This window comes from Balaenoptera borealis (genome assembly GCF_965194805.1).
Source record: "Balaenoptera borealis genome assembly, chromosome: 16".
In the NCBI taxonomy this organism is placed as follows: domain Eukaryota; kingdom Metazoa; phylum Chordata; class Mammalia; order Artiodactyla; family Balaenopteridae; genus Balaenoptera; species Balaenoptera borealis.
Genome location: NC_138872.1, coordinates 51,531,179 through 51,653,074, shown reverse-complemented (window position 1 = coordinate 51,653,074; position 121,896 = coordinate 51,531,179). Strand labels below are relative to the sequence as shown.

The window sequence follows — 121,896 nt, the reverse complement described above, 5'->3', positions numbered from 1 at the left end:
AGGCAGGGTGAACCACAGGGCTGTTCTGGAATCTGCCTAGAGTTCCTGCAGGCTGTGTGGGGAAGGGGAGGGAGGAATGAGACTGTGGAACAGGGCCCAGCCTCAGAGCATGGATTTCATTGCATGGGTGGTGGGAGCCCTTGCGGTGTTGTGCACTGGGGGTGACAAGGTCAGGACACCCATGTTTTGAAAGGCCAAGTTCAGTGAGGAGCAGGGGCAAGAGCACTGGGGAGTTGGGGGAGAGTAGGTTGACGTGAGTGGTCTGTGACTTCCCCCAGAGCAGATCCTAGAGGAAAAAAATACTGAGTGGAATCAGAATAAATAAATTCTGGAGTCCGTAAGAATTGGAAGGGTGGAGTAAAACAGAGTACCCATATTAGCAGACCATGTGGAAGAAAGGTGCACCCAGGAGATGAGAGGAAATGGCCAGTGGGAAGAGGCCTCCAGAGGGTACTTCCAGAGGACAAGGAGGGTAGTGTGGGAGCTGGCTCCGTGTGGGCACCCCAAAGCCAAGAGCTAGACAGACATGAGGCCACCACTCCCCTGTCCTTGCTGGGTGCCCCAAGGGCAGCCTTGCCACATGGCCAAGGGAGGACTACAAGGGCAGACAGCATCAGGGCACAGTGACCAGGCACTTTGAGGTCCAGGACAGTTGTGGGAGTCTGAGACCACACTGAAGAGGGTTGCAGGGGGAGCAGAAGGGTGGAGTGAGGGGGGCACTGGAAGGGGACCCAGGTGGAGGGAGGTCCTTGCTATTCAAGATGGCAGAGCACATTTATATGGGGGGACTGGAGACAATAACTGGAAATGCAGAAGGGGATAAGAGGTGGAGGGGTCCCTGAGGAAGCAAGGGGGTCTCAGGTGGAGGGACCCTTCCTCCCTAAGGAGAGATCATGGCCATGGCGATGAAGAAGGGGGCCAGGGGTTTCCCACTTTGTCTCTGGAAGCCCTTGGCTGAGGGGAGGGAGGGGTTCCAAGGAGATCCGGGTTTGAAATGAATGCTGGGAGATGGGGGAAAGGCTGGATGGGCTTCCAGGTCTTAAGGTCCCACCCCCTTGGGGAGGACATTCTCCCCATGCTGGCCAGCGGGCATAGTGAGGGGACCTCCTATGGGCCTCCTAGGAGGCTGGAGTGGGGGCTCCAGCTCAGCGCGGAGGGTGTGAGCTACTGCTCTCCTCCTCCTGCACACCTTGGTACGTGGCAGCAGGACCCAGGGTCTGACTGCCCTCCCCCCACCATGGGATACCCCTCCCCTCCTGGGGGACCCTGGGACCTGGTCTGATGACCTCACCCCCTAACAGGAGGGGCAGCACTGGCAGAGAAGGGAGAAGGGGACCCAGCCCCCAGCAGAGTCTGCCTCCGTCCCCCATTCTGCCCCGCAAGGACATACACATCTCGGCTGTTGGGGGGAGCTTGACCGGGCCAGCTGGAGGGCTCCTGACATTTGCCAGGGCGTGGGCGCGGCTGTTTGCGCCCCGAAGCTAGATGACAAAGTACACATCGCAGAAGAAAAGGGTCAAACACTGGGGCGCGGCAACTAGGCAGGTTTTATTGACCAGACGACCGGCCTGCAGTCAGAAGACACTCCGCCTGCGTCAGGCGTGGGGGCGCGGGCAGGGGCTGCGATCAGGACGGCTCTGGGGAGAGGCGGGGGCTGGCGAAGGCGGTTCCCTGCGCAGACCATGACTGAGCAGGAGACACTCCGAAGGCTCTGGAAAGAACAGAGAGGACTGTGGGAAGAGGGTTGTGCGACTTCCACTACCGCTACCCCGACTCCCCAGGCTGGAAGAGTAGGGACTGCCCCAGGAAAGCCTTCCTCTACTGGGAGTCGGGGATGGAAAGGTTGTAGGGTGCCCTGTGGGCAGGCAGACGTGCGCTCCGGTCTCAGATCTCCCGAGACACCCTCGTCCGCTGCTGTCCCCGTTCCCCTACCTCTCCCCGCGTACCTGGCCTGCTCTTCAGAGGTCCAGGAGTAGGATCCCAGCCGCAGCTCCGGTTGGGGTGCGGACTTCGGGGCGCGCGGGCTGCGAGGCGCACTCACCGGGAGCCCTGCGCGGGAGCTTCTGCGTCGCACCTCCCACAGTTTCTGAACTCCGGAGGGAAGCAACACAGCATCGCGGGCGGCGGGCCCCCCAGAGACGGTGCTTCTGGCAGATGGCCCCTGGGGGGAGACGCCCAGGCCGAAGCCGTCCCAGGCAAGGGGCCCGGCAGCCGGGCGCGGTGCGCGGCGCCACACGTAGGGCGAGCGGCGCAGCCCCATTAGCAGACCCGCGGCGCGGCCCACCGTGTGGTAGCGGGGACTCGCCACGTGCTTGTACCACGCGGCGGCGGGCAGCGGCAGCAGCAGCAGCAGCAACAGCAATGCGATCAGCCAGCGGCTCGCAGTGGGCCCCCGCCCGGGGCTCCGCACCCCCGTGCCCCGCGCCAGGGTGCTCACGTTGACCGCCGCCCGGAGGGCGGACCAGAAACTGGCTCAGTCGGGTCTGGGCGCGCCGTGTCGGGAGGCTGGAGTACGGGAGGCTACAAGCTAGGAGTTGGTGCGGGTGGGTCCAGCTATAACTGCTCGGTGGCCCCGCCCCTGCTCGCCCCCGCGATACCTGAGGGGCTCCCCAAGGGTAGGGGGAGGGATGAAGTGAGAGGAGGAGCCCAGGCTGCGGGGCGGGGACGTGTGTTACTGAAGCACCCTCGCTGAGTGGGCCTCTAGGTAGAATTCATCTTGACGCTCTGCTGGGGGCTCCCCTGCTCCCCTCTCTTAGCCCCCTCTGCCTCTTCCCCCCAAAGAGAGGAACTTCCAGGCATAGGGATGGGGGGACAGGATGTTCCCTGAGTCAGAGCTCTTGCAGCTGGGGGCACAAGCAGAACAAAGACAGGGAGGCCGGCAGAGCCCTACTGGGGTAAAGCAGGAGAGCTGATTGGTGGGGACCCTCTGCACCGCTCAAGACCGCTCTGTGTATGTCCCCCCTGGAGGGCTGTTCCCTGTCCTCACCTAACACAGCTATCAAATCTGTTTCCAGACCCATTCCTCTCCTCCTTAACCCCTAGCTTCTCCCCAACAACCCACTTCCCAGCTGCAGCTGGATGGATGCTTGCAACTGCAAGTTTGGCTGCATCAAACCCTCTCTGAGACAGTGGTTAGGTTAGGCTCCCAGAATAAAGAGTCAGCCCCTCATACTGCCTGGGAAGGATAAGCTCTGCAGTCTTCCAGCCTCCTCTTTGGTTATGATCCCCCCCAAAACCACTTTCTCTGGCCAGGGCAGTCTCAATTCATTTGCCATACCCAACAACCCATGAGTTTGCCCACCTCTGTGCTTCTGTGCCTGGGGCATCCCATCCTTTTCAATCTGGCAAACTCCTACTCATCCTTCAGGATCTTGCTTAAATAACCCTTCTCTGAATAGTCTCCCAGAGTATCCCTCTGTGCCTGCCTGGGCTTAATAGCCCCCTTCCAGAGGGCAGGGCCTGACCCATTCTTGCCTGAGTCCTAAACCAGGGAGGATGCAGCCCCCAAAATAATCACACCTCACCCCAACCCTCAGCAACCACACCACTCACGGGGCACCTTCTAGATCACAGACACCAGGGATCCTGAAATATCTTATTTTGATCTCCAAACAATGCCACATGGTGGGACAATTATTGATTCCATCTACCAATGAAGACACTAAGGCATGGGGAAAATTAACTTGTTCCAGGTCACCTGTTGGGTAAGCACTAGGGGGAGTGGGGCCCAACCTAGACCCCAGCCTGAGAGTTCCAGTTTGGGGACCCCAGCTGCAGTGCTCAATGGAAACCTCCCATCCCCCTCCGCCTGTCTCTTCAGCAAAAAGGAGGGGTGATCCTGGGGGCATGGGGGAACACAGTCTGAGTCCATCCTTCCTCTCAGACCTGCATGTTGGAAGAGGAACAGAGAGGCTGAGGGGTGCCGAGGACGGTGCCTGCTTCTGAGGCATGAGGGGCAGAGAGATTCTGGTGATCCCCTGGGGAGGTCTAGAAGCAGCAGCAGCAGCTCTCCCCACAAAGACCCTGCAGAGCTGCTGAGAAATGTGTCCTGGAGCCCAGTGACCCAGGCTTGATGGTGGTGGGTGTGGGGGGAGGGGTAAGTGCCTCAACCTCTTCTGCCTCAGTTTCCTCATTTGTAAACTGGGGATAATCCTGGTCAGCTTGCTGTGAGTATTAAAAATCCAGGCTGGGACTTCCCTAGTGGTGCAGTGATTAAGAATCCACCTGCCAATGCAGGGGACACGGGTTCGATCTCTGGTCCGGGAAAATCCCACATGCCGCAGAGCAACTGAGCCCGTGCCCCACAACTACTGGGCCTGCGCTCTAGAGCCTGTGAGCCACAACTTCTGAAGCCTGGGCACCTAGAGCCCGTGCTCTGCAACAAGAGAAACCACCGCAATAAGAAGCCCCCGCACCACAACCCCCCACTCGCCAACTAGAGAAAGCCTGCGCTCAGCAACAAAGACCCAACGCAGCCGAAAATAAAAATATAATAAAATAAATTTTTTAAAAAAAGGAAAAGAAATCCAGGCTGGGGGACTTCCCTGGTGGTCCAGTGCGTAAGACTCCACGCTCCCAATACAGGAGGCCTAGGTTCAATCCCTGATCGGGGAACTAGATCCCACATGCATGCCACAACTAATAAGTCCGCATGCGAAACTAAGACCTGGCGCAGCCTAAATAAATAAATATTTAAAAAAAAAAATCCAGGCTGGGTCTTGACATCTTGACACTGTGCCTGGCACACAGTAGGCGCTCTATAAATGGCATGGCTACCATCTAATTGCTGTTGCTATTCTAGCAGCTGCCTAGTCCCCTAAACTGTCAGAGAAATCCCTTTGATGGAGGGGTGACAGCGCTGGGACCAGGCAGGGAGGGGGTACAGAGGAAGCCACCTGTGCACCTGGAGGGGCCTGGAGGACCGCAGGGACCAGTGGGCCGAGTGGAAAGCTGCCCCCTCCCACCTCTGCCTCACTCTCCTGGGGCCCCTCCACCTTGAGAGCTGCCTGGAGTGCTTGGTGGGCGGGCAGTGTGGCACAAGTGGGCTGCCAGGGTCCCCTGGCGCTGCCGCCCCCTCCCTAATAAGGGGATGCAGGGGACTGCAGCCCGGGCAGACAGGGAGCTTCTGCAGGGAGAACGTCATCGATATGAAATCTGATCAATCATGGCCTATGCTGTAATGAACGTTTCTGCGCAGTTGGAAAATTTAAGAGAACTACAATTAGCAGCATGATAAATCTGAAAACGCAATGTTGAGCAAAGAAAAAAATGCTCTGCACAATGATACGTTCGGTGTCTGAAGTTTAAATACCGGCAATCCCTCCTGCTTGTTTATGACTTCGAACCAGAGGGAGTGAAAATGTCAGGGTGCAGGTGAAGGATGAAGGCCACATTGGGACAGAGCAGGGCGGCTGCCTGTCAGCTGGAGGTGTACGGAAGGCAGGCAGGGAGGGAGCCCAGGGCTGGGTAAGGGAGAAAAGCACAGAACAACTTGATGGTCCCTGGTGGCTCCTAGTTTGGGGTGCTCAGGAAGAGGGGCTCTGTGCCCTACCCAGCCCTGACCCCAGGGGTCCAGGGACAAATGTCTCTGCCAGCTCTCCCCCACCCAGGACTCTGGAGCCAAAAGTCTATTGCCAGAGGAGGTAGTGGCCCTAATGGTCCATGAGAGCTGCCTTGTCTTTCTGGGGCTCACCACTCCTTTCATCCACACACAGCCCCTTCTAGAAGCTGACTGATCATGGCTTCTGACTGTTTGCACACCACCTCCCCTGACACTGGACTAAGCTCTCCGGAGACTGGGACCACGTCTGCCTCGTACTCACGGCCCCCATCCCAGGCACAGAGCCTGGCTGCCAACAGGAGCCCCATCCTAATGACACAGTAAATGAGGAAATCTCTCCATTTTGTCATTTTAAAAATTATTATGTTTTATAATACCAAGGTCATATACATTATAAGCCAAATGCTAGTGTAAGGGACAAAATAAAGCTGTCTCTATTCCACCCTTTCACATCCCCATCCTGCCCTCCAGGGGCAACTACTTCCAACTCTTTCAGCTATTTTTCCTAGTATTTGCCTCCATATTTTGAAATCATAAACTTAACTGCTACTCTAAAAATTGGTGGTCTTTTTAAGGAGGTATAAGATACTTTGAGTAAAGTGTGCACATCTTAACAATTGCATGTGTTACATATGCCTACACTTGTGTGCCCACAGCCCAGATCAAGGTAGAAAAGATTTCAGCTCGCTAGGGGGCTCCTTTACCCCACCGCCTAGCCAGAAGCCCCAGAATAACTCATCTATCACCTTGGATAAGAATTTTCTCAACCTCAGCATGGTTGGCATTTGTGAGGCTGTCCTGGGCACGGTAGGATGTTGAGCCGCATCCCTGGCCTTTACTCATTTGTGCAGGCAGCAAAATAGCCCCTCCCCAAAGATATCTATGCTCTAATCCCTGGAACCTGTGAATATTTACTTAACATGGTAAAGGGGAATTAAAGTTGCAGATAAAATTGAGGATGCTAATCCACTGAATTTAATATAAGCAAAGCATCCTGAATTATCCAGGTGAGCCCAATGTAATCTCAAGGGTTCTTTAGCGTGGAGGAGGGAGGAAGAGTCAGAGAAGGAATGGTGACAATGGAAACAGAGGGTGAAGTGATGTGCTTTGCAGAAGGAGGAAGGGCCACAAGCCATGGGATGCAGGCTCCCCCTAGAAGGTGGAAAAGTCAAGGAAATGGATTCTCCTCTAGAGCCTCCAGGAGGAATGCAGCCCACTTGCACCTTGATTTTATCCCAATGAGACCCATTTTGAATTCCTGAATTCCAGAACTGTAATATAATGAATTTGGGTTGTTTTAAGCCACTGTGTTTGTGGTAATTTTTTACAGCAACAATAGGAAACTAATGCATCAGTAGATGTCAGTAACAATTCCACCCCACTGTGACAACCAAAAATGTCTCCAGACGTTTCCACGTCTTCTTGAGGCCAAAATCACTTCCAATTGAGAACCACTAACTGAGATTACAAACTGCTGTTTTTAAATTTACCTTTTTTTTAGGCATCAAATGGCTTCCTCCTCATTTATTAAATTTATTTATTTATTTTTGGCTATGTTGGGTCTTCATTGCTGCGTGCAGGCTTTCTCTAGTTGCAGCGAGCAGGGGCTACTCTTCATTGTGGTGTGCGGGCTTCTCATTGCGGTGGCTTCTCTTGGTTGTGGAGCATGGGCTCTAGGTGCGTGGGCTCAGTAGTTGTGGCTCACAGGCTCTAGAGCACAGCCTCAGTAGTTGTGGCACAGGGGCTTAGTTGCTCCGCAGCATGTGGGATCTTCCCGGACCAGGGCTCGAACCTGTGTCCCCTGCATTGGCAGGCAGATTCTTAACCACTGCGCCACCAGGGAAGTCCCATGACTTTCTCCTAATTTAGATGAAGCTTTGGCTCTCTCCCACCCCAGTCACCTCATTTCTCATCTCTCCATCCTCCCAATATGATTTTATCATAATTTTTGGTTGACACTAGTCAGCATTTATATTATTCTGACCATGTAAATATTACTCTTTGCTGAGCCAAGTAGTGTACTATAATTACATTTTTTTCTTGTTGATAGCTGTCTTATTATTTTTCTTTCCTTGTTTTTCTATATTCTTAGTTTGTTATTTCCCCCCAAATGCTCAAAGGAGCTCCAAGCTCCTTGAAATAAATTTTCCTGATTCTCAAGCACACAAGGAGATCACCCACCATCAGTTCCTTATTTACTCTGGAAATCTCCCTCTGGGAGCCCTTGGCCTCCTGCTCCAATCTGGACATCCACTCTCTAAGCCTCTGCACAGGCATCATTTGAATGGGGACATGGGAGCTAAATACTTTGTCCTTTTTATGTTGATGGCTTTATGCGTTGATGGAAAGTTTTTCTAGGTGTATAATTTGTGGATGGAAATCATATTTCTTCAGAAATTGGAGAGAATTTCTAGCTTCCAGTGTCCCAGGATTGTAAGTCTGATTCTCAATCCATCATACAGGTTTTTCTCCCTCCTTACCCCCTCCCTCCTGAAGCTCTCAGGTCCTTTGCTTTATCTGTAGTACTCTGGTATTCCATGATGATGTCCCTCACTGAGGGTCTTTTTTACTTGCTTGGGCCCTTTCAATGTGGAGACTCATGTCCTTCAGCTCTGGCATATCTTGCCTTATTGGCTCTTTGATAATTTGCGCCTCTCCATTTTCTCTGTTCTCTCTGAAATTCCTATTAGTTAGATACTACACTGTCTGGATTCAGACTTCTATCTTCTTATTTTCTCTGTTTTCTATCTAGTTGTCTTGTTCTGCTTGCTGAGAGACTTCCTCAACTTTATCTTCCCACTTTGCTCTTGAACTTTTAGTTGTTGTTAGTTTTGTTTTGTTGGCCGTGCCATGTGGCATGTGAGGTCTTAGTTCCCCGACCAGGGATCGAACCCATGCCCCCTGCATTGGGAGTGCAGTGTCTTAACCACTGGACCGCCGGGGAAGTCCCTGTTGTTATGTTTTGTTTTGTTTTTTTTAATTTATTTATTTTTGGCTGTGTTGGGTCTTCGTTTCTGTGCGAGGGCTTTCCCTAGCTGCGGCAAGCGGGGGCCACTCTTCATCGCGGTGCACAGGCCTCTCACTGTCACGGCCTCTCGTTGGGGAGCACAGGCTCCAGACGCGCAGGCTCAGTAGTTGTGGCGCACGGGTTTAGTTGCTCCGCGGCATATGGGATCCTCCCAGACCAGGGGTCGAACCCGTGTCCCCTGCACTGGCAGGCAGACTCTCAACCACTGCGCCACCAGAGAAGCCCATGTTGTTATGTTTTTAATTTTTAATTTCTAAGGGCTCTTTCTTGTTCTCTGTTTTGTGGTTGTTATGGTTGTTCAAGGCATCTTAGTCTCATTTCATGGAAGGAATATCTTTCTTGTGAATAGCATATATATATATATATATATATATATATATATACACATATATATATATATGTATATATATATATATATATATATATATGTTTATGATCTGTCTAAAATTTCCTTCTGATCTCTGGGTCTGCTTGTTTTCATCCCTGTATCACACACCACAGGCTTTCCTCATGAGTCTGGAGATCGTTGGTTGCCTGTCCACAGTGTGAGTGAGACCCTACAACACTGGTTGGCTGCTCCTTTTTTGGGGGGCGTGGCTTGCTGAGTGTGGGCTTCACTGTAGGGCAGCTGGACAGCAGGACAGCTTTTCTTTTTTTGACTTAAAACATTAGGTGTTTATTTTTCTCAAGTAACAAGTCTTGAAGATATTAAAACATTTTCCCTTCAGCGTTATCACGTATCTTCTAAGGGATAATGAATGAATAAAGGATTTCTCACAGTCATTGTATAACTTAGGTTTCTTCCATATATGCATTACTTAGAGGCTTTCTCACATTCTTCACAACCAGTTCTTTTCACTTAGCATTTGGTTGTATGTCTTAAAGATTGAGAGTTCACTGAAAGCTACTTTACATGGATATCATTAAAAGGGAGTTTACTGAGCATGAGTTCTCTCATGACACCAAAGGGGTAAGGATTTACTGAAACCTTGCCCGCAGACATTGCATTTATACTGGTTTTCTCCAGTATGTATTCTTTTGTGTGCAATGAGATTACACTTTACACTAAAGGATTTTCCACATTGATTACACTCATAGGGTTCCTCTCCCACGTGAGTTCTCATGTGTATTTTAAGGGACACATGCCTGCTAAAAGCTTGTCCACACTCACTGCACTTAAAAGGTTTCTTGTCCCTGGTATGGATTTTCATAGGCCTCCTATGAGATAAGAGACCAAGGAATGTTTTCCCACATTCCTTACATTCATGTTTCATTTTCATGTGAATTTTCTTGTGTAAAATGAGGAAAGATTTCACTCTGAAGGCTTTTCCACATTGATTACATGTAAAGGTTTTTTCTCCAGTGTGAATTCTCGCATGTTCTTTAAGGCATGAACAATCCCTGAAGGCTTTCCCACAGTCATTGCACTTACAGGGTTTCTCTCCAGTATGAATTTTCTTGTGTGTGACAAGGTTGGAGCTCAGCCTAAAAGCTTTTCCACATTGATCACACTTGTAAGGTTTCTCTCTAGTATGTATCCGCAGGTGTATCTTAATAGATGACTTACTACTTAGAGCTTTACCACAATGGCTACATTCAATGGATTTCTCTCCATTGTGGATTCCCTTATGTCTTTTAAAATATGGGAGGATACTGAAGGTTTTCCCACAATCATTGCAGGTATAGGGTTTCTCTCCAGTATATGTTATCTGGGTATGGTAAGCCTAGAGCTTCTACTGAAGGTTTTGCTGCATTGATTACATTTGTAGGCTTTTTCTCTTGAATGAGTCCCTGAATGTTGTCTGAGAAGTGAACTATCTTGGAAGGTTTTTCCACAGTCATGGCATTCATAGGGCTTCTCTCCGGTATGAATTCTCTTGTGATGTGTAAGGTAAGAGCTTGAGCTATAGGCTTTCCCACACTGATCACACTTAAATGGTTTTTCTCCAGTGTAGGTTCTCATGTGCAACTTAATGGATGAATGGCTCTGTAATACTTTACCACACTGATTACACTCAAAAGGTTTCTCTCTAATGTGAGTTTTTTCATCCTTCTTAAGGTGTGAGATTGAATTTAAGACTTTCCCCCAGTCACTGCATTCATAGGATGTCTCTTCTGTATGTTGTCTCTTATGCCCAGCTAAGTTAGAACTCTTGAGGAAGGCATTTTCATCTTTTTTACATTCATAAGATTTTTCCCGAGGAAGAATTCCCTCAGGTGGCTTAAGATGTGAAGAATCTCTAAGGACTTCTGCAGAGTCAAGGTATCGATGGAGTTTCTTGCTAGGGTAAATTTTATTCTGAGTAATGCTAGATTTCACACTCAAGGCTTCAACAATTTCACTGCATTGAATGGGATTGCCTCCAAGAGTTTGTTCCTTCTTGCCATTGAGTGTATATTTTTCCAAAATACCTTGTTTTTGCTGTGGTTGTTTGGCTTTAAGGAGAATCAGCTCATCTGAACAGGTATCTTGGTGAATTCTTCTCTCTACTGTCTCCATTTCATCTTCCTGCTCCATCTGGGTGATGAGAGGAGGTTTGCTGAGTTGATGTCTCAGTGAAGCCAAGTTTCTATAGTTCTCCAGCATCACATCTCTGTACAGTTGTCTCTGAGATGAATTCAGCAATGCCCACTCCTCCTGGGTGAAGTCCATGGCCACATCCTCAAAGGTTATTGAGTTTTGTAACGCAGAGTGGAAGTTTTCCATCTCTGTGATCCTCTCATCGGCACAGGAAGGGTCTAGGACAAGCAGAGTACATAGAGTGGACAGATGTGGGGCTGCCATTTTGCAAGTTGGTAAGTAGTAAATATGCTCAGACAGCAACCAGGAGAACAAGGATGCTCCTCTTATTGCTTCTATGATCCACTCCAGGCAGGGCTTGAAAGACACAGAAATCCACAGGTCAGCGAGGTAAGAGCTTGGGCCAGGCTGATGTTCACATACTTCTCAGCTACAGCAAGCTTTCTGTCTGAGGACAGCTTTTCATTCCCTTATGGGGTATGAATATCTTTTTTCTGAGCTGGTGAGTTTCCTTAGTGGAAAATCCTCCAGTCTCCTGCTGAGGGTGAGTTGGAGGTGGATTGGGCCCAGGCCCCCAGACAATGCATGGACTTCCATGCACTCCTGTTTTCAGTCCCACCTTCAGTGAAACTTCTCACCGGGGTTCCCCCAAAGGTCTTAAGGATGCTTTGTAAAATGAGTCACCCTCCACCCTCTTTCTGTCTTTCCACAATTTGCTTACATCTTACTGCTTGCTCCTCTCCTCTTCTTTGTGCTCATGGAAGGATAGTCTTTCATCCCTTTACTGTCCTTTCAGTGGGGTTTTGTGAGGGTGAGATGACACCTGCATGTGGCCAATCCACCAGGTTTAATTGGTGTGATGATCCCTGTTTTGCAAATGGAGGAAGCTAAAGGCTCAGTGAGCTGACCAAGGTCACCAGCAAATAAGTAGTCGAACTGGGGTTTCCAGCCCCCCTTTTAAAAAAATTCTTATTTCTTTTGGCTGCACAGCATGCAGGATTTTAATCCCCTGACCAGGGATCAAACCCGTGTCCCCTGCAGTGGAAGGGCATAGTCTTTTTTTCTTAATTTATTTATTTCATTAATTTATTTTTGGCTGCGTTGGGTCTTCGTTGCTGCGCACGGGCTTTCTCTAGCTGTGGCGAGCGGGGGCTACTCTTTGTTGCGGTGCGCGGGCTTCTCATTGCGGTGGCTTCTCTTGTTGCAGAGCACGGGCTCTAGGCGCACGGGCTTCAGTAGTTGTGGCTCGTGGGCTCAGTAGTTGTGGCTCGCAGGCTCTAGAGCACAGGCTCAGTAGTTGTGGCGCACGGACTTAGTTGCTCCGCAGCATGTGGGATCTTCCCGGACCAGGGCTCGAACCCATGTCCCCTGCATTGGCAGGCAGATTCTCAACCACTGAGCCACCAGGGAAGCCCAAGGGCATAGTCTTAACCACTGGTCAGCCAGGGAAGTCCTCCAGCCCATTTCTGATTCTAAAGTCCAAGCTCATCCGCCCACAACACACCGCCTCTTTTCTAGAAGGGTTCAGATCCGGACTAGCCTCCTGTGATAGCAGAAGGGAGGTCCTGAGTGTGCCTGGCCCCCAAGGGTAGTGAGGAGGCCCCCCAACAGCTGCAGAGACCCAAAGTCCCAGGATTCACAACCGTCCAATCAGCAAACCTGCCCTGATGTTTCTCTGCGTCAAGCCTCCGGGCTCAGCTGGGTGGGCCCAGCCATGAAGAGGACAGGTTCTCTACCCGCCTTACTATCGGGACTGGGGGAGACTGCTCCTAGTTCAGAGACTGATGTTACCACGTGTTGTCTTTTCTGATAGGGATTGTGTTTGTGTGTGCGCAAGCGCGTGTGTGTGCCCGATGACCACGCCCGTGTGTGTCCCAAATACAAAAGATCTGGGTTGGAAAGAGATTTTGGGCTCCTAATAGGGTTGCAATATTTAGCAAATAAAAATACAGGACTTCTAGTTAAATTTGAATTTCAGATGAAAAACGAATAACACTTTAGTATAAGTATGACCCATCAATATTTGGAGCATTAAACATTTTGCTCTGGGAGGAGAGAGCTGGCCCAAGACGAGGGTCGGAGGAGAGTGGGGGCCCGACGCCCGCAGCCCGGCGCCGAACCTGCGGCTGACCTCCAACCCGCCCGCTCTGCCTAGAGCGCCCGGTGCCGGTGGCGACGCTCTAGCCGGCGCCTCGCTGAGGCGGAAGTCGTGAGCTCACTTCCGCCAGGTGGAGCCGTTGCTGGGCGGGGCGGTGACGTCGCCCAGGAAGGGGCGGGCCTGCTGGGAGCCAGTCGGTCCCGCGCCCAGCCGCGCCGGCCGGGAGGGGGCCGGATCGCGGACCATGGCGGCGACGGCGGGCCCGGAGGGAAGGCGCGCGGCCCTGGAGGCGGCGGTGGCGGCACCTGAGCGGGGCGGCGGGAGCTGCGTGCTGTGCTGCGGGGACCTGGAGGCCACGGCGCTGGGCCGCTGCGACCACCCGGTGTGCTACCGCTGCTCCACCAAGATGCGGGTGCTGTGCGAGCAGCGTTACTGCGCCGTGTGCCGCGAGGAGCTGCGCCAGGTGAGCTGCCCCGGCAGGGCCGCGTGTCGGGGCAACTGGGCGGGAGCAGGGGCGTGGCCGGGCGGGGCGGCTGGGCACCCGGCGGCCGGAAGGGGACTTTGCCTTCCTGGTGTCCGGCTGCAGGCCTAGTGGCGCCGGCTTCCAAAAGAGAGGCCTGGCGGGGCCACCCGGGGCGGGGTCCCCATCGTGGGGCCGACTGTGGGGCGTGTGGGGGCGGGAGGCAGGAGGTGGCCGAGCTGATTTGAAGAGGCAGCGGTCCTTGTGGGGACAGAGTCTGGGGGCTTTCCTCCTGAGCCCCGGGAATTCCTGCCGGGCCACAGGAAGGGCATGATCAGACCAGGAGCTCCTAGACCTGCTCGTCTTTGGGAGACTATTCATCAGGGGTCTCCATTCCGGTGGAGGCAACAGGGAAAGTGGGCACCTTCCTGTCTGTCCTGGAAGCAGAGGGTCAATCTGGGCTTTTCCAGCCTAGCTGTGTTTCTGGGCCTTTCTGGGTGACGCTGAGCAAACTCCTGAGAATGGCATTTCCATCTATTAAGTGATGGTTGTACTCACCATCACCACCAGAGGGGAAGGCAGAACTACTGAGGTCTCCTCAGGGTGCTTAGTGGGTGGGGATAAAAGTGTTACGAAGTTTTCTTCCTCCTTGCCCGTTCCACCTGGTGGCGGGTTGTGGGGGGGGGGGCGGCTCAGCTCCAGAATGGAGGAGAGGGAGTTTCTGATTGTCCAGACTTAGAAGCCCTAGTGAGGTCAGAGGGCACCACGGAGCTTTCTCCCACCTTCCCCGCAATGCCAGCTGCTGGCTGGGAGCACCTAGCTGGAGCTCCCTTGGTTTGCTGTGCTTTGAGATATGTTTGCTTCCAAAGTTGTGAAGTTTCCCTGGTTTGTTCATGGAAAGCTTGGGCTGGTGACATCTGCCGGGGAATCTGACTCTCTTTTTCCTAGAAGTGATGCAGAAACGACATCCTTTCTTCACTTTCTTTTTTTAAAGTAGACTTTTATGTTAAAGGAGCCAAGAAAATGCTGTAATCACATGAGCACTCTGTGGGCACCCACTCTGTGCCCTCTCCGAAAAAGACACTTGGAGATGCTGTCAGTCTATAATGGGGTGGACAGAGATGCACCCGGACCTGGGAGGGATCTGGGGTGCAGAAGCAGTTGGGGAAACCTTGGGTCTGTGACTTAGTCAGAAGGCGCCTCCCAACTTCACCAGAGCCTGCCTTGCCTTCCAGTCTTGCATAACATGATGTAACTCTTGAATGGCCAGGTTTCCCAGCACACCTGTAGTTTCCTTCCAGGCAGGCAGGCAGGCAGGCAGGCACGCGCAGCGGAGGCCCCGGCCCTGGGCACTGCAGGTCTCACTGAGGAAGTAAGCAGACACCTATATATGGGTGCTGTAGCTAGCATCTGGCCTCTCTCATACCTTGTGGGTCCCACATCCTCCAAGGACTCTATGGCAAGGGTGTGTGGACATGAGCTTTCAGCTGGCTCCAGCTGGGGTGTGGTTTGGCATCAGGTGCCCTGGCCGAGCCTGGCCTTCCTCTCAGGCCTGCTCCTAGTTGCTAGGCAGCAGGAGGGTGTTCTGGGAAGTTTAGGAAGATGATGCTCCTCTCTATTCATCCTGTTTCCCTCTCACTCTTGAACTCTGAACGCTCCCGTATCCCTTCTGTTCCCTTGCTGAGTCCTGCACTGTCCTCTGAATACGTCCTGTGTCCCATGCCTGCTCGGAAATCCCACAGCAGCCCCTAACCTCTGAACCCTGCCTCTCCTCTGTCTCTTTTATGGGACAAGGTCTTCGTAAAACATTGGGAGAAAAGTGTGCCAAAATGCTTTTTGGGACAGGCCAGCTCCGTTTGCTGGTTAATTCCTACATCTTGAACTGGTGCCTCCCTGTGCCGGCCTGGGTGAGGAGCCAGATCAGTTAGATTGCCCGGCACTTGCTCAGGGTGGAGGCCGAGGCAGGCTCCCAGCTGATGGGCAGCAGCAGCACTGGCCTTCGGGGCACGCTGGCTGAGACTGTTGTCAAGTCCTGGGTTCCTGTCTTCCCTGGTCGTATCTTTCCCACAGGCCACTTGCTTCTAAAAGACAATTGTTGTCTTACTTTCCACCTTGCTCTGATCCCCGGTGATGTCGAAGAGGCTTGATGGGGCTGCTGTACAAAGTGGGATGTGTCTGAGCTAGGAGGGGCCACCTGGTACAGCCCCACTGCCCCGTTTCATAGGTAGGAATTGGGAGGGGAAGCTGAAGGCAGGTCAGGAGGCAGGACCTGCTGACTCAGGTTATGTACTTCTGTTGTCCCTGCCCCCTCTCCACCAACCTGGTCCTGGCCTGCCTCCTCTGAGAGGACCTGCTTGTCCACATCTGGCTCTTTGGGTCCCTGTACTCTCCCCATCCAGCCGCTCTCACACTGGTCATTGCTGACACCCATCCCCGTCCTCTCACGCACTCATTCTCTGTGAGTGCTTGCTGCACGCTGGGAGTGGGGAGCAGCAAGGCCCCAGGCAGAAACCCCTGTGGTGGGGGAGTCCGAGGGGACTTTCGCCCCCATCTGCCTCTCCTCAGGACCTGATCATCTTGGGGTCCACCCAGAGGCACCCTTGCCCCGTTAGTCATTTACTACCTGGCCCACCCAGGGGCTGCCCAGGACGGTCCCTCCTCAAGTATCTAGGCCTGGCCTGTACCTCTGTCCTTGGACCCATGATCCCCTCCCATCAGGGTGATCACCAGGGCGGGTGGGTCTTGGGCCACACTGGTTGGATCCCTAGTGGGTTCCTGCCCATCCCTGGCCAGGCCACCACACCCTCTTCCTCCTCCATCCATGCAGTTTTGTGTCTCGCCTCCCCCTCTGCCAAGGGCAGGGACACTGGCCATTCCAGGCTGCACTGCCATCCCATTGTCTGGTGCAGGCCTGGGGGGCCCAGTCCTGGTCCCAGCCTGTCTGTAAGGGGCAGTTAGCATTTCCCCATCCCACCCCCCAGCTCCAAACCTGCTCACTCTCATTCTCAAACGAACACTTTCCTTTCCCAAGCCTCTTCTGTGGTTCCAATCTCTTCCTGAGCCAACCCAGTGTCCCCCTTCTGGCGTGGCTCAGGTGTGCCCAGCCTGGGCTGCCCTACCAGACTGCTCGGGAGGAACACCCCACCCAAGCTGACTGTCACTCAGTCCACGGCAAGGGTGCTCACAGCCCAAGGAGAGACACCACCTGTGGTGGATCAGAGCAGACCTCTGAAAGGAGGGTGCCAGGGTGATGGGGTAGGTGGGGGCTGGGGGGCGGGGCCCCTCCCGGCACAGGTTTCTCTGGGAGGGAAGTTGTTCCTCTGCTGAGTCTGTCGAGCTTGGATGCTTGTTGGCAGTTTTGGGGCTCCCCTCGAGGCTGGGGATATGGGCATCGAGTCCCAGTGGTTAGTTCCTCGTGCTCTGTGCTCCTCCAGCAGCATCCTGAGTGGTTCATGGCCCTGTGCCTGCAGGCGCCTATCCCCAGGCAGGAACTGGGGTCTGTGCTGGAAAGGCACCCTTGGGAGTGGTTGGAAGGCAGGGCTGGATGTGGGCTTGCGCTAGAAGGGCAGATCCCATGAGAAAGGCCATTGGAAGGCTCGGGGACCTTCCCCATGTCCCTTCGGGACCTGCGGAGAAAACCGGGGCAGAGGGTGTGGAGGGTGACCCTTTGGAGGCAGGAGGGTGACCCTTTGGAGGCAGAGCCAAGACCTCCCTGTGAAGATGGGTCACAGGGTGCAGCTGGGATGAGGTGCGCTCAGCGTGTGGCGGGGGCAGGGGTGGGCAGCCACGTTCATCCTGCCCAGCTTTGCCAGACATGGTGACAAGGGGAAGAAAGACCTGTTGGGGCGCTGCCCATCCCCCCCACCCTGCTCTGACCCTCCAGAATGGCTGTGGCTGGACCATGATGCTTCCCTTGGGCTCCTGTGGGGGCGGGTGGGGGGCAGGCTTGGTTGTTAGCCTGCTCTCCACACCCCCAAGCATGTCCTCATAAGTAGAGGCTGAGCTCCCCATCTCCTTCCCCAGAGCCCCCAGGGAACCAGTTTTAACCACCCTGCTGTTGGGGATGGTGTAACCACCCACTCTCCCCAGCCAGTCCTATGCTTTCCCAAGTTCATGGCCACCCTGGACCCAGACATCCTCCCTGACTGGGCCTAAACCTAACAGGGGTGATCTTGATGTGGCCTTTGCCAAGGAAAGGCTGTCCCCCCAGGTGTGCTGGTAAGGACTCTGAGCTGAGGCAAGTGGCCAGCTCCAGGCTGGGGGACAGTGGTGGATCGGAAAGGGGCACGGAGAGGAGGAGATGGGCCAGTGTGGTCTTGATGCAAGGCGGAGAGGGCAGAGAGAAAGGGGCTCCCTGCCCTGGAGGGAGCAGTGCCCTTGTTGACTCAGAGGGTAGGCCTGAGCCTGTGTGGGGGCCCTGGGGGCCAGGCTGGGGGCATTGGGACAGGGGTCTGGTCATCGTCCAGTGCCAGGGTCTGTGGAGAGGCAGAGCAGGCTGCCGGGCCAGGCCCAGCAGGCTTTACCTGAGAGAGCTGGAGACCCCTGAGAAGTGGCCAGGCTGCAGAGGTGTCCACATCCAGCACACTAGCTCCTCTGTTTGGCACCCCCAGACAGCCCAGTTAACAGGCAGGAAGCTGGCCAAGAACGGGCGGGGGCCATGTCCGAGTCCTGTGGGGGAACCCTTCTCCCCCTTTGCCATCATGGAAGCATCATGGGTGCATGGAGGGTAGCCAGGCCTTGACACATGCAATCTGGCCTGGTAGCATTCACTGTTTCCTTAGCTGCTCCTTGGACTGTGTCTCTCCTTTCTCCTGGTGAAAGTCATCCTGTGCCCAATACCCATGTGATTAAGCCCCGGTTTGCCTGGCTGTCTAATCCCTGTCTCTGCCCCTGGGGCGGCCTCTGTCTCTCTGGCAGGTGCCAGTTTGTCTGTGGATGAGTGTGGAGCCGGCTGCCCCCTGGTGGCGAGGCCAGCCGCTGCGTCTCTGTCCTGGCAACCCTAGGTGGGCGGGCTGTGGGTGGGGAGAGGGGCCCGGGCTGGCCCAGGCTGGCAGAGGGTGCTTCCTGCTGGGACCTGCCTCAAGCCTCCCAGGAGGGGCCCTGAGTGCCTCCCTTTCTCCTCAGCCTGACGCGTCCATGGTCCGGCTCACCAGTCTCTTTTGCTTTCGGTTTCAGGTGGTCTTTGGGAAGAAGCTTCCTACCTTTGCCACAATCCCTATCCATCAGCTTCAGCATGAGAAGAAGTATGACATCTACTTTGCTGATGGAAAAGTGTTTGCCTTGTACAGGTGAGAGGGGAATTCTCAGCCTGGGTTGCTGAGGGTCTGTGGGATGCTTTGTGGCGGGGACGGACGCATCTTCGTCACCTCCTCTGCTCCTCACATCCCTCAGCGGCAAGGGGGCACTGGTGTGATGCAGATGTCAGGGCCAGGTGGCTGGTTTCTATCATTGGTTTTCTCTACTGTAACGGGGGATGCTCACAGTCCCCCTTCTGGGGTGGTGGTAAAGAGGGGGCAGTGGGCGACAAGGGGTGAATTCAGGGAAGGCACACAGCCCTGCTTTCTGGGGCTCTTTGAGGTGGTCGGGAGCTCCTGCAAATCAAGCTCTTAGCCTATGGCGGAAAAACCTCATAAAGGGGTACAGTTGTCTTGGGGGTGGTCCTCATCTTCCAGGTGAGGGGGCAGGCCCCTGTGTGAGCTCAGTCATCATGTCCATCTGATGCAGGGGTCAGTCTCCTGGATCGTGGACCCAGCCCCACCCTGTGGCCTTGTTCAGCTCAGGCCCTGGGCCCAGCACCACCTGGCTCAGTGGTCAGAGTGCTGAAATGCACGGGGGCGCAGTAGCGTCCATCCTCCTGGCTCCTGCTTCCAGTGCATCTGTAGGGGCGTTGGGTGAGGGGCCGCGGGGAGGTTCTAGTGCCCCTCTGGACAGTGATGCTGAGTGCCCTCGGGGGGGACTGGTGGCTCTCGATGTCTCCCTAGGCAGCTGCTGCAGCACGAGTGCCCACGGTGTCCTGAGCTGCCGCCTTTCGGCCTCTTTGGGGACCTGGAGCAGCATATGCGGAAGCAACATGAGCTATTCTGCTGCAAGCTGTGCCTCAAACACCTCAAGGTGAACCCTACCCCACGGCACCTGCCTGGGGATCGGGCATTCAGGGAGCACCTGGTGGAGGTGGGTAGAGGCCAGGCCCAGTAGAGGCTGGCACAGGGTGCTCGGCCAGACAGCTGTGAGCGGCTTTTTGCTGCCTCTGGCCCTGGACAGGCCAGATCCCCAGGGTTCCCCAGCATCCCCAGCTCTCCTGCCTCACAGAGCCTGCCAGGCTGCTGGTGTCTGGGGCTCTGGGGCAGAACTGATGCCACAGGGTCCCCTGCATTGTCGGGCCGTGAGAAGGGGCGGGAGGCCTGGGAGCCCCCACCCCATTCCCAGCCCCCCATTCCCTGCAGATCTTCACATACGAGCGCAAGTGGTACTCGCGCAAGGACCTGGCTCGGCACCGCATGCAGGGGGACCCCGACGACACGTCGCACCGTGGGCACCCGCTCTGCAAGTTCTGTGACGAGCGCTACCTGGATAACGACGAGCTGCTCAAGCATCTGCGTCGCGACCACTACTTCTGCCACTTCTGCGACTCAGATGGGGCCCAGGACTACTACAGGTGGGAGTGGGCACACGGCAACCTTGGGACGCCCAAGCGGGCTGGGCGAGGGCCCCTGCTGACACCCGGTTCCCGGCAGCGACTACGCATATCTGCGTGAGCACTTCCGAGAAAAGCACTTTCTGTGCGAGGAGGGTCGCTGCAGCACCGAGCAGTTCACCCACGCATTCCGCACGGAGATCGACCTCAAGGCCCACAGGACGGCCTGCCACAGCCGGAGCCGCGCCGAGGCCCGCCAGAACCGCCAGATCGACCTGCAGTTCAGCTACACGCCGCGGCACTCGCGCCGGAACGAGGGTGAGCGGGGCCCCCAAGGCAGGGCTCACATCGCAGAGCCCTGCTCTGGAGGCCTCAGACCCAGGTCCTGATCCGACCCCTCACGTGTGAGTGGGGACAAGGGACAAGCCTGTTGAGCCTGTGTCCCCCCGGCCCATTGAGGAGCCCCAAGCACCTGAGCACGTTGGGACAGGGAGCTCTTCACTGGCTCCTGAAGGGTCTCAGATCTGCTGTTCTGGGGTCCCCGGGACTCTTCCCCAGGTCAGGAGGATTACTGAGTGCCCACTGTGTGTAGGTCCCTCCTGGGACTGTGGGGCCAGCAGGCCCAGGCCCCTCTCCCAGCCTAGTTCTTGCTCTGACCTGGTGCCTAGGCTAGAGGCCCAGGACCACTGTGAACCCTGAGAGGTGTCTGTGCCCATCCCCCAGGTTCAGGCACTATGGTGGGTGGGGAGGCCTCTGCTGTCTAAGCCGGAGCACCGGCCTTGGTCTGGCCTGGGCCTGTGACGGGCTGTGTGCTGGCTGCAGGGGTCGTTGGTGGCGAGGACTACGAGGAGTTGGACAGGTACAACCGCCAGGGCCGCACGGGCCGGGCCAGCGGTCGCGGAGCCCAGCAGAGCCGCCGAGGAAGCTGGAGGTACAAGAGGTGGGAGGATTTGCGTGCCGCCAGGACTTAGTTCCCCTGGCACCACCCCTGCGGCAGTGGCAGCAGCCAACAGCTGGGCTGGGGATAGGCACCGCTGTCAGGGGACTTTGGCTTTCTGGCCTCTGGTGTCCTGGGCATGGCAACAAGGTCTACTCGGTGTCCTCAGTGAGGTTTCCTTCACTTTCCCCTAGTTTTAGCCAGAGACACCAGGACCCTGCAGATTGGGGTGGTGAGGGGGGTCCTGGGTCACTGGGGGTTCAGTGCAGTTGTGCCGTGAAGCCCCAGCATGGCAGGCACGCACTCAGGCTGGGCTGCCCCCGATGGCCGGGCTGGATCGAGGCATCTGTGGACCCCAAATGCTACTCCAGAGAAAAGGGCCGGGTGTTGCCCAGGGAGCCGAAGCTTGAGGCTGGCAGGCGGATGGTCCAGCTCCCTCCACAGTGCCCTCTCCTGGCCAGGGAGGCTGGGCTGGCACCCCTTCCGCTGGCTCCTGGTGGGCAGCCTCCTGGTGTCCAGGCTTCCCAGGGCAAGGCCCCTCCCCAGCCCCTCGTCCTGCACGTCACTGTAGTCCTGGGCCTTGCCCAGCCTGAAGTCATCCCCATCCCAGGGAAGAAGAGGACCGAGAAGTGGCAGCTGCCATCCGGGCTTCGGTGGCCGCGCAGCAGCAGCAGCAGCAGCAGCAGGACACACGCAGGAATGAGGACCAGGAGGAGGGCAGCAGGCCCAGGAAGGAGGAGGCAGGTGCGCGGGGTCCTGAGGAGCCCCGGGGCCCCCGGCGCCCGCCCCGGACTCAAGGTGAAGGCCCAGGTGAGCGGGCTTCCCTGTAGGCAACTCTACTCTGGCGCAGGAGGTGGGAGGTGGGCTCCTGACCAGCGTGGCGGTGCCCGGACTGGCAGGGCCTCCACCCACAAGGCCAGTGAGAACCCGTGTGCTCTCCAGTCACCCGACAGGGTCTGATCCTGCCCTTCAGCGTTGGTCAGCCCTGACCTAGGGTTCTTTTGTGTCTTGTAGGCTCCAAGGAAGCCTCAATAAATGGTCCTGTGAGCCAAGAGGCCTTGCCAGCAACTGGCTTGGCTGCAGCAGCCACATTCCCAAGGTACATGTGTGCACGAACCGGGGCTCCTATGTAAGGTGGGTGGAGGGTGGGTGCCGGGCAGGCCAGGGCCTGGCAGGCCACTGACCCCTCTCCCCTTCTCGGCACAGTGCTCTCCCGCTCCCCACTTCAAAGCTCAAGGACGAAGACTTCCCCAGTCTCTGTGCCTCCACTTCTTCCCCCTGCTCCGCAGCAGCTGCCCTGGGCCCCATGGGGCTGGCGCTGGCCTACTCTGTCCCCGCCAGGGGCAGGAGCACCTTCCAGGAGGAGGACTTTCCTGCCCTGGTGTCCTCTGCCTCCAAGCCCAGCACTGCCCCCACCAGCCTCATCTCTGCCTGGAACAGCAGTGGCAGCAAGAAGGTGGCGCATCCCGCCCCAGGGGCCCAGTCTGCCAGCGGGGGAAGCCAGCCCTCTAGGAAGGCTGGGAAGGGGGGTAAGGGTGGTAAAAAGAGCGGACTGCCCCGCACGGAGGAGGAGGAGGAGGAGGATGGCCGCTCCGGCCTCACCACCCAGGAGCTGCGGAGTGTGCCCACGACAGTCGCTGTCTCTTCCCTGCTGGCCGTGGCCTCCACCCAGACCTTCACCAAGGTCGGCAAGAAGAAGAAGGTGGGCTCTGAGAAGTCGGGTGCCTCATCTCCCCCGCCACTGCCCCCTGACAAAGATGGGCCCCCCGGGGCTGAGCAGGCCCCCGCGGCCCCCACTGGCAGAGCTGAGGGGTCAGCTGCTGTCATCGTCAACGGACACACAGAGGGGCTCGTCCCAGCTCGGAGCGCCCCCAAGGAACCCCCTGGGCTCCCGAGGCCCCTGGGGCCCCTCCCCTGCCCCACGCCCCAGGAAGACTTCCCAGCGCTCTGCGGCCCCTGCCCGCCCAGGATGCCCCCGCCCCCAGGTATGTGTGCCTGGCTCAGGCCTGCTTTTGGGCATTGGGAAGGGGCCAGGTTTTTGAGTCAGGCTGGAGCCCCTGGGCCCAAGAGGAGCATAGCTGGAGGTTGTGCAGGTGCAGGTGGGGAGAGATGAGCCTGTGCAGTGGTTTCCAGCTGCCTTGGAAACCTGGCGGCCAAGTCTGGATGCAGGCTCCATGTCTGTGAGCGGCGTGACTTTGGTCTGCCACATAACTTCTCTGCATCCTTTTCCTCCCAGTAAATCAGGGCACTCCTAGCCCCCTCTTGAGATGAAGGCAAATGAGTTAACTTAGGCCAGCATTCGCCACTAGGGAGCACAGCATGCATGCCGGCTTTTGGCATCATCAGGCCCTGGGCCTGCTTTGCGGGGGAGGTGCGGTTGTGGACAAAGCCTGATCCTGACCCTGGTGAGCTGGGCAGCTTATGGGAAGTGGGGGACCAAGGCTTGTCTGCCTGGCCAGCGAGGGTCACGTCCTGAGATCTTCCTGTGTGCCCCCCCATCCTCCACAGGCTTCAACACCGTGGTGCTCCTGAAGGGCGCTCCGCCTCCACCTCCACCGGGTCTGGTGCCCCCCGTCAGCAAGCCACCCCCCGGCTTCTCTGGCCTTCTGCCTAGCCCCCACCCGGCCTGTGTCCCCAGCACTACGACCACCACGAAAGCGTAAGTGTGGGTGGGCCACCTGGCCTCATGCCCCTGTGGGGAGAGTGCCCTCACCTTGGGCCACTCCAAAGGCTGAAGCCTCCACCTCCTCCCCATGTCCCGATTCCAAACCCAGGCCAACACCCGTGCCACAGGCCTACCTGGTCCCCGAGAACTTCCGGGAAAGGAACCTGCAGCTCATCCAGTCCATCAAGGACTTCCTGCAGAGCGACGAGGCCTGCTTCAGCAAGTTCAAGAGCCACTCGGGACAGTTCAGACAGGTCAGGCAGGCGGGGGTGTGGGGGCCAGCCCGGCCACCTGGGGCCCAGGCCTGGGCCGGGTGTGACTGGGTCTGGCTCTGGGTGGCAGGGCGTGATCTCCGCAGCCCAGTATTACAAGAGCTGCCGGGACCTGCTGGGGGAGAACTTCCAGAAGATCTTCAACGAGCTGTTGGTGCTCCTGCCCGACACAGCCAAGCAACAGGAGCTGCTGTCTGCACACACAGACTTTCGAGGCCGTGAGAGGCCTCCCAGCACCAAGGCCAAGAAGAACAAGAAGAGTGCATGGCAGGCCAGCACCCAGCAGGCGGGCCTGGACTGCTGCGTGTGCCCCATCTGCCAGCAGGTGCTCGCGCACGGTGATGTCAACAGCCACCAGGCGCTGCACGCCGCCCGGGACGACGACTTCCCCTCCTTGCAGGCCATCGCCAGGATCCTCACGTAGCTCCGGACGTAGCTCCTGCCAGCGCAGGCAGGAGCCGCCACACCCATGAGCCTCCTTTCTCCCTCTTCCTCCCTCTGGGCTGCCAGGCAGCCAGGTAAGGCCCTGGTGAGGCCACCCGCTCAGGCCCCTCAGCTGGCCAGCCTGCCAGGGATCACCAGGAAGGCCCGCCCCACCCTGTCAGCACACCGTCATGCAGGAGTCCATCTGGTTTTCTCCTGGGAACTGGAGAAAGACCCCTGCCTCAGCAGCAGGCTAGTCTGGGTTTACATTCTCGTGCTTTTGGAAGGTGCCGGGGAGGGAAGGGCTGGGATGCCAGGACCTGTGTGTGCTGTCAGAGCCGGTGGCCACAGTGGCCCGATCTGGGACCGCCTGAGCCTGAGGGCTGCGGCACTGTGGTCCCTGAGCTGTGGGGCCACGGGTGCTGGAGTCAGATGTTGAGTGTGTTGTGTAAACAGTTGGCTGTTTCGTTATTCAAGAACGTTCAGGATTAAAAGCAGACACGAAATTGTGCTACTTGAAGTTGAATCTTTTTATGAGACTAGCTGAAACTGGGATCTCAAATTGCCTCTGACCTTTTATAAGACAGTTTATCTTCAAATAAATTTATTTTGCAATAATGCACATAGCTGAGCTTCTCTGCCTTCCGGGGTCACCCCACTCAGAGTTGTCAGACACTACAGCTCAGGTGGTCACCAGTGAGTGCTGGGGTGGGGAAGACCTGTGGGGAGAGCTGGGCAGCTGGGCTTGCTCACAGGAAGAAGCAGCCAACCCTAGGCTCCAGTCCTGGAGGTCGAGCACTGCCCAAGCCTTCCAGGAGTAGAGACAGCCATGCTTGACCTACACTGTGTACCCAGTAAAACTATTCTTCCAGAACCTGGGAGTTACACAGACTCGAGGTTTCAATCCATAGACCAGTGAAGGAGCTACTAAAGATCAACAAGAACAATTTAGAAACAGTGCAGGGCATATCTGAAATACTGAAAGAAAATAATTTGTACTTAATTATTTGGATCCAGTATTTTGAAAAGGAACCAGACACCCAGTGAACTCTCCCCTTTCTGCCACAAACACATATAAATAGTAGGAAAAAAGGTCTAAACACATAGCTACATCCAAATAAGGCAACATCCTTAGATGAAAAGAAACGGAGATGTCTTTCTAAAAGAAGGAGAAGGGGGTACCCCAGGTGATGGAGGGGACGTGGCCTGCAGTGGGGCCAGGCCAGAGCCACATGGCTACATGGGCACTGCCTATCTGAAGCCGAGGGCCTGCCTGCCTGTGGCTGAGACTGGAGCAAGTTCCTGGGTGATGGCCATGCTCGGAGCCCACTAAGAGACAGAGCCTTCACCCTCTTCACTCTCCATGGGACTGCCTAGAGGCCACCTGCATTCCCCACCACACCGGAGAAGCCCCTCATAGCTGATGCCCTCTTTGCAGACCTGAGCACAAACAACACCCTCAAAGAGTAACCTGGAAGATGAGCTATCTCATTAACAATATTGAAAATACCGATTCTTAAGCAAGAACCATAACAATACCAGGCAACACTTAGCAGTGTTTGCTGTGTGACAAGCACTGCTCTGAGCTTTTTACAAACACACACACACACACACACACACACAGAGGTTTACGTTAACCCTTCCCGCACCTTTGATGACAAGAACTACTAACTATTTTCCTTTTCCGGAAGGGGAGCCTGAGGCATAGACAAGCTGAGAGACTTGCCCAGAAAGACCAAGCCTGAACACGGCCAAGCCAGCATTCCAGCTCCAGCTCTTACCTGCTTTATTCAACCAGAATGTTGTTAACCAATAAGAAGTCAGAAATGAAAAAGTAACTGAGATAAGAATCCCAATAGATGAATTCAAAAGTAAACAAGACCAAGCTGGGGAAATCTCCAAAGGGGAGTTGGCCAGGCAATGTGGCTCTGGATGCTGCATGGTACACATGGTGGGGTCCCAGGAGCAGAAGGCGGTAAGAAGCGGACATTTGGAGAAATCACGACTGCTTTCCCCAGCATTCTCCAGAACATGGGCATCAGCCTGGTCTCCACCTCCCTGCCCCTTTCTGGATTCTTGGCCCTGGTGCCCCTCAGGTCCCAACCTCTGGCACTGGAGGGGCAGGAGTAGAAAGGATTCCAAGAGTGTCTGGGCCACAGTAAACTCATATACAGTCTTTATTGTAAAGAAGTTGCAGTTGGAACATGGGACACTGAAAATACACAATCACGGATTGTTCTTTCAGAAGAGGGAGGGAGAGACCCATATATACAAAAATTGTAAACATGTTCACTTAAATATCCACAAATAGTTTGTCTATGCTACAACGTACAGGGTTGTCACTCAACTGCAACTCCAGAGGGAGGCGTCTGTCTGTAAAAATGTAATGTGGCAACCGCATTTGGTATTGACTTAATGTGAAAAGCCAGCTTTGAGCAATGCATGAGTACTCAGCTATGCAAAGGGACCCCCAACCTTGGGCTGGGCCTTAAAATGGGGTGCAGCATGGGGAGCGGAGGGACTAGTCCAGGGAGCCGAGGTAAAGGGGTTTGCGGGGAATGGCTGTCTCCAGGGCACGGTGGGAAGGTGAAGCCTCTAGGCCTCTCTCCTCATGAGGGGCGTGTCCTGCTGGGCACCCAGGTGTCTGGAGCCTCCCTTGGGCAAGGTCTCACTGAAGGGCTGGGAGAGGGCTGATGCCCAGGTCTACAGCCATGTTGTGCTTTCCTGGCCAGAGCTGCCCGCACCCCAGCAAGGGCCTGGGCCAAGGCAGGTAAGGGCTGGAGCTGGGGCCACAGAAAATAGGGGCTGCTTGTGGGGAACTATGAGGTGAAACCTGAAGACTTGACCACAATCACAACATCGACAGGGCTGGGCTACTCTAGTGAGCCTGTGAGAGGAAATGGAGGGAGGCTCCAGACAGAGCACGTGGCCCTACAGGGTGAACCACTGGGACAGAGCAAGGACCACCACTACCCACAGGGACAGGGGATGGGGAACAGTGGCCACGGGGTGAGGGTGGTGTCCCTTCCCCCAGTCACCCCCAGTCCAGGGCAGCCCTTGCACCTGGCTATGGAGGGCAGCTGGACACCTGACCCCAGAGTGTACAGGTGAGCCCTGCCTGGCTGGCTCATGAGGGGAATGGCCCGCTGCCTAGGCTGGTCCACTGGAGGCTGAAGGACACGTGCCCAGGGCTGTGCTGTTCTCTCCTCAGGACCTCTGGCCCTGGGCTGGGGACTAAAGGGACCGGAGGAACTTGGGGGGCACAGCCCAGTCACCCTGGAGGCTACCCTCTCTTGGCCCCAGATGGCCCACAGCATCCACACGTTGCTGTTGGGCCAGGAGGACCTGAGGGAGGTCCCAGGAAGCCTTGGATCCTGCATTGGTGGGGCAGCCTTTGTGCCTCGGTCTGGGCCTGCTGGCCACTAGTAGGCAGGAACTTGGTACCCTTTGGGGCTGGTGTCCAGAGTCTCGGTGAAGGGCGGGCTCTGGTAGGTCTCGGTGCTCTCTACACCGCTGCCCACTGGGTAGCCTGGGTAGGTCTGGCCCGCCCCAGCACCCAGCTGTTCGGTGGCAAAGAGCGACATGTCGGTGCCCAGACGGAACCGCTGCAGGGCCTTCACGGTAAGCGCCGCCTGAGGGGGAGTCCGGGGTCAGCCAGGGCCGACCCTGCCCCGACCCTTACCTGGCCCCAGTCCCTGCCGGCCACAGGCCGCCGGCCGCACTCACCCAGCTGAGGATGGAGAAGAAGCTGAAGGCGATGGCGGCCCGCGCCGCGTCTCCCGCCTGCGTCGTGCCCGGCCCGGGCGCCGTGCGCTGCCACTGGTTGGTGAGGAAACAAAAGCCCACGAACCACAGGAAGGACCAGAGACCTGCGGGCAGGTGGGCGGGCGGGTCAAGGGATGCTGCACCAAGGCGCCCGGCCCAACCCTGCCGGCAAGGAGAATCTGCAGACCGAGGACCCGACCCGTCCCGCCCAGTCCCGCCCAGTCCCGCCCCGCCCGGACCTGTCCCCGCCCCAATCGGCTGAGAATCTACGCGCTCCCTCTGGCCCCGCCCCGAAGCCCGCCCTCCCGACTCCGCCCACCCGAGAAGCCCCGCGCGCTCCCCCAGGTCCCGCCCCTCACGGCCCCGCCCACCTGAGAAGCCCAGGTCGAGCAGCACCGCACGGCGACGGTCGCGGACGCTGCTGATCTGCTGGAAGTGCACGTCGAGCAGCAGGAACGCGGCGCAGGCGAGGAAGGCCCCAAGGCCGAGCGCGACGCCGAAGCGGCAGGCACCCGCGTTGCCGTTGAAGACGCAGCGCAGCTCCGGGTCGCTGTCGGCGTTCACGTAGCCCTCGTTGACTATGGGCCCGAAGACGGCGATGGAGAACACCTGTGGGCGGCGGGAGCGCTCAGGGCCCTACGGTGGCCCCTTCCTGGTCGAGGCCCGAGGTCTCCTAGCCCACTGTGAGTGCCCATGCCCTCGGGAGTGTCCCTGCGTTCCCCTGCAGCACAGGATCTATCTCTGGTGGGGGGTCTTTGGGGACCCCCTCCCTTAATATCTACCTCAAGTTTAGTAAGTATGGACAAAACATACCATTTAGTGAGCATCAACTGTGCCCAGGCACTGTGCTTAAAATGGCTACACGTGTTTGCTCATGGAATCCTCCCAAACAACCACAAGAGTGCCACTGCTCTTATCCTCTTTGTAGATGGGGAAATCGGGGCTCCAACAAGTGAAGTGTCTTGTGGAGGGTTGCATGGTTGATAAGAGCCAGGGCTGACATTCAAGCTGGGTCCTCTGTACCTTGTGGAGCCCGTAGTGTCCCCCATGGCCCACTCCAGAGTGTGGGAACAGGAGCTTTCACCTGGACCAGTGATCCCCAGGCTTGAGTCAGCAGGGCTAGGTGAAGTAGATGTGGAGTCAGGCAAGAAGGGCGGGAGCATGGGGGGGGCGGGCAGCAGAAGGACAGCTGCACAGAGCTGTCAGCCAGGACCTGAGTGGAACCCACCCTTAGCATTTGGGAGCTGTGCGGGCTCGTTTCCTAGCATGCCAAATGTAGCAGGCACAACTCATGGGGTGCTGGGAACAGGAATAATGCCCACCCAGCGTCCTGCACTTTGTGGGCACTCCAGGGATGATGGCCCCACATGACTGTGGCTAATTAACACCATCCATACGTGCTTGGGCTTAAAAGGCGACACCGCTGACCTCTGGGGTTCAGTCAAACCTCAGTGCCCTGTGCCCACGAGGGCTGGAAGGCAAAGGAGTGGACCACAGTCCTTTTAAACCAGAAGCTGCTCTTTGAGCTCTGGGCAGCCCTATATTTCTAAAAAAAATACCTCAGATTTCAGCTTCATTTCTCTCCTTTCCAGCCCCAGCTCCTAGAGACTTAGTCAAGAGTGAAACCAAGGTGCAAGATATGGACACGTACCCACAGATTGGTGCACAAGTCAGGTCAGAGCTGGGACCAGAACGTAGGGTCCCTACTTCCTGGTCTGGCCAGAGTCACACCACCCAAGGGCCCCTGCCCCACCCTGGGCACCGCCCTCCTGGAACACAGGTGAGTACGTGCCACCACCAGCCACCACCAGGTGGACAAAACCCAGAACTCAGCATTCCACCTTCCATCTCTCCTGCCTGGAGGATGGGAAGGAGGAGCAGGCCACTGGGCCTAAGGTTGCTCCAGTAGGCTAGGCTGCCTCTAAATCTGCCCCTCCCACACCACCTCCCAGGAAGCCTTCCCAGTGTAGAGCCCCTTCCAGCTGCCCCAGTCAGAGGAATCCCAGAGCACACCCCCCAACTCACAGTTGCAACTGGGGGGCCTGGGAATGGCCAGCTCCCTTCGAAGGAGCCGGGAGGATGTGCGTGCAGAAGTAGGGGGGAGGCTCTGCCTGATTCTCTTGGCTCCGATAGCCCTTACTCGTGCTGAGGCTGAGCGCTCAAGCCCCTCCGCGAATCCTGCCCCCACCCCTGTGCCCGCTTCCAGGGTGTAAGCACAGGAAAAACCGAGCGAGAGCTGAGGAAGGGGATTGAGTTAGACCTAAAGAAGAATTGGGAGGTGGGTGCGGCGGGCGGTGACCTCTCAAGGTACCCGGCTGTCGCCGCCGGCCCCTCCCCCGCCCGCAGGTGGGCGCGCCCTGCCGGTGACGTCACCCCAACCTGAGGCCGGCGGGGGAGGGGCCGGCAAGGATGAGGATGGGGGCGAGGGGCAGGTGATAGGGATGAGGGAGGCGAGGCGAAGTGGGACGGGGTATCGGGGCGGGGCTTGGGCCGGGGCCACTCACCCAGGACGCGATCCGCAGCAGGGTCTGGGGCCGCCGCGCGAAGCTCACAGGGTCCAGGGCGGCCCCTGCGCGTCCCGCGCCGAACGAGGCTCCCTCCATGGCCAGCCCGGGTGGGCCGCGTGCCCCCGGCGCCCTCTGTCCTTCTGTCCGTCGGGCCGGCCCCGCCCGAGGCCGCCCGGGGCTGCTGCCGATGCTGCCGCTGCCGTCGCCGCCTTCCAGGAGTGCGCGCCGGCCGCGGCGGGGGCGCGCGGGGCGGGACCGAGCCTACACCCCTCCCTCTGGTCCACGCGCGCAGGGCTGGAGCCCTCACCTCTCTCCACCTTGCCCACCTTCCACCCCACCCCACCCACTCTCACCGCAGGACCAGGGTCCGAGACGGAGACCATCCACCAGGTCCCCATCAGGAGGCGGGGTCAAGGGGCTGAGTCCCCCACGTCCACTCACAAGTAGTCAGGAGTCAGCAGGGCAGGTGGACACTGGGCTCAGCCTTTGCCGTAGCCACGTGGGTGGACAGACCGACATGACCCCACTCCTCTGTACAGGGCCCTTTCCTGAGTGCCTAAGGAGGTAACAGGTCCAAGGGCTCCAGCGTCTCCCCCAGCCCTCAGGGAAAGGGAACCCAGCTTCCTGCCTCTGGTCCCCATAGACCAGAGGGAGGTTACTGGGGCCTTTCCCATGACTTCCCACTGCACCCTAGCTTCTCCTTCAGATTCTATCCTCCCTAACAGGGAGGGAGAATGGCCTCTGCCCTCAGGGACACTTGTCCAGGCGGGCAGAGCCCAGAGGCCCACATGGGTGGGAGTTGGGGCATCTCTGCTCTTTTCCTGTGGCTGGATGTTGTCATTCCGAGGGTGCTCACTGAGCCCTGCACACTCCTGGGTCTCCCCAACTGACTTTCAGCTGACATATTTAGTTTTGGGCCGAGGAGTGGGGAGAAGCATCAGAGATGGGGAGTTTGGAAGAGCGGGTACCTAGCTTCCCAGCACCCCCGCTGGGTCTTTTCCACAGATGGCCCAGCCCCAGGTTAGACAAGGTCCCTTCCTGCATGTTCCTTCCAGGCCAACCTGGCAGGGACCCAGATGACTCCTGTTTCTGTCTAGGACATTGAGGAAAGTCTGCATTTGTTGAGCATTTACAGTGCCAGGTGTTTCACCACGACCTGTGGAGGCAGGAACTGTTTTACTGCCATTCTTCAGATGGTAAATAGGCAGGTGGGAATTCCCTGGTGGTCCAGTGGTTACGACTCACGCTTTCACTGCAGAGGGCCCGGGTTTGATCCGTGGTCGGGTAACTAGGATCCTGCAAGCTGCACAGTTGGCCAAATTTAAAAAAAAAACAAAAAAAAACAGGGCTTCCCCGGTGGTGCAATGGTTAAGAATCCGCCTGCCAATGCAGGGGTCACGGGTTCGAGCCCTGGTCTGGGAAGATCCCACATGCCGCAGAGCAACTAAGCCCGTGTGCCACAACTACTGAGCCTGCGCTCTAGAGCCCGCGAGCCACAACTACTGAAGCCTGCGCGCCCAGAGCCCGTGCTCCGCAACAAGAGAAGCCACTGCAATGAGAAGCCCACGCATTGCAATGAAGAATAGCCCCCGCTCACCACAACTAAAAGAAAGCCGGCGCGCAGCAACGAGGACCCAACGCAGCCAAATATAAATAAATTTAAACAAACAAACAAAAGGCAGACTGGTTGAGTTCCTTCATCACACTTAGAAAGTGAAGAGCTGGGATTCAAATCCAGGTCCCTACTGTGCCAGGGCAGGTGTGGCCAGAAGTGCCACCCACTAGTTGACTCCATGACACTGTGCATCCAATCCTATCACCTCTCCCCTGTCAGTGACAGTTTCCTCTCTTGTCTCATGCATCATTCATTTCCCCCTTTTACTTGATCATTTACATCAGTGCCTAAACCTGCTCCATTCCTGAGCCCACTTCCCCTCCAGCTGTCACTGCTCCCTTTAGTCCCAGGGGCAATGCAGGCACTGCCATGCTGTCCCCATCCTCCTAGGAACACTTCTGATGTCACCCTCTCATGTTCCTCCTACTTCATGGGCCCTTTCTTGTTATCTCTTTCTGGTTCCCTCCTCTTGTTCCATCTGTGACCTTTGAGCCTTAGGGGTCCCAGGGCATGGTCCTGGGGCTCTTCTCCCTGCTCTATGCTCACTGCCTTGGTCTCCATGCTAACAGCTTGAGCCAGAATTTTCCCTTGAACTAGAGTCCCACTCATCTTAGCCTGGATACCCTGGAATACAGAATCTGTGGCAAAGTTAAAGAGTTTTATTGGGAGGTGAAACTTTGGGGAAGCCAGAGTTAGGGAAAAAGGAAAGTGAGGCAGGGAAGGAGGGAGAGCAAACATGGACGGCGTGCTCCTGAGCTGACCACAGCTTTGCTGGCTCCCAGCGCACAGGTGACTCGGGAAAGGCCAGAGACAAGTCCTGTGCTGGGGATGTCCATCTGTAGGAGGAAAGAGCAGTGACTTCTCTGCTGGTTGCTCCCTGCCTCCTATTTCTTTATGTCACCTGGCCCCTTGGGCAGCCCTGAGGAAGCCAGCACCCCCGTGGGGCCAGTGGGGTAAAGATGCAGAGGAGGCTGTGCCAAAGGTTGGCCCTTGCCCAGGGAGGAGCCGAGACACCATGGGGAGAGGTGAGAGCTGTACGACCACAGGGGTACGGCGCACTGTTGCTGGGCCGTTCCAGCTGGGAGCCAATGCCTGGGAGCAGGTGTGGCTGAGAGGATATGTGAAGGCCCAAAAGCTGGGTCCAGGTCACCCCCAGATCTGCTCCACTCACAGCCTTCGGAATCTCACTGATACACTGGGCAACTCCCTCCTTCCAGTGGCCAGAACCCCACAGCCACCTTGGGCTCCACCTTCAGAGTGTATCCGGTGAGGCCTCCCACTCACCCTGGGGCGAGCTTCCCTCTCAGCTGCCCCAGGGGTGCCTGCCCGGCCTCCTCTTGCCCACGCCTGCCTCATTCCATCTCAACAGCCAGAGGGACCTTTCAAAAGTCACATTCTGCCATTCCTCTGCTCCAAACCCTCCACTATGTTCCATGGGAGCTGGGTGTTAAAACCATATCGTTGCTGGGGCCTTGAGGACCTCCTGCCATGTGACCTCCCCTCACCTCTCTGATCCTCCCTTGGCTCCAGCAACTCAGCCTCCTTGGTGTTCCTGGAACATCCTGGCCCACCCTTGTCTTGGAACTGCTCCCTCTTCCTAAGGAGCCAGAACCCAGATAGGAGGAAGCAGGAGACCACAGAGGGACGAGGGCAGGCCCTGTCCATCGTTGCAAATCCCAGCACAAAACACACTGAGGCCAGGTCTTCAGTCACTTCTCCAGCATTTTATTTTTGGTCTCAAGCTCCACGGAGCCTCCTCTGACAGGCCTGGGACGGCTCTGCGAGGCCACGTGCCAGATGGAAGGCACATAGCAGAGCTCAGCCCCCAGGCCTCTTTCCTGAAGTGCAAATGGCACACAGCCTCTGGGGCTACCGTCCCTGTTGACCCCTAGCTTTCCCTAGCTACAACGTGGGGAGACAGTGGCCTGGCCCGGAACTGCGACACAGGGGAGCCCAGACAGGCCTGTCACCTTCCTGTGCGGGGAAGTAGGCAGCAGGGTGTCGAGTGGGTGGAAGGCCGAATCCTGAGAGGAAGGGACAGCCTAGGCTGCTCCTGCCTCCTTCACCTGCAGCCCCACGGGGCGCGGGCTGAGGGTGCCTGCAACGGGTACCTCCACTTACACTCCGAACCTGAGAGGGAAAGGGCTCCACGGGTAGCGTCTGGGGACCACCCAACTGAGACAAGGCAGGCCCTGGCTCTGACGCGCACTTTAATGAGCCCCACCCTCTCTGGCCAGGCCGCCCACAGGCTTTGGCTGCCCTCTAGTCACAGGAACCGTCCTTCCAGCCGTCGCGCCAGCGCTCGTCCACCAGCGAGCAGTTGAAGTCCGGCTTGCCTAGCTTGCGGTTCACCTCGTTGTGCAGGCGGCATAGCCACTGGGTGAAGCAGGCCCGAGTGCGAGTGTCTGGCTGGTTCCTGCATATCCTGCGTGGGGGGGAGCACACGGAGGAGGAGGGCAGGCAGTGCTCCCACTGTCCCCGCCCCACCAGCTCCTTGCCTGCTCAATTCAGGGAGGAGAGCTGGGGCACTGCTGTGAGCTACACCCAGAAGTGCCCTCATGCTCTGAATTCCCAGAAGGGGGCAGACCCTGCAGCAGCAAGGCCTGGTGGACTCCTAGGCCCGCTCAAACCCTCACCTCGGGAGCTTTGCAAACCCTGTCAAGAGCCCTGGGCAAGACATTGAGGCAGAGGCCTCAACTTTACAACCTGGTAACAATCAGGAATCCTCACCCCAGCGTCCCTGGCCCCAGGCAGTGTGTGGAAAGGGTGGGGCTGGCATAAAGGCAAAACTGAAAACCAGATCTGTTTCTTAGCACCTGTGGCCCTGCTGCATCAGCTCAGCAAGAGACCTTGTTCTAAATGCCCAGGCTTCAAACAGCAAGGGCTGCCCTGCCCCCCACATCCTGCCCAGAAACGCCATGGGTGCCAAAGAACAGTTCTTGGGCTCCCCAATGAAGAAAAGGTGGCTCCTGGAAGCAACAGCAGTGAGTTCCCAAGGTCTTGAAATTGGCAGTCCTGCTCCAGAAGTTAGGCAAAGTGGAGTCCTCCAAAACCTGCCAGACCCTCCATCAGTGCTAAGCAAGGGATCTCATGAGGGAAGCCCTCCCCGGAAGCCTTGTGGCTGCAGAAAGAAGCAGTACCCAGCAGCAGCCCCAGACAGCTTGGCCTTTGAGGAGAAAGAAGATGGCTCAGATGATCCAATCCCTTCTCTGTTGGTGGTCCCTGCTCTCAGCAACCCTCTGCCACCTCTGCATCTTATTTCTCTAGGCTCCCCTTTATGACATCAGCCAGGGGCCCCAGGCCCAGGCTCCAGGTGGGATGCTCTGCTCCCTGCAGACTGTGCAGACACAACTTACCTTTTCCTTATGTCTTCAGCACACTCCTCACACGGGTAAAACTTGGAAAATAAATGTATGAACTGAGCCATATCTTGCTGCTGTTCTGGGGTGGGCAGGTCGGGATAGTAGGCCGCCAGGGTGTGGAGGACGGCCCAGCTGTGGCGGCCCAGTTCCTCGCGATCCGGAGGACAATCTTCCCTAAACTTGCTGTCCCGCTGCGGAAGGAGGCCGACCAAGGGTCAGTTCGGTTTTCCCCAACCAGAAACCTACAAAGCTGCCCTTTATTCCCCACCAGCCGGAGGCCCGCTCACTGGAGACAGAAGTCCTGAGGCCGATCCAGCCCACATGTGGCTAAGAGCCGAAAGGCCAGGGTTACCTTGGGGGCAAGGTTTAGGAACAGCCAAACCCGGGGGGCAAAGTCTCTCAGGCTTAGGGCCTGTGGGAACGCTCGGCCTGGGTCTTGGGAAGTCTGCCCGGGGTGCTTGAAAACAAGGTGTGGGGGCCGGGGCTAGGAGTCAGCAGGGCTCGCGGGCCTCTGAGGGGAGGTGGCTCCCCCCTGCATCTGCACCTTCTGCTGTGTCCGCATCCACGACTTGAAGTCCACGCAGGCCCGGCAGGGCCGCCTCCGGGAGGCGTCCTCGGCGACCTGAGAATCGGAGGCCGGCGCCTGGGATGGCGTCCGCGCCGAAGCGGCAGAATCTCTCCGCCCCGCGCCCCGGCCGCGCGCGTCCGTCACCAGGTCGTCCATCACCTCGGAGCGCGCGCCGCCGGGCAGAAAGGAGAAGAGGCTCCCACCGCCGAAGCTCCCCCGCTCCCCGGGCGCCGCCATGTTGCCCGCGCAATGCCTGCCGGGCCAGGTCGGCCTCCAGATGGGCTTCCAAGTCGGCCTCCAGGCCAGCGCGCGCGCCGCCGCCAGGGCGCGGCCACAGGAGCCGGGCGCGCGCGCCGCGGGCGCGGGCGCTGGGCCTGAGCTGGGGCCGGGGCTGGGGCCGGGGGTGGGGCCCGGGGCGGTGTCCGGCCTGGAGGCGGGGCTGGGGGACTTGGTCCGCGCCCGGCAAGCGGCAGAGCCAGAGACAGGGGTCCGGGCTAAGGACGCGCCGGAGGCCCGGGCCGGGGTGCGCGCGGAACCGGAGGCCCGAGCCCTGGCCGCGCCCCTGGGCCTCGTTCCACGGCCCGTGCCCGACCTGCGTCGTCCGTGGCTGCGCTCCCGCCTCCTCCAGTAGAAGAGCAGCGTGTTGTGGAAGACGCGCCCTGGCCGTGCCGCGGCCTCGGGCTGCGGCCTCGGCCACGTCCGTGTTGCGGTCCGCGATGCCCCCATTGCTCCGCTCTGACCGTCCCGCGTGCCCGCGGCTTGGCTCTGTGCCCTCAGTTGGGGGAGCGCCCAGCTGGGCCGTGAGCGCACAGAGGGCGTGCTGTTGGTGCCGGGGGTCCAGGGGATCCACCTTGGCGACCGGCGCCATGGCAACGGGCGCCTGGCAACGCGGGGCGGGGCCGTGCCTGCAAAGGAGGAGGTGCGTCTCTGGGCTCCCGCGAGTACCGAGCGGCCCCTCTCCCCCACCTCCCCCGAATCCTACAGCCTACTTGAAGAGGTTAAACCCACGTCGGGAGTGGCCTCAGGGATACCTCTGCTTCCATATGTACATTAATTCACTCTGCAAGTATTTGTGTAGTGCCTAATCTGTTCTAAGCACTGTTCTAGGCACTGGTCAGTGCAAGGAGCAAGATTCGTCCGTCCCTGACCTCCTCAGCTCATAGTCCAGTGGTCAAGACGGAAAAAACAAAACCAAACAAACAAAAAAGAGTCACACTAATAAATGTTCAGGTACAAACTGTGATGGGGGCCATGAACAGGGCGTGGTAAATCTGGGAGGCCTCCTTGAGGAGGTCACCCTTAGGCAGTGGCCTGAAGGATGAGGAATCAACTGAGGAGGGCAGTCAAGGCCAAGGCAGGAGGGAGGAGGATCTTGGCTTCTTGCAAGGCCAGTGGGACAGGACCTGGGAAGGGTGGTGGGAGGAGAGATCCAGAGGTGGCCAGGGACCCACCAAGGACATCATCAACTGCCATGGCAGCTGGGAATTTATTCTGAGGACCCTGGGAAGGTGCTGGGAAGTTTTGGGCAGGGTACCCTGGCCTGATCCCATTTCTGTTTTGCAAAGATTCCTCTGAAGAGTGGATTTCATGGGAGCAAGTGAGGAGCACAGGCTTTGGGGGAGGATGGGGCTGTTGGTAGTTGTCCAGGTGAGAGATGAGGGTAGGGGGTGTTGAGAAAGAAAGAGTGGAAAGGATCTAGGTTGCTGGGGGTGTAGAGCAGGGGCTCTCAGTTGGCATAGGGAGAGGCCTCAGCATCTTTCTAGGTCCCTGGCTGTGAGTAAGCTGGCCCTTCTCCCACTTCTCTCCTCTGTCTTCCAAGGGAGCAGGATCTGTCCCACCCTGTACCCTACCAGGCCAGTGGCCCCCACTGAGAATCGCAAGTGTGACAGCTGGGCTGAAGGCACCTTGCAAAAATTAGGCCTATGTCCACAAGTGTTCATTGCCTGGGCCAAGACTAGGGAAGGTTTGAAGGTTTCAGAGAGAGCCACTGGTTGGACAGACACACAAAGTTTTCAAAGAGAGCCACTGGTTGGACAGATACACTCTGGCCTTTTGTCAAGGCCAGAGTGGTTTCCTGGAGGGATGCCATAGAGGCTGACCCCTCCCTCGAGGGCTTGGGGTAGAGGGAGTCTCAACACAGAGCTGGTGGCTCCAACAGGGGGAAGAACCACTGTGTGCCAGGGTTGGATGGGGCTCCAAAAATCTCCCCTATAAGGAAGCAGTCCAGAGATGTGGGGCACCTGGGCACACCATCTGTCTGGGGATTCTAGGGCCTTCCCTTCACCACCCCAGTTAGTGGGGGGATGGTCATCCTGATCTCAGAGGCTGTGTTTGCAGCAAACTATGATAAATCATGAATTCAGAGATGGCTCTCAAAACAGTCCTAGTCACCACCTCCCCCATCCCCCAAGCGCTGGTGACTAGAGATGGACCCTCTTCATCCTGCCCCAAGTCTCTCCACCACAGGGGAACCTACGGGGTAAAACTGTGACATCCGCCTCTCCCCAACACATGATGAAAAAAACCCTGACAGTTAATATCCATTTAACACAAATTTCCTCCTCTGTGATTTGGGGACATTACAGAGACCTTTCCTCCAATGTGAGGATTAAGCCAAACAAAGCACTTAAAGCCTTTAACACTGGGTCACTGGTTCCTGATGATGACAGCAGTTAGCTCCCCAGGGAGTTCAAAGACAGAACCAAAGGGCACACCCGGCAGGCGGCTCTGACCGATCTCAGCACTACACAGGGTGTGGGAGAGCCGGGAGGTGTGGCCAGGCCTGGCGGCACTTTGATGGCTCTTCCTTCTCCTCCTCCTCCAGCCATGGCCAGACTCCAGCAGGAGGGCCTCAGGCCACAGTCCCAGCCCCAGCCCCTCCACTCTTTCTTTGCTTCTCCTCCCACCCACGGAGCCCTGTGCTCCTGCCCCTCTACAGGCTAGGGGTGCGGTGAGGAAGCTGTGAAGGACCCAGTCACGGGCAGGGAAGTACAGCAAGGACCTGGCAGGTCTGGGGCATCGCCGGGGAATTCCAAACAGTCTTCTGGGTACCCAAGGCCTCCCCTCCTCCCCATGTAGGCAGGGAGGCAGTGGGACGCTTGACCACACCCGACAGACTCCAGAAACCTGTGACGGAGATCTGGGGAGGCCACAGCGATGGCAGGCCCCCGGCACCCAGTGTCTGTGAGCGGGGCAGCTATGGTACAGACAGACAGGCTCCAGGTGGGGACCGACGGGACCCCTGCCAGCCCCAAGGGAGAGGGAGGGAGTTCCTGGCCTAGTGCCTCCAAGAAGCCCTCAACCTTTCATCTAACAGACGTTCACCTTTTCCGTGTGCTGGTCGGATGACAGCGACACCTTTGCACGAAGAAGCTGGGAGGAGTTCAGGAGACTCCATGTGAGTGAGTTTGGAGCCACCCCGACTTCCCCCAACTGCATGACCCACCCGTGACCACCCCCCATTGCCTGCCCTTGTGCCCACTCGGGCTTCCAGCCCCTAAGATCCTGGAAAGGGACCCCCGCCCTCCCAGGGGAACCAGTGGGCCCTCGGAGACCGACATGCTCCTTCTCGCCCTCAGAAAACCCTCAAGGAGACCTTTCCAGTGGAAGCTGGTCTGCTGCGGAGATCTGACCGCATTCTCCCCAAGCTTCCAGGTCAGGCCAGCAAGGATCCCAGGAGGGGTGGGGGAGGCAGCAGTCTGATGCGGGGAGCCCTGGGGGTGCTGTCTCACGGTCAGTCCCTATCCTGCCCACAGATGCATCGTTGTTGGTGCACTGGGGCCGCACTGGCCGAGGCCTGGCGCGCCTGCAGCTGCTGGAGACCTACTCAAGGGCGCTGCTGGCGGCAGGGGAGCGTGTGGCCCACAGCCCGGTGCTCACTGGCTTCTTTGCACCACAACCCATGGACTTGGAGCCTGCGCTGCCAGCTGGCAGGTGCCTGACCCACCCCCAACTGTCAGCAGAAGCATCTGGAAGATGGGGGAGGCAGGGTGGAGGAAGGGCCAATGAGGACGGGAGGCTCGGAGGCTGGATGGACGTGTGGGGGATGCCAAGCAGTTCCCACACTTCCCATCCACCCACCTCTCACCTGCACCCTCACCAGCCTGGTGATCCTGCCTGCCCCGCAAGAGCCCCTGCCAGGCCCCACGGGCAGCCCTGCCATCCGCAGCCTGGAGGCTCAGAGCCTGCGCTGCCTGCAGCCCTTCAGCACCCAGGACACATGGGGCCAGCCCTTCCATGCTCGGGCCCAGGAGGCCCTAGATGTGCTGCTGCGACACCCCTCAGGTGGGCCTGGGCAGGAGTCTGGGGACACGCCCTTCTGCCCCCTGGGATGTCAGTGGGCCTCAGGAACCAAAACACCCCTTGCCCTTATCTTGGGCACAGGCTGGTGGCTGGTGGCGAATGAGGACCAGCAGACGGCATGGTTTCCTGCTCCCTACTTGGAAGAGGTGGCCCTGGGCCAGGGACGAGATGGGGAACGGTCCCTAGGGAGCAGTGGTGAGACTAACCCTCCTCCCCACACCCACCACCACGGGGCAGTGTTCAGCAAAGCTGAGTCACAAGAAGCATGCAAGCCAGGGGAGTGAGGCCATGGGATGACCAGGGGGTGCCAGTGGCCCTGTAGCGTGTGCTTGGTCCCCACAGTGAGCCGGAGCCCCACTGGGTTTTTTATTTATTTATTTATTATTTTTGGCTGCATTGGTTCTTCGTTGCTGTGCACAGGCTTCCTCTAGTTGCAGCGAGCAAGGGCTACTCTTCCTTGCGGTGCACAGGCTTCTCATCGCAGTGGCTTCTCTTGTTGTGGAGCACAGGCTCTAGGTGCGCGGGCTTCAGTAGTTGTGGCTCGTGGGCTCTAGAGCGCAGGCTCAGGAGCTGTGGCGCACCGGCTTATTTCTGTGACATGTGGGATCTTCCTGGACCAGGGCTCGAACCCGTGTCCCCTGCATTGGCAGGCGGATTCTTAACCACTGCGCCACCAGGGAAGCCCCACACTGGGTTTTAAAGCAGTCCCTGGTGTCAGCAGAGATCCAGAGGGGAGCCCGGAGGTGGTGATTCAGCAGATGATGCAGGGACCAAGAAGTGGGGCCCTGGCCTCTGTGGTGACCACCAAGGATCCATTCCCAGGGTCCCAGTTCTGTGCTTCCCATGCCTACGAGAGCAGCCAAGCCGACGAGCTGTCTGTGCCCGCAGGGGCACGCGTGCATGTGCTAGAAACGTCAGACCGTGGTTGGTGGCTGTGCAGGTGCGTGGGGTGGGGCTCTGGTGGGCCCAGTCTAACAGGGGTAGGGCCCAGTGCTAACCAAACCCCGCCCTCCCCCGCAGGTTCCGAGGCCGCACTGGTCTTCTACCAGCTGCAATGCTGCAGCCTGATGGGCTGGGCACACTCCTCAGCGGACCATGGCTCCACCTCAGGGTAAATGGTGGGGAGGACAGGGAGGGCGAGGCCCAAAGCTCCCCCAAGTCCCCCCAGGCCACAACCCTGCCGCCTACCGTGCCTGCCCGACCATCTCGGAGTGCCATTCAGAGCTGCTGCTGCACCATCACCCGTAAGGCACTAGGGCAGGACCCAGGGTGTCACGGACCCCCTTGAGAGTGTGTGGCACATATGGAAGGGCTGCGCTGTGCACCCCACAGCTGGAGCGGCAGGCCAGAGGCTCCAGACCCCAAGGATGATGGCTGGCAGCCACATCAGCCTCAGGGCTGTGGGATGCGCAGTTGAGGGTGGGATTCCCTGGCTGGTGGGGCAAGGAGACTACACTCTCCCTCGTCTTCTGAGTAAAGTTCTCCTGACTGACCCCCACCCAGTGTCTGTGCTGAGGGGCAGGGACTGGGGGATCTTGGGCCAGAGAGTGGGGGTGGGGCTGGCTGGTGGGCCCAGCCTCAGGCTGGCCCAGGCAGTGGTCCAGGACCTGGGGTGAGACAAAGCCCAGACAGACACAGGGAGCCGAGATAGCGAAGTACATATTTTGGTGTGTTTCAGAGGGCCACGGGGGCCGCGGGGAGGGTGGGCAGCTTCATGTTGTGCCATAGGAAGTCCAGGAAGGTGGCTGCTTGCAGCATCCGGCTGAGCCGTTGAAAGTGCCGCTCTGGGGGAGGACAGCAGGCAATCAGGGTAGGTGGAGTCTGGCTGGACGGCCCCCTGCGCCCACCCGGGGCTGGGCCTACATACCAGTGTAGGGCAGCAGGGCCTCAAGTGAGGCCCGCACACCGTCGTAGGCCAGCAGCTCTTCCGGGGCCTCGTGCCGCAGGAGCACGCCCAGCACGGCCTGGGCTTCGTGGCAGTGCCGTGAGTTGGTGTTCCACGTGACACAGAAGCGCAGCAAGGCCTCTGTGGGTGACGGGGACTGTCAGACCTGCCTGCTGGGCCACCCCAGCCTTACTAGGCACCATCCAGCCCCGACCTGCCCGCCCCAGACCTTTCTGGTCTCGCCGCAGTTGGAGCACCGTGGCTTCCAGCTTCTCGCAGGACTCGGGGTCCCTTTGGATAGCTATGGGAGGAGGAGAGAGGAGACTGAGCCCTGGGGAAGGGGCACCAAGGACCCGAGAGACTACCCCCCGCCCCGCCTGTCTGGCCCGAGGCAGCACTGACCCTGGATGACAGTCAGCACAGTGTGGGGCCGGTCTAGAGAGATGGCCAGGCCCAGCGCCCGCAGGTACCGCTTCTCGTGTAGCAGGTTGTCCAGTTCTTGCTGCCTGGTGGGGGAAGGAGGGGACAGGACCACTCGGGGACCTGGCTAGGGCTGAAGGCAGAGCCATCAGGGGCTGGCTGAGGAGTCTGCAGCCCGGGCCTGAGCACCCGCTGGGGGTGAGCTGTGTTGCTGCTCCGAGCCTCGGTTTCCCCAAGATATAGAGAGAAGGGACGCCAATGTGCCCTACTCCAAGGGGCGGGGGTGGTGCTAACGCATGGGACTTGCCGGGCGGGGTTGGGTGGAGACCCCCAACTCACTTGACCACCTGCTCCTCTCTCTTGGCCTGCTCCTCTGCCTGCTCCGCCTCGGTCACATCCTGGGGTCAGACTGGGGTCAGACTGGCACACCCACGCTGTCCTGCCCACTGTCCCCCCACCTCACCCCAGGCCACACACCTTCCAGAGGATGACGCAAGAGTCGCTGGCGCCAGTGAGGGCATGGTCATCCAGCCGGCTGCAGTGCAGCCCCCAGACCTTGTCCTCGTGGGCGTCCAGCGTCCTCACACACTCATTGTTCTTGATGGTCCAGAGCTTCACGAGCCCATCAGAGCCGCTGGGTTCAGGATTGGGAGGGGGCTCAGCCCTGGGGCCTGCCCCCAGCTCACCCCTAACCCTGCCCCGCCCTCACCCACTCACCTGGACAGCAGCTGTGTGCCGCGACTCACAAAGGCCACCTTCAGCACAGAAGCATCATGTCCCTCGAATGTCTGCAGGGTGAGGAGAGGGGAGGTGTGAGGTGTCACCAGGTGGGGGGCCAGGCCTGGGCTGAGGGCGGCTTACCTTGAGGCAGCTGAAGTCCTGCAGTGCCCAGAGCTTGACGGTGCCATCGGCCGAGGCCGTAGCCAACACCTGGTCCATGGGTGAAAACTGGACACACCAGAGGCCACGCCGGTGGCCCGAGAAGACGCCCAGCAACTGGCACTGTGGCAGGGCCCAGAGTTTGGCCGTGCGGTCCTGTGACCCCGTGGCCAGCAGCTTGTCGTTGGGGGCTATGGCCACACTGTTGATGTCCTGGTGGTGGGAGCAGGCAGCAGCTCAGATCCCCATCCCAGCAAGGGCCCTGCTACGACCCCACCTGTGTGCTGCGTGCGGTCACCTTGTCGTGGCAGTGCTGTGTGGCCTGGGCCTGTAGGAGGACAGGGCCACCATCGGGGCCTGTGCTCTTGGATGGCAGGGCTTCAGGGAGGGGCCACAGCTTCACAGTGCAGTCCTGGCTGCCCGTCACCAGGAAGGTCTCCTTCAGCCTGAGGCCCGATTTGGGGGAGGGGGAGACACCTGCTGAGCCCTGGCCAGACCTGTCTGCAGCGCACCACAGCTCAGGCCTGTCAGACCCTGGTCCAAACCAGAAAGACTGTCCCGGAATGTGAACTAATGTGCCACCGCCTGAACACCTCTGGGACCACCTGCTTCCACTCGAGTCTGCACTGCCTGCCCTCAGTGCTGTCAAACCTGGGGACTTGGTCCCAGCAATGGGAGCCCCAGGCCTAAAGAGCACCCTCTCCCCCTGGACGCTGCTTAGTGTCATTGTCCCTGGTCTAACACCCCTCCCCTTTTAACCACACAACCTTAAGATCACTTCTTAGGAACCTCCTACAGTAGCATCTGGGGATGCCCCAGCCCCTGTCCTCTAGTCCACATTCCTGGGCTGGAGACTCAGAAAGCAAGGCGAAACCTGCCTCTGCCTCCATGACACCCTGGACCCCAGCCCTGAACCGCTACCTTGAGCAACAAATGGTGCCCACGCTGTGTGTGTGTCCAGAGCCCTGAGCCACACAGGCCACCTTGCCCGCCTTGTTCATCCTCCAGACGCAGATGCTCTGATCCTGGGGATGGGATGGGTGACGAGAGGCTGGGCTGGGCTTCCCGACCCGGGGCCCTGTCCCCCCCACCTCTCGTGGTGCTTCACCTTGGCACAACTAACGAAGAGCCACCCCTTCCGGAACACATCTAGGGCCAGCACAATGTCTAGAAAAAGGTGGAGAGGACATGGCTAGAGAACAGTTGTGGCAAGGCGGGGCAATCCAGTCCTGGGTGAAGTCCGGGGGCGCTGGCCTGGCGCCCTCACCTGTGTGGCCGTGGAGAATCTGGCAGGCGGATGTCTGCAGCTCAAATACTTTCAGGCAGGGGCTGTTAGAGGCCACCACAATGTGGGAATCCTCGGGCCCGAGGAACCGGACGTCCAACACCTCCTCACTGTAGCCGGCAAACTGTGGGGGCGGGAGGGACACAGGCCGGGGCCTGTGTGAGTGAAGGGGTGGCATCCTGGGCTGTGGGCCGAGCAGGGGCAGCACTTGCTCACCTGTTTCTGCAGCTGCAGGGAGCGGGCCTCATAGAGCAGCAGGTTGTGGTCGGCAGTGACGCTGAGGAGCAGGCCAGCGGCTCGGGCCAGGGTGCAGTGGGTCAGCTCCTGCCCGGGGCCTGGCAGCTGCCGTTGTGCATGGACACACTGCCCAGAGGCCACCTCCCACACGCGCAGTGTGCCTGTGTGGGGACAAGGGCCGCTGGGACTCACAGGTCCACAGGCCTCCCTTACTCCTGCTGCCTGCCCTGGCCTGGCCCCACCCACCTTGGTCGCCAGCTGTCAGGAAGTGCAGGCCTGCAGACTTCACACCCAGCTCCGGTGCCGGCTCCTCTGGCAACAGAACCGCAGCCTCCACACTCTGAGGACGAGCAGGTCAGAGGTGGCAGCCCCACCTCCCACCCCGCCCCACTCACTGGCCCTGGTGCCCCACCTCAAACACCGGCACGGTCCTCGTGGCCTGGAGGCTCTGCAGGTCCCAAACAATGCAGATCTTGTCACGGCCTGAGCTGGGGGTAAACAGCCACCTCAGTTCCCGAGTCTCAGCTGTGGCCCTCCCTTTCCTGCCAAGGCCTGGGTGGCTGGCCACTGACCTGAGCATGGTGTGACCATCGGCACTGAAAGTCAGAGAAGTGACAGCGCTGTAGTGGGCAGTCAGTATGGCCAGGCACGACTGCTCCTGCAGCGACCACACGCGGATGCTGGTGTCTGCGGCTGAGGAGAAGAGGAGCAGGCGTGCGGGGTCCGGGTGGAAGGCCACCAAACTGCAGGCAGGTGGGGTGGGGCTGATGAGCTGTGCCACCCTGACTGTGACACCCCACCCACACACCCTCCCTCCCTCCTCCACCCCTACTCACTGTATGACGCCCGGTGAGCCCCGAAAGTGGTGTGTCCCATAGTGCCGCACGACATCCCAGACACGCACGGCCCCATCACAGCCGCCTGTGGGAATGTATTTGAGGTGCGGGGGCCGTATGCCCAAAGCCCCCTGCCTGGCTCTAGCCAGCCCCTCTACCCAGCCGGGGTCCTACCTGTGGCTAACAGCGTGGAGGTGGGGTCAAAGGCCATGGTGGCCACAGGGGCTGTGTGTATTGCCTTCCACAGGCGGGTGATGCTGCCCTCTTGCCAGGCCCACTGAGCCAGCAGCAGTGCCCGGCTGGCTGTCACCAGCACCTGGGGGAGCATGCAGTTCAGCTGGAGGCAGAGGCATGGACCCCGTCCTCATCAACTCTGGTTGGGAGGTACCGGAGCCCACCTCTTGTCCCGGTCCCATATACCTTGTCATCGGGGCTGAGATCAAAGGCAGTGATGTCCTCCTGGTCCTCCTGGGGCAAGAGTGAACGCACAGGGTGCCATGAGAATAGGCTGCCCCCCCACCAGCCCCTTACCCTGACCCTCCCCCGCCCGCACCTGCTCCAGGCTCTGCAGCATAGTCCCTGAGGCCACATCCAGGATGTTGACTCTGGTGCCACAGACACAGAAGAGGTGCTGCCCAGTCTGATCCAGCTAGTGACAAAGGGGTCTCAGTCAAGGCAACACTTTTCAGCCCCTGCCTGCCCCACCACTCTGCTCCCCTGGGCCAGTACCTGCACCTTCCCGCCCTTGTAGAAAGGCTCGATCTTGCGCTCGACAGCATAACTGGAGGAAAGACGGGGAGAGAGTGAACCACCCACCCCTTGGTCCTCAGTGTCCAGCCCTGCGCTAGGTGCTCTCCCAGAGATCAACCCAATAGGGCCCTACCCTTGAAGAGTTCCTGGGTAACAGCAGGGATGCAGGGGACATGAGGGAGGGAGAGTGACGAGCTCTTCTACTGTTCCTTTCTTTAACTCTCTCAGCTGTACTGTGAGGTGGGTGTTGGTACCCCCATGTTACAGAAGATTTGGGACCCTGGGCTGGTCCGTGATCCACACAGGTCCCAGGGCAGTCCAAGTCTTCCCAGAGACTCCCCAGTATGGAGGAACCCAGGCCTTGGGGGCCCCCTGCTGGCCATGAGAGGCCAGGCTGGGATACCAGCCCAGAGCGACATTCTCTTCAACATCTTCCTCAACATTTTCATCCCTGAGGTCCAGCCTGCCCCTTCCCTAAGCCTGGCTCCTTCCTCCATCCCACTCTCTGAGCAGATTCTCATTTCAGCAAAGCTGTCAGGCTGTCCTCTCCCCTCCCTCTCGGATACTTCCATGCTGGTCCAAGCCACTGCACTCTCCTCTCCGGGGAGCTGCTCCAGCCTCTTCACTTGGTCCGTATCACTCTCTCAAACCCTGCTCCCAGGGAGGCCTTCTAGAACATAACTCTGTTCATGTCATCACCCTGCCTTAAAGCCCTCCGCTCTCCTTACACGTTTACAAGACCCTGCCTTGACGGGTGTCTCCTGACTCTTTGTGTTCACACGGGCTGTTCCCTGTATGTGGCCTGGGTCTCTCTTCCCGAATTTCAAAGGTGCCTGGCTGACTCCGCTGGAGGAAGCCTGACAGCCAAGATGAAACGGAGCCCCCCTGAACCCACTCGACCGTCCAACAGATTGTCTTGGCATCAGGGCTTCCCCTTGCTAATGCGTATCACAGGCCCTGATAGAAACGATTTGCTTAATATGTTTATCCCACCAGACTGCTGCACAAGGCGAGGCTGAGTCTGTCTAGTCCCGGGTACTGAGCACTGAGATGTTCAGCATAAGTTTGGGGGTTGAAAAAGCACGGGATTGAGGGCTTCCTGACCACGGAGGACCAGCCCATCTCCTGACCTCTCTTCCTGCTCCCCGGAGAAGAGGGACAGCAGATGAAACCCCCCCAGGCTGCCTGCCCCAGAGGTGGTTCTTCTCCCGCTACCTGAGCGCTGGGGAGTCCCGCTCCCGTCTAGGACTAGCCTCGACCTGTGCTCAGTTCGCCCTTTCCTCCCTCTCTGGGATTTCTTGTCCCCCTCCCCCTCCCCAAACCGGCTCCAAGTTTAAGTAGCGGAAGCCAGCTGCACCCGGCGGGACTTCAGTGCCCGCCCTCCGAGAGCAGTCAGTGCCGGCTCTCCCGCGAAGACGCCGCGGGCCTGTCCGTATACAGCCCTCACCCCATCCCCAAACCGAATGGGTGCAGGACCCACGCCAGGCGCCTTGGCTACTCCGGCTGCGAAGCCGGCTCCCTCCCCCGGCGGCGCCCCGGCTCACTTGGACTTAAAGCGGCCCACTCCGGCCGCCGCCTCCGCCATGTCGCCACTGCCGCCGCCGCCGCCGCCGCCGCCGCGTGAAGGAGACCTGGGCGCCACACCACACTGTCGGCGCCGGGAGATGGCGTCACAGCCGGCAACTACTGTGACGTCACCAGCGCTACGGCCTTGGCGACATCTTTGCTGTGGGCAGCGGAGCGGCGTCAGAAGCGGAAGATGGCAGAAGCGTTTCCGGCCTAGAGGGCTGGCTGTAGAACAACGTGGAAGCGGCTGGGGCCGACTGGCAGCGTGCTGGGGTCTCCAGCTGCCTGTCATTTTACTGGACATTTAAAAAGGTGTTCGGGAACTTCCCTAGTGGCTCAGTGGTTAACAATCCGCCTGCCACTGCAGGAGATATGAGTTCGAACCCCGGTCCGGGAAGATCCCACATGCTGCAAATGAACTAAAGTTAAACCCCTGCGCCAGAACTACTGAGCCTGCGCTCTAGAGCCCGCAAGCCACAACTACTGAAGCCTGTGCGCCTAGAGCCCGTGCTACGCAACAAGAGAAGCCCCTGCAGTGAGAAGCCCGCTCACCGCAAGAAGAGTAGACCCGGCTCGCCGCAGCAAAAGGCTGTGCGCATTTTTATTTATAAATAAATAAATGAATTTTAAAAAAGCAAAAAAGGTATTCGTAGGAAATGTTTACTAAAGTAATCCCAAGACTCCTGCCCCCTTGGCATTCTGGGATTTGGGGCAAGAGTGGTCAGGTGTGGTGAGTTAGCAGATAGAGCCTGTGAACCGGGCTCTGCCTTAGGGCTTCCGGTATAGTATGAGAAATATCGCAGGTAAATTAATAAATCGGGTGATTTCAGAGTCGTTCAAATATTCATTGAGCACATTCCACGTGCAAAGCACTGTTCTAGGCACTTGGGAGACACCAGAGAAGCCGGTGAGCCAGTGTGAAGAACTGGTGGGAAAGAACTTGGAAAGGTCCAGGGAAACAGGCCAAGATGTCCCTTTCAGATGAGGTAATGCCTGGAGGGGGAGGCGTGAGGCCAGCAAGCACAGCGGTGGTGAGGCGGCCAGGCCTGGGCTCTGCGTTTATTTACTCCCCTATTTACAAGGTAGCTTGGCCCTGGGCCCCCCACATCTCAGCCCCAATGCTGCCTTCTGGGGGGGCCTCAGCCTCCTCTTGCGGGGCACCCAAGAGCAGGCCGTCATCTTCCAGGAACTCTCCGAGCTGGGCCAGCTGCCGGCGGATGAGGTTGGCAGACCGGTACACCTTGCGAATGCGCTGTAGCAGGCACAGCACCAGGGTCCGGCAGCGCTCCTGGCGCTGGCACCAGGCCTCGCGCAGCTCACGGTAGCAGTTGTGGCTTGCGCGTTCAGCCGGGCCCAGGGTGGCCCCGCAGCCCAGGGGGCAGCGCTGATGGGCACCATGCTGGCAATTCTGCCGGTGCTCGGCCAGGTTCCCACGAGGCACCCGCGACGTGCACCCCTCGTTGGGACAGGCCATCAGCTCGAAAGGGCATGAGTCCTGGTGCCCCTTCCGATGGGCCAGGGGGCACGTCACCAGGCAGCCAGCTTCGGCGTTCTTGCACTGGGGGTGGAGGAGAGCATCGTGTGAGCCAAACCAGGTGAGACACTGCCAGCCATGAGCCGGCCGCCCCCCATAGAATCCTCCATCCATGGCATTCCACTGAGCAGGAACCACTGAACTGGGAGCCTCCCAAGCTCTTATGTACCACTGGCTTGGTGGAGAGAGGGAAACAGTGGAGCAAATGCTTGGAGGTGGGAAAAATCTAGATCTCTGAGAGGAGGGGGACAGGACCTGAGGTTTAGAGAACAGGGAGTTACATGGTCTGGTGGATTGTTTGTATGCCAGGTTTTTTTTTTTTGGTTCCACTGTGTGGCTTGTGGGATCTTAGTTCCCCGACCAGGGATTGAACCTGAGCCATGGCAGTGAAAGCACTGAATCCTAACCACTAGACCATGAGGGAACTGCCCAGTCAGGTTTTAAAAAAAAAAAAAATCTCAATTTCCCCATCTATAAAACTACGGGGCTGGAGAGTAATGGGCAGCACAACAGACACTCCATCCTCTATAATCCCCATTTTACAGCTGGGGCTCCTGGAGCTCAGAAAGGTTAGGTAACATGCCCAAAGTCACACAGCAAGTAAGCGGTAGAGAAGTGACTCAAATTCAGCCAAGTCTGATGACTTCAAGGAGGGCAGTCTGTTAGTGTAGAAACCCTCAGTTCTGAGGATGGGATTCTTTTCAACCCCTCTTCTGGCTCTGCACCCCACCCCTACAGGGGTGAGGAGGGTAGGGTGGTGGGAGTGGGTGTTTTGAGCTACCTTGACTTCCAGGCGGCAAATGATCTTCCGGAGTTTATTCACATGGACCATCTTTTTCTGTGTCACCTCTTTCCTGCAGCACGGACAGGTCTTTTGTCTAGGAGACATGAGTGGGGGTGATTGTTGGGAGTGGGAGGAGAGCAAGTGGCAGCAACATGCCTCCCCTGGTGGTCCCTCCTTCTCTTTAGTTGGAAGAGACATAAGAGGGCTTTATAGGGAGCTCTCAGCTCTGAGGCTGGGGCTAAGGGCTGCAGATACCACAGGGTGACCAGACTCACATACATTAGTGTCCCAGGAGATTTGGCAGCTGAACTTTATGGCCGTCATGACCCAGTGTTTGGCTGACCTTCCTCTCTGTTCTGGGCCCCAGGAATGGCTCCCAGCCCCACCCCTGCCCTCCCAGCCTTTTGGGTGCCCAGTAGCACCTGGCTAGCCACGGGAGGATGCACTTCTTGCAGAAGATGTGGCTGCATGGCAACCTCATCGGCCTCTTGAGAACTCCATGGCAGACAGAGCACAGGAAGTTGCAGTCGGGAGGGCTGGCGAAGAGGTTGAGATCATACCCGCCACTCTGCAAAGGCCAGGCCAGCATCAGGGCCTGGCTGGGACTAGGATCTGGCTCCCCACTCCACATGCCCAGAGAAGGACCCCAGGAAGCTTTGGGTGGGAGGTGGGCCACATGAGAGCCCCAAGTGGAGGGCTGGGTCAGCACCCACTTTGAGGTGACAGCGGTGAGGGTCAAGACCCCCCATGACTACCAACCTCCAGCTGTAGAAGCTGGCCTTGGCCTGGAGTTAACACTTGCCCAGAGGGACTTTCCTGATGGCATAGTGGATAAGAATCTGTGCTCCCAATGCAGGGGGCCCGGGTTCGATCCCTGGTCAGGGAACTAGATCCCACATGCATGCTGCAACTAAGAGTTCTCAAGCCTCAACTAAGGAGCCCGCGAGCCACAACTAAGACCCAGTGCAACCAAATAAATAAATACTATTTAAAAAAAAAAGACTTGGCCAGAGCCCTCTGAAAGGTTTCCGTGTCCTATTTGGGAGCTTGTACCCCACTGTGCACATCATCTTAGTGAGGAATGGGGTCCAGCTCTGGACAGGTCTAAAAGCTCACCATGATCTCTGTCTGGATGGCAGCTCCACTGACCGCTGGGGCTCAGGAACCCCCATTTCATAGCAGGAGCAGGCTGACATCACAGTGGCATTGTCCAGCTCAGGCCAATCACAGCCCTGGCCCAGGGCACCACCTGGCTCTTGCTCCCCTCTCGAGAGTCACGGGGCAGCCCAGACCCGGCATAGGTCTCTGGAGCCCCTGCCTTGCCTCTGCGTTTGGGGTGGCTGACAGCCATCTTCAAATAGCACTAAGGCTGGAACCAAGCTTCCAGGGGCTACTTCCCCAAAGATGAGGCTCCAGCAGGAGTGCAGGGACTGTTCCCCTCTCCTTCCTCAAATAGGCTGCCCAGGTAGCCAGACCCCCAAGAGCTCAGGGGGTTTAGACATTGACTCATCACCAGATCTCTTAGGATCAGAGACCTATGGAGCTAGCTCCAGGGTACAGACCAGGAGTGAGGATCAGATTTCCGTGGTACCGCAGCAGGAGCCTAGCATGTGGGAGAGCCTCCCAGAGCAGGTAGGCTGACCGCCTGGGTAGGCCTATGAGGAAAGATGTAGGGAAACCAATTTCCATGTGTGAGGCACAGAACAGAGAACTGCAGTTTCAATACCACTGAGTGTTGAGCTCATCAAATCCTAAAGGCCCTAACCCTTTCCTGAGAGCAGTAGGGAGCCACTGCAAGCCTCTGAGCTGCAAGTCTTACACTCCCACCCTTGTTAGTGTTTTGCTGATTCAGCCTGACTCACCTCAAGCTCAAGGTACTTTACATGCTGATGTAGAAGATACGGGCTGTGGGTAGAAATAATATGGTTTCAAACCTGGCTCTGCCGCTTTTGGAGGGTGGGATCTTAGAAATCACCTGCCAACCTCCAAAACCGGGTTCTACCCCTGCGTGGCATCCACAGCAGAGTTGAGCTGGCCTGGAAGAGGTGTCCCACAAAGGTCTCTCCTCCACAGCACACCTCGGTCCCCACGTCAGCAGATGCGTTTTCCAGGATGGTAGTCGGGGGATCAAGAACACCCACACACGGATGAATTAGATCAACAGCTTTATTGAAAAACGAAAGCAGAGCCCTCCTTCCCCCGCGGTCATGGCGTCGTCGGCCTCAGGCTGTGAGCATCCAGGTATCCTGCGTGTAGAAGACGAGATCAGGGATCAGGTACCAGAGTCCAGAACATGAGAGCGGCCGCAACCGAGCCCGGAGCGGCGGCGCGTGTCGGGGCCTGGGTTTCACCTCCCCACACGGAGGAGCGGGCGGTGAGCTGAGGCCCCCGGTGGCTCTGGGCGCCGAGTCTCACCTGCGGCCACGGCCAAAGCCTCAGGTGATTTTCAACCAACGCCGATCTCCCAATCACCCCACAGCACCGCAAAGTGCCAGACCGAAGCACCTTCTGAACAGACCTACCTGCAGCCAGAGAATACGAGGTAGAGGCCGAGCATGCCCCTTATAGCAGCGTCCCAGTCGCGCAGATTCCGGGGCCGCACACACGCAGGCACTCGCAGAGCTCGGCGGGGGCGGGGCCCCTCGGAGCCAATCACAGGCTGTTTTATAGGCCCTTGGCGCAAGAGCGATTGGGGTGGGACAGCCGAGATCTCGCGGCGCTTGGCGCTATATAAAGACTCCCTTGGGGGCGGCTTCTTTCCTTTTTTCCCTAAAAACACGTGAGTATCCGCGTTAGTAGCGGCGGCCGGTGGGCCTGGGCGGTGGGAATCCGCCGCCATCGGCCAGCTTCCGGGCTGGTGCGCCCGTGCTCTGGGGCTGAAGCCCGGTCTGGGCGCCCGAGGCGTCCGTAGATGCCAGGGCCTCACTGACTGGCTGGTTCTTGTTACTCTTTTTAGCAAATGGCGGATGACGCCGGTGCTGCGGGAGGGCCCGGAGGCCCCGGAGGCCCCGGAGGCCCCGGGGGCCCTGGCATGGGAGGCCGTGGTGGCTTCCGCGGAGGCTTCGGCAGCGGCGTCCGGGGCCGGGGCCGGGGCCGGGGTCGCGGCCGGGGCCGAGGCCGCGGAGCTCGCGGAGGCAAGGCCGAGGACAAGGAGGTAGGTCTGCGCTATGCGCGTGAGGCGGGCCCTTGGACGGCGCCGGGAAGGCGGTCCTGGGCACCTGCTGCGCCTTTTCCTCTTCCAGTGGCTCCCCGTCACCAAGCTGGGCCGCTTGGTCAAGGACATGAAGATCAAGTCCCTGGAGGAGATCTATCTCTTTTCTTTGCCCATCAAGGTAAACACAGGTTTTTTTTTTTTTGGGTGGGGCCTTGGCCTGGGGTCGAGGGAGCTTTGTCATTGGTTGGACATTGAGGGGTCCTAGGCTCCACCTTTGGTGTTATTAAACAGTTTTGTCACATTTTTTTCTTGTAGGAATCTGAGATCATTGACTTTTTCTTGGGGGCATCTCTCAAGGACGAAGTTTTGAAGATTATGCCTGTGCAAAAGCAGACCCGTGCTGGCCAGCGGACCAGGTTCAAGGTAACCCAGCCATCTTATTTTCTTAGGCTGTTTCTACCAAAGGTTTTTGTGAGACTCTCTCAGCTCTGCATGGTTGCACTTGTCTTCACGCGTGTGACTTTCGTAATGGGGAGAGAGAGAAAGGATCTCCTCAGGATCTCAGATAGGTCTCCTGGTGGCCAGTCTTTCCTTGAGGGGCACAACAGACCCTGTGCGGTTGGTGGCTACTGACGTTATGAAGGGCAGTGGACCACCAACCACGTCAGTCTCTTTGCAGGCGTTTGTCGCCATCGGGGATTACAACGGACATGTTGGTTTGGGTGTGAAGTGCTCCAAGGAGGTAGCCACTGCCATCCGTGGGGCCATCATTCTGGCCAAGCTCTCCATCGTCCCCGTGCGGCGAGGCTACTGGGGGAACAAGATTGGCAAGCCCCATACTGTCCCTTGCAAGGTAGGCTGGATGGTGGTGCATGGCAGGGCCTGCAGTGGTGCAGACTCTCCAGCCCATCTCCTGACTCTACCCCTTCCCAGGTGACTGGCCGCTGTGGCTCTGTGCTGGTGCGCCTCATCCCTGCCCCCAGGGGCACTGGCATCGTCTCAGCCCCTGTGCCCAAGAAGCTACTGATGATGGCCGGAATTGACGACTGCTACACCTCTGCCAGGGGCTGCACTGCAACGCTGGGCAACTTCGGTAGGTGGCCGACATGTAGACTCTGGCTTCTCTCAGCTCTGCTCAGTCACATTCTGTGTGTGGTTGGTGTATTTTGAGAGAGAGAGGAAGGCCCTCCTAATGCACGACAGACTGGCCCACAGTGGCCTTTCTGTTCCTAGGAGTGCGACAGCTTCTTGCTGTAACTGGGGGTTCATCTCAGGTTAGTTCACTAATCCTCTCCTATTTTCTCTTTTTCAGCCAAGGCCACTTTTGATGCCATTTCCAAGACCTACAGTTATCTCACTCCTGATCTCTGGAAAGAGACGGTGTTCACCAAGTCTCCGTATCAGGTACTGCCTGCCCCGCTACCCTGTTAGGCAGGCCGGGCAAAGCAAAGGGTAGCAGTCTGTTTTGTTACAACTGAAGCCTCTTTTGTCTTTCTAGGAATTCACTGACCATCTTGTGAAGACCCACACCAGAGTTTCCGTGCAGAGGACCCAGGCTCCAGCTGTAGCCACCACATAGTTTTCTATAAGAAAAATAAAGTGATTGAAGCTAGTTTATATAGTTGTCTTGTTTTTTTGGGGGGGCCGTACCATGAAGCTTGTGGGATCTTCGTTTCCCGACCAGGGGTTGAACCCAGGCCCCCAGCAGTGAAAGTGCAGAGCCCCTAACCCGCTGGACCATCAGGGAACTCCCTATTCTCAAGTTTAGTGGTGGCTGAATTTGGAAGGGAAATGGGGCCAGTAAGATGAGAAATCTGAATAAAGCTTATCAGTGTGTCAAGGTTGGGGGCTAAAGATGACACCACAGAGATTCCATTACTCTTTATTTTAGCAACAGCGACAGACACGTGAGGTGGTTCGAGCTGCCTCAGGCAGCAGCAGCCTCTTTGGCGGCTTTTCTCTCTGCCAGCATCCTCTGCTTCTGTTTTGCCAGGCACTTCCTGGCAGAATAATGGGCCCCCAGGTCATGATCTGGGAAAGAGATGGGGAGGGGAGTCATGGTCCATGATGGGAATTTGTGGTCTTTTCTCCATGCAGGGAGGGCTCAGGCGGCTAAGACAAGTTACTGAGCAGACAAGGGATGAGGTAAGGTGATTTTTTTCTACAACCACCAGAGACTGGGCTAATTAGCAAAATGTTTAGTACCCAGCTGTGTGGAGACTGGAAGGAGGACTGTGAAGTGAGGTGGCAGAAGCAGGAGTAGCTGGGGGCAGGCTGGGGTGGAGCTGACTCACAGCGGTCCTGGTAGGCCTTGGCCACCTGGGTGAACTGCTCCAGCTCCTTGGCACAGTTCTGCCTGTAGCTCTCACCTTCCCTCTGCTGACAGGCCTTTAGCCTTTCCTGGATAATGTTGACGATTTCCTGATCAACTTTGCTGAAAGGAAAATGAGAAAGATGGTGAACAACAGGGGTCCCCAACCCCCAGGGCCGTAGACCACTACGGTCCATGGCCTGTTAGGAACCGGGCTGCACAGCAGGCGGTGGGCGTTGGGTGGCAGGCGCGAGAGCCAGCGAAGCTTCATCTGCCACTCCCCGTCGCTCGCATTACTGTCTGAACCTCCTCCCCCACCGCCACCCCGTGGAAAAGCTGTCTTCCATGAAACTGGTCCCTGGTGCCAAAAAGGTTGGGGACCGCTGGTCTAAGTCTATAAGGATTCCCTGTACTCGGAAAGTAAAATGAAGGCAGGGCCTGGGAGCCCTGTGGTCTGGGCCCTCCACCCCTAGATCTGGGTTGGCCACCATCTCATGGCATCGGGAGGGAATATGCTCATTGCACAGGGCTTTCAGTAGTATTCACTGACTAAAAGAAGAAGCCCAAGGGGGAGAACTTACTAGTCTCTTCTCCATTGCATTTCTGCTTCAAACATGCACAATATGTCCTTTTCCTTGCACTCAGTGATGTCCGGCACGCGGCGGAACTCACGGTGGTAGTAATAATACCTGTTCTTGGCATGCTGCCGCTCTATAAACTCTGCAAAAAGAAAACCTCAGGTGCAAAGAGAAAACCCCAAGTCCAAAGGCCCTGTTGGTTTGGACAAGCCACAGTTTGAAAGGGCTCTTAGCTTTGTATTTCTCATAAGCCGTGGAAGAGGCAGGTTTCCCAAATGTTCTCAGCTTTTACAAAGACTGGCAATTGGACTCCCAAAGAAGAGGTGTGGGCTGGCAGACAGTCCTGTAAAGGACTGGGCTACAAATGGCAATGTCTACCGTTTATGGAGTTTCTTGTAAGCCAGGAACCACCCTGTGTTGCATAATACATTAACTCACTTTGTCCCCACGATAACCCTATGGGGGGCAGATCCTTTTCATTTACAGAGAGGAGACCCAGGCTCTGAGAGATGGCAGGATTCAGAGCCTGTTCTCTGCAAGCCCACACCCTGCTACAGTCCCTCCTGCCGGCCCGGCTCCCCCAGAGCACGGGGATTCCACTGTGGAGGCAAAGAGGCCCCAACAGGGAGCCACCAGCAGGGATTCCAGTCCCAGTTCTGCTACTGCTGACCTTCCGGCCTCAACTTCCCCATGGGTAAATGAACAAGTTAGACCTAGTGAGATCTCATCCATCCAGACGTATAAAAAACTTTCTAGAAAACTGCTATACAAAAGAGGGAGCAGATCCACTACTGTCTTTTCCAGACCTTGGGGCGGGGTGGGGTGGGGTGGGGGTGGTTCCTCCCCCGACAAAGAGCCACCAGAGCATGCTATGCACCCCAAATGTTCTGTTGTTGAACGAATGGATTGATTAATTAGGTGCATGAATGAATCGCCTGGCACTAGGGACTAAGGGCATTATGCTCTGCCTGCTGCACCACCAAGATGGCTGAACCACAAACTGGACAACGATGGTTTAAAACGTTCACCTAGTTTGGACCAGAGATGGCGGAATTTGGGCAGCTCTCAAGCGTGGGCACACACGCAGGGCAAGTTACAGCACACGTAGGTGGAAGGGGCCTCGGCCATTAGTGACCACCCGGGCCATTTTGCAGGCATGCAAAGGGTTGGGAGAACCCCTGTACCTCAACAGCCCTCCGTGACCGCCTGCTGTGCAAAACGCAGGATGCAAAGCGTGCAGGGAGAGTGGGATCTAACAAGCCTCAGGACGCAGATGACTTCGATCAGCAAACAGCCCCTAACATTTGAGAGAGGCCGGAGACCAGGGGTCCGTGGACGGCGGCTGGGGCCATACAGCAGTGAGGGCTCTTGGTGTGTGTGTGAGTTGGGGCGTCTCAAGAGGTGAAGCCTGGGGTGCAGTGGGGGTCCAGGCTGAGTGACGGGTGCGGGGGGCCCGGGAACGGTTGGGGGGCCCCGGGGCGCAAGGCCCGGCTGGGGCTCGTACCTCTCGCGAGGGTCACTGGCCGGTCCACGAGGAGGTCGAAAGCCTTCGTAAAATAGGTGATAGGGTTGGTCAGAGAGGTCTGCGGCGAGGGCGCCGGCGTGCGGCGCGGGGGCTCGGGGTACACGTTGTTGTCCCAGCTGTCCGGCATGGCGGCGGCGCGCGGCGGGCTCGACTCTCAGACGCACTCCCGCGGCCTCCACCTTGGTCCCGCGGCCTAGTTCGCCCGCACAGAGGACACCGGAGAGCGGCCGCGCCTGCGCAGGACGGCCGGCGCCCGCGAGGCACCATGGGACTTGTAGTTCGCCCCGCCTGCCCAAGTGTGGCCTCGGGAGATGCTTCGCAGTGCGAGCGCCCCCTCATAGGACCGCAGCGCCATTGCACTCGCGACGAGCGCCTACTGTGTGCTGGGCGCTGGTATCAGCGGTGAAGGAAACAGAGATCCCTATTTACATTCTAAGCGGAGACAGACACAGGAGTAAGGAAACTATTCATTCAGTTCGGATGGCGTGTAGGCACGTGCCAAGTGCAGCAGGGAGCAGGATGATGAACACAGCTCGGCTCTTCTGGAGAACTCAGGCCGGTAGAGCAAATAACAAAGTCAACAGATAACACAAGCTGCCAAAGGCTGTACTCTTCCAGGAAGCCCTCCTGGATTGTCCATTCCCTACATCCCTCTCTGAGCTCCATTGTGTCTGCCAGGGCCCCTCATGGACTGGCTGATGCCACTGAGCTTGGAGAGGGGGCTGCCTGGGGCAGCACAGAAGGTAGGGTTTGCCCCCCCCCACCCCCACCCCCCGACTAGGGAGAAGTGGCTCCTACCCTGGGCACAGGGCACTCTGTTTTGGTTCTGAGGGTTCCATCCTGGCCCTGAGCACTGTTGTGCCCTTGAGGCAGCTCCACTGACCAGGGCCCTACTGGCCACCCTCTGTGATCTCCATACCTGGCACACCCCCTGGCTAGCACCAGGGAGGATGGGTGCTGGTCACTTCCTGCCCAGAGGCTGGGGTCAGTCATTAACTCTATGGACGCACAGAATCCGGAATCATAGTAACCTTAAATCTTCAAATCATGAACTCTTAGAAACTGTCACACTCAACTAATTATAACATTGGCCTGCAATGTCGGGCTGAACGAGGGGACCCAGTGGAGGTGGGCCGGAGTCATCGCATGACCCTCAGTAACCAGCACGAGCTCGCCCACCAGAGGAATATGAGAAAGCAGAGTATAGTACTCAGTTAAGGGAAAGCACCCAGATGATGGCTTTCTGCTGCCACCCAGCAGCGGACAGACTCAGAGATCATGCAGCAGAAGCAGAAAAAGGCAAATGAGAGGGAGGAACCCAAGCAGCTTTGTGGCTCCATGTCTAACCCTCTGGCCCTTGGCCTGTGTGGCTGGAGCCCCCACCGTGTGCTCCCAGGCCCAGCACCGAGGGTGTTCCCTTTGGCCCTGAGTCTGCAACATGTCGCTCCTGTGCTACCTTCCTTCAGGGAGCCCCTCTCCCCCAGGGCCATTTCTGGGCTGAGGGGTTTACCCCTTCCCAGTGATTTTTTTCCTGCAGGACTCAGCCCAAAGTATTAAAAGTAGCTTTGTCATTCAAAAACAATGACAAAAACAAAGAATTGTAGATTTTAGTAGCATAGAATTTTAGCACCCAGGGATGCAAAATCCACAGACCTGCAGAGATATCTTAGGCCTGTAAAACTCTGATTCTACAATTACAGAACTTTAGAACCATAAAATCTTTGAATTAAAAAATAAAAGATTTCAGGGACTTCCCTGGTGGCGTAGTGGTTAAGAATCCGCCTGCCAATGCAGGGGACACGGGTTCGAGCCCTGGTCCGGGAAGATCCCACATGCCATGGAGCAACTAAGCCCATCCACCACAACTACTGATCCTGCGCTCTAGAGCCCACAAGCCACAACTACTGAAGCCCGCGCGCCTAGAGCCCGTGCTCCGCAACAAGAGAAGCCACTGTAATGAGAAGCCTGCGCACTGCAGTGAAGAGTAGCTCCTGCTCGCCACAACTAGAGGAAGCCTGCACGCAGCAACGAAGACCCAACACAGCCAAAAATAAAATATAAATAAATAAATTTATTTTTAAAAAGTATAAAAAAAAATTTAAGTTCATAAAATTATCTTAAGGGACTTCCCTGGTGGTGCAGTGGTTAAGACTCTGCGCTCCCAATGCAGGGGGCCTGGGGTTCAATCCCTGGTCAGGGAACTAGATCCCACATGCATGCCGAAACTAAGGAGCCCGCCTGCTGCAACTAAGACCCGATGCAACCAAATAAATAAATATTAAAATAAAAAAGTATCCTAAGTGTTCTTGGCTCATAGCTACTAGAGTCAAGGGACCTTGATTGAATCACAGTTCTGGTGATCCTCTGGGCACAGAGCCAAACTTCCCCATCTTCCCGCCGTTTGTCCAGCTCAGGCTCACAGCCCTCAGGACAGCACAGGAATCTGCTCTGCTTCAAGGCCAGCAAACTGGACTCAGACCCTCCTAATGGCAGCTGCCCAAGGGAAGCTCCCCAACCCGAGTTCCTAAACCCCCTACCAGGCCAAGTTGTTTCTGTCTTGGAGGGTCACACGAAGCAGAAAACAAAGTGTGTGACCCAGTCCCAGGACCCTTGAGGAAACAAGTGCCAGCCCTAGCTCCAGGTGCACCCCCCCAGGCTGCCCAGGCTACCCCCCTTCGCCCTGCCCTGGGCCAGGCCCGCTCCTGACACCAGAGCCCACATCCGCCACAGGAGATGACAGAGCTCCCCTGCCAGGGGCTAAATCTGGGATCTGGCTGCTGTGCGTCCTGGCCCTGCCACTCGACCTCCGACGCCTGGTGAGGTGGCCCCTTCCCTTCCTAACCTGCAGGGACAGGCCTCCATGGTCAGTGGGCTGGCGGGGGCGGCGTTGGGGGGAAGCACGCCAGCTTCCTGGCGAGGGGCAAGTGGGCTTCTGGGATCTATCCCAGCAGAGAAGGTCCTTGGGCCTGTGACAGAGTAGGTGATTAGAGGGGACAGCAGGGGGCCCAAGCTCTGGCTTCCAGGCCTAGGACAGGCAAACAGAGGGACAGATGGCAGCGGCCCCCTGCCTCTGTGGCCTTGGCCACAGGGTGGACCTGCCTCTTCTGGGCCCAGCCAGGCAGGGCCAGGCCACTGAGACAGGAAGCCCATGGGTGAGGGGGGCTGCTGCTGGCTCTGTCCCTAAGACACTGCCCTTGGAGAAGTTTCCCTCCTTTCTTGTGGACAGATGCAGGCCCTGAGGGCCACCAGGTCTCAGCCTGGGGTCTCTAGCTCACTTCCGGTCTGGTCTCTGGGACCGCCCAGCTGCACCCAGCAGGGAGACCCCAGCTCTGATCTCCCTTCCCTTCTGTCCCCAGTCCCACCGGAAGTTCTCTGCCCCTCGGCATGGACAGCTGGGCTTCCTGCCACACAAGAGGAGCCGCCGGCACCGGGGCAAGGTGAAGACGTGGCCTCGGGACGACCCCAGCCGGCCCGTGCACCTCACGGCCTTCCTGGGCTACAAGGCTGGCATGACACACACTCTGCGGGAGGTGCACCGGCCAGGGCTCAGTGAGTGGGCGCTAGGGGCCCCTGGGGGGCGGGCCGAGCACCCTCGACCGCCAGAAGATCTGGAGGTCCTTCCAGATGCTAGGAGCCACAACTGGGGCCAGGCCCCGCCCATGGGCACCTCAGTCAGAATGTTGACTGCTGGCCGTGCCTCAAGAACTGATCTGTCATTGCCCCAGTTTACAGATGAGGAAATAGAGCAGTTATGAAACTTGTAGGAGCTAAGATTCAAGGGCAGGTGCCCCTACACACTTCCGGTTTTGAGATCATCGTAGTGTGGTTATAAGAAATAATACAGAGGGATCCCACGCACCCTTTACCCAGTTTCCCCAATGGAAACATCTCTTAATACCATGGTAATATGTCATAGCTGGATAATGACATGGATACACTCTACCCATCTTATGCTGGATTCTCCTGAATAAGATGTGTGTTTATTTAGTTCTATGAGGTTCTGTCACGTGTAAATGCGTGTACCCACCACCTTGGAACATTCCATTCCCACAACAGTCCCTCCTGTTGCCCTATTATAGCCACAGCCGCCACCCCCCAACCTTCTGGCAACCACTCATCTGTTCTCCATCTCTCCTAAAGTATATATTTTTTGGCTGCGCCACGCAGCTTGCAGGATCTTAGTTCCCTGACCAGGGATCGAACCCGGGCCCTCGGCAGTGAAAGTGCCAAGTCCTAACCTCTGGACCGCCAGGGAATTCCCCTAATATATATATATATATATATATATATATATATATATTTAAATTTTATTTATTTATTTTTGGCTGTGTTGGGTCTTCATTTCTGTGCAAGGGCTTTCTCTAGTTGCGGCAAGCGGGGGCCACTCTTCATCGCGGTGCGCGGGCCTCTCTCTATCGCGGCCTCTCTTGTTGGGAGCACAGGCTCCAGACGCGCAGGCTCAGTAGTTGTGGCTCACCAGCCTAGGTGCTCCGCGGCATGTGGGATCTTCCCAGACCAGGGCTCGAACCCGTGTCCCCTGCATTGGCAGGCAGATTCTCAACCACTGCGCCACCAGGGAAGGCCCCCTAATATATATTTTAAGCATATACTTCTTTGACTTCGGATCAGCCTCATTAATAACATCTATAAAATCATGGGTTTAGGACAAGTCTTAGGTTTTGTTCTAGAACTCATCCACATACATTCATAGTGCCCATTTGTACTCCCCTAGAGGACGCCCAACCCTACCCTTTGGGGGATGCTGCTCTGGCTGTGGCTCTCCTGGCCCACTCCTGTGTGGTCTGGTGGGGAAACCGAGGCAGGAGCGGGTCAGGCCTTACCTGAGCTGAGTCAGAGCTAGTGTGGACACTTGTGGGGTCTTGCCCAGCAGTGGCTCCACACGCAGGGCAGAGCAGGGAGAGAAGGGCCGGGAGTGGGGAGGCTCAGGGCTGGAGGTCAGGGGCCTGCTCACAGGGGCCTCTGTCCGCAACAGCCCTGGGGCTCTGGCGCTGGGTCCTCCTGCGGGCAGGTGGGGCTGTGGTCGGCACTTCCACCCCTTCCCCCTCTCCATGGGACTCTCCATGGGACTCCCCATGGGACTCGGAGGCCCCCCTCCACGCCTCTGTCTCTGGGTTTCGTTCAGAAATTTCCAAGAGGGAGGAGGTGGAGGCGGTGACGATTGTGGAGACGCCGCCTCTGGTGGTGGTGGGCGTGGTGGGCTACGTGGCCACCCCGCGAGGCCTGCGGAGCTTCAAGACCATCTTTGCGGAACATCTCAGCGACGAGTGCCGCCGCCGCTTCTACAAGGACTGGTGAGGCCCCGTGGGGATGCCGGGCGGTTGGGCAGGAGGAGGAGTGTCAGCAGCGTGTGGAAGGCAGGAAAGTGTGTGTGTGTGTGTGTGTGTGTGTGTGTGTGTGTGTGTGTATGCGTGTGAGTGTGTGATGCCTTCCCTCCAATAAAAGACAAGAGGGCTGGAGAGGAAATTAGTTAGAGGAAAAAGGAAAGCAAACATTCTCATCCTCAGGGTGAACTAAGGAACTAATTTGATGGAATGTCAGAGTTGGTTCCGAGCTTCCTAGCAGCCAGGGTGAAAAGGGAAATAGCCAACTGACAAGCTCTTTTCATCAGAAAGAAAGGCATCCTTAGGCCTCAAATCTTCCCTGGCATTAAGTCCAGAAAGGGAAGGCGCCTCTGCCTGAGGAACCTCACAGACACCCCCTTCCATATGGAGGCAGAGGCACGTATAGCCTCCATGGGAGGTGAGGATCTTGGGCCCCAGTGTCAGAGCAGGCTGTGTGACCATAGGCAAGCTGACTGACCTTTTAGAACCTCACCTCACCCCCCCACCACACACACACACACACACACACACACACACACACACACACACACACACTCCCCACAGACACCGTCAAATGGGAACAGGAGAGGTCCCCGCATCTTGGGGCAGCCCTGAGGATGAGCTGAGCAGAGTGTGTCAAGTGCTCAGCACAGGGAAAGAGCTCAGCGAACGCCAGCTGGCCTTGTTTTTGCTGCTGCAATTGTGATCAACTTGCCCCTCACCTGACCTCTGTGAACCTCGGTTTCTTCATCTGTAGGATGGGGATAATGATGTCCACCTTCCAGCATCCTGGCAAGGGTTAGGAACGATGGGGTGTGGGGCCTGGCCAGTCCTGACTGTTCGCTTTAGAAGTGGGTTCAGCAGCCATGGCAAAGTGGGCACGTGGCCGTGGCTGGCTGGCACGCCCCTTCCCTGGGCTCCTGCACATCTGCTCACTCTCAGCCCCAGGAGGCAGGGAGGGTACCCACTTTACGGAGGAGGAAACTGAGGCCTAGAGAGGGAAAGACAGTCTGTACTTAAGGAGGGCGCCCGGAACCAGCCCAGGGACCCCAGGGGCCCAGCAATGCCTCCCCTGGGAAGGGGAGGAGGGAGGAGGGGGACATCTAAGCCCATGCTTGGTAGGCTGCAGTGGAGGCTGCCGTGCTGGCCGTGCTGAGCACCCTCTGTGCGCGGCTCAGGCACAAGAGCAAGAAAAAAGCCTTCACCAAGGCCTGCAGGAGGTGGCGCGACGCCGACGGCAAGAAGCAGCTGCAGAGGGACTTTGCTGCCATGAAAAAGTACTGCAAGGTCATCCGGGTCATCGTCCACACCCAGGTCAGCCCCTACCCCCTGGTCCACACTGGTCAGCCAGTCCACCCCCTGGGCCCACCCTCCCTCAGCCTGGCTTCCAGGAGCCCTGGCAAATGTCAGCCTAAAAATACTGCGAGCCCCGGGCATAGGCCCAAAGTGTCGGCTGACCAGCCAGCCGCCGGCAGCCCCAGGGATGGGGTGTTGGGCATCAGTGCACTCTGAGGGCTGCGGGGTACTGGCCACACCCAGCAGTCAACCAAGGCCCTGAAATGCCCCAAAGGTCCAGGATCGTCTGCCCAGTGTTGGGTGTGGGGGGCCGGCCGCCTCTGTTTGGGGTCTGGCACATGTGGGTGTGAATCAACATTCGTAAGTGGGGTCTGGCTTCGTGTGGGCTGACAGGTTACCTATACCCTCTGGCTTTTTCTGGAACGTTCAGGGAAGCCTTCCCAGGCCCGGAGCAGTGACCCTCCCCAACTGCCTGAGTTACTCTCACACTTGCAGTTCCTGGTTTCGTGTGTCATTGGTTAACATCCATCTCCCTCCATAGACTTGAGCTCCACGGGGGCAGGGGTCACAGCTTCCTGCTCACTGCTGTACCCCACCCCCCAGGAGGCTTATATGCAACAGGTCCTCCATCAGTACTGGTTGAGCCCTATGCTGTGACCTAACCGCGTCCCTGCTTCCACCTCACACAGCAGCAGCCAGAGATGTTTAAAAATGTGCATCAGATCATGTCACACCCTGCACTTGGAATAAAGCCCGAGCTACTCCCTGTGAGACCTGCCTGGCCAGGCCCCTGCTCAACTATCACTGCCCTGAACCCTCCTCCCTGTTCACCACAGTCCAGACACACTGGTCTCGTTTCTGTCCCACCAACCACCACCTCCCCATCTTCCTTGCCACAAGGCCTTTGCATATGCGGTTCCCTCTGCCCCAAAAGCTCTCAGATCTTCACCTAGTGGTTCCTTCTTGCCATTGATGTCACCTCCTCAGAGAGGCCCTCCTTCACCACCCTCATGTGCAATCACTGTCCCCTCCACCCTCAATATTTCGTCACAACACTTAGGCCTATCCAAGAGTTTACTTGGTTTCTGCCGCCCAACTAGATGGCTCCATGGGGGCCAAGACGCTGTCTGCCTCATTCCATGCTGTATCCCCAGTGCCTCGCACAGAATGTGGCATATAGGCACACCAGAGCATGGGATCATCTGTTGAATGAATGCGTGCATGAAAGTCTGCCGGGGTCACCAGCTGGCTTTGTCGTGTCTGCAAATGGGGGTGTGTGTGACTTTCTGGGAACCGACTGGCCGTGCCATGTCTTACAGATGAAGCTGCTGCCCTTCCGGCAGAAGAAGGCCCACATCATGGAGATCCAGCTGAATGGCGGCACGGTGGCTGAGAAGGTGGCCTGGGCCCAGGCCCGGCTGGAGAAGCAGGTGCCAGTGCACAGCGTGTTCAGCCAGAGTGAGGTCATTGATGTCATTGCCGTCACCAAGGGCAGGGGCATCAAAGGTAGGGCCGGGTGGGGATGGTGGCTCCAGGAAGGCTGCCTGGAGGAGGTGGGGGCCAAATTGGCCTCTCAGCCACCCGCCCCTCCCACCTGCAGGGGTCACGAGCCGCTGGCATACCAAGAAGCTGCCGAGGAAGACCCATAAGGGGCTGCGCAAGGTGGCCTGCATTGGTGCCTGGCACCCTGCCCGCGTGGGCTGCTCCATCGCCCGGGCTGGGCAGAAGGGCTACCATCACCGCACAGAGCTCAACAAGAAGGTGTGTCCGCAGGCCTGGTTTGCCCGTGACCACACCCCAGTGAGTGGGGAGCATGACTCAGATGCTGCCTGGCCCCCTAAGGCTCTGAAATGCCCCCACCAGCGCTTGGGTCTAAGCCCACATTCTGATGGGTGTGGGCATCTTGCCAGCCCCAGAGGCTACCTGCTGTCCCCAATGTGCCCTGTGCTCCTGGCAGATCTACTGCATCGGCCGGGGGCTGCACACGGAGGACGGGAAGGTGGTTAAGAACAACGCATCCACCAGCTACGATGTGACCGACAAATCCATCACACCACTGGTGAGGGTGGGCCGCCAGTTTGGCTGAGGGGCCTGGTGTGCATGTGTGGGGCAGGCCTGTGGGGTGCTGCCCTCCCCCAAGAGCTCAGGCACCAGGGTGGACGGCCTGGGTGGACCAAACCCCTGCTGTTCCTGCATCCTCAGAGCCACCACTGCAGACAGCTCATCCTCCAGCTGCTGTCACAGGGTGCAGAGTGCAGCAGCTCCGACTGTGGCCTTGGAGTCAGGCTGCCTGGGCTCAAACCCCAGCTGCAGTGTGTAGCAGCTGTGGGGCCTGGAGCAAGTGACTTCACCCCTCTGAGCCTCAGTTTCCCTCCTCTGTAAAATGCAGATTTTTAAATAAGATAATCACGGGAAGGACTTAGGGTGTGGCTCAGATGCTGCCCTGATTAGTGATCGAGAATGTCACCCTAGGCCAGGGGAGTTCTCCTAGGGCCCCCAGCTGCCTCCTAACCCAGCAGCCCCTTTCCTGGACCCACCTTCCCACAGGGTGGCTTCCCCCACTACGGGGAAGTCAACAATGACTTCGTCATGCTGAAAGGTTGCATCGCGGGCACCAAGAAGAGGGTCATCACGCTGAGGAAGGTCAGTGCCGGGTGGTGAGCTGGGGAGTGGGAGCCCCATGGGCCTTGGGGGAGTTGGGGGGGCTGGCCTCCAGCCTGCTTCAGGAGGGGTGGGGATGGGGAAAGCAAAGAGGGAGAGGTTCTAACAGAAGCTGGGTGAGTGAGACCTTCCTGTGTGGGCTGGGGGTAATGCGAGGGGCTGAGAGGGGACCTCCCACGGTGACAGCTCCCCTCTCCCACCGGCTGCAGTCCCTCCTGGTGCACCACAGCCGCAGGGCCCTGGAGAACATCGAGCTCAAGTTCATTGACACCACCTCCAAGTTTGGCCATGGCCGCTTCCAGACAGCCCAAGAGAAGAGGGTCTTCATGGTGAGCCCACCAGCCTTGCTCTCTGGGGCTCCCACACCACATCCTACCTGCCCCAGAGCGGGGAAGCTGAGCAGATGGGGGTGGCACGCATGTCCCTGCACTCATCCACAGGAGGGGGCTTTTAGGGGTCCAGTCCCGGGCACTGATTCTTGCCAGAAAGGAAGTAGGGGAGGAACCAGTGGGAGAGGGCGCAGGGCCGACTCCGCGTAACCCAGGCGGCTGGTTAGACCCCTGTGACTAACGCTACTCCTGTCCCTCGCCCACCAGGGTCCCCAGAAGAAGCATCTTGAGAAGGAAAAGCCGGAAACCTCGGGAGACTTGTAGGCAGGATGGGATGGAGGGAGCCAGAAAGAAGCGCGGCACAACCCTCCCCTGTCCCCTTGTCTAATAAAAGCCAGAGACAACTCTTCCCGCGGTGTCTCAGAGTTGGGGGGCACGGAAAGGCTGGTCAACGGCCGGCAGCCCGGGGCTTAGCGCCGGGAAACGACGAGAGCATACGCGGCTCTGGGTGCACCGCGGCAGCCACTCCAAACCCAGCGCAGCTCAGCGGCTCGCCCTGCCACTAGGGGCAGGGCGGCAGGGGCGGGGCCGCGGGGGCCGCTGAGGAGTGGTCCTTAGTGGTGGGCGGGGCCTGCTGGAAGACGGAGGGGGCAGGTCCTCGGTAGGGGGCGGGGCCTCCTGGAGGCGGAAGCCGGAACCCTAGTCCCGGGGAGGGATTGGTCCGTGGAAAGGGCGGGTCAACGGGAGGCGGGCCCTGCGAGGGTGTCTCGCACCTCTGGACGTGATTGGTCCCCTGGGGGGGCGGGGCCTCGGGCGCCGGGGCAGGTCCAGGATCCGAGTGGGATCGGTTCTCGGGAGGCGGGGCGGGAGGCGGGCACAAGCACCAGGTCGTAGGCCTGTGGCCTCGGATCTGTCGGAGGCGGCGATCGTGCAGCGGTCTCGCCGGCGCCATGTCGTTCTGCAGCTTCTTCGGGGGCGAGGTTTTCCAGAACCACTTTGAGCCGGGTACGACCTGTGACCTCCTGGAGGACAGCGGGGGCGGGGACGCGTATTAGAGGGGGCGTCGCAGCCCTCCGGGTGGCGATGGAGCCCCGGAGTCCCGGGAATGGGGGCCGAGTGTGACCGCGCGGGGAGGAACGCATGTGGGTAAAGGGGATACAGAGGAGGGAGAAGTTGGGGGTTCCGGAGAGTAGGGGTACTTGAGGGGAGAGGGACATTGGAGAGAGGGGGTCGCTGTCCTCGAGGAGGACAGACCTTGAGTGTGAGCGTAGCCTTTTCCGAGGAAATCTGCGGGGTCAAGGTATGGGGGTGGTGACGCCGTTGCGGGTATCCGGGTCAGGATCGGAACTTTAGGGGGAGGCGGTGGAAGGTCTTGTCCAGGGGCAGCTCCTGTGACTGGCCTGCCTCTCCTTGGGGCATCCCCCTGATATTACCTCAGCCCTTTCTTCTCCCCGGTTCCCCAGACCTGCGGGGTAAGCTGGAAAGCACGTCTTGTTGGGATCCAAATGTGACCGCCTGGGTGCCTCCCCCACCTGCCCAGGGCCCCAGGTTTGGGTAGCCAGGAGTGCTGCCAGGCTGCCAATGGCCAGTGAAGTTTGACTGGATAGCCTGGGTCAGGTAGGAGGGGTGGAAGGTAGGGGGTGAGTGGTTGGTTTGGGGGCATGGCCGGCCGTCAGCCCTGGCCCCAGTCTTTGAGAGGCCCAGATGAATCCCCTTCTGGGCTGTGCTTTCTGGTCATGGACTAATTTGGTAAAAATATGCCCACAGGCAAGACTAGGGCAGCGACCTATCCCTGGGTGGGATTTGTTGGGTGTCAGCCCTCGAGGGGGCTGGGATGTGACACCCTGCGTCTCTGTGAGCCAGCTGTGACATAGGACCCTCTGGGCAAAGTCCTCCCTTCAGACTCTCTGGCTGTGGGACGCCGGGTTGTCCTCAGGCTACTCTGCCAAGCTGGAAACTCCACTCCTACAGCAGCTCCTGTTTCCTCTTTTCTTCCTCAAGTTACTGGTAAAGGCTGAGTAGGTCACAGACTCCAGGGCAAGCTGTCTCCAGGCCCGGCAGGGGGCAAAGGGTGACTCAGTACCCCTCGAGGGACCCCCAAGCAGTTTCCTGTTCTGCGAGTCAGTTTTGCAACCTTTCTTTTTCCCTCCTCAGGGTGATCTTTTGGAGGTAGGTTGAAACTCATCCTTCTCCCTGGCGCTCTGTCTTCCTGGGCCCTCTGTCTGACTGGAGGTCTTTTGCTGGGATCAGTCTTTTCCTGCTTGGAGAGCAGGCTGGTGTCTGGGCATCCACCTTATGGCTTCTTTGGGCAGAGGGAGGTCCACGTGGGAAGGGAGGGGGGCTAGTGGTGGTGCTGGCCATGCCACAGCCCCCACCGTGTGGGGCCTGCTTGTGTGTGAGGGGCAGAGCTGTGTCCTCATCAAGACTGCCTGGGTTCCTTCCTGGCTGCACACCCTATAGCTGAGCGTTTTGCATCCCTGAGCCTCAGCTTCCTCATCTGTAAAATGGGAACGTCTGCATTACAGGGCTGTTAAGAAGAGTGAAAGAAATAAGTGTGAAAAGTGGCTCTCCTGGTCTCTGGCACAGGCTCAGAACCGCTAAATGTGAGCTCCATGCTGTGTCTCCCCCACAGAGCCGATACCCAGGCTTATGGGTGGCGGGTGGGGGAGTGGGGAGGGTGTGCAGCCCACCCTGTAACCGGAGTGCTGCTGTCCTCTCCTGAGTTCAAGGATTTGGGTGCTCACCCCCGAGGCGCTGGAGCCAGCATCTCTGCTCTTGCCTCCCCTTCTGCCCCAGGCATCTACGTGTGTGCCCAATGTGGCTATGAGCTGTTTTCCAGCCGCTCAAAGTACGCACACTCATCCCCATGGCCGGCCTTCACCGAGACCATCCATGCTGACAGTGTGGCCAAGCGTCCAGAGCACAATCAGCCTGGAGCCTTAAAGGTGGGTGGTAGCAACTGGGGGGCAGTGAGGAGGTGTCAGCCAGGGGGGTCCTGAGAGCCCCCACCCCTTCCTGCTGCTCCCCCTACAGCTGTAGGGGCCTAGGGTCTGTCTATTCCAGGCCTCTGGCTTCAGCCAGGGGAGCTGACACCTCAAACTATTGGGAGACCCTGGGGTCCTGATGGGAACAGGGAAACAAGATGGTTTTCCGGGGCAGGTTCTGGGCCAAGGCCAACCTCTCATGCCAGCAGTTACCTTGGGAAATAGGCATGGGGAGGACCCCATGTGCTGGTGGCAGCAGGGGCCATGGCTGCAGCTGTTTTCATGGCTGTCTTGTGGTCTTCCCAGGTGTCCTGTGGCAGGTGTGGCAATGGGCTGGGCCATGAGTTCCTGAACGATGGCCCCAAGCGTGGACAGTCCCGCTTCTGAATATTCAGCACCTCACTGAAGTTCATCCCTAAAGGTGAGCTTGCCTGCCGGCAGCTGGGCACAGGCCTGTGTACAGGCCTTTAGACGCCCAGGGGCACACTGTTCTCATGCACTTACAGTGACAAAGCATGGGGGCACCAAAGTGCGCTGCCCAGGGCCACTGGAAGGTGGCTGCGGGACAGGGACAAAGGGCAGATGCCCTGCCTCCTGCATCTGGTTGATCGCGTGCAGGGCGGTACGGAGGCTGAGTTCCGGGGCTGTGCAGCTGCAGGCTTGCTCATCAGCCTGTCTGAGCCTCCTCATCTTCTGTGTAGTGGGCGTGATGGCAGAGCCTCCTTCACAGGCCCGTTAAGACTGGCTGCATGAAAGTGCACTGGGGTCTGGAGTGTAGTAGGGGCTCAGTAAATATGTGCTCCTGTTGGCAATATTCTTATCACTGGTAGATTGTTTGGGAGCCGTTTTTCATTTGTGTGTGTTTTATCTGAGCTCAGCCTCCTCTCTGGCCCGTTGCTCTGTGTCTGCATCCCCAGCCGCCCTCTGGACTCCTCCGCACTCTTTGTAGCTCAAATCCCTCTCCTCATTTGCTGCCCGCAAGACTGCGGCCAGTCCCTAGTCTCAGTTTTATCCTCTGTAAAATGAGGTTGCTAACAGCACCTGCTCGCTGCCCTCACTGTGGGGTTAAGTGAGGCTGTCCGTGAGGCCCGGTGTGTGATAAAGGTTTGATAATAGTTTTGTCCTTTTGTAGTTATTTGTCCTCCAGTACGTGTGGAGGAAAGACAGACTCTGGGTTCTCCGGCAGATCTCAGGAAACGAACTGGGCACAGAGACACCCCCAGGCTGCGGGTCTGGGTCCTCCCAGCTCTCTTGGTCTGCAGGCTGCAGCGGGAGTGGGCTGGGTCAGGGAACGGTGTCTGAAACCTAAGTTAGCAGCGACTTGTTTTTCTCTCCCCTCCCTCATTTCTTTCAGGCAAAGAAACTTCTGCCTCCCAGGGACAGTAGGTGGGCAGCCCACACCCATCCCAGATGGACGCTGCTTCGTGGCCACACTCTGGACATCCCACCTTAGAAGTGGAACCCCAGACATTTGGACAGGGGAGCGGGGGGAGGGGGGTAGCTGAAACATCAGGAAGGTTCCCGAGGCCTTGCCTCCGAACAGGCTAGGAGAAAGGAAAAGGCTGGGAAAAGGAGAAGGCTACACTTGGCTGCCAGGGAGGCCTGGAGGCCCCACTGTCGGCTCTCACAGGAGTCTCAGGGAGGGGGCTCTATGCCTGGCTCGTCTTAGAGTGATGGTGCAGCCCCCACCTTCTCTCCTCAGCCCACTGCCCCCTCCCTGCCTGTCTGGACTCACCCCCATGAGGCCCAGTTCTGAGATGGGCTCTGGCCCTCACTGAAGCTCTTGCCCGTCTCCAGCAGGCTGTGCTAGGAGAGAACGCAAACAGGGGCGGCCCCAATTGGCTGCTCCAGCCCTGGTCACTCTATGATTCTCTCTGACTAAACCCTTCCAGGCAGCCAGAGTGGTGATGATCTGTGACCCGCTGGGGGAGCAGGCAGAGGGGACAGATCTCTGGCCTCTCGGTTACGAAAGGAGAAATCCCGAACCTTGTTGCACCATCTATGTGGATGCTGCTTGCCCCACTCAGGCTTAGGAAAGCACCTATTGCTCCATCACCTTGACTGTGCAAGGCTGGGGACCCCGGAGCTCACAGCCTACAGTTCACTGCTTCTGGGGACACAGTGACTGTGCCTCACTGCACATGCTCTGAGGGTCCTGCCATCAGGGAGGGTGGGCGAAGCCCCTTCCATCTTGAATCCTCTTTGGAGTAATCAGGAGGAGATCAATAAACAAACAGAACCCAGGCTTGCTGTCTTTATTAACAACATCAGGGACGCCAAGACCCAGGGTCAGGCTTTGCACAGCTGTTTCACTTGTTCCACAAATAGTTATTGAGCTCAGTGTCAGGCTGTAGCTTCAGTGCTGGGGATGCAGCCATGAGAAAGGCAGATGGTGCCTGCCCTTAAGGTCTTTTTTTTTTTTTTTAATTTTAAAATTTAATTTTATTTATTTTTTTATACAGCAGGTTCTTATTAGTCATCAATTTTATACACATCAGTGTATACATGTCAATCCCAATCGCCCAATTCATCACGCCACCACCCCCACCTCCCCGCCGCTTTCCCTGCTTCGCGTCCATACGTTTGTTCTCTATATCTGTGTCTCTGTTTCTGCCCTGCAAACTGGTTCATCTGTACCATTTTTCTAGGTTCCACATATATGGGTTAATATACGATATTTGTTTTTCTTTTTCTGACTTACTTCACTCTGTATGACAGTCTCTAGATCCATCCACGTCTCAACAAATGACCCAATTTCGTTCCGTTTTATGGCTGAGTAATATTCCACTGTATATATGTACCACATCTTCTTTATCCATTTGTCTGTCAATGGGCATTTAGGTTGCTTCCATGACCTGGCTATTGTAAATAGTGCTGCGATGAACATTGGGGTGCATGTGTCTTTTTGAATTACGGTTTTCTCTGGGTATATGCCCAGTAGTGGGGTTGCTGGATCATATGGTAATTCTATTTTTAGTTTTTTAAGGAACCTCCATACTGTTCTCCATAGTGGCTGTATCAATTTACATGCCCACCAACAGTGCAAGAGGGTTCCCTTTTCTCCATACCCTCTCCAGCATTTGTTGTTTGTAGATTTTCTGATGATGCCCATTCTAACTGGTGTGAGGTGATACCTCATTGTAGTTTTGATTTGCATTTCTCTAATAATTAGTGATGTTGAGCAGCGTTTCATGTGCTTGGCCATCTGTATGTCTTCTTTGGAGAAATGTCTATTTAGGTCTTCCGCCCATTTTTGGATTGGGTTTGTTTTTTTTAATATTGAGCTTCATGAGCTGTTTATATATTTTGGAGATTAACCCTTTGTCTGTTGATTCGTTTGCAAATATTTTCTCCCATTCTGAGGGTTGTCTTTTCGTCTTGTTTATGGTTTCCTTTGCTGTGCAAAAGCTTTGAAGTTTCATTAGGTCCCATTTGTTTATTTTTGTTTTTATTTCCATTACTCTAGGAGGTGAATCAAAAAAGATCTTGCTGTGATTTATGTCAAAGAGTGTTCTTCCTATGTTTTCCTCTAAGAGTTTTATAGTGTCCGGTCTTACATTTAGGTCTCTAATCCATTTTGAGTTGATTTTTGTGTATGATGTTAGGGAGTGTTCTAATTTCATTCTTTTACATGTAGCTGTCCGGTTTTCCCAGCACCACTTATTGAAGAGACTGTCTTTTCTCCATTGTATATCCTTGCCTCCTTTGTCATAGATTAGTTGACCATAGGTACGTGGGTTTATCTCTGGGCTTTCTATCCTGTTCCATTGATCTATATTTCTGTTTTTGTGCCAGTACCATATTGTCTTGATTACTGTAGCCTTTGTAGTATAGTCTGAAGTCAGGGAGTCTGATTCCTCCAGCTCCCTTTTTTTCCCTCAAGACCGCTTTGGCTATTCGGGGTCTTTTGTGTCTCCATACAAATTTTAAGATTTTTTGTTCTAGTTCTGTAAAAAATGCCATTGGTAATTTGATAGGGATTGCATTGAATCTGTAGATTGCTTTGGGTAGTATAGTCATTTTCACAATATTGATTCTTCCAATCCAAGAACATGGTATATCTCTCCATCTGTTTGTATCATCTTTAATTTCTTTCATCAGTGTCTTATAGTTTTCTGCATACAGATCTTTTGTCTCCCTAGGTAGGTTTATTCCTAGGTATTTTATTCTTTTTGTTGCAATGGTAAATGAGAGTGTTTCCTTAATTTCTCTTTCAGATTTTTCATCATTAGTGTATAGGAATGCAAGAGATTTCTGTGCATTAATTTTGTATCCTGCAACTTTACCAAATTCATTGGTTAGCTCTAGTAGTTTTCTGGTGGCATCTTTAGGATTCTCTATGTATAGTATCATGTCATCTGCAAACAGTGACAGTTTTACTTTTTCTTTTCCAATTTGTATTCCTTTTATTTCTATTTCTTCTCTGATTGCCGTGGCTAGGACTTCCAAAGCTATGTTGAATAATAGTGGTGAGAGTGGACATCCTTGTCTAGTTCCTGATCTTAGAGGAAGTGCTTTCAGTTTTTCACCATTGAGAATGATGTTTGCTGTGGGTTTGTCGTATATGGCCTTTATTATGTTGAGGTAGGTTCCCTCTATGCCCACTTTCTGGAGAGTTTTTATCATAAATGGGTGTTGAATTTTGCCAAAAGCTTTTTCTGCATCTATTGAGATGATCATATGGTTTTTATTCTTCAATTTGTTAATATGGTGTATCACATTGACTGATTTGCGTATATTGAAGAATCCTTGCATCCCTGGGATAAATCCCACTTGATCATGGTGTATGATCCTTTTAATGTGTCGTTGGATTCTGTTTGCTAGTATTTTGTTGAGGATTTTTGCATCTATATTCATCAGTGATATTGGTCTGTAACTTTCTTTTTTTGTAGTATCTTTGTCTGGTTTTGGTATCAGGGTGATGGTGGCCTCATAGAATGAGTTTGGGAGTGTTCCTTCCTCTGCAATTTTTTGGAAGAGTTTGAGAAAGACGGGTGTTAGCTCTTCTCTAAATGTTAGATAGAATTCACCTGTGAAGCCATCTGGTCCTGGACTTCTGTTTGTTGGAAGATTTTTAATCACAGTTTCAATTTCATTACTTGTGATTGGTCTGTTCATATTTTCTATTTCTTCCTGGTTCAGTCTTGGAAGGTTATACTTTTCTAAAAATTTGTTCATTTCTTCCAGGTTGTCCATTTTATTGGCATAGAGCTGCTTGTAGTAGTCTCTTAGGATGCTTTGTATTTCTGCGGTGTCTGTTGTAACTTCTCCTTTTTCATTTCTAATTTTATTGATTTGAGTCCTCTCCCTCTTTTTCTTGATGAGGCTGGCTAATGGTTTATCAATTTTGTTTATCTTCTCAAAGAACCAGCTTTTAGTTTTATTGATCTTTGCTATTGTTTTCTTTGTTTCTATTTCATTTATTTCTGCTCTGATCTTTATGATTTCTTTCCTTCTGCTAACTTTGAGTTTTGTTTGTTCTTCTTTCTCTAGTTCCTTTAGGTGTAAGGTTAGATTGTTTATTTGAGATTTTTCTTGTTTCTTGAGGTAGGCTTGTATAGCTATAAACTTCCCTCTTAGAACTGCTTTTGCTGCATCCCATAGGTTTTGGGTCGTCGTGTTTTCATTGTCATTTGTCTCTAGGTATTTTCTGATTTCCTCTTTGATTTCTTCAGTGATCTGTTGGTAATTTAGTAATGTATTGTTTAGCCTCCATGTGTTTGTGTTTTTTACGTTTTTTTCCCCTGTAATTCATTTCTAATCTCATAGTGTTGTGGTCAGAAAAGATGCTTGATATGATTTCAGTTTTCTTAAATTTACTGAGGCTTGATTTGTGACCCAAGATGTGATCTATCCTGGAGAATGTTCCATGCGCACTTGAGAAGAAAGTGTAATCTGCTGTTTTTGGATGGAATGTCCTATAAATATCAATTAAATCTATCTGGTCAGGCTTCCCTCGTGGCGCAGTGGTTAAGAGTCTGCCTGCCAATGCAGGGGACATGGGTTCGAGCCCTGGTCTGGGAAGATCCCACATGCCGCGGAGCAACTAAGCCCGTGAGCCACAACTACTGAGCCTGTGCGTCTGGAGCCTGTGCTCCGCAATGGGAGAGGCCGCAACAGTGAGAGGCCCTCGCACCGCGATGAAGAGTGGACCCCACTCGCTGCAACTGGAGAAAGCCCTCGCACAGAAATGAAGACCCAACACAGCCAAAATAAATAAACAAATAAATAAATTTATTAAAAAAAAAATCTATCTGGTCTATTGTGCCATTTAAAGCTTCTGTTTCCTTATTTATTTTCATTTTGGATGATCTGTCCATTGGTGTAAGTGAGGTGTTAAAGTCCCCCACTATTATTGTTTTACTGTCGATTTCCTCTTTTATAGCTGTTAGCAGTTGCCTTATGTATTGAGGTGCTCCTGTGTTGGGTGCATATATATTTATAATTGTTATATCTTCTTATTGGATTGATCCCTTGATCATTATGTAGTGTCCTTCCTTGTCTCTTGTAACATTCTTTATTTTAAAGTCTATTTTATCTGATATGAGTATTGCTACTCCAGCTTTCTTTTGATTTCCATTTGCATGGAATATCTTTTTCCATCCCCTCACTTTCAGTCTGTATGTGTCCCTAGGTCTGAAGTGGGTCTCTTGTAGACAGCATATTAGATGGGTCTTGTTTTTGTGTCCATTCAGCAAGCCTGTGTCTTGTGGTTGGAGCATTTAATCCATTCATGTTTAAGGTAATTATCGATATGTATGTTCCTATGACCATTTTCTTAATTGTTTTGGGTTTGTTTTTGTAGGTCCTTTTCTTCTCTTGTGTTTCCCCTTAGAGAAGTTCCTTTAGCATTTGTTGTAGAGCTGGTTTGGTGGTGCTGAATTCTTTTAGCTTTTGCTTGTCTGTAAAGCTTTTGATTTCTCCATCGAATCTGAATGAGATCCTTGCCAGGTAGAGTAATCTTGGTTGTAGGTTCTTCCCTTTCATGACTTTAAGTATATCATGCCACTCCCTTCTGGCTTGTAGAGTTTCTGCTGAGAAATCAGCTGTTAACCTTATGGGAGTTCCCTTGTATGTTATTTGTCGTTTTTCCTTTGCTGCTTTCAATAGTTTTTCTTTGTCTTTAATTTTTGCCAATTTGATTACTATGCGTCTCGGCGTGTTTCTCCTTGGGTTTATGCTGTATGGGACTCTCTGCGCTTCCTGAACTTGGGTGGCTATTTCCTTTCCCATGTTAGGGAAGTTTTTGACTATAATCCCTTCAAATATTTTCTCTGGTCCTTTCTCTCTTTTCCTTCTGGGACCCCTATAATGCGAATGTTGTTGCATTTAATGTTATCCCAGAGGTCTCTTAGGCTGTCTTCATTTCTTTCCATCCTTTTTTCTTTATTCTGTTCTGCAGCAGTGAATTCCACCATTCTATCTTCCAGGTCACTTATCCGTTTTCTGCCTCAGTTCTTCTGCTATTGATTCCTTCTAGTGTAGTTTTCATTTCAGTTATTGTATTGTTCATCTCTGTTTGTTTGTTCTTTAATTCTTCTAGGTCTTTGTTAAACATCTCTTGCATCTTCTCGATCTTTGCCTCCATTCTTTTTCCGAGGTCCTGGATCATCTTCACTATCATTATTCTGAATTCTTTTTCTGGAAGGTTGCCTATCTCCACTTCATTTAGTTGTTGTTCTGGGGTTTTATCTTGTTCCTTCATCTGGTACATAGCCCTCTGCCTTTTCATCTTGTCTATCTTTCTGTGGATGTGGTTTTTGTTCCATAGGCTGCAGGGTTGTAGTTCTTGCTTCTGCTGTCTGCCCTCTGGTGGATGAGGCTATCTAAGAGGCTTGTGCAAGTTTCCTGATGGGAGGGACTGGTAGCGGGGAGACCTGACTGTTGCTCTGGTGGGCAGAGTTTAGTAAAACTTTAATCCGCTTGACTGTTGATGGGTGGGGCTAGGTTCCCTCCCTGTTGGTTGTTTGGCCTGAGGCAACCCAACACTGGAGACTACCTGGGCTCTTTGGTGGGGCTAATGACGGACTCTGGGAGGGCTCACGCCAAGGAGGACTTCCCAGAACTTCTGCTCCCAGTGTCCTTGTCCTCACGGAGAGACACAGCCACCCCCCACCTCTGCAGGAGACCCTCCAACACTAGCAGGTAGGTCTGGTTCAGTCTCCCCTGGGGTCACTGCTCCTTCCTGGGTCCTGATGTGCACACTACTTTGTGTGTGCCCTCCAAGAGTGGAGTCTCTGTTTCCCCCAGTCCTGTCAAAGTCCTGCAATCAAATCCCACTATCCTTCAAATTCTGATTCTCTAGGAATTCCTCCTCCCGTTGCTGGACCCCCAGGTTGGGAAGCCTGACGTGGGGCTCAGAACCTTCACTCCAGTGGGTGGACTTCTGTGGTATAAGTGTTCTCCAGTCTGTGAGTCACCCAGCCAGCAGTTATGGGATTTGATTTTACTGTGATTGCGCACCTCCTACCGTCTCATTGTGGCTTCTCCTTTGTCTTTGGATGTGGGGTATCTTTTTTGGTGAGTTCCAGTGTCTTCCTGTTGATGATTGTCCAGCAGCTAGTTGTGATTCTGGTGTTCTCACAAGAGGGAGTGAGAGCACGTCCTTCTACTCCGCCATCTTGGTTCAGGGCCTGCCCTCAAGGTCTTAAGGCATAGTTGAGACAGTAAGTTCATGCCAGATGAAGAGAAGGGCTATGTATAACTACAGCAGAGAGAGACGCTAGAATATGGGGGCGGGGGAGCAATTAGGGGGCTGGTGCTTGGGGCCCAGTGGTCAGGGAGGGGGACGCCAAGGAGGGGTCATGCCAGCTCAGCAGCGAAGGTGACAGAAGCAAGGAGAAGAGCTTCCCACAGTATATGCAAAGGCCCTGAGAAGGCCGCGGGCTTGGCCTGCCCCAGGCCCTGAAGGAGGATGTGCACAATGGGCCCTGTGAGGAGGTGTGGTGTACTCCAAGAGAACTACACGACTTTCCCAATTTACCTTTTTTTTAAAAATTAATTAATTAATTTATTTTTGGCTGCATTGAGTCTTCATTGCTGCGCGTGGGCTTTCTCTAGTTGTGGCGAGCGGGGGCTACTCTTCGTTGCGGTGTGCAGGCTTCTCATTGTGGTGGCTTCCCCCCAATTTATCTTGACAGAAATCCAGGGAACGTGTTGGAATGGATACTAAGGGTGGGATAAGGTTGGAAGGAACATAATGTTGGGTCAGGGCAAATTTATTGATAGGGGCTCACTAAGCAGAGATTCTGGGTTTAATGATATAGCTTGGGGGATCAGAAAGGGCTCGAATGGTTTGGTTGGTTGGTTGGCTGAAACATGGACCAAAAAGTGGCCAACACTGAATGAGCTGTAATGCCAGACTTGCCTTGGTTCAATGGAAGGAGGGATCCAAAGCCTTAGGGAGACTGGAAAGTTAGAGTGGGTCTGTCATTTAGGACCTGCTCTCCCACCTTGGAGGATCCAGACAGCACACCTCTCACCACGATTGTGAGGAAAATTTGTGCGCGGAGCCCCAGCATCGTAGAAGCGCTCTGTGATCACTCTTCTCTGTAGGCCAGGAATTACAGGAGACCTGCTGCCACTGAACCAAAAGACTGAAATTCACGGGGGTCACTGGATCCCGGGGTGACAGGACCACGTGGCGGCTCTCAGTGACCAAAGGCAAGGGAGCGGTGCTCACTGTGATGGCCAGCAGAGGCAAAGCGGCCGTCAGAATAGTCTGATTCCCACAGAATTACAGCGTCGGCCAGTGGGGCAGGGTGCTCCTGGAAGTGAAATAGATCGGAAGCCTGCTGAATTCTCACTTGATCTTAATGAGCAGAAGAGTTCTAGGTCAAGTGAGCAAGAGTATAACTTGAGTCATAAAGACAGTCATGACCCCTCATTCAATTCCCAGGCTTGAGCCAGTTTACATGCCCAGAACACCTTGAATGAACCAGAGGCGGGACCCCTCGAGGAAGGACCCTGCTATATCACCAAAAATTTAGATTGTTAATCTTTCTCCCAGCCTTCTCCAAAGTGACCTATACCAGGGCCACTGTGCATTAGGGAAAGGGAAGTAATCAGACATTTTGGGGACTACTGGACACTGGCTCTGGACTGATACCAATTCCAGGACACACAAACTGTGTCAAGTAGGGGCTTATGGAGACCCGGTGGTCAATGGAGTTTTAGCTCAGGTCCATTTCACAGTGGGTCTAGTGGGTCCCCAAACCCATCTTGCGGTTATTCCTCCAGTTCTGAGTGCATGATTGGAACAGACCTACTCAGCAGCTGGGAGCACCCCACATGGGGCAGAGTGGAGCCTGCAGGTGTGAAGGCAGAGGTGGTCAGATGAGGTTGGTGTGGCTGGGGAGGGAGGAGGGAGAGGCCAGTGCTGCCCCTTCCCTGACCCCCAGCCACAGGTCAGGAGTCTCTGCTGTGGCACAGGGTCACTGTGCAGGGGCTGCTGGCTCACCTGCTGGGCCTTGGTGGGCCTCCGGCTTACTTCTCAACCTTGGGCGGTGCACATAACCTTCCCCTGTCTGGGGAACCCAGCCTGTCTCCCTGTTGGGTGAGGGCACGGGAAAGCCATGGGGGGTGGGGCAGGAAGGTGGCGTAGATGCATGGATTCTGAGTGCATGTTGCTCTATGAGTTAGACCTGAGCCGCTGATCAGGGCAAGGTATGTGGCGGGTGGGAGGGGTCAGCACTGACAAAGTACCAAGGAGGCCAATGCGGAGGAGCCCCATTCAGGAGGGGCTTCCTGCAGCTCATCCCCTCCCCACAGTGCGGCAGCCTCCTTGTCTAGAAAACCTCTCCATCTCTGCCCTGCTGGGGGCCAGCACTGATTGCAGCTGCTAGAAAATCCCCCTGGGGTTGCAGAGAACCCTGTGTTTCCAGCTCGTATCTCTGACCAACCTCCCCTCTGTGTCCCAAGCTGGTCACCGGCTGAAGTGGAGCCTTGTCACTTGGGGTCATTACTGGCCCTGGGGCACTGTCCCAGCCCAGCCTGTGGCCTGCCCACGCCAAGTCTAGCAGCCAGCTTTGGCCCAGGGCAAGCCCACTGTAAGTGAGCAGTTATTGAGTGCTTAGTGTGTCTTCATGGGCATCACTGTGCTGAAGCTCTACCCTAACCCTGGTGGGGCAGGCACTCATTCTCCAGGAGAGGAACAGGAGGCTCAGAGAGGGGGCGGGACTTGCCTGAGACTACTCAGCCTCAGGTCCTCTCTGTCCACACCTGTCCCTTTCCTCTCTTCTTCACCCCCAATGACAAACGGTGGCTCTGGGAAGGTCATGACCACTTGTTGAGTGTAGTCTGATGTCAGCAGGCATGTTGAAGGTGGCTAGGGGTGGGGAGGGAGCCAGCTGAATGGTCAGCAGGAATCTCTGGGCCCCAGGGCCAGGATGGACCTTGGACTTTGCTCACCTCTCCCAGCACTCCTGGCTCTGCATACTGGCCCAGAGGGCTCCCAGAGCGTGAACTTGGCCCAAGAGCAGGCTGGCCTCCTCCTGCAAACTGGGCCAATGTGTCCAGGCCATGCCCCTGGGGCTGCGTCTCTGGGCTCAGACCTGTAGCAGGGTTGGCTGGAAGATCTGCTGGTGCCCAGGTGGGCTGGGGCTGGGGCCGGTGAGACTGGTAAGGGAGCTGTGAGTAGCAGTGCCTGGCTGCCTGCACCCCAGGGGCCCCACGCTCATTTGTACATGGTGGTTAACTGGGGGGGGGGTGGGAGCTGGCAAGCAGTGTCCTTGGAGAAGGGGAGTGAGGAGGGTGAGCCCCAGGACCCCGAGGTCCCATCACATCGCGAGCCTGGAAATGGATGGCCCCCGGGCAGTGTCTCTGCCAAGGGCTGGATGGAATCATGTCACCCACCCCTCCCCCCGCTGCTGGGTTACATCATAACCTCTGGCCTGCAGCCCCAGTTGCCTCTTGAGAAACAAAAGGCTCTTTGAGAGCCCATCCCCCTCTGCTCCCCACCCGTGCCCCCTTCCTTGCCAGGTGGAGCCCCTAGGACACAGCCTTTGGAGCCAAGTGTTGCATTTGGGAGCAGAGAGCTCCTGGTGCTCTGCCGACACCAGCCAACAGCAGCCAGCAGGCCCAGGCACAGCACGGCAGGGCAGGGCACCTTGGGCAGGGGACCAGTGGGAGAAAGAAGAAATCTGTCTGGGACTCTGCTGATCCCCAGCCTGGAGGCAGGGACCGGCTCAGAAGGGAGCTCAATAAACGCGGAACAGACAAGTGAATTGACAATGACTGGGACTTTCGCTCATCCAAGGCCTTCCTTTCTTCTGAGTGACAATTGCCAGGGAAAGCCGTGACCCTGGGGGGAGTGCTGCTCGGGGCAGGTCCTGTGGGTAGGTCCCAGGACCCCCTGACCTCATGCGGGCACGTGGGCCGGGCCGGCAAGTGGAAGTGGCAGCCCGGAGAAGTCAGCGGTCACCGCCAAGTCATCCACCGTGCCCCCACCCCCATACAAGGCCCTGGTAGGGGGCCTAGCGCTATGACCCCCTTCTGAGTCAACCGGTCCTCAAGGCCCCCTCGTCTGCAAGTGGGCCTAGGGACCGTGTGCAGGACGGACCAGCAGGGGCCGCTCAGGCCCCAGGAGCGCTGGGGCCTGAGCGGGTGCTGCAGTTCCCCGTGGCGCCGCCGGGGGCGCTGCGGCGACAGCTCTGACGGTCTGGGCGGGTCCCTGCGCCCAGCTCCCCCCACGCCGCGCCCCTTCCCGTGACCCCCACTCGGGCCGGGTCCTCGCGCCCTAACCACATCTCGCGCCCCAGTGGCCTCGCACCCCAGGCCGGCTCCGCGTCCCCTAATCCTCGCCGTCCCGCGCCCCGGCCCCAGCCCGACCCGGTGCCCCTCGCGACGCCCGCGGCCCACCCTGTCCCAGCCCAGCCCCGCGCCCCGGCAGCGCTTCCCCGCGGCACCCAGTGGTCGGCGCCGGCATCACCTGGCCCCCAGGTCGCGCCCACCCAACATGCCAGTGCCCGGCACACAGGCCGAGGCCTCTTGGCGTCCGAGGGTGCGGCGGCCGGTGATGGTGGGGCCGCATCTGGTGGGCTTCAAGACGGTGACTAGTGCGGGGCGAGCAGTCCGAGGCCGGAGTCAGCAGGAGCGGGACAGAGCTGGGGGCTGGGGGAAGGTGGAGACAGGACGCTCCCAGCCCCAGCCAAGGCTCAGCCCCTTCTCCAGGGCAGCTGGGTGGGACCCGCCTGCTCTGATGCCCCCAACCTCCTCTGGCTGTGGCCCTTCCACGCCTTCACTGTACCTGCTGCCACCCTGGCCCACCCCGGGGGCACCAAGTCCTGGAGTTCCACTTCCCATGCATCTTTGCCCACTTCTCTCCCCCACAATAGTGACAGCTCTCAGCTGTCCCAACCGGTGTGGTCTTTGCAAAATAATCATCAGACCAGGTAACTTCCCTCAGGGGTTCCCACTGGCTCTGCTTGCTGAGGCTCCACAGAACCATCCCCCCCACTGTCTTGATTTCCCACTCCACAAATGACAGCAGTGTTTTTTTTTAAAAAATCATAACTGTGTTGTTTTTATTACCCACAGTCCCTGCACCCAAACCCCTGCACCTGGGCCTCTAGGCCAGCCAGAGTCCATTCTAGAATGGGGTAATCTCGTTCCCTACCCCAAACACGGAGCCCTGAAGGGGTGCTGCCCAAGGTAGCATCAGGTGAATGTGCATCAAACTTCTGCTCGCTCCCTCTGCAGGGGCTGCACAGTCTCAGGATGAGTGAACCACACATCTGCATGAGTGAATCTGTGCCCTGGTGGATGCAGGAACCCCAGGACCACCTGTCACTCTACCCTGGCCCTGGGCACTAGGGCTCTGCTTAAGGAGCTTAGGGGCAAGAAGCCCAGGGAAGACAGTTGGTGGGCCTCCCAAGCAGACAGGAGGGGAGGCTGCTGGGGAGGGGACTGAGGGTTACCTGTCTATAAGCTCCTTCCACCCCAGCCCCTCAGCACCCCCAGCACCTGTCTCTAGGCGTGATTTGTTCCTTGTAAAACCGTGGAGAGTATCCATGGTTCAGCCCCTGGTTTCATGTCTTATCATGTTTCATCTCCAACTAGGACGTTTACAAGCTCCTCTTGGCTGCAAAGGGCTTGGCGGCTGCACTGCTGGAGGCTGGAGCAGAGACGAGGCGGGCACTGTGGGCTCTGCCCTGCCTCACCCCGAGATGCAGTCTGCCTGTGGCCCTGGGCTCCCCATCCCATCTCCGACTGCAGTGGCTTTTTGGTCCCTTAGTCTCAAGAGTGTGAGGGTTTTTGTACCTCATCTCTGAGACTGGAGCCCCTGGGGTGTGTCTGGAAGTTGGGGGAGGACAGGGAAGCTAGAGTCAGAGGAAGGACAGTGCTGACCGGTATAGGGGACAAGGATGGAGTCATTGTTCTCTGAGGAGGGGGTGGGAGTCAATTTTGAAGGTCCTGTTGTCAGAGCAGGAAGCCTGCCGCTTAGGGAGGGGTCTGGTGGGGAGCAGGGCAGAGTGCCAGGCACCTGCCCCAAGATGCTCGGCCCTGGGCTCTGGGTTCTGGGTCTTCCTGAGCCCCAGCTGAACAAGACTGGCTGCATACCTGTCTGTATGTCTGTCTGGCCAACTGTGGGCATGGGGTGTTTCTCCTGGAATTGCGGTGGGATGGAGTGTGGCCCTCCGTGGGGATACTGTTCACTGGCTGTGCTGGCCGTGCACCTGTGAGTAGGTCACTCGTGTGCAGGGAGGTTCAAACTTGGGGCTCTCCACACTGGGTGAGGGACAGTGGCTGGGGCCGGGCAGCAGATCTCTGAACCCCACTCCTGCCTCTGTGTGTGTGTGTGTGTGTGTGTGTGTGTGTGTGTGTATACGCCCGTGGTCGTGTGCCCTCTGCAGAGCATGGGGTTCCTGAGCCTGCGCCGGGTCCCTTGCTCCTGACAGAATGTGCTCACAGTCAGCTTGCAGTCCATGGGGACCCTCACCAGGGCACAGGCGGACAGACCTGGCCACAGAGCCCCAGTGGCTTAATGTGGAGCCTCTTAGATGATTCCCAGCCTTCCTCATGATGCCAAGAGGCTCCCACGCCCAGAGGCCTGGCGTGGGGCTGTGAAGCTAGAGGAGGTGGGGATGGGGTGGGGACAGAGGGAGTCCTGTTTCTGTCTGACCCTCCTTTCTTCCCCCTTTAGACTCACCTTGGGTATAAAGGCTGTTACCAGCCCTCCTCTTTGCAGGGCTGGGACTGCCAGCCTAGAAGGATTGTTGTAAATTGAGCTGGGCCAGGCTGGTGGGTGGGAAGCAATTTGCAGGCCCAGTTATGCATCCTGGGAACCCGGAGCCCTGCCCTCTCCTGGAGAAGCAGGGACCTGTGGCAAACGGCCCTCTGTCTGTGCTGAGCCCTCCAGGAAGACCCAAGGGAAAGGAGTGAGGGCGGCTGGAAGGAAGCTGGGGGCCATCCCTGTGCAGGAGAGGGGTCCGGCTCCTTCTGGCAAACCCTGGAGCCCTAGGCAGGCTCCGTGCATGTGTGTGACCGCTCAGGGTGGCTGGGGAAGCCCTCACTCCTCTCCACTCCTTGCCAAGGGGCCATTCATATGTCCTTCCTGATGCTGGAAATATTGTCTGCCCTGGCAAACCCTTGTGTCCCACGGTGTCCCCACGTCTAGCTGGTCACCAGGAATAAGACCCTGGATTCCAGCAAGCCAGGCTGGCTGGACACCTTGAGACTAGGGAGGCCTTTCCTCTGCAGCCTGGACCCCCAGGAGGATGAATTATGAAGTACTTAGGTCTTTCAGGGTGGGAGCAGCTTCAGGGCACCCCTTCTTGTGCCAGGGTCACTGTCACATGTCCACTACCTCCTTATCATAAAGAGCTTAGAAGCCAGGCACCCAAAGAGGTGGGGGCTGGTGTCATCTTTGTTTTATAAAGTAGGAAAATGAAGCTCAGAGAGGCTGGATACCTGCCGAGGTCACCTGCTAGGAGGGGTAGAGCTGGGATTGAATCAGCCTTCATCGCCTAAAAAGTTCTTGCTGTCAGCTTTGTACTGTGCTGCACGACCCCCCCGCTCCCCATGGCCTCCTGGCCCCCTTGTTCCCTACCAGGCTGAACTGGGCTCTGGGGGTAGGTGGGTAGACGTCTCTTAGGGGTCCCTCCCCAGGAGGAAATTGCATCCTCTATGTGCTCCGGCGAATCCGGCATCTCAAGTGGAAAAATCCCACACCAATCAAGGACAGCTGGGCCCGCCCTCGGCCACAGCCCCCTCCCCTCGGCTCCCCTTGCAGGCTGAGGAATCCCAGCAGGCTGTGGGAGTGGGTCTGGGGGGTAAGGGTGTGGTTCTAAGGGAGGAAGTTTCTGGAAGGCCCGAATGTGTGAAATCTCCCCCAGCTGTCCCCCACAGAGGGAGGGACTGCACGGTGTTATTAATCATTTTCCAGAGTGGGGCAGCTGCTTGCACACCCTGCGATGCTGTGGGGGCCTAGGCTGGGGGTGCCCACCCTGCGGAGGGGACAGGCTGGGAAGGAGGTGGAGAGGGGCGTGGGAGAGGGGTCCACACCTAGACTCTCTCAGACATACACACAGAGTCAGTTACTCAGTCACTCAACAAACATTCATAAGCACTCAACATGCTTAGGCATGGAGCCACAGCAGGGCTCAAGACTGACCCCATCCCTGCCCTTGCAGAGCTCATGGGTAGGTGGAGGAGATAGATGGGGATCAAAATCACCCACAGGGAAATAATTAGAGTATGCGAAGGAGACACAGACATAGCTGGGTAGCTGGGTCATGGATCTGTGAGGCCAGGCTGGGCCTTCCTCCCACCATGACCTTGCTCCTCAGGACTCCTTTCCTAGACCTGCCCTCTCTGATCCCCTCTGCTCTGGCCCCCCTTGTCATCTCCCCCAGGGATGGTGCGTATGTGACCCAGCAGCCTGCGCGGCTCAGTCCACCTCCTCTCCCACATTCTCCCTGTTCCTTCCTGGATGCCACATCAGACCCGACTTATTTGCACATCTGATGGCTGGCCTAAGGAGGGACCTCTGCCTGGCCATCCTGCATGGGGGTCCAGACAAGGTAAAAGGGGAATTGAAATTGGGCCATGTGGAGCCCTCGAAGCTGAGGGGCCCCAGGGGAGATCAGGCTGGGCAGAAGGGCCTGGCTGACACCTGTTTTCTCTTGACAGGAGGCGCGACCAGACAGGGCAGGAGTTGAGCCACCCTCTCAGGGCACAGGGACAGCCACCCACCCTGTGCCCCCATGGCCTGGTCTCTTTTGGGGCCCCAAAGTGACTTTTCACCTTGTGGCTCAGAGAGGGGGATTCACTGCCTCTAGGTCACACAGCGGGGAGCTGGGGCTGGACTCTGATGGCAAAGCAGGGCAGAGGCAGAGTGGAGGAGCCACTCAGACATCCTGGGGAGGAGGGAAGGCAGCAGCTCTGGGGGTGAGGAGCATGGAGATGTAGATTCTGAAATTCCCAGATTTAACCTTCAAAAGGACTCATCATAAAAGGCTAAATGTAGTTACCGTCTACCCAGCAATTCCACTCCTAGGTATATACCCAAGAGAAATGAAACGTATGTCCACAAAAGAACTTGTAAATCAACATTCACAGCAGCATGATCCTCAATAACCAAAAGGTGGATAAAACCGAAGTGTCCATTGACTGATGAATAGATAAACAGAATGTGATCCATCCATACAGTGGAATATTTTTCAGCCCTAAAAAGGAATGAAGCATTGACACACACACTACAACATAAATGATCCTTGAACACACTATGCTGAGTGAAAGAAGCCAGTTGCTAAAGGCCACATAATGTATGATTCCACTTATATGAAATGTGGAGAAGAGACAAATTCACAGAGACAGAAAGTGGATTAGTGGTTGCCAGGGGCTGGGGGAGGGGAGAACAGGGAGTGACTGCTAACGGGTATGGGATTTCTTTTTGGGGTGATGAATATGTTCTGAAATTTATTGTGGTGATGGTTGTACAACACTGTGGATATACTGAAAGCCATTGAATTTGAGAAACTAAATGGCTGAATTGCATGTTATGGGAATTGCATTTCAATGAAGCTCTTCCTTCAGAGTCAAGTTTCTATTTTAGGGACCAGAGGTTTGGGCTGGTAGGAGCCTGAGGCCATGTGCTAGAGAAAGATGAGGCTGGGACCCACTCCCCAGGGATGAGCCCCGGCTCTACCCCGTTCCTCCTCCTCGCTACCCCCATCCCATCACTATGCTCTCTGCTACTGGGCCTTTCCCCAGCCGACTGGGATGCTGTCCTGCTCCTTGCCTGACAATCACCTACTCTAGAAAGCCTTCTTCAGCCTCTCTCTCTCCACTCCCATCCTTCCACTGGCTTGTCTCTATTGAGTGCCTATCAGGTACCAGGCTCTGTGAGGTACACTGGTGAACAAACTTCCCAAGGCTGCCATCGTGGATGTCCTCAGATTTGCACCCACCCCTCACCTGAGAACCAGATGGTGGGTGGAGAGAGGGGATCAGATGCCAAACACCAAGCTGACTCTTGTCCTGGACCTCACTCCCCCACCCCCAGCATGTTTGGTGTCCTGCTGTTCTTGGTAAGTTCTTCCTGGAAAGTCCTCAAGGTGTATCTGTGTGTGTGAGTGTGTGTGTGTGAGTGTGTGTGTGTGTGTGTGTGTGTGTGTGTGTGTGGTGGGGGGCGGGATTAAGGAAAAGGCATTCCCAGAAGGGAGAACAGCATGAGCAAAGGCTAGGGGGTGCCTAACCAGTGCCTGTGCTGGGCAGGGAGATGGAGGGGCCATCAGGTTTTAAAGCTGGAATTTGGAGCCCTGAGTGGTGGCTGCTGAGGCTGTGGGTGGGTGCTGCAGGTGGAGTGGGTGGCTCTAAGGAGAACCAGACTGTCTGGAACAAATCCTGTTTTAAGCTAGACCAGAAGAAGAACATCCTGTGACCCTGCATGTGCCGGCATGCACCCCAGACAGCACTGTGCCAACACCCCACAGACGGGGCTCCTGGCTGAGTCATGCCCTAACAAGCAGATGCAGGCATGGCATCTGGGAACTGGGCTGAGGCCCTGGTCAGTGGTCTTCACCCATTGGCTCTGCAGAGCCCTCTTCCGGCCAAGGCTACCTCTGGGTGGGTCATGGAGGCCCCTGCCCCGGGGAAGTGCTCCAGGTTGCCCTTATATCCAGATACCATTAGGCTCAGGAACAGCCCATTAACCAGCAGAAGCCAGGGCAGTAGTCTCTGGGCATTGGCTGGAGGAAGGCTGGCCTCTTCGGGGAGCCCATGCCCACCTGCACCAACCCTGAGGCCAGGAAGCCTGGGGTAGAGGCAAAGGCAGGACATGGGTTCCATTCTGTCTCTACCTGGGACTGTGCTCACCTTCTCCCAGCCAGCTCTCCTCTGACTTCTTTGTGCTGGGCTGGGGTTCAGTGAGCCTGGGGGTGCATAAAACTCCCGCAGAGTGTCCAGCGCCCAGGAGGTCTCATTACTGGGAGTGGCCCCTGAGTCTCCCTGCCCCTCAGAGGAAGCTCCTAGGACAGGACCCAGGCTCCTCCTTCTAGTTTCCCCAGCACAGGTCTCCCGAATCCTTCACATCTCCAATAGGAGCCGCTTTGCCAGCGCCAGAGATGGGTCACTGACATCCCAGGGCAACACCAGGTGGACGAGGCTGCACAAACAGACCGTGTGACATGGTAAAAAGGGTCAGAAGACTGAGGTCTGAATTTCACTGGGCCCTTGGAAAAGACGCCTGTCCTCCCTGAGCCTGTCTCCCAGACTTTAAAATGGTAATCAACTTGGCTAGTCCTCTCCAACCGCCCTGCTAGTGACCCTGATGCATGGCAATGGCAAGCCAACTATCAGCAAGATGCGCCCCATTCCCGCCGCAGACTTCCCTCCACCTTCCCTGAACCCCTCTGCGCACTAGGGCCAGGTGCACGCGACTTCTTGGCCCACTTGGTCCTCCCGCGCACCTGCCGCGTTGCCCTCGTCCGGGAGGGGCAGCGATCGGCCCTCTGAGAGCGGGTCCTTTGGCCAGCAGCTCAGTCCTGTCACCGTCCTGCGTCCCAATCTGCCGCCGCCGCATCCCGAGCGGGCTGGGGCCTGGGGTCTCCGAGCGGGCGCGTCCGGCTAGTCACTGAGGCTCGGAGTCGTGCCGCGGCGCCCGTAGGTGCCGGCGAGTCCCGGGTGGAGCAGTGGTTCAAGCGGGGCGGGGCCTCTGGGCTGGGCGGGGCATCCCGCCCTAGCACTGGTCCCTCCCGGCTCCCAGAAGACTGGGCAGTGGGGCGCAGAGCAGAAGCCGGGCGCAAGCGGACTGAGCGCGGCGCGGGCGGGGATGTGCGCCCTCCTGCAGCCCCCGCTCCCAGGCCTGGGAGCGGTGTGGCCCCATGGCAGGTAGCGGCGGTCTGGGCGGCGGGGCAGGAGGCAGCCAGGGCGCCGGGGGCGGGCCCGGGGCCGCGCTTCGGGCGCCCCGTGCGCCTCTGCTGTTCGCTGCTCTGGTGCTCGGAGCCTACTGCCTTTGCGCCCTCCCCGGCCGCTGCCCGCCGGCCGGCCGCATCCCCGCGCCGGCCCCCCCGCCCGCCGAGCCGCCCCTCGCAGCCCGCAGCCCCGGGAAGTCCGGCCTGCCGGTGGCCAGTGGCTCGGGCCGCCGGCGCTTCCCGCAGGCGCTTATCGTGGGCGTGAAGAAGGGCGGCACGCGCGCCCTGCTGGAGTTTCTGCGGCTGCACCCCGACGTCCGCGCGCTCGGCTCGGAGCCCCACTTCTTCGACAGGTGCTACGAGCGCGGCCTCGCCTGGTACCGGTGAGCGCTCGTCCCGTCCGCCCCATCGGCTTCCTGGCGGGTGCCTTCTGGGAAACCGCGTGGTGTGCCCCAGGGGTCTCACTGGGGACCCCGCGGGGCGAGGACTCCAGGCATCTTCTGGGGCTGAGACCAGCCTGCGTGGGGGCTGAGGCTTGACCGGGAGGACGCGGCCCTCCTGCAGCAGGTTTTATGGAAAAGAGGGTCGGTCACTGGCCATGGACTCCCAGAAACTTTGAAAACTCCAGGGAAAGCCCTGGTTCGGAGCTAGAGTGCGATTCCAGCTGAGAAGTAGTTTGGAGCCTGTGGGGTCTGAGGTGCTTTAGAAATGCTTCATGCTCAGTTGACCCTCTCCCCTGCATCACTGAGGGGAGCATGTCTGAACTCTGGTCAGTTACCTTAAGAAAGGGTCTCCGGGTTCCCTGCAGCCTCCTAGAAAGTATCTGTCAACCCATTCCCCACCCCTAAGACCCCTGATCCTGGAGAGAGGAATCCTTCTCCATAGTCCTGGGCGTCTGGAGAAAGTCTGGTCTTTAGAAAGGAGGAGGGTGCCTTTGAGTCAATGCCCAGGGATGGGAGTTGGGACCCCAGCCTCATGTCATGGGGCTCTGTAGCTGCCCTGACTCCCACCCAGTATGGCCTTGGGGAGTGTGGTGGAATGTGGGGGAGCACCCAGCCACAGCTGAAGTAACCTGTCCTGGTGGCTGGTCAAACACCAGCCCCTCCCTGCCGAGGTTAGCACCGAAGGATGAGTGTGAGGCCCTGCCCTCTGCCTCTGTCAGTCGGGCACAAGCCTGCCTCAGCGCCCTATCCCTTCCTTCGGGGAAATGAGGGCTTACAGATGGAGGGTGAGTCACCCCACTCCCCACAGCACCAGCCTCATCCCCAAGCTTGGGCCAAGCCCCTAAGGGCCAGAGAGGACCCTGCCCAAGGTCACCTGGTGAATTAGTGGTGAGTGGGGGGTGGCAGGACTGAGACTTTTACCTCCAGGTTTACCAGTTTTTCTGTACCCAGATTCCACCCTGCCCCCCTCCCCACCTTGTTATCTTTGCTTTTTTGCATCAAAATTACTTATGGGTTTGGAGGGTTCCCACTGAGAACAGGGGGTTCTGGCTCATGAACTCTGAAGGGTTGCTGCTGTCAGAGGTCTAGGGAAGTTGTGTGGTGATGGGGGAGGTGAGTCCATCCCTGGACCCGACTGTCTGAATCCCTGCATTCTCAGCACTCAGGGAGAGACCACTACCCCACTCTGACAGTGCTTCAGCATCTGAAAGCATCCCTAATTCCTCACTTCTGTGCAGAGGAAGAAGAGGAGGAGGGGAGAAGGAGGGGGGAAGGGGGAGGATGGGGAAGGGGAAGGACACACTGTTAACCATAGTGCAAATTTCAGAGCTCACTACTGACCCCATAAGCTGGGCTAATGAGGGGCTGCAGGAGAGTCTAGAATTGGGTTTAGACCTAAAAAGGCTCCCAAAGAGCCAGGGATCCTGAGAGCCCATCCAGGCCCTCCCTGGGCACATGCTCCAGCTCTGGGGGACTGGTCTGGGGAGCCTAAGGGGCCTGAGAGGAAGCCAGCTGGACCCAGATTCGGGGTCAGATCCTCAGCACAGGGGAGGGGCTCTTGGGACATTGGTGTCCCTGAGGCCGGAGATGGGAGTGGGATGATTCAGCAGCCTGTTTAAGTCTGGTAGAGCAGACTTTCTCCTTCCTCAGCCCAGCCACCGCACTGGGGGGAGGGGTGGTGCAGAGGAGGCAGAGGGTCAGGTCCATGGCTTCCGCCCCTTTAATCCGGAGCTGTCCCTCGGGGCTGGCTAGTGCTGACCCTTCACTGGCTGGTGCAGGGCTGAGCTTCTGGAGTGCGTGTGTCCACATGCCTTACAAGGGACGAGGCCGTGCGCTGATGTGTGTGCACATGGGCATGGTGTTGCTCACAGGCACCTGTGCCTCTGAACCTGACTGTCCTTCCAACCAGCCGTGAGTGTGCAGTGAACCTCTGAAAATGCCCACTGCTGCCTGTTTCCCCAGCTGCAAAGAGGACGCCCAGCCCCCGGGCAGGGAGGGTCTGGTGGCCTTGTCTGCTCTCAGGACCCTGGGCCCAGCCTCCAGAGCCTGTTCTTGGTGGAGGTGTGGGGCGGTGAGTAGAGGAGCAGTGACCAGTGCCCCCAGTTGACTTTCTGAGACACCTGTTCCCACTGGGCTGTGACCAGGCAGTGACTCTGGCCCTTCCCTTGGCCTTGGCAGGGGTGCTGGGCTGCTCAAAGTTGACCTTGGCCAAACCGGTCCCCCTCTCTGGGCCTCAACTCATCCCTCAGTCTCTTGAGGATCCTCCTTCTTGGGGACCGTGACCCCCAAGTGTCCCCAAGCTCACACAGCATTTGTTCATCTAGTCACTGACTCATTGAGCACCTTCTGTTTGACAGGTGCTGGGGTCACACAGACAAACACCCCCAAGTCTCAGTTCAGAAGGGGGTACCCTGTCTGGGGGCAGGTGGGGGCTGTACTTTGACCTTAGTATTTTGGAAAAGCACAGAGACCAGGAGGGATGCAGGTAGGGCAACCCCCTTGGCTCCTGACACTGTGTTGTTCCAGACAGGAACCATAGCTGGTTTCTGCTGAGTCCCAGGCCCCGCTGGATGAGGCCCAGGCGAGGTGCAGGATAGGGGGGTGGGGGTGGGGCTGAGACAGAGGAGGGAGAGTCGCCTGGGGCTGGATGGAAGCCGCAGGGAAATGCAGACCAGATGAGCAGGGAGGGAGTGTCCGCAGAGCAACTTGTCAGATGTTTGCCGTGTGGGGGTCAGAGTCCTGTTCCTCTCATCCTCTCCCCAGTCTCTCCCACCCCCAAGAAGCCCCCATCCCCACCCTCCTCTGTGCCTGGCTGGCTGGGGACAGGCTTCTGAGGCCCGGGCAGGGTGAGTAATTGATCCCAAAGATCTCAGATCTCAAAGCTGGTTTGTGGCAAGAGTGGGCCTGGAAAGTCAGCCTCCCCCATCCCCGTTCCCATCCCCCTTCCACGGTGGGGCTGGGGGCACCTCCCTGACTTCCTCTCCTCTGACTTCCTTGGAGAGAAAACAGCAGTGGGTGCTAAAGTCCCTCTAATTTTTGTCAGCTTCCTTGCAGCCCCTCCCCCCAGGCAGGCATGAAGGGGTGGGGCTACTCAGAACCATGTGAGCCCAGTCTGGAGAAGGAAAGAGGGTGCTCCTGGGGTCACTGGGCACCTGGGGGAGGAAAGGGATGGGAAGGGGGTGTCAGAGGTCGGTGAGGAGGGTCCCAGAGCAGTCAGGGCTGGTTCCCTCCCTCAGGAGGGTGATGAAGGGAGGGCGGTGACTTCTGATGACGTCTGTCGGCACTGGCTTCTGTCTGTGGGTCTCAGCATCGAGGTCCAGTGCTGGGAAATCCCCCTTCTTTTGTCCTCCCTCTGTGGGAAGGGGGGTTCCCTGAGCTGGCTACCCCAGGCTGCAGTCCTGAACCTCAGCCCTTGGCCTTGTTCCCACACAAGTTCTCTTTGAACTTATTCACAGGGAGGGCTGGGTGGAATTCCCACCTGGATTCCTGGGAGCAGAAGCCAAGCCAACACCGCCTCCCAGCAGCTGCAGCCGACATCCACCCCAGCACTTCCTGCTCCGTCTCTGAGCCTCAAATGGGGCAGTGAGTGGGGTGGAAGAAGTCCCAGATTACTCCTGGGACATGGGGGGAGCAGAATTGTCTCCCATGACTTCTGTAGACCAGCTCTGCCCAGGGCCTTAGTTTGAGGGGAAGGGCAGCTTCCACAGCCGGCAGACCGTGCAGCCCACCCCACTCCCCTGAGCCAAGAGGCTGGTGTCAGGGGAGCCGGCGGCATGCCTGGGACTCATGTGTGCATGTTCTCCAGTCCCGACATCAGCACCCTCCAAGCTGAGCACCCCAACTCGTGTGCCTGTACACCTGGGTGTCCAACTGGCCTGAGCAGGAAGAGGAGACTGTCTCTCAGAAGCTCGAGTCTGGGGGTCACTAGGCTGGATGAGACCTGAATTCTGTCCTGTGTGTCACCCTCCTGGCTGGGGCCAGTCCTGAGGGCTGTCAGCGGGATTGGGGGCAGCTCCCTCAGACATGGGGGACAGAGACCCCCCCCCCAACCCATCCCTAGCACAGAGCCTGATAGCCTCTGCCTCTGTTGACCTAGTTCCCAGCCCTCCCTCGGAGCTGTTTGCTCAGCTGGCCCTGCCGCTGCACCCTGCCCCTCCCCACCCTGTTCTACCTGGCTGGCAGGGTGGCCTCAGGATGCTACCCAGGGTCCCTGGCCTGCCTGGTTGGGGTGCTAGGATGGGCTTCCCCAGGTTTGGGGTTGTCAGGGGTCTGTCACCAGCCGACTCCCCCGGAACCTTGGGATGGGGTCAGTGCCCCCCAACCCCCACCCCTGGTCAGAATGAGAGGATTGCTCGGAAATGCTGCAGCTGCAGCCTTGCACCATGGGTTCCAAGCCGGGTCTGGGCAACCCAGGTGGCTGGGGTCTTGAGACAGATCCTCAGGCTGCCTCACTGACCTCTCCAGTGTCCTGGGCTGCGCTGTGGCTTTCAGCATTCTGGGGGGCCCAGGTCGGGGAGAATTAGCAGGGCTGCCATCAAAGGCGGGAGACGCCATACAGGGGAGGGAGTGATAGGAGGGGCAGCTGCCCACTTTTAGGGACACTTGTCAATAACTAATGGCCTAATTCATGGGACACCATCAGCCACTTAATGAAAGTGTGACTGGGGTAATTACAGTGCAGGGGCCTGTGAGGGTGGGGAGGGTGGGTGGAGCCTTGTGGGTGGCAAGTCTGGGGAGTGCTGGGTCTGGGGTGAGAGGCACAGCAGTGTCAGGGTTGGGGTGCAGTCAAGCTCTGGGAGGGGTGTGGATAGCCTTGCAGGATGGGCCCCTACTGTGAGCCTGTGCTGAGGCTGGGTGCCCTCACGGCCCACACTCCAGGCTGCCCACCCAGGCACTTAGGATGGGTGGGCCTGGTGGGGAAGGGGAGATGGGGAGCCTCGCCTGTCTTGTAGGTATAGGGCTTCCCTGGAGGAAGGGGAGGTTAGTCTTGGGCCCCTGGGGGCCGGTCTAGCATGGGAGGGCTGGAGGAGGGCCAGCACCTGCTCATGCCCCCCTCTCCACCCACCTTCCCACAGGAGCCTGATGCCCCGCACCCTGGATGGGCAGATCACCATGGAGAAGACCCCCAGCTATTTCGTGACCCGGGAGGCCCCACGCCGCATCCACGGCATGTCCCCGGCCACGAAGCTGATCGTGGTCGTGCGGAACCCCGTGACCCGGGCCATCTCTGACTATGCGCAAATGCTCTCCAAGACACCGGGCCTGCCCAGCTTCGGCACCCTGGCCTTCCGCCGAGGCCTGGGCCCCGTGGACACGGCCTGGAGCGCCGTGCGCATCGGCCTGTACGCCCAGCACCTGGACAACTGGCTGCGTTACTTCCCACTGTCCCGCTTCCTCTTTGTCAGCGGTGAGCGCCTGGTCAGCGACCCAGCTGGGGAGCTGGGCCATGTGCAGGACTTCCTGGGTCTCAAGCGGGTCGTCACAGACAAGCACTTCTACTTCAACGCCACCAAGGGCTTCCCCTGCCTCAAGAAGGCCCAGGGCAGCGGCCGTCCCCGCTGCCTGGGCAAGTCCAAGGGCCGGCCCCACCCGCGTGTGCCCGAGGCCATGGTCCAGCGCCTGCGGGCCTTCTACCGGCCCTTTAACCGCAAGTTCTACCAAATGACCGGCCAGGACTTCGGCTGGGACTAATGGGGTTGGGGAACCCACGCCCTGCCTGGGGATGCTCAGTGACCTTAATTTATGCCTGTCACCCAGCCGGAGTGGGCCCTGTACACAGGGCTGGGCAGAGAGAAATATTTACAAAATAAAGTTTGGATCTGTGTTCTTCTACGTGCCCTTGAGGGTTGGAGGGTGGGGTTGGAGGTGCCAGCTCCTGCGGGGATGATAATCCTACCAGCTAACATTACTGGGCACTGTTCATGCTGGGAGTGGTTAAAAACCCGATCCTTGTCTATCCCTCGAGGTGGGCAGTGAACTTGGCCACCTGTCACAAGTGAGCAACTTAGGCTCAGAGAGGTTTGGGGCCTGCTCGGTGACATACAGCTCAGCCCTGGTGATTCTGGAGACCACCCTCAGGCTCTCTTCTCAGCCCTGGGATGCCAAGCTGGGTTGTCCCGTATTCCGAATGGGGAAACTGAGGGCCCAGGTTGCTTGAGTGGTGGGGCAGGATTAAAGCTGGGTCTGTCCGGTTCTTCAGGCTGCACCCATGACCTCAGCTAATTCTGTGTCCCTGTGTCCACTGGACACTTCCTCCTGGAAACCTGGTGGAATCTCTGGACAGCGGGTATGAGGTGACTCCTGTGTGCAGGGTGTTTCTTTTTAAAAAATAATTAATTAATTAATTAATTTTTTGGCTGCGTTGGGTCTTTGTTGCCACATGCGGGATTTCTCTAGTTGCGTTGAGCGGGGGCTACTCTTCGTTGCGGTGCGTGGCCTTCTCATTGCAGTGGCTTCTCTTGTTGTGGAGCACAGGCTCTAGGCATGCAGGCTCAGTAGTTGTGGCTCATGGGCTCTACAGCACAGGCTCAGTAGTTGTGGCGCACAGGCTTAGTTGCTCCGCAGCATGTGGAATCTTCCTGGCCCAGGGATCGAACCCGTGTCCCCTGCATTGGCAGGTGGATTCTTAACCACTTCACCACCAGGGAAGTCCCAGCATGTTTCTTCTAACAGCCTCCAAGGAGCTCCCTGCACAACCATGCGTCACCCACCCAGGCACTGCCCACCACAGTCCCCACCCACCAGACTGCAGAGCACGCCCACTCCCCCAGGCCCTCCATGCCCCACTTTTGTGTTGTTTATTCAGCTTCTTCCCCTGGGGATGGGCAAGAATGAACACCCAGCTGCAGCCCAGCTGCCAGCTCAGCTCTTAACCAAGTTAGGCCAGACTCAGGCAGGCTGGGGTGTCCTGTCCATCCTTCTCCCCCCAGAAATGCAGGGCCTCTCAGTAATGACTGTCACCAGCTCCTGGCCACAGTGCTGTCTGCCAGGTGCCCACCAGCTGCCCTGACAATGACCTCCAGGGCCCCTTAGGCCCAGGCCTGGCATGCCCTGGGCCCTTGCAGGACCTGGCCGTGACCCCTGTTCCCCAGGCCTTGGGTCTGTATCAGATGGGCCAGGCCAGGGGCAGGGCTGGTGGGAATGTGGTGGCAGATGTGGGCAGATGTCGAGGAGATGTACCCACAGCCTCCTCCCTGCTGCGGACCTCTGATGTGGGTATGGGGGAGGGCTGGCACAATCTGCAGTAACGATGGTGAGGAGGGGTGATGCTCTGCTTTGGAATCCCGCTGGGTGGTGAGCACTGGCCTTGGCAGCTCTGTCCCCACTCCCTGGACCGGGGACCCACTTACGGATGGCATGGCAGCCTGTCCCGGATGGCAGGGGCAGGAGGGGAGGCAGGACAACCCCTGATCCCTGGCCTTGTTCTCAGCCTGGTCCCTGCGTGTTTCTTCTTCTCCCCGGGCATAACCGTGTCCAAACTTTCACCATCTCATGAGCGGATGGCTTCAGGTCACCTCTTTTGTTCTCTGGCGATGAGCTCTCTGCACGCATGGCAGCCACAGGGGTGTCTTCAGAGTAAACCAGACCCCATTATTTTGAAACACTCCAATGGGGCTTCCCTGGTGGTGCAGTGGTTAGGAATCCGCCTGCCACTGCAGGGGACGTGGGTTCAAGCCCTGAGCTGGGAAGATCCCACATGCCGCAGAGCAACTAAGCCCGTGCGCCACAACTACTGAGCCTGCGCCGTAGAGCCCGCGAACCACAACTACTGAAGCCCGCACGCCTAGAGCCCGTGCTCTGCAACAAAGAGAAGCCACTGCAACGAGAAGCCCTCGCACCGCAACAAAGAATAGCCCCTGCTCGCCACAGCTAAAGAAAGCCCACACGCAGCAACGAAGACCCAATGCAGCCAAAAATAAAGAAATAAATTTATTTTTAAAAAAATTGAAGGCAATTTATTCATTCTTTGAAAACAAAACAAAACAAAACACTCCAACCTTCTCCCCCACCCCCTTTGCTTCTAGAATGAAGACCAGATGTCTGACTGCAGCTGTTCAGGCCCTCTAAGGCATGCACCCCCCACCCCCCAGCCTGTGTGCTCCTCTCGCATCTAAGCTTCTGCCCCATCAGCTCCTTCCACCTGCCATGGTCTTTCTTACTTCATAGCCTTTGCATATGCGGTTCCCTCTGCTGGGAATGACTTTCCCTGCAGAAGGTGAAGATTGAGGGGGAGGCAGCCTTAGAACTGGAAGCCATACTCTCCCTGGGGCTCATTTCCTCCCTAGAGGGACTTAGGAGTTCCTTTCCCGAGCCTGCCACCATGATCCACTTCTCCCTTCCTGAAGCTTCTTGGATGTAGAGCTGTGGGGTCGGGGGGCACTAGTTTGTCTGGTTTGGGGGCCAGGCTCAGCTCAGAAGGCAGACTCTGGAAGCAGTGAGGAGAAAGAGTGAACTGACTTGTTCTGCTCACCCCCCTCCCAGGGGAAACTGGGCCTAAGAGCCAACACCCAGCGCCAGGTGCCCAGCTGGGTCTCAGAACACACTGAGGGCAGATGTGGGGGTCCTCCTGGCTGTGCCTGGAGGTGGGGCTCCATGGGAGAGTCACTGCCTTTAATTAAAGTCCCTAAATTGCTTCCTCAGCTGTTCAGTCGGTTTTCCATGTTGGAATGTTCCAGATGGAGTGAGCAATGCTGATTCAATTACCCTCTTCCTATTCCTCCCAGTGGAGAAGGGGCAGACAGACTGGGATGGGGTGGGTGGGGCTGGGGACTCTTCACAGCCCTGGGTGTCTGAGAAGGGGCTTGGAGATGTCTGGGGAGGTGGCTGCTTCTAACTTGGGGGTCCTTTCCCCACTCCAGACCTTCTAGCCATGGTTGGTATGGGTTGGGGTCCAGCGGGGTGAGGACCGTGTCCTCTACTCTGAGCGTTGCATACGCAGGCACTGGAGACCTTGAGCAGACCCTGAGGGCCCGAGTGGCCCCTGTATCAGGCTGGAGACAGGGGAGGCATTGGACCTGGATCCACCCTTCCCACTGGCCCCAAGATACTTTGCTATTGTGCATCTTCATTCTAGATTGGGTAGGAGCCCCAGAAAGTCCCGGTAGCTTGATCGTCCTCCTCCTGCCATCCGCGGAGCCTGGTTCCTTCCCTCCCACGGGGGAGGCCCCACCAGCCTGGGGATTCTCAGAACACAGCTGTGGCCACTGACCTGCTGAATCCTGTCCTCAGCGGCGGCCCCTCTTCCCAGGGCTGGGCCAGCCTTCCTGTGGCCAGAGCAGGCAGGGCTGGAAGGGCCTGGCAGACTGACCCTGCTCGCTCCCCTCTCAGGCTCCTAAGAGTGGCTGCAGGGCACGACCAGGTGTGGGAAGGGAGATGGGCTCTGGAGGGAAGTCTGGATCCTGGGGGAAACCTCGGGCAGCACCAGTGAACCCCCTTTGTCCCAGGATGAGGGGTGCTTTGGGGAAAGACCTGATCCTCCTGGTCCCCATGGCTGGTCCCTGTGAGGCCCAGGGTGGACACATCTGGGACCTGTCCCTCCAGCCAGATCCAGAGACCCCTCACAGATTTAGACTGTCCTGTTCCCAGGAGGGTGCCAGGCCACGGTGAGAGGGCTTGAGTGATGCGTGGAGGGAAAGCCAGCTTCGCCTTCCAATGAACTGAATCTCTTGGGAGCTCCCCACCTCTTTCCTGGCTTCCTAGGTCTGAGCCCTCCCCCCCATCTCGCCAGCCCACTGGGGCCCCTTGTTCCCATCAAGCAGCTGCTGGACTGTGGTGGCTGAACAGGCTCCTCTGCACCGCCTCCAGGACAGCCAGGGGCAGCGTGCAGACCTCCATGCTTTCCTCTGGGTGGCCACAGCAGCCGGTGGGACTCTGGATTCCATCTGTGCCCCGGGAGCTGTGCAGTGGGGCCCTGGGGATTTGCTAACACCATGAGCCCTGTGGCTCATTTTTGTGGGACTCTCATTTTTAGAAGTTTCCTCTTAAATTGGCAAGTGCTGACTCCTGAGGACTCCCTCCTTGGAATCAAAGGCCAGGTGGGGGATGGGGGTGTCCGTAGGGGTAGGGAGTGGGGAGTAGGTTGAAGGTGGGAGGGTTGGGGGTAGGGGGTGGGGAATGAGGTGGAAAGATAGGGAGGGAGGGGGGATGGGGAGTGAGCCAGGGGTGGCCTTGGGACCCAAAGAATCCTTTTCATCCACTTTTCCCCTGGGGACACCCTTTGGGCCACTGGGAACCATTGGTCCCAGGCATGGCCTTAGCCAGGGCCTCCCTCTCCTGCAGGAAGCCCCTGCACCGATGGCCTGGAGATCTCTGTGCTCCTCCCTGGGGCTCTCTAGTTCTGAACTCACTTTTTCTCTCTTTCCTGTATGTCCACCTTATGCTCCCTGAGGAAAGGGATCACCTTCCAAAGTAACAGGAAAAGCACAGGGGGAGGGGGCAGCAGGTGCCTCGAGGTGGGAGGCAGACAGGCAGAGGTCAGGTGATGGAGGGCTGGTTAAGAAAACTGTGACTATAAAACAAGCCCTCCGTGTATACACCCAGAAGAATTAAAAACAAGTGTGCAAATAAAAATTTGTACACCACTGCTCATGGGAGCAGTATTCTCAAGAGGCAAAGGGTGGAATCAACTTGTGTTCGTCAATGAGTGAGGGAAAAAGCAAACTCTGGTCCATCCATACAATGGAATACTATTCAACCATAAAAAGGGACGAAGTAGTGACACGTTAGAACATTAGCACCCTTGAAAAAAACGCTGATTGAAAGAAGACAGACACAAAAGGTCACATGTTGTATGATTCCATGTATGCAAAGTTTCCAGAATAGCAAATCCATAGAGACAGAAAACAGATCAGTGGTTTCCAGGGGCTCGGGGTCAGGGGGGCTGGGGGTGAGCACTTAATGAGCACGGGGTTCTCTTTTGGGGGATGGAAATGTTGTGGAACCAGGTAGAGGTGGTAGCTGCACAACCCTGTGAATGTACTAAATGCCGCTGAGTCGTTCACTGTAAAACTGTTTATTTTGTTATGTGAATTTCACTTCCATTTTTTAAAAAAAGGACTTGATAGAAAACTCAGCAGTATAGGGATGGGTCAGAGAGAGAAGGTTCTGGGAGATCTTTCTTAGTTTTCCAAGGAAATGAAGGAATCATTAGGGAATGCAGACCACAGATGGAACAGGGTGGAAGTTAAGGGAGACACGGTTCAGGGGCGGAAAGTGAGCCTTCTTCCCACAAGAGGGCTGAAGGGAAACTTTCGCACAGAGCTGGCTCTGCTGTTGGGAGCATGCCTTGTTCCCAGCCACGTGTCCCATACCAGTGCCCCTCAGCTCTCAGCCGACGTTGGGGGGGCCCTCCACAGGTCTCTGGGCTCACTCTGCGTGTGGCTTTCTTTTCTCCCGCAGATTCTAGCCTCCTGGTCTCCTGCACGCTCAGCCTGGCTCTTCTTCCGGGGGAGTTGCCTGGCCGGCCTCGGTTACCCTCCCTGCCCCAGGGGGTGATTGTGGGACTCACCTCCTTGTTTCCTGTCTCTCAACAACACTGCCCTGTGCTGCCCGCTGTCCAATGTCTGAAAACCAGTTTTGTAGGTTTTGTCCTGTTTTTCACTTGTTTCAGGTAGAAGGGTAAATCCAGCCCGTTACTCTATCTCGGCCGGAAGTGGAGACTTTTACATCAGAGAGAAAGAAATGACTATGTTATCCTAAAGAAAGAGATAGAACAGGGCAACGCTTTGTGCCCTGGCCGGGCTCTGGCCTTGCTAGCAGCAAGGAATGGGACACGTACCCCACAAGGATCCACCAAGATTGACAGGGCTGAGTCCTAAAGGACTTCCCTGGGCAAGTCTGACCACTCTGGCCCAGGCTGGGACTGGCCAGAGGGGTGTGCTGGCCAGATTGCCCACTGTCACCCACCCGTCCCTCCTGTCTGCTCTGTCCCCATCCAAGATGCAGGGAGGGTCCTGACATCTCAGAGGTGAACGAAGCCACTTGGGTCACACAGCCCCTGTGGGGAGAGGGAGAAGGGGGACTTAGGCTCCTTGGGCCTGAACCCGGGAGACAGTGCCACTGAGGGGCCACCATGCGCAGGCCTCGCTGGTGGAGAATCCAGTTCAGGGGATGGACTCACACCAACCCAGTATCACAGGAGGTGGATTGAAAACCACACACCAGGTTATTTAATTGCTCTGTGGGCTCAGGGGACCACTGAAGGCCTTGTGGGGCCAGGGCCACCTGGAAGAGTGGGCTCTGAGCAAGGCTGTCAGGTGGAGGGTCTCCAGGTTCTGGGAAGAGGGTCTTGGAGCTTCTTGTGCGAGAACTGGGGATGAGAGGGCTGGTGTTGGGTGGAGAAGCAGTCCCCACCACCCCTGGCCTCACACACTGGAGGTGGTACATCTGGGCCTCATGGGCACACGTGGTTCCCTAGAGTCTCAGGAACTACTGGAACTCTGGGGGCCTTGGTGTTTCTGAAGGTAAGAGATTTCTTCCCAACTTTGACTGCTCCAGAAACTGCCTACAGATTATTCTTTCTTATGACTTCCACCTGGTTGTGAACATCCAGGACCTGCAATTAGGTCCAGAGATCCAGACTGTGAACGAACTGTCTCAAAATGTGCCCTTGGGATTTTAATTTATGGAGGTGACTGAGTGATGACACAGAGAGGCCAACGCCATTAAAAGAATTTTTATTTTAATTTTTTTTTTGGCTGTGCCACACTGGCATAGAGTATCTTTAGTTCCCTGACCAGGGATCGAACCTGTGCCCACTGCAGTGGGAGTGCAGAGTCTTAACCACTGGACCACCAGGGAAGTCCCATAAAAGAATATTTTTATTACTTACATTTCCTAAGAGAAGGGGCATGCCACGCCATGCAAGGCCACATGGGGAAGCACCAGTGCTGGCCAGGAGGCAGAAAGAAGCCAGAGAAGCTGAGACCAGAGCCTTTGCTGAGGCTTCCAAGGGCTTCCGAGGGAAAGGCAGGGCAGGACAGGGTGGACAGCCTAAGATGGGTTAGTTTGAATAGTTCCAGCATAGGGGCTGTCCGTCTTTGTCTGGTCCCTGGCTTGGGTGACTTAGGTGGGGCAATACTGGTGTGGTGGGGGGGGGGGCTGGATGAGGTGGGGGGTTTGGGCTCTGGATCCAAGGCAGATGTAAACAGCTGTGGCTGGTAGATTGGCCCTGAGATTAATGATGTGAAATAGACAAGCACAGAATCTAAGAAAACACAATCAGAACACCAGCCCTGTGTCCTTTGTGCCAGAGCTATTCCTTTGCAGCCCTGGCTCCTCGCTAAACCCTGGACCACAGCCCTCATACTGTTTTGGTTTTTTTTTTTGGCCATGCGGCATGTGGGGTCTTAGTTCCCTAACCAGGGATCAAACCCACGTCCCCTGCCGTGGAAGCTGGAAGAGCGGAGTCTCATCCACTGGACCTCCAGGGAAGTCCCATCATACTGGGGTTTTGTCTTTGACGTGAACTGTGCTCTGGGAGATTCTGGGTCCCGGGCTGTTGGGGCCTTGGGCTGGGCATGTGTCTGAGACACAGGGTCCACTGGCCGGGTACAACAGCCCCTCACGGCCCATCCCACCCCACCCCACCCTGCTCCCCTTGGAGGCTTTTTGTCTGCTGCCAGGGCAAGGGTGGTGCGTCTGGGAGCACAGTCTGTGCCAGGCAAGCTGGCCTGGGGAGAAGAGATTTGCTCAAAACCCTGGGTGGGGTTGAAGGTGGGCATGCTGGCCTAGGCCTCTCTCTGGAGGCCGGCCAGTGTGAGGGGGACTGGAGGCAGGGCCCCACCCTCTGGACAGGGGCGCCAGGGCTGTATCTCCTGACAGCCGAGGGCAGGGCCTGGCCGGGAATGCCCTGAAGGCCTGGCTCACTGAGGCCTCTGTCCATGGTGGTTCCCAGGCCGACCTGGTGGACGGTGGGCCACGAAAGCCAAGGAGACCCTCCAGGCGAGTAAGTACTGCAGACCACCGACCTCGGGCGATGTCGCTGCCCGAGAGCCTGCTGCCCTGAGACGTTCGGCCCCACCTTTCAGAAACGATGAGACTTCTCTAACCTGACGGCCAGCATGGGAACTGCCCAAGTTGCCAGGGACATCAGACAAGAGGCTGGGGACCCTCCTCCTGCTCAGAGCCAAGCTCCGGGCTTTGAGGCTGAGGAATTCCCTTTATACTGCTTAATCTGAGCCACATTGCCTGTGATTTTTTCTGGAAGAGCTGTTCCAAAACAGCCAATCAACCAAGACAGTTAATGCAAAACTGTTGCCAGGAGGATTTCATACATGAGGGTTCTGATCGAGGGGAGAGTGGGGCCCACAGTCAGGCAGTGGAGAACAATCAGAGATCTTGTTCTCCTGGGTCTCACTCTCAGGCCTCCTGAGCAGCCCAGAGCGCCAGGGGAAGAGCTGGCCGACCCGCAGCCACCCGCAGGTCAGATCCTATCACTCCCTTCCATCTGCCATGAGGGAGGATGGAATACCTGACGGAGAGCCAATCTGGAGACGAAGAACGCTCTGACCGCCCGCAGGGAAGCCTGTCTCCCACGTGAGGGGAGGGAAGTGGGAGCGGCTGTGGAGCAGGCGGACCCCTCCGTCAACCACACCGATTTTGGGGGGGAGAAGCATCCAGAAACTGTCTGACCCCTGGTCTCACTGTCTGGACTCTGGTGGGGAGTGGGGGGGACAGGGATGTTTAGTGCCTTCATCACTGGCTGGTCCTGTCAGGTGCGAAGTGGGGAGACGCCCACAGTCTAAGAGAGAGCATCTCTGGGGCGCAGAATCCCAGGCAAGGCCTGGAGGAAGGAGAAGAAACAAATCCGGGATTCCCTTTATCCCTAGTGAGCTCCCAGCCTTGTGGGGGCTCAGAAAGAACCCAGAAGTCGGGGGATTAGAAAGAATGGGAAAGAAGGAAAGGAGGCAGACGCCAGTGTAATAATGACCACTAGCATTTCCTGGGCACTCACTCTGTACCAGGAATTGGCGGTTGTGAGGTTTGCACAGAAGAATGTATTGAAAGTACTTAGTGCAGGACTGGCATCAGGCAGATGCTCAATCAATGCTGTTTTATTTATCAGGTAGCTGTGTCATTACCCCCATTTTACAGATGAGTAAACCGAGGCTGAGAAGAGATATGAGTTACCAGGAGGTGGCAGAGCACGCACACCCAGGTTCGTCTGCCCGAGGCTCAGGCCCTCATCGCTGGTGTTGTGGTGTTAGTGGTTCAAGTGGATGCTAGCTCAGAGCAGGGAGAGGAAGCAGCCCCTCAGGGCTGGTCCTTGGTGGACAGGCATGGTAGGCAGAATTCTGAGATGGCCTTGAAGATCTCCAGTCCTTGGTGTACACATCCTGTAAAATCCCCTCCCCCTAAGAGTGAACCTGACGGATGTCATTCTTGTGACTTACTTGCTAATCAGTTGACTTTAAGTTCATCGTAATGAAGAGCATTCTGGGTGGGCCTGACCTAATCAGGTGGGCTCTTACAGGGGTTTATCTGGGTGATAAACACGTTGCGGAACCAGATGAGGTCGTGGCTGCACAATATTGTGAATACACGAAACGCCACTGAATTGTTCACTTTAAAATGGTTCATTTTATGTTATGTGAATTTCACCTCAATAAGAAATTTTTAAAAAGGGAGTGTCTTAGCATGGGCTGCTACAATAAATACCCCAGGCTGGGTGACTTAAACAATGAATATTTATTTCTCAACTTTCTGGATGCTGGAAGTCCAAGATCAAGGTGTTGACAGATCTGGTGTCTGGTGGGGCCTGCTTCCTGGCTTGCAGATGGCGGTTTTCTTAGGTGTCCTCACATTGTGGAGAGCAGAGGGAGAAAGCAAGCACTAGTGTATCTTCTTATAAGGGCACTAATCCCGTTCATGAAGCTGCACCCTCATGACCTAATCACCCCAAAGGCTCCACCTCCTAATACCATCACCTGGGGAGGTTAGGATTTCAACATGAATTTTGAGGGTCCTGGCCAACAGTCAATGAGAAAACAGGGACCTCCGTCTTACAAATGCAAGGAAATGAATCCTGCCAACAACCACGGAGTTGGGAGGGGTCCCCGGACCTCAGAAGAGACCCCCCTCCCATCCTGGCTGACCCTGAGCTAAGCTGTGCCTGATTCCCCACTCACAGAAACTAAGTTGCTAAATTTGTGGTCATTTGTTGGTCAGCATAGAAAACGAACACAACAAGGTGGGCCAGCCAGGAAGAATGTCCTGGAAGAGAGGAGCAGGGCTCAGATAGGGTTCATGCCGCACTCACTTTCTGGATGATGAGGTGTGTGTGGAGGAGAGTCTGGAAGCTTCGGGACAGTGGTTTGTTTTCTACCAGTGGTTTCTGACTGTGGGTCCTCATGGGTGGGCAGCCCCCCCCCGCCAGGTCACTTACCCCACCACCCCTCCCCCGAAGTACTGGGAAGCCTGGCGCCACTCTGGATGAGACCCCGTGGGGTACAGTCTGGTTTTTATTAAGTATCATAAGCTCAATATTAATTCCTGCCAGAAACAAACATTTAGTCCCTGTCCCGCTGTAAACACAGATGCTTTGAGACACAGGTCCTTGGGTCATGGGGAAGATGTGCGTAGTCCTTCCAAAGTCCCCATCCGCCCCACAGAGCCTCTGGTCTGGAGGATAGGTCAAGGAAAGGGAGGAACGCCAGGGCTAAAAAAATCCCAAACCTGATGACAACGTCCTGGGCTCCTTCCTACGGCAGCATTGAGCTGGAGCTGGTGGACAGTGATGGGAACAGTCTGTGTCCTCTCCGGGCAGCAGTTAGGAGGGGTTGTGTTAAGGGTATGTGCTGCCACCAGGAACTTTTCTGGGGACATTTCTAGTCCTGTGACACGCTTGGCGTGATTCGGGCAGAACTCACTCTTCAGGGCCCAAGGTCCTCCGAGGGACCCTCAGAGCCCTGAACATGAGAGGAGTGGGAAACTGAGACTTTTCTCAGGAGGCTCCTGCCTCAGCAGACAGGAAGTGAGGCCACAGGAGTTTACCTGCCCAAGGGGTCTCTGGTGGGTTGAATAGCATCCCCCCCCAAAATTCATGTCCAACCAGAACCTGTGACTTGAGCTTATTTGGAAATAGGATTGTTGCAGATGCAATTAGTTAAGGATCTTGATATGAGAGCATCCTGGATCAGGGTGGGCCCTAAACCCAATGACTGGTGTCCTTTGTGTGTGTGTGTGTGTGTGTGTGCACTTTTATTAGTTAGTGATAAAAATAATCAATATAAATTATTATTTATTTATTTATTTTTTATTGGGATATAGTTGTTTTACAATGTTGTGTTAGTTTCTACTGTACAGTGAAGTGGAGTTCCCTGTGCTATACAGCAGGTTCTTATTAGTTATCTATTTTATACATATTAGTGTATATATGTCAATCCCAATCTCCCAATTCATTCCCTCGCTCCCCAGTTTTCCCCCCTTGGTGTCCATACGTTTGACTGCTGTCCTTTTAAGTGGTGAGGGCACAGAGAGACACCCAGAAAGGATGGCCATGTGATGACAGGGCAGAGATAAGAGTGAGGCCAAGAAACACAAAGCATGCCCAGCAACACCAGAAGCTGGAAGAGGCAGGAAGGATGCCCCCCATCCAGAGCCTCCAGAGGGAGCCCAGCCCTGCCGACTACTTGATTTCAGACTTCTGGGCTCCTCACCTGTGAGAGAATAAATCTCTTGTTTGAAGACACCCAGTCTGAGGTCCTTTGTTACTGCAGCCCCAGGAGAGTAGCCCAGGGGTGGAGAAAAACAGTCGGCGCTTCCCTTCTCCTGCGTGGATCCTGGAAGTGGGTCGGCCTTGGTGGGGGCTGTCTGCCTGGGTTGGGGGGACACAGTGGGGCCTCAGTAAACACGTGTCCTGAATGGGGGAGAGAGACATGGTGTTTGGCCTCCCAACTTGAAGCAGCTTGGTGGCATTGCAAGAAGAACTTAGCATTCACTTCCGATCGCTGCCTTAGTGAATCACCACACACTCGTGCCTTTTTAAAAAAATTATATTGACGTATAGTTGATTTACAATGTTGTGTAGCGCTTGTCTTAAAGCAACAGAAATGTGGTTTTTAAAAATAATTAATTAATTAATTTATTTTTGGCTGCATTGGGTCTTCGCAGCTGTGCGTGGGCTTTCTCTAGTTGCGGCGAGTGGGGGCCATTCTTTGTTGCGGTACGCAGGCTTCTCACTGTGGTGGCTTCACTTGTTGCGGAGCACGGGCTCTAGGCGCGTGGGCTTCAGTAGTTGTGGCACGAAGGCTTAATTGCTCTGCGGGATGTGGGATCTTCCCAGACCAGGGATCAAACCTGTGTCCACTGCATTGGCAGGAGGATTTTCAACCACTGCACCACCAGGGAAGTCCCAGAAATGTGTTTATCTTACGATTCTGGAGGTCAGAAGTCCAGCATGGGTCTCACCAGTAAAATCATGGTGTGGGCAGGGCAGCGTTCCTTCTGGAGGATCCAGGGGAGAGTCTGTTTCCTGCTCAGACTATTGGCAGAGTTCAGTTCCTTGTGGTTGTAGGACTGAGGTTCCCATTTCCATGCTGGCTGTCAGCTGAGGGCCATTCCCAGCTTCTGGAGGCACCTGCATTCCTCGGCTCCTGGCCCTTCCTCCATCTTCAAAGGCAGAAACAGTGGGCTGAGTCCTTCCCATGCCTCAGATCTTTCTGAGCTTTCTTGCACGGTTACACCTCTCCAACTGCCGCCGGGAAAAAGTCCCCACTTAAAAAAAATTTTTTTTCTATTTTTTGGCCGTGCCACACGGCATGTGGGATCTTAGTTCCCCAACCAGGGATCAAACCTACGCCCCCTACACTAGAAGCTTGGAGTCTTAACCACTGGACAGCCAAGGAATTCCCAAGGTCCCCACTTCTTTTTTTTTTTTTTTTTTTTTAAATTAATTAATTAATTTATTTTTGGCTGTGTTGGGTCTTCATTTCTGTGCGAGGGCTCCCTCCAGCTGCGGCGAGCAGGGGCCACTCTTCATCGCAGTGCGCAGGCCTCCCACCGTCGCGGCCCCTCCCGTTGCGGAGCACAGGCTCCATACGCGCAGGCTCAGTAGTTGTGGCTCACGGGCCCAGCCGCTCCGCGGCACGTGGGACCCTCCCAGACCAGGGCCCGAACCCGCGTCCCCTGCATTGGCAGGCAGACTCCCAACCACTGCGCCACCAGGGAAGCCCAAGGTCCCCACTTTTAAGGACTCTTGTGATGACATTTGCCCACCAGGCTAATCCAAATCCTTAACTTAGTCTCATCTGCAGAGTCTGTTTTGCTATATAAGGTACATATTTACAGGTTCTAGGGATTAGGACGTGGACACATTGGGGGGCCATCACTCTTATGACCACAGACCCCAAAGCAATAACCCCAGGATTGATCTTTGCTCGGGGACTCTGAGGCACAAGATGAGCTGTCAGAGGCTGGTGTCTGGGGGAGCAGTGACCTCACTGCCCTGGGCTGGCCCTGAATCCACCTACCAGGCGTCCTCCCCTGGGGGGGCCAAGTCCCCTGCTGCTGTCGGGCTAGAGCTCCCAGTCTCTCCAAGTCTGCCTACCTCACACACACCTGGGGATCTCAGGCCCCTCCACACTCTGGGATTCAGCAGGTCCACGGGGCCGTGGGTGTCTGTGTAACAAGCTGCCAGGTGATTCTAATGCTGGGCTGGGGCTGCTGCCTCACTGCTCCCAGAATTTCCCAAACCCCTGCCCCCGCCCCCTCCTTGTTAAGGCCCGGTCACGTGCCTCAATCATGGCCCCCTCACCTGCAGCCTCTGAGCCTGGGCGCCTCGTCTGACAGAAGGTGAGTCCTCGAGGGCAGAGTTGCGTCTCATCCCGTCTCCGTGTGGGCCCGGCCCCCTGGACAGGGCTCCGTGGACGCTGGCGCAGTAGATGCCCTGTGGACCTCTAGCCTGTGTTTCCCTCCTGAAATGAGGGAAGAAAAGGCTGTGGTACAGGAAGCCCTGGAGAATAAGGCCTCAGGGGCACAGCTGCAGGTCAGCAACGCAGTCACTGTCAGAAGGCCTCTCTCTGTGGCTCTGTGGGTAGGGACCCTCAGAACAGCCCTCTGGGCTGAACTTCCTCCTGAGTGCTGCTGTTGTGAGGGAGCCCTAAGGAAAGGGAGAACCTCGTGGGGCTGTTGGAAGCCCAGCTCTCTGTCTTGGTGTCTGTCCACGCCTTGACGACCACCTTCCCTGTGCCTGTCCTGCTGGCCCCCTCCTCTTTCCTCCAGGGAAAGGCTGACTCCAGCTCCCCTGGCCGGGCTGGTTTGCCTCCTTCCAGCCTGAAACTCAGGGAAGACACCTGGTGAGGCTGACAGTGTGATGACTGGCACTGTGGTACTGGTGACACAGGTGTAACCGTAGCTGCTGGTTACTGGATTTTTTTTTTTTTAATAAATTTATTTATTTTTGGCTGTGTTGGGTCTTCACTGCTGGGTGTGGGCTTTCTCTAGTTGTGGCAAGTGGGGGTTACTCTTCATTGCGGTGGCTTCTCTTTTTTGCAGAGCACAGGCTCTAGGCACGTGGGCTTCAGTAGTTGTGGCACATGGGCTCAGTAGTTGTGGTTCGTGGGCTCTAGAACGCAGGCTCAGTAGTTGTGGTGCATGGGCCCAGTTGCTCTGCGGCATGCGGTATCTTCCCAGACCAGGGCTTGAACCCGTGTTCCCTGCACTGGCAGGCAGATTCTTAATCACTGAGTCACCAGGGAAGTCCGGTTACTGGATTTTTTACTGCACGCCCATCACTCCCTTGGGATGCGTGGATTGTCTCTCTGCAGCCTTAAATGGCTTCATGAGGTGGGTGTAACCATTGTTCCCATTTTACAGATGAGAAAACTGGGACTCTGAGGGGCCAAGTGACTCACTGAAGTTCACACAGCTGAGAAAAGCCCCAACCAAGACTTCAGCCCAGATCGGTCTGCCCCAGAGCCCAAACCCTTAACCTTTCAGGATGCTGACAGGGTGTGTGGGGCCCAAAGGGGTGCTGCCGGATCAGGGTGGCAGACGCTTCCAGGGGGAGGTGGGAGCTGGGCTTTGCAGGAGTAAGACGGGGTGGCGGCTGGTGGGGAGTAGGGGTGGTGGCACGGCTGACAGGCCCTGGATGGGAATTCGCCTGTGCCCCCTGCTGCATTCACATCCTGGTATGATCTGTGGGTGTGTCCCCTGTCCCAGCTGAGGGATGCCAGGAGAACGAGGGTGGCTCGAGCACCCCTCCCCCTCATACTCTGTCATGGTGCAAACGCAGGACGGATGGAGTTGTCTGAAGGGAAGGAATTCATGCCTGTCTTCCCCACTGTGCACTAATTTTGCAGAGACATTGTACCTGCCTCCTGAGGTCTTGTTTCAGATGCGTTTCTGCTCTCAGGGCCTCTGGACGCTGGTTTCTCTCTCCTTGAACAACGGACTTCTGCTCTAACCCTGCCAGGGGAGAGCTCTTGGAGAGAGCTGATTGATTTGACAGTGGAAATAGCTACAGGGTAGACAAGGGCCAAGGCCAGCTCTCCCACTGGTGCCCATGCCCGGGAACCCCTGCCCACCCTCTGGTCTGCACCTCTGCATCTCGGTACAGAGTGGGTTTCTGTCATCTCCTAGGGTAGATGGACCGTGGCTCCTGCACAGCAGAGCATCACTCCCCTTGGTCACTGGTGCATAGAGAGGAAGGACAGAGGCGGGGACTGGGAAGCAAAGGGAAGGTGGTTGTCCTGGGAGGTGTGCTGGCCCATCAGACAGGACGTGTGACCCTGGAACCACCCCCACCCTGGCCTAGCTTCTTCATCTGCCACTCGGATGTGCCTGAGGAGGGCTTGTTGGCTGCTCTTTCACAGAGAATCTTAATTTCTATCATTCCCCAAATATGTGCCAGGCATGCACCACATACACTAGGCAATGTGCCAGGCTCTGGAGGTGCCTTTTGAACAGAGCACAAGTGGTCCCTGCCTGGAAGAGCACAGGGTCTGTCTGGGAGGGAGACAGACAATAAACAAATAGTCACCCCTGGCATCCACAATCTGATAAGTGCCAGGAAGGGGGAGGACATCAGGCGGGGGACTGTGGTTGACTGAATAATGGTCCCCAAAGATGTCCATGTCCTAATCCCTAGAACCTGTGAATATGTCCCTTACAGCAGGGGTCCCCAACCCCCAGGCTGTGGACTGGTAGTGGTCTGCAGCCTGTTAGGAACCGGCCGCACAGCAGGAGGTGAGCAGCGGGCGAGTGAGAGAAGCTTCATCTGCCGCTCCCCATCACTCATCATCGCTCCCCATCGATCCCCATCGATCCCCATCACTTGCATTACCTCCTGAACCATCCCTCTGCACACCTGTCCGTGGAAAAATTGTCTTCCACAAAACCGGTCCCTGGCACCAAAAAGGTTGGGGACCGCTGCCTTACAAGGTAAGAGGGGCTTTGCAGATGAGATTCAGTTAAGGAGGTGGGAGATGATCCTGGATTATCCTGGTGGCCCAGTGTCATCACAGGGTCTTTATGAGAAGGAGCCAGAGTCTTCAGCCAGAGTCAGAGGAGATGTGAGGATGGAAGCCAAGATCTGAATGATGCAAGGAAGGGGCCACGAGCCAAGTAATGTGGGTGCCTCGAGAAGCCAGAAAGGTCAAGGAAATGGCTTCTCCTCTAGGGTCTCCAGAAGGAACCAGCCCTGTGGACACCTTGATTTTAGACTTCTTTCTTTTTTTTTTTTTTTGATTTTAGACTTCTTGGTGTTACACTTCCAGAATCATAAGAGATTACATTTGTTACAGCAGCGACAGAAAACAAATACAAGGACTCAGTGACATTCCCCTGAGAAGTGACTTTTGGGTTGAAACCTAAGAAATGAGAGGAAGAACAGGTAGAAAGCAGACATAGTGTTTTTCTGGCAGAGGGAACAGTGTGTGCAAAGGTCCTGAGCTAGGAGGCTCTTAGTCTCTTAGGACAGCAGTTCTCAAACTTTTTGGTTTCAGGACTCCTTTTACACTCTTAAGAATTATTGAAGACCCCAAAGGGCTTTTGTTCATGTGTGGACTAAATCCCGGGCCAGCTACATAATTCTTAGGGCCTGGTGTGAAATGAAAATGTGGGATCCCATTTTTAAAAAGCAGGAAGCAAGTGCTGTTAAAGGTACTAAAATAGAAGCTTTCCTTTTTTTCCCACAATCTCTCTCTCCGGCTCGCGTGCATGCACTCAAAGTGTCATGGTGATTTTATTTGCTATTTAATGTCATTCTAAGAAAACAAAAAATTTAAAATTTAAATATTAGGATGAGTTTTACTATCTATCTTTATATCCTGCAATGCCTGTTTCAATGCAGCCTGAGAGAATTTAACTGGTATAGAGAATCACTGAAATTACTCTATTTGTATTGTTTAGCTTGTCCCCAGAGGGTCCCTGGAGCAGGGCAGGCACAAACGGGAGGCAGAGTCAGGAAGTGAGGAAGGAGGAAGAGGTGCAGGGCTGGCCCCAGGCACGCTTCCTGGGCCAAGGATCCTCACAGGCTCCCAGGGCCGGGTGACTCACACACCCCAGCCTGACAGCCCCCTCCCGCCAGTCCCAGGAGCGATGCACCACGGCCTGGCCGGGTGCTTGAAGCCAGGCAGCTCTTTCTCATGGGCCTGTTCCAAGCCATGGCGGACGGTGGATGGGCAACCTCTAAGGATAAACTGCCATGCCTGGCCACACAGGTACCTGGATGGGGGTAGGCAAGAGGCTCACACCTGCCAGGAGGAGGGTGTCTTGGGTGGGGCTGCTTTGCCCCAATGTGAGAAACTTAGCCTGACCCTGACTCTTCGCTCATTTGCATCTGGGCTTCCGCTGTGCGGTGGAGCGATGTGGAACACAGCTTCCCCTTCCCCACCCAACTTGACTCTGTCTCTGGGCACTGAAGTTGCAGGTTGGGAAGGAGGGTGCTGGGTGGGGAGGATTTTTATTTAGCAAATGAAAATACAGGATGCCCAGTTAAATTTGAATTTTGAGTAAACAATGAATAATTCTTTAACATAAGTATGTCCCATGCAATTTTGGGGACATATAGTGTCTCTCCTATCTGTGGGGGGGTTGGTTACAGGACCCCCAGGATACCAAAATCTGCAGATGCTCAAGTCCCTTTTATAAAGTGGAGTAGTATTTGCATATAACCTCTGCACATCTTCCCGTATACTTTATTTATTTATTTATTTTAAAGCTTTTATTATTTACTTATTTTTTGGCTGTGTTGGGTCTTCGTTTCTGTGCGAGGGCTTTCTCTAGTTGTGGCAAGCGGGGGCCACTCTTCATCGCGGTGCGCGGGCCTCTCACTATCGCAGCCTCTCTTGTTGCGGAGCACAGGCTCCAGTCGCGCAGGCTCAGTAGTTGTGGCACACGATCTTAGTTGCTCCGCGGCATATGGGATCTTCCCAGACCAGGGCTCGAACCCGTGTCCCCTGCATTGGCAAGCAGATTCTCAACCACTGCGCCACCAGGGAAGCCCTTCCCGTATACTTTAAATCATCTCTAGATTACTTATAATACCTAATACAATGTAAATGCTATGTAAACAGCTGCCAGCACAGTAAATTCAAGTTTTGCTTTTTGGAACTTTCTGGATTTTTTAAAAAATATTTTCAGTTCGCGATTGGTTGAATCTGCAGATGTGGAAGCTGCAGATACGGAGGACCAACTGTACTTAAGTTTAAGATGTATTCTTTGTTTATCTGAAATTTGAATTTGTGTGTCTTGTATTTATCTGGCAACCCTGTGGGCAGACCCAAGGCACGAGAAGGCTGAGGAATGGGTGTCTGAGGTAGGTGGTGATTTGCGGCCGGGGGAACCCTGTGTGCTGATATCCACGTTCCAGCACATGCTCTATTGCCCCATCGACTTCACTTATAAAACACAAGTTCAAAGATAAAATTACTAAGAAGTTTAAGACAGCAGAGCATGAGGCCAAGTATGGGGTCCTTCCGAGCCTGGGGCCCTGTGTGATCATGCAGGTTACACACTCATCAGCCAATCCTGGGTATATCCGTTGACATTTATTATACTAGAAATTAAACTCGAGAAAAATTTAAAATATTTATTTACTAACTCAGCTAAAAACAGTAATAAATCCATTAGATGTTTACATAGATAACATGTTTTATGAAAAATAACTGTAGTTTCCAAAACAAACAAGAAAAGTTAGCAAGAAGAGTGGTTTTGTTTTACATTTTGGAAAATCTTTTTACTATTTGGCCTCACAGAAGTCTCTAGAAGACAGCCGGGTTCTCATATCTGCTTTTGTGTTCACCCCTTCAAAGTGTGTGTTTCAGTGATTTTAGTGTATTCAGAGAGCTGTGCATCCGTCATCAGGATCAGTTTTAGAACATTTCATCACCTCCCCCTGCAAATAAAAGTCCTTATCCCCATTAGCAATCACTCGCCATTTTCCGCTTCCCAGGCCCTGGTGACCACCAATCTACTTTCTATCTCTATGGATTTGCCTATTCTGAATATTTTATATAAATGGATTCATACAATATGTGACCTTTTGTGTCTAGCTTCTTTTACCTACCATCATGTTTTCAAGGTTCATCCATGTTGTAGCAAGTGTTAGTTGGATTAGACTTATGCCTAAGTTTTCTTCCAAGAGTTTTATAGTTTTAATTCTTACATTTAGCTCTTACATTTACATTTAGGTTCCATTTTGAGTTAATTTTTGTATATGGTGTGAAGTAGGGGCCCAATTTCATTCTTTTGCATCTGCACATCTGATTTTCCCAGCACCATTTCTTGAAAGGACTATTCTTTCCCCATACTTCTGTCAAAAAAATCAATTGATTGTATATGGATGAATTTATTCTGGACTCTCCATTCTATTCCATTGATCTCTGTGTCTAGCCTACAACCAGTACCACACTATTTTGATTACTGTAGCTTTGAAGTAAGTTTTGAAGTCAGGAAGTGTGACTCCTTCAACTTTGTTCTTTTACAAGATTGTTTTGGCTATTCTGGGTCCTTAGAATTCCATGTGAATTTTATTTTTAAAATTTTATTTATTTATTTATTTATCTGGTTGCATTGGGTCTTTGTTGCTGCGCATGGGCTTTTTCTCTAGTTTTGGCGAGCGGGGGCTACTCTTCGTTGCGGTGCACAGGCTTCTCATTGTGGTGGCTTCTCTTGTTGCGGAGCATGGGCTCTATGTGCGCAGGCTTCAGTAGTTGTGGTGTGTGGGCTCAGTAGTTGTGGCGCACGGGCTTAGTTGCTCCGCAGCACATGGGACCTTCCCGGACCAGGGCTCAAACCCGTGTACCCTGCAATGGCAGGTGGATTCTTAACCACTGTGCCACCAGGGAAGTCCCCCATGTGAATTTTAGAACCAGCTTGTCAATTTCTGCAAAGAAGCCAGTTGGGATTTTAAAAGGGATTGCATTGACTCTGTAGATCAGTTAGGGGAGTGTTGCCATCTTAGCAATATTTAATCTTTCAATCCATGAACATGTCTTTCTATTTCATTGATTTCTTTCAACAATGTTCTATAGATTTCTAAAAAAATTTTTTATTATTATTTTAAAATAAATTTATTTATTTATTTATTTTTGGCTGTGTTGGGTCTTCGTTGCTGCGTGCAGGCTTTCTCTAGTTGCAGCAAGCAGGGGCTACTCTTCGTTATGGTGTGCGGGCTTTTCATTGCAGTGGCTTCTCTTGTTGCAGAGCACAGGCCCTAGGCATGCGGGCTTCAGTAGTTGTGGCTCGAGGGCTCAGTAGTTGTGGCTCATGGGCTTAGTTGCTCCACGGCATGTGGGATCTCCCCAGACCAGGGCTCGAACCCGTGTCCCCTGCAATGGCAGGTGGATTCTTAACCACTGCGCCACCAGGGGAGTCCCCCATGTGAATTTTAGAACCAGCTCATCAATTTCTGCAAAGAAGCCAGTTGGGATTTTAAAAGAGATTACATTGACTCTGTAGATCAATTTGGGGAGTATTGCCATCTTAGCAATATTTAATCTTTCAATCCATGAACATGTCTTTCTATTTCTTTGATTTATTTCAACAATGTTCTATAGCTTTTAGAGTATGAGTTTTGTACTTTTGTTAACTTTTTCTTAAGTAATTTGTTCTTTTTGATGTTAATGTAAATGGAATTGCTTTCTTAATTTCATTTTTGGGTTGTTCATTGAAAATGTATAGAAATATGACAGATTTTTGTCTGTTGATTTTATATCCTGCTATCTTGATGAATTCATTTATTAGTTCTAACAGTTTTTTTAGTATATTCCTTAGGATTTTCTACATACAAGATCATGACATCAAATTGGTTTTGTCCAATGCATTCTCATGATTGGATCGAGGTGATGGATTTTGGGGACGAATCCCTCAGAAGTGAGGTGCCCTTCAGTGTATCCCATCAGGGGCTCATGCTGTCCATGAGTCTTATTCCTGGCAGTAAGGGGTAGTTCTTACTTCTTCCTTTCCAATTTGGATACCTTTTATTTCACTTTCTTGCCTATGTACACTGGCTAGAAACTCCAGTGCAACACTGAATAGTATGCTGAATGGCAAGAGTGGACATTTTTGTCTTGTTCCTGATATTAGGGGGAAAGAATTCAGTTCTTTCACCCTTGAGTATGATATTGGCTGTGGGTTTTTCATAGATGCCCTTTACTATGTTGAGAACATTCCTTTCTATTTCTAGTTGGTGAGTGTTTTATCAGAAACAGCAGTTTATTAGCCACGTACACTCACAGCCCAGGGAAGGAGGATGCTGTACACCACGCAGGGCCACGTGGGGTTGCACTCAGGAACAGAGTGAACCAGCAGGGGCTGTGGGAGGAGGCTTTGTAGTAATAAGAGGGCAGGTGCCTCCTGGTTCCCACAGGAGGATGTGATGTGCTTGCTTGAGTAATCCGTGGGCTGGCGGGGAACTGAAGCCCACTGCTCATGGCCCATCAGGGGCTGTGTTCCATTTGATAAGGGGGGCTGTTTGGCTAGGGGACCCTATCTGTGGAAGCCGAGTTGGGTGGGGAACTTGCAGCTAGGACATTCAAAGCCCTCCTGGTTTCAGATGTCAAAGTGGTATATAATGTTGGGCCTTAATTTGGGGCCTTCCACCTAAGGTCACTGGGGACCTGCATGGGGGGGGCGCGTCAAAGCCTGTCTACGGTTGGTTCCTGGGGGCAGACCTGGAGTCACCTGCTGGACCAATGCATGAACGCGGGCTGCAGCAGCTTCCCTTCAGATGCCCGGGGTGTGGAGCTCAGTGGGACCACTTCTCTCCTCCCCTCTCATCTGAATGTTTCGATTGACTTCCTTTACTAAACTGTATTCACCTGTGCAAATATTTGTGGTTGGCCCAGCCCGCTGCCCAGTCCTCTCTTGCTGCATGGGGTTGCTGCTGGTGTTGAGCTGCACCTCAGAGGACAACATCTCTCAAAAACACTGCCTGTTCAGTTTTTTTCCTTTCCCGGGGACACGCACCATTTATTTTCACCTACATAGCATGCACACACAGGTCTTATTTTAAAAGCATTAAGAACAATACCACTGTGCAATTATGGAACTACCACAGCAATTCACAGTCAGTCATGAGAACGCTTGCATTTGTCAGCCAAGAGCTCCCGGCACCTCAGTCACCTGCTGGTTAACCCCGTGTTTTCTCTGTGACGTTGCTCTCTTGCTTCCAAGGCTCAGACCTCAGAAAAAGAAAAATGGCAGAGCGCACCGTACTGGGATTCCCCAAGTTCTCCTGGACTGAAGGCGATTAACACTTTCTGCCCTGGAAGTTAACTGCAATGGAATGTGATTCAGCGGAGATGAAATATTTTATCTGTTGCTTGTAGGTGCCATTGCTGGGAGGAGAGTTCCGGGTTCTGGGGTTTGCCCCTCTAGCTCTGATCCCAGGCTGTAGGCAACTCATCTATGTTTGAGTTGGATGGATGGGCAGAAAATCAATGGTTTTGCTCTGCTGACAAAAAGGCTCCTGGCAACTCGAATGCAGGAGACCATTAAAATACCACTGACACAATTATTTACTATGAGGATGTAGCTATTGATTTAACAGTTATATGAATGAAATGCAGGAAAACGAGTGACAGCTGGGGGTAGCAGTCTTTTCCCCAGAAGTGGTCCCCCTGGAGTGTGGCAGCTTAGGTGGGGGGAGAGCTGAGCTCTTTCTTTTTTTTACATTTGAAAAACTTTTTATCATGAAATAATTTTAGACTTATAGAAGAGTTGCAGAGATCATTCAGGGAGTTCCCATGTCACCTGTCACACAGCTTTTTCCTCCTAATGTCAATGTCTTACATAACCAAGTACAATGACCAAAACCAAGAAATCATCACTGGCACCACATTGTTAACTGACCACAGACTGTGTTCGAATGTCATCAGCTCTGAATCTAATGTCCTTTCTCTGTCCCAGGGCTCCACATTGCATTTAATTGTCATGTCTCCTTCGTCTCTCATCTGTGACAGTTTTTCAATCTCTCCTTTCCCTCTGTGACCTTGATCCTTTTGAAGAACAGTGTTCATGTGTTTTGTAGAAAGTCCCTCAAATTGGTTTTGTCCAATGCATTCTCATGATTGGATCGAGGCGATGGATTTTGGGGACGAATCCCTCAGAAGTGAGGTGCCCTTCAGTGTATCCCATCAGGGGCTCATGCTGTCCATGAGTCTTATTCCTGGCGCTATGAACCTTTGTCCCCTGGTTAAGGTGGTGTCTGCCACCTAAAGTGACTATTTTTCCCTTGGTAATTAATAAACATTTAGGGGGAGGTACTTTGGGGTCATGCACATATTCTGTTTCTCCCTAAACTTTCGCCCACTCATTTTAGCATCCTCGATGCATTGAGCATTTGGTTTGAATTCCAGAAATTCTCTGAGCAGCCCTTTTTCCCTCCATTGCAGAATTAAACTCAAGCTGCCAAAGGTCTGCAGGCAAAGTCTTTCTAAAGTCCGTTGTGAGTTAGCGGACCCAGGAAAACTGTCACCAAGTGCGCACGTCAAGGTGACACAATTACATGAATGGTTCCAACAGGCCACTCTGTCCGGATGTTCCCATGAGAGAAATGACCTGTGGGCTCTCCCCATCTTCGG

The 121,896-nt window shown here is 56.0% G+C and overlaps 12 protein-coding genes, 2 long non-coding RNA genes and 1 pseudogene across 33 annotated transcripts; 8 read left to right on the top strand and 7 right to left on the bottom strand.

Annotated features, from left to right (window-relative positions):
* Positions 1 to 1,505: 1,505 nt before the first annotated feature.
* On the bottom strand, positions 1,506 to 13,453 carry NPW (neuropeptide W; the record flags this gene model as incomplete). The annotated part of the gene is made up of 3 exons (XM_082359709.1): positions 1,506 to 1,711; positions 1,947 to 2,468; positions 13,329 to 13,453. The coding sequence occupies 3 exons, from the start codon at positions 13,451 to 13,453 to the stop codon at positions 1,627 to 1,629; spliced, it is 732 nt and encodes a 243-aa protein (XP_082215835.1). The 3' UTR covers positions 1,506 to 1,626.
* ZNF598 (zinc finger protein 598, E3 ubiquitin ligase) lies at positions 13,155 to 25,220 on the top strand. Of its 7 annotated transcripts, none has more exons than XM_082360400.1 (12): positions 13,155 to 13,670; positions 18,843 to 18,955; positions 19,649 to 19,838; positions 20,111 to 20,322; positions 20,402 to 20,619; positions 21,124 to 21,241; positions 21,849 to 22,048; positions 22,253 to 22,337; positions 22,445 to 23,223; positions 23,747 to 23,897; positions 24,032 to 24,157; positions 24,246 to 24,388. In XM_082360400.1, exons 1-12 carry the CDS (start codon positions 13,452 to 13,454, stop codon positions 24,250 to 24,252), a joined length of 2,418 nt encoding a protein of 805 aa, XP_082216526.1. In that variant the 5' UTR covers positions 13,155 to 13,451; the 3' UTR covers positions 24,253 to 24,388. The 7 variants fall into 7 exon arrangements, with proteins under 7 accessions (XP_082216526.1, XP_082216521.1, XP_082216520.1 ...); XM_082360397.1 differs by having other exon boundaries at positions 13,168 to 13,670; positions 24,013 to 24,157; positions 24,246 to 25,220; XM_082360399.1 differs by having other exon boundaries at positions 13,173 to 13,670; positions 19,649 to 19,778; positions 21,124 to 21,232; positions 24,013 to 24,157; positions 24,246 to 25,220.
* A 1,532-nt stretch (positions 25,221 to 26,752) lies between these two features.
* On the bottom strand, positions 26,753 to 31,077 carry SYNGR3 (synaptogyrin 3). 4 transcript variants are annotated; one of them, XM_082360448.1, is made up of 6 exons: positions 30,868 to 31,077; positions 30,389 to 30,599; positions 29,448 to 29,482; positions 28,735 to 28,972; positions 28,325 to 28,467; positions 26,753 to 28,230 (listed from the first exon to the last, which is right to left on the bottom strand). In XM_082360448.1, the coding sequence occupies exons 1-6, from the start codon at positions 30,964 to 30,966 to the stop codon at positions 28,021 to 28,023; spliced, it is 936 nt and encodes a 311-aa protein (XP_082216574.1). In that variant the 5' UTR covers positions 30,967 to 31,077; the 3' UTR covers positions 26,753 to 28,020. The 4 variants fall into 4 exon arrangements, with proteins under 4 accessions (XP_082216574.1, XP_082216575.1, XP_082216576.1 ...); XM_082360449.1 differs by lacking the exon at positions 30,389 to 30,599 and having other exon boundaries at positions 29,448 to 29,576; XM_082360450.1 differs by lacking the exons at positions 29,448 to 29,482; positions 30,389 to 30,599.
* On the top strand, positions 28,940 to 32,529 carry LOC309613554. Its single transcript, XR_014235782.1, has 3 exons — positions 28,940 to 29,046; positions 29,956 to 30,143; positions 32,263 to 32,529. It is a non-coding gene; the product is annotated as an uncharacterized lncRNA (long non-coding RNA).
* Positions 32,530 to 33,129: 600 nt separating this feature from the next.
* Positions 33,130 to 37,237, bottom strand: GFER (growth factor, augmenter of liver regeneration). Of its 4 annotated transcripts, none has more exons than XM_082360425.1 (3): positions 36,392 to 37,237; positions 35,842 to 36,038; positions 33,130 to 33,321 (listed from the first exon to the last, which is right to left on the bottom strand). In XM_082360425.1, exons 1-3 carry the CDS (start codon positions 37,139 to 37,141, stop codon positions 33,135 to 33,137), a joined length of 1,134 nt encoding a protein of 377 aa, XP_082216551.1. In that variant the 5' UTR covers positions 37,142 to 37,237; the 3' UTR covers positions 33,130 to 33,134. The 4 variants fall into 4 exon arrangements, with proteins under 4 accessions (XP_082216551.1, XP_082216554.1, XP_082216552.1 ...); XM_082360428.1 differs by lacking the exon at positions 33,130 to 33,321 and adding an exon at positions 34,190 to 34,905 and having other exon boundaries at positions 36,392 to 37,185; XM_082360426.1 differs by lacking the exon at positions 33,130 to 33,321 and adding an exon at positions 34,190 to 34,910 and having other exon boundaries at positions 36,392 to 36,993.
* Positions 37,238 to 37,322: 85 nt separating this feature from the next.
* Positions 37,323 to 42,228, top strand: NOXO1 (NADPH oxidase organizer 1). The gene is made up of 8 exons (XM_082360429.1): positions 37,323 to 39,637; positions 39,732 to 39,812; positions 39,994 to 40,069; positions 40,171 to 40,348; positions 40,518 to 40,699; positions 40,799 to 40,912; positions 41,540 to 41,657; positions 41,738 to 42,228. Exons 1-8 carry the CDS (start codon positions 39,572 to 39,574, stop codon positions 42,003 to 42,005), a joined length of 1,083 nt encoding a protein of 360 aa, XP_082216555.1. The 5' UTR covers positions 37,323 to 39,571; the 3' UTR covers positions 42,006 to 42,228.
* Positions 42,229 to 42,358: 130 nt separating this feature from the next.
* Positions 42,359 to 49,022, bottom strand: TBL3 (transducin beta like 3). 3 transcript variants are annotated; one of them, XM_082360401.1, is made up of 22 exons: positions 48,554 to 49,022; positions 46,989 to 47,040; positions 46,813 to 46,908; positions 46,680 to 46,727; positions 46,434 to 46,596; positions 46,260 to 46,344; positions 45,996 to 46,166; positions 45,836 to 45,911; positions 45,670 to 45,763; positions 45,403 to 45,584; positions 45,169 to 45,310; positions 45,010 to 45,068; positions 44,823 to 44,926; positions 44,200 to 44,347; positions 43,884 to 44,114; positions 43,740 to 43,810; positions 43,500 to 43,656; positions 43,362 to 43,420; positions 43,005 to 43,108; positions 42,832 to 42,903; positions 42,585 to 42,743; positions 42,359 to 42,501 (listed from the first exon to the last, which is right to left on the bottom strand). In XM_082360401.1, exons 1-22 carry the CDS (start codon positions 48,877 to 48,879, stop codon positions 42,392 to 42,394), a joined length of 2,709 nt encoding a protein of 902 aa, XP_082216527.1. In that variant the 5' UTR covers positions 48,880 to 49,022; the 3' UTR covers positions 42,359 to 42,391. The 3 variants fall into 3 exon arrangements, with proteins under 3 accessions (XP_082216527.1, XP_082216528.1, XP_082216529.1); XM_082360402.1 differs by having other exon boundaries at positions 46,434 to 46,575; XM_082360403.1 differs by lacking the exons at positions 43,362 to 43,420; positions 43,500 to 43,656.
* A 264-nt stretch (positions 49,023 to 49,286) lies between these two features.
* RNF151 (ring finger protein 151) lies at positions 49,287 to 52,958 on the bottom strand. Its single transcript, XM_082360462.1, has 3 exons — positions 51,316 to 52,958; positions 50,891 to 50,987; positions 49,287 to 50,133 (listed from the first exon to the last, which is right to left on the bottom strand). Exons 1-3 carry the CDS (start codon positions 51,522 to 51,524, stop codon positions 49,651 to 49,653), a joined length of 789 nt encoding a protein of 262 aa, XP_082216588.1. The 5' UTR covers positions 51,525 to 52,958; the 3' UTR covers positions 49,287 to 49,650.
* An 87-nt stretch (positions 52,959 to 53,045) lies between these two features.
* Positions 53,046 to 53,596, bottom strand: LOC309613553. The gene is made up of 2 exons (XR_014235781.1): positions 53,416 to 53,596; positions 53,046 to 53,139 (listed from the first exon to the last, which is right to left on the bottom strand). It is a non-coding gene; the product is annotated as an uncharacterized lncRNA (long non-coding RNA).
* Positions 53,597 to 53,717: 121 nt separating this feature from the next.
* RPS2 (ribosomal protein S2) lies at positions 53,718 to 55,664 on the top strand. Its single transcript, XM_082360456.1, has 7 exons — positions 53,718 to 54,047; positions 54,136 to 54,225; positions 54,363 to 54,470; positions 54,727 to 54,900; positions 54,981 to 55,140; positions 55,360 to 55,451; positions 55,546 to 55,664. Exons 1-7 carry the CDS (start codon positions 53,853 to 53,855, stop codon positions 55,624 to 55,626), a joined length of 900 nt encoding a protein of 299 aa, XP_082216582.1. The 5' UTR covers positions 53,718 to 53,852; the 3' UTR covers positions 55,627 to 55,664.
* Positions 55,665 to 55,913: 249 nt separating this feature from the next.
* Positions 55,914 to 58,694, bottom strand: NDUFB10 (NADH:ubiquinone oxidoreductase subunit B10). Of its 2 annotated transcripts, none has more exons than XM_082360463.1 (4): positions 58,441 to 58,694; positions 56,940 to 57,093; positions 56,342 to 56,481; positions 55,914 to 56,078 (listed from the first exon to the last, which is right to left on the bottom strand). In XM_082360463.1, the coding sequence occupies exons 1-4, from the start codon at positions 58,586 to 58,588 to the stop codon at positions 55,975 to 55,977; spliced, it is 546 nt and encodes a 181-aa protein (XP_082216589.1). In that variant the 5' UTR covers positions 58,589 to 58,694; the 3' UTR covers positions 55,914 to 55,974. The 2 variants fall into 2 exon arrangements, with proteins under 2 accessions (XP_082216589.1, XP_082216590.1); XM_082360464.1 differs by having other exon boundaries at positions 56,940 to 57,078; positions 58,441 to 58,691.
* A 620-nt stretch (positions 58,695 to 59,314) lies between these two features.
* Positions 59,315 to 61,044, top strand: LOC309613547 (annotated as a pseudogene). Its single transcript has one exon. The product of its transcript is annotated as an uncharacterized misc_RNA (transcript).
* Positions 61,045 to 61,210: 166 nt separating this feature from the next.
* Positions 61,211 to 68,498, top strand: RPL3L (ribosomal protein L3 like). Its single transcript, XM_082360424.1, has 10 exons — positions 61,211 to 61,324; positions 61,818 to 62,010; positions 63,605 to 63,773; positions 64,982 to 65,117; positions 66,419 to 66,605; positions 66,700 to 66,860; positions 67,057 to 67,158; positions 67,647 to 67,742; positions 67,970 to 68,089; positions 68,357 to 68,498. Exons 1-10 carry the CDS (start codon positions 61,322 to 61,324, stop codon positions 68,411 to 68,413), a joined length of 1,224 nt encoding a protein of 407 aa, XP_082216550.1. The 5' UTR covers positions 61,211 to 61,321; the 3' UTR covers positions 68,414 to 68,498.
* A 435-nt stretch (positions 68,499 to 68,933) lies between these two features.
* On the top strand, positions 68,934 to 73,317 carry MSRB1 (methionine sulfoxide reductase B1). 3 transcript variants are annotated; one of them, XM_082360465.1, is made up of 4 exons: positions 68,934 to 69,094; positions 70,615 to 70,692; positions 70,886 to 71,034; positions 72,428 to 73,317. In XM_082360465.1, the coding sequence occupies exons 1-4, from the start codon at positions 69,040 to 69,042 to the stop codon at positions 72,524 to 72,526; spliced, it is 381 nt and encodes a 126-aa protein (XP_082216591.1). In that variant the 5' UTR covers positions 68,934 to 69,039; the 3' UTR covers positions 72,527 to 73,317. The 3 variants fall into 3 exon arrangements, with proteins under 3 accessions (XP_082216591.1, XP_082216592.1, XP_082216593.1); XM_082360466.1 differs by lacking the exon at positions 70,615 to 70,692 and adding an exon at positions 71,380 to 71,494 and having other exon boundaries at positions 68,935 to 69,094; XM_082360467.1 differs by lacking the exon at positions 70,615 to 70,692 and having other exon boundaries at positions 68,935 to 69,094.
* Positions 73,318 to 77,792: 4,475 nt separating this feature from the next.
* HS3ST6 (heparan sulfate-glucosamine 3-sulfotransferase 6) lies at positions 77,793 to 97,702 on the top strand. 2 transcript variants are annotated; one of them, XM_082360440.1, is made up of 2 exons: positions 77,793 to 79,218; positions 96,946 to 97,702. In XM_082360440.1, the coding sequence occupies exons 1-2, from the start codon at positions 79,007 to 79,009 to the stop codon at positions 97,559 to 97,561; spliced, it is 828 nt and encodes a 275-aa protein (XP_082216566.1). In that variant the 5' UTR covers positions 77,793 to 79,006; the 3' UTR covers positions 97,562 to 97,702. The 2 variants fall into 2 exon arrangements, with proteins under 2 accessions (XP_082216566.1, XP_082216565.1); XM_082360439.1 differs by lacking the exon at positions 77,793 to 79,218 and adding an exon at positions 91,272 to 91,810.
* Positions 97,703 to 121,896: the final 24,194 nt, after the last annotated feature.

Coding starts and splice junctions, on each gene's coding strand:
- ZNF598 (XM_082360394.1), top strand. CDS start 13,452: ATGGCGGCGACGGCGGGCCCGGAGGGAAGGCGCGCGGCCCTGGAGGCG. Junction 19,839..20,110: donor TCAGGGAGCACCTGGTGGAG/GTGGGTAGAGGC, acceptor CATTCCCTGCAG/ATCTTCACATACGAGCGCAA. Junction 22,338..22,444: donor GCAGCAGCCACATTCCCAAG/GTACATGTGTGC, acceptor TTCTCGGCACAG/TGCTCTCCCGCTCCCCACTT.
- SYNGR3 (XM_082360448.1), bottom strand. CDS start 30,966: ATGGAGGGAGCCTCGTTCGGCGCGGGACGCGCAGGGGCCGCCCTGGAC. Junction 30,600..30,867: donor TGCTGCGGATCGCGTCCTGG/GTGAGTGGCCCC, acceptor CCCCTTCCTCAG/CTCTCGCTCGGTTTTTCCTG. Junction 28,468..28,734: donor GCTCGACCTGGGCTTCTCAG/GTGGGCGGGGCC, acceptor ACCTGCCCGCAG/GTCTCTGGTCCTTCCTGTGG.
- GFER (XM_082360425.1), bottom strand. CDS start 37,141: ATGGGGGCATCGCGGACCGCAACACGGACGTGGCCGAGGCCGCAGCCC. Junction 36,039..36,391: donor GGATGCGGACACAGCAGAAG/GTGCAGATGCAG, acceptor CTCCTTCCGCAG/CGGGACAGCAAGTTTAGGGA. Junction 33,322..35,841: donor GCTGAAGACATAAGGAAAAG/GTAAGTTGTGTC, acceptor TTCCTCCTACAG/ATGGACATCCCCAGCACAGG.
- NOXO1 (XM_082360429.1), top strand. CDS start 39,572: ATGGCAGGCCCCCGGCACCCAGTGTCTGTGAGCGGGGCAGCTATGGTA. Junction 40,070..40,170: donor CATTCTCCCCAAGCTTCCAG/GTCAGGCCAGCA, acceptor TCCTGCCCACAG/ATGCATCGTTGTTGGTGCAC. Junction 40,913..41,539: donor ACGGTCCCTAGGGAGCAGTG/GTGAGACTAACC, acceptor ATCCATTCCCAG/GGTCCCAGTTCTGTGCTTCC.
- TBL3 (XM_082360401.1), bottom strand. CDS start 48,879: ATGTCCAGTAAAATGACAGGCAGCTGGAGACCCCAGCACGCTGCCAGT. Junction 44,927..45,009: donor TCTTCGTTAGTTGTGCCAAG/GTGAAGCACCAC, acceptor TCCCATCCCCAG/GATCAGAGCATCTGCGTCTG. Junction 44,348..44,822: donor GGCACCATTTGTTGCTCAAG/GTAGCGGTTCAG, acceptor ATCGGGCCTCAG/GCTGAAGGAGACCTTCCTGG.
- RNF151 (XM_082360462.1), bottom strand. CDS start 51,524: ATGTGGAGTGGGGAGCCAGATCCTAGTCCCAGCCAGGCCCTGATGCTG. Junction 50,988..51,315: donor ATCCTCCCGTGGCTAGCCAG/GTGCTACTGGGC, acceptor CATGTCTCCTAG/ACAAAAGACCTGTCCGTGCT. Junction 50,134..50,890: donor TTTGCCGCCTGGAAGTCAAG/GTAGCTCAAAAC, acceptor CTCCACCCCCAG/TGCAAGAACGCCGAAGCTGG.
- RPS2 (XM_082360456.1), top strand. CDS start 53,853: ATGGCGGATGACGCCGGTGCTGCGGGAGGGCCCGGAGGCCCCGGAGGC. Junction 54,048..54,135: donor GCAAGGCCGAGGACAAGGAG/GTAGGTCTGCGC, acceptor TTCCTCTTCCAG/TGGCTCCCCGTCACCAAGCT. Junction 55,141..55,359: donor TGCAACGCTGGGCAACTTCG/GTAGGTGGCCGA, acceptor TCTCTTTTTCAG/CCAAGGCCACTTTTGATGCC.
- NDUFB10 (XM_082360463.1), bottom strand. CDS start 58,588: ATGCCGGACAGCTGGGACAACAACGTGTACCCCGAGCCCCCGCGCCGC. Junction 57,094..58,440: donor GCCAGTGACCCTCGCGAGAG/GTACGAGCCCCA, acceptor TTTGCACCTGAG/GTTTTCTTTTTGCAGAGTTT. Junction 56,079..56,341: donor CAAGGCCTACCAGGACCGCT/GTGAGTCAGCTC, acceptor TCTCTTTCCCAG/ATCATGACCTGGGGGCCCAT.
- RPL3L (XM_082360424.1), top strand. Junction 66,606..66,699: donor CAAGGGCAGGGGCATCAAAG/GTAGGGCCGGGT, acceptor TCCCACCTGCAG/GGGTCACGAGCCGCTGGCAT. Junction 66,861..67,056: donor GCACAGAGCTCAACAAGAAG/GTGTGTCCGCAG, acceptor TGCTCCTGGCAG/ATCTACTGCATCGGCCGGGG.
- MSRB1 (XM_082360465.1), top strand. CDS start 69,040: ATGTCGTTCTGCAGCTTCTTCGGGGGCGAGGTTTTCCAGAACCACTTT. Junction 69,095..70,614: donor CCAGAACCACTTTGAGCCGG/GTACGACCTGTG, acceptor TCTGCATTACAG/GGCTGTTAAGAAGAGTGAAA. Junction 70,693..70,885: donor CAGGCTCAGAACCGCTAAAT/GTGAGCTCCATG, acceptor CTTCTGCCCCAG/GCATCTACGTGTGTGCCCAA.
- HS3ST6 (XM_082360439.1), top strand. CDS start 91,398: ATGGCAGGTAGCGGCGGTCTGGGCGGCGGGGCAGGAGGCAGCCAGGGC. Junction 91,811..96,945: donor CGCGGCCTCGCCTGGTACCG/GTGAGCGCTCGT, acceptor ACCTTCCCACAG/GAGCCTGATGCCCCGCACCC.